The sequence below is a fragment of the Lepidochelys olivacea genome, assembly GCF_965140295.1.
Source record: "Lepidochelys olivacea isolate rLepOli2 genome assembly, chromosome: 1".
NCBI classification, from domain to species: domain Eukaryota; kingdom Metazoa; phylum Chordata; order Testudines; family Cheloniidae; genus Lepidochelys; species Lepidochelys olivacea.
In genome coordinates this window covers 219,056,435-219,200,613 of record NC_140411.1, presented here as the reverse complement: position 1 = coordinate 219,200,613, position 144,179 = coordinate 219,056,435, and the positions used below count along the sequence as shown (strand labels likewise).

At 47.2% G+C, this 144,179-nt stretch overlaps 2 protein-coding genes, 1 long non-coding RNA gene and 1 pseudogene across 7 annotated transcripts; 3 read left to right on the top strand and 1 right to left on the bottom strand.

Annotated features, from left to right (window-relative positions):
• Nucleotides 1-2,286: 2,286 nt before the first annotated feature.
• LOC311519458 (C3a anaphylatoxin chemotactic receptor pseudogene) lies at nucleotides 2,287-3,694 on the top strand (annotated as a pseudogene). The gene has a single exon. The product of its transcript is annotated as a C3a anaphylatoxin chemotactic receptor pseudogene (transcript).
• Nucleotides 3,695-8,208: 4,514 nt separating this feature from the next.
• On the top strand, nucleotides 8,209-20,696 carry LOC311515520. The gene is made up of 3 exons (XR_014710168.1): nucleotides 8,209-8,287; nucleotides 18,678-19,015; nucleotides 19,518-20,696. It is a non-coding gene; the product is annotated as an uncharacterized lncRNA (long non-coding RNA).
• A 14,511-nt stretch (nucleotides 20,697-35,207) lies between these two features.
• LOC311514708 (C3a anaphylatoxin chemotactic receptor-like) lies at nucleotides 35,208-40,117 on the top strand. The gene is made up of 2 exons (XM_084617376.1): nucleotides 35,208-35,298; nucleotides 38,348-40,117. Exon 2 carries the CDS (start codon nucleotides 38,360-38,362, stop codon nucleotides 39,551-39,553), a length of 1,194 nt encoding a protein of 397 aa, XP_084473502.1. The 5' UTR covers nucleotides 35,208-35,298; nucleotides 38,348-38,359; the 3' UTR covers nucleotides 39,554-40,117.
• A 4,184-nt stretch (nucleotides 40,118-44,301) lies between these two features.
• On the bottom strand, nucleotides 44,302-78,675 carry FOXJ2 (forkhead box J2). Of its 4 annotated transcripts, none has more exons than XM_084616754.1 (11): nucleotides 77,258-78,675; nucleotides 58,216-58,571; nucleotides 57,651-57,725; nucleotides 55,846-55,914; nucleotides 55,338-55,478; nucleotides 54,676-54,874; nucleotides 51,014-51,325; nucleotides 49,280-49,381; nucleotides 48,529-48,729; nucleotides 47,511-47,609; nucleotides 44,302-46,908 (listed from the first exon to the last, which is right to left on the bottom strand). In XM_084616754.1, exons 2-11 carry the CDS (start codon nucleotides 58,546-58,548, stop codon nucleotides 46,820-46,822), a joined length of 1,620 nt encoding a protein of 539 aa, XP_084472880.1. In that variant the 5' UTR covers nucleotides 58,549-58,571; nucleotides 77,258-78,675; the 3' UTR covers nucleotides 44,302-46,819. The 4 variants fall into 4 exon arrangements, with proteins under 4 accessions (XP_084472880.1, XP_084472881.1, XP_084472879.1 ...); XM_084616755.1 differs by having other exon boundaries at nucleotides 58,216-58,568; XM_084616753.1 differs by lacking the exon at nucleotides 77,258-78,675 and adding an exon at nucleotides 74,088-74,230 and having other exon boundaries at nucleotides 54,676-54,871.
• Nucleotides 78,676-144,179: the final 65,504 nt, after the last annotated feature.

Sequence of the window (144,179 nt, the reverse complement as noted above, 5' to 3'; positions counted from 1 at the left end):
GTCGAGCAGGCTATGGGATACTGAACTAGATGGAGCAATGATCTGTGTTATCATGGCAAGAGGCAAGAGACAAAATCTACTGCTTTGATCTCACGCGGTGAGTCCAATTTCCTTATGAAAACTTCTTGTAAGCACCAGATTTGTCCACATGCCACTATTGCTTTATCTCAGCAGCATTAGGCCAGATGTTTTGCAGCTCAAGTCATCCGATTACAGAAGTGACTCATTCTTGTCCTTCCGCTTGGGTGCGAAAAATCTTCAAATAATGGGCTTAAAAAAAAGTCAGTTCCTAAACTGACCATATAAGTTTTTCTCTGATGATTCCAGAGCCAGTGCTTAAGACAAGACCTATGATCAGGGTGGTTCTTGCTCCCCAGTCCACTGAGGAATCTGCTGTACCGGGGTATGTACAGAAGGCAGACAGCATTCTGTCTTTCTGTTCTTCAATTTCTCCGTGTTGCTCTTTCCCTCCATCTGTTGCTCTTACAGTGTCTCTCTCTCACCCTATCTTTGTTGTCATTTGTTACTTCCTCCATGCCTTCTTAAAGCATCTCTCTCTCCCTGTGCGTCTCTCTTTTAGGGATGAACGAGCCTCTGATAGCCTAAGTTAGGGCCTAATCACATCAGTCACACTATCGGAGGCTCGTTCACCTGCACATCTACCAATGTGATATATGCCATCATGTGCCAGCAATGCCCCTCTGCCATGTACATTGGTCAAACTGGACAGTCTCTACGTAAAAGAATAAATAGACACAAATCAGACGTCAGGAATCATAACATTCAAAAACCAGTTGGAGAACACTTCAATCTCTTTGGTCACTCGATTACAGACCTAAAAGTTGCAATTCTTCAACAAAAAAACAGAAACAGACTCCAATGAGAGACTGTTGAATTGGAATTAATTTGCAAACTGGATACAATTAATTTAGGCTTGAATAGAGATTGGGAGTGGATGGGTCATTACACAAAGTAAAACTATTTCCCCTTGTTTATTCCACCTCCCATCCCTCACTGTTCCTCAGATGTTCTTGTCAACTGCTGGAAATGGCCGACCTTCATTATCACTACAAAAGGTTCCCGCCCCCGACCCCGCTCTCCTGCTGGTAATAGCTCACCATAAGTGGTCACTCTTGTTACAGTGTGTATGGTAACACCCATTGTTTCATGTTCTCTGTGTATATAAATCTCCCCACTGTATTTTCTACGGAATGCATCCAATGAAGTGAGCTGTAGCTCACGAAAGCTTATGCTCAAATAAATTTGTTAGTCTCTAAGGTGCCACAAGTACTCCTTTTCTTTTTGTTTTTACATTGTGCTTTTCAGAGTAAAACTGTACTTTAATCTCTCTGTGCCTCTTTCTTCATCTAGAGAGAATCATAGGACTGGAAGGGACCTCGAGAGGTCATCTAGTCCAGTCCCCTGCACTCATGGCAGGACTAAGTACTATCTAATGACGCTTTTTGACCTATGTAGAGGTCTTTGAGATCCCTCTTTATTTACCTCTCTTTTTCTATCCATCAATTTCTTACTCTTCATCCTGTGTCTCTCCTTCCTTGGAATAGTGGGGGTTGGGGGATGCTCAGGATTAAACTGCATTGGCTAGGAAAGCAGGGGAGAAGGAAGGTTTACACAAGACTTTTGCTGGAAATGTCCCCTTCTGTATGGGATCGCTGACTCCACTGTTCTAGTTGTAACATCATGGAAACAGTTGCAAACCAGAGGCTCATGGGAATACAAAAATTGCTTTCAAGGCATAAACCTCACCACCCGAGAGAGGGAACCACTTCTATTTTAAAGGAAAGAGGAACTAAGACTAAGTTTTTGCAGTAAAGGAGAGAATTATTTATATTTTATAGAGAGTTAAAAGGAGATGAGGAGGAACAGCTGGAATTAGGGTGACCAGGAGTGTAAATAAAGGATAATCTCTGCTAAGGATAGTGCTGGCATTAAAGGCTATTTTGGACATAGGAGAATCTGAGTACACCAACATTTACACTGTGGCACTATGACCCCTTCTCGTGGCTAGACCACATAGAGATGTATGATTTGGCTACAGCCTTTGCACTAGTACAGCCAGGTCTTCCTGCTCAGGCAGTAGGGGGGACTTGTGCTGTCATATTTATAGCTTCTAGGTTCAACCTCTACTCCTGACAAGCCACACAAAGATGTTTTGATACATACAGAAAGCATAATCTTGGGGTTGGGCACATACAGCTGGCAATGGGGTGTGTTAACGGTATAGCAAATGATCTTCTATTTTTTTGCCACCAGTATCTAAAGACTATGTCTCTGCTCCTGAGGAGTAACAGCACCTACAAGCCAGATGATGGTGCCACGCTACAGTACGCGCCAGAAATCATTTGTTCCTTAATTATCTTCATTGTCACCTTTATCCTGGGTCTCCTGGGCAATGGCTTGGTGATCTGGGTGGCTGGCCTGAAAATGAAGCGGACCGTGAACACTGTGTGGTTCCTGCACCTTACCATGGCTGACTTCCTGTGCAGCATGTCTCTGCCATTCTCCATCATTCACCTGATCCTCCATGAGTACTGGCCATATGGCCACTTCCTCTGCAAGGTTATCCCATCAGCCATCATCCTCAACATGTTTGCCAGTGTCTTTCTCCTCACTGTCATCAGCATTGACCGGTGCTTGATGGTAATGAAACCAGTTTGGTGTCAGAACCACCGTACTGTGAGGCTTGCATCAGTGGTGTGCGGTTGTATCTGGCTCCTGGCCTTTGTTATGTGCTGTCCTGCCTTCCTCTACCGTGAGACCTTCACAGATGCATTCGGCAAAACTGTGTGTCATTATCAATTTGGAGATGATAGGGATTATGGAGATTATATGGATTACGGGAACGGGAATGATTCAGCATTGAGCTCTGGCATATCCCTAGATGAAAATCCTGTTGGTTTCTCCAGTGCTGATATTTCTAGCAGCCTTTACAATGATACTGACTTACTGGGGAACTTGAATGATTACTTCTCCTACAGCAGTCGGCCAGCCACCCTACTGACCATCAGTATTACCAGGATTGTTTTTGGCTTCCTCCTTCCCTTTAGCATAATTGCAGCTTGCTACATACTTATTGCCGTCAAGATGCATGGAGCCCGATTTACCAAACCCCGTGGTAAGACCCTGCGAGTGATCCTGGTTGTGGTAGTAGCATTCTTTGTCTGCTGGGCTCCATTTCACGCAGTTGAGGCACTGTCTCTCCTAGCTATGCCAGGCACCAGATTTAGGGAGACAGTGGCACTGTGGGACCACCTCTCTACAGCACTAGCCTATGCCAACAGCTGCATCAACCCTTTGCTCTACGTATTTGTGGGGCGGGACTTCAGGCGGAAGGCACACCGATCAGTGCAGGGCATCTTGGAGGTCGCCTTCAACGAGGAAGTTACATGCTCCACTTCCTACTCACGGGACAGGACCAAGACTTCAGCAGACAGGGATATCAGCAGCAACACCCTCTAAAATGGGGATTCCAGACAGCACTGCCAGAGCAGGAGGAAGACATTTGCCCCTTCCATGGCTGTGACTTTTTGCTTGAGGACAGCAGAGCCAGAACAATGAGTTTGACAGTAATCTGTACGGGATGCCCATGGGGACTGGGGCAGTTCAGAACAGGCCAACCTCCCCTTTAATAGCCTCCTAAAGAGAGGGGGAGATTGGCCTATTCTGAACTGAATCTTCTGATGGGACACACAAGGGAGGCAGAGAGTCCCCTATCTGAAAGAGAGAAGTGCACTTGTGAGAAGATGTGTGGTGGCATTATGTAGTTACTCCTTGACATTACTAAATTAGAATGTGGTTGCAGAATATCTATGTACTACATTTATTAAGCATGTATCACATCATCTGTGCCTGCTAAATTACAGGGAGAAGATACTTTGACATTTCTCCTTGGAATTTGTCATCATACCTTTCCCTACCCTTAACTCTTCTTCAGCTGGGACCCTGAACTTTTTCACAGCAGTGCCCAGCAGGAGTGCACTCTGGGAGTGCTAGTTTTTCTCACAACAGTGCATTGTAGCAGACATCCCGTACCTGCCTTTCATGCCAATATTCTTAGAGTCTTTCAGTTTCAGTTATTCATGGCCTTTCTCCTGTCCTCCTGCTATTCCTCCTACTATTCCTGTCTCCAAAGGGCCACTTCTCTTATTTTCCATGCAGCTCAAGGAGAGTTTCTACATCTCAGCTAATACATCACTGTACAAAATCAGTAACTGGGGCATAAGGGGCAATTTTCAGAAAAATGAACCTCATGCTGTGGACATGGGTTCATTAGAAATAGGACCCTCCTTTATGGCTTTAGAAGGTCCCCTTAATATTACAGCCTGAGATACAGTGATGAGGCAATTGAGGTAGGTCCCACTAATCATGGAGATGTCCCTACTACATCTAAAGCTGCTGGATACCCAAACAATCAGAGCAGAGGTTTCCATCCAGCATGTAACCCTGAGCAGGCTGGAGCTGAGTCACCCCTTCTGTAAAATTTCAGAAGGGAGATGGCTGTGAAAGTGCTGTGCCTGAATTCAAACTGTATGCTTCCATTAGACACAAGAAAGGACTGAGAGATATGGAAGGAAGTGGCCACACAAATACACACAGTGCTAGAAATAGTCATGCACACAAAGAGCCAGTTGTTTCCTTCAGTGCAAAATCTTAGAGATAGACCAAAGCCACAGTTCTGATCAGATATAAACTTCTCCAATGCTCATACGTGCAAAGTAAAAGATGCATATGGAAAAGTTTTAAAGCAAGGGAGCACTGTCTATACACATGGACACTACCATAACTCCCAAGTCTCTGAGTGAAGATAAATGCTGCACCAAACAGTGGTGACATCATGATAGGGGTCTACTATACACCACAAAGCAGGAAGTGGGACGGATGAGGCATTTTTAGAACCATTAACAGAAATATCCAAAACATGAGACTTTGTAGCAATGGGTGATTTTAACTCCCCAGATATTTGTTGGGAAAGTGACCCAGCAAACCACAAAATTCCCATAAGTCTTGGAATGTATTGGGACATCTTTTTGTTTCAGAAGGTGGAACAAGTAACAAGTGGGGCAGCTATTTTAGCCTTGATTCTGATTAACAGAGGAAATTGTTGCAATCTGAAGGTAGAAGGCAAACTAGGTGAAAGTGATCATGATATTCGAGATTTCCTGATTCGAAGGAAAGGAAGGAGTGAAGCAATGGACTTCCAAAAAGCAGCCTTTAACTAACTCAGAGAACTGGTAGGTAGGGTCCCCTGGGAAGAAAATCTAAGGGAAAAAGGAATGCAGCAGAGTTGGCAATTTCTTAGAGAGACAATATTAAAGGTACAACTGCAAATTATCCTGATGGAAGGAAATATGATGTAAGCAGTGTCAGGATGAGCTCCACCCTGACATCTGGTGGTGAGGTGTGGAAAGTTGTGGAAAAGAACTTCAGGAGCCAATCTCATTTGCATAGGCACACCCACCCCGCCTAGAATGAGGCCATAGCTGCCCAAATGGTCACTTTGGCTGCTGTGGGATCCCCAGTGTCTCTGTTATTGGGGCAGGAAGAATAAATTGTTACTACCCTGATTATGGGAACTGTGCTTGGCCTTTTTTTATGATGGAGGGACTCACCATCAACTAAGTAGCACTCGCTAGGCAAGGGTCATGGGTTTTAAAACTCTGTGACTGGAGAGAGGCTGGGGACAAGTATTAATACTTGGACAAGTATTAATACTTGGTGGCATGGGCCCCTTGGTGAGTGTCTTAATTGCTAATTGCACTTCCTCCTCTCTCCACTGTGGAAGGTCAGAGCTAATTTTGATTCCATTAGGAGTCTAGTTACAGGCTGCTGAGCTCACTTTGGGCTAATAGTGCGCCAGCACTGAGGCTCCCCTACTGCAAGCTGAATTCACCAAAGAGCTGAACTGACTAAGAGCTGAAATCACTGAGTGTTGTGTTAAGTAGTGGTGGAGCCTGAAGATATATTGTGGAGCAGTTTGCGGGACGGCTGGAGTGCCTTGTGGACAGGCTGGTGGAGCAGTTCGTAGGATGGCGGGAGTTGCTGGTGGGACGCGGAGCAGTTTGTGGACTGGTTGGTGGAGCAGTTCGTGGGACGATGGGAGCTGCTTGTGGGCCGCGGAGTGGAGCTGAGCGAAGGAGTTCGTGGGGCGGCTGGCGGAGCGAATGCCTATGGAGCTGTGGGGCGGTCAGCTTCAGATCATGTAAGATCTTACCACCGTCCCATCTCCAACCAGGTTGGGAGGTAAAGCTCTGCAGATAAACTTTCGAACTCTGGGGCTGCCCTGACCAGGGACAGAGACTTTTGGGTCATTGGACTTTTGGGACTTTGGGTGATTTGGGGTTGCTGGACTCAAGAACCAAAGGGAAAGGGGCATGCCCCAATTTGCTTGGGGTGGGTTTTTTTGCTCTTGGGTTGTGTTATGAATCCTGTTGGTGGTGTTTCCCCAACATAATGCCACATTGTTTCTCTCTGTTATTAAAAGGCTTTTTGCTACACTCAGACTATGTACTTGCGAGAGGGGAAGTATTGCCTCTTGGAGGCGCCCAGCGGGGGTGGTATATATTTGTCCCAGGTCACTGGGTGGGGGCTCGAGCCGGTTTGCATTGTGTTATTGGAATGGATCCCCTAGATATTGAACCCGGCCCTTGTTGCTGCCAACTCTGATGGGCAGAAGGGTTACAATAGGAAGAATAGTAAGAGGCCAATATAGCTCCATCAGGAGCTTTTTAATGAACTGAGAACCAAAAGAGTGGAAACATGGATAAATTGCTACAGATGAATGCAAAAGAATAGCACAAGCATGTAGGAGCCAAATCAAAAAAGCTAAGGCACAAAATTAATTATACCCAGCAAGGAACATAAAAGGCAATAAGAACAGGTACTACAAATGTATTAGGAGCAAGGGAAAGGTGAAGGAAAGTGTAAGTCCACTTACTTAGTGGAGAAGGAGAGCTAATAACTGAGACATCAAAAAGGCAGAGGTGTTCACCACCTATTTTACTTCAGTCTTCACTAATGAGGTTAATTGTAAGCCAATATTTAGGAAGGGGCAAGGAACACAAGCTAGAATAGGGAAAGAACACATTAAAGATTATTTAGGTAAGTTGGCTGTCTTCAAGTCAGAAGGGCCTCACAAAATTCAAGTTAGGATATTTAAGGAACTAATTGAAGCAATCTTTGAACTGCTAGCAATTATCTTTGAGAACTCATGGAGGGCAGGTGAGGTCCCAGAGAGCTGGAGAAGGGCAAACATAGTACTTATATTTAAAAAGGGGAACAAAAAGGACTCAGGAGATTATACACCAGTTAACCTAACTTCAATATCTGGAAAGACACTGGAACAGATTATTAAACAATAAATTTGTGAGCACCTAATGGATAATAGGGTGGTAAGTAACAGCCAACATGGATTTGCCAAGAACAAATGATGCCAAACTAACCTAATTTCCTTCGTTGACATTGTTACTAGCCTAACGAGTGGGGGACAAGGGAGGGATAGCAGTAGACGTGATATATCTTGATTTTAGTAAGGTTTTGACACAGCCCCACATGACATTCTCATAAGCAAACTAGGGAAATATGGTCTAGATTAAGTTACAGTACAATGGATGCACAAGTGGTTGAAAGACTGTACTCACTCAAGGAGTTATCAATGGTTTGATGCCCAAATGGGGGGAGGGAATATGTAGTGGATACCCACTGGGGTCAGTCCTGGGACCAGGGCTGTTCAATATTTTCATTAATGACTTGGATAATAGAGTGGAGAGTGTGCTTATGAATTTTGAAGATGGCATTGTACGGGGAGATGTCAGCAAACCAGTAAAGTGCCTGAAACCACTATGGCTTATTGCTAAAAGCAGCCAAGTCAGAAGGCTTAGCTTAACCAAGGAAGGAGGGGAGGGGGTTTTGGGTGCCACAGAAAGGGGAGCTTGACCTGCATCCTTCCTGATAAGAATTGTGTTGAAGTTGCTGATCCATGCATTTTAGAAGAGCAGGATATGCCCCAGGAATGTCTATTGGGGCCTCAAGGCTGCAAGCTCTGGAAAACCCGATACCTGGTTAATCAATAATCAGAAGGAACCTCTTGCTTGACCATTGTAACTGCTTACTTAACAAATTTTCTTTAAGGGACATGTCATTCTATTACTAATGTATAAATAAGGGGAAAAAGTTTGAGGTAGATGGACTCTTCTGGACTCTCCCTCTGGATGCATCTTGCTGTTCCCAGCAGTGCCGCTGTGCCACTTGAGAGCCACACTCAGCTTCGGTAATTATTGAGGATTGGGAGTGTTTTACTAACCTGTTGCGGACGTGTGTAAGTGCTTGAGACTAAGTAAAGTGTAGGTTTAAGTAAAAGCACCCTTGTGTTGTCCTGTTTGTGCCAGCCATCTATCGGTTGGACGGCCGTGTCTCCCCTGATTTATTTCCTGACACCACTCGCATAGTGTAAAAGTTACCAAGAGCTTTGGGTTGAAAGAACCCCGGGTAACAGAATTTGGAGGCCCCAGCAAGGATTGGTAGAGAGGAAGAGACGGATAGTACGAACAGTTTGTAGTTTGTCCATTGCAATAGGAGGTAAAAGATGGCGGGGTGGGGTCGCTCCCTACAAAGTTCCCGTGTCGCAGTTCGTGAGTTAATTTATGGATACATTCCATTACTGGGACTCAGAACTCGGGCTGATTGCCTGCTCGAGTGGAGAAATTATGTCCAGAGACAGGGAACCAACTCCAGGACATAGCCCCACAGATCAGAGCTGCCAGACCATAACACTCTGCCAATGATACCGTGCAGAAACTGGAGTCCCCCAGATGGACCTGATTCTGACTGGACATCAGGAAAAGTCCATCTGTCTTATTGGGAGTGGTGAGCACTGTATGTGTAGCGTGTGCAGTCTGGTTTTGGTGATTGTAAAGAAAGGTTATGTAGTATATTACTGTGTAAGGCTCTTTCACTGGTAAAAGACACTGTAAACCCGCAAAAGATTAAGCCCTGAGTCCACAGGGAATGGGTATTAGTCTGGAGCCCATGGAGGAGTAGAGCCTGGAGCCCACGGAGTGGTAAAGTTAGGTGCTTTTTGCCTGGAGCCCTAGGAACTGGGGAAAAGGTGGGTGCCCTTGAATGTGTGAGTAACAGAGAATTTTGTGCAGGTAATGAATTTGGTGGCGAGAATGCGGGCAGCCTAAGGTCTTTTGGACTGAACTGATAGAGTCTAGGGGTATGTCTACACTACGAAATTAGGTCGAATTTATAGAAGTCGGTTTTTTAGAAATCGGTTTTATATATTCGAGTGTGTGTATCCCCACAGAAAATGCTCTAAGTGCATTAAGTGCATTAACTCGGCGGAGCGCTTCCACAGTACCGAGGCAAGCGTCGACTTCCGGAGCGTTGCACTGTGGGTAGCTATCCCACAGTTCCCGCAGTCTCCGCTGCCCATTGGAATTCTGGTTTGAGATCCCAATGCCTGATGGGGCTAAAACATTGTCGTGGGTGGTTCTGGGTACATATCGTCAGGCCCCCGTTCCCTCCCTCCCCCCGTGAAAGCAAGGGCAGACAATCATTTTGCGCCTTTTTTCCTGAGTTACCTGTGCAGACGCCATACCACGGCAAGCATGGAGCCCACTCAGGTAACCGTCACCCTATGTCTCCTGGGTGCTGGCAGATGCGGTACGGCATTGCTACACAGTAGCAGCTACCCCTTGCCTTGTGGCAGCAGACGGTACAGTACGACTGGTAGCCGTCATCGTCATGTCTGAGGTGCTCCTGGTCGCCTCTGTGAGGTCGATCAGGAGCGCCTGGGCAGACATGGGCGCAGGGACTAAATTTGGAGTGACTTGAGCAGGTCATTCTCTTTAGTCCTGCAGTCAGTCCTATTGAACCGTCTTATGGTGAGCGGGCAGGCGATACGGACTGCTAGCAGTCGTACTGTACCATCTTCTGCCGAGCAGCCATGAGATGTGGATGGCATGCAGTCCTTCTGCACCGTCTGCTGCCAGCCAAAGATGTAAAAGATAGATGGAGTGGATCAAAACAAGAAATAGACCAGATTTGTTTTGTACTCATTTGCTTCCCCCCCTCCCCTGTCTAGGGGACTCATTCTTCTAGATCACACTGCAGTCACTTACAGAGAAGGTGCAGCGAGGTAAATCTAGCCATGTATCAATCAGAGGCCAGGCTAACCTTCTTGTTCCAATAAGGACAATAACTTAGGTGCACCATTTCTTATTGGAACCCTCCGTGAAGTCCTGCCTGAAATACTCCTTGATGTAAAGCCACCCCCTTTGTTGATTTTAGCTCCCTGAAGCCAACCCTGTAAGCGCCCCTCCCAGCGTCAGAGCAATGGCAAACAATCGGGCATCTGAGAGTGCTGTCCAGAGCAGTCACAATGGAGCACTCTGATGGGGCTAAAACATTGTCGCGGGTGGTTCTGGGTACGTGTCGTCAGGCCCCCGTTCCCTCCCTCCCTCCGTGAAAGCAAGGGCAGACAATCATTTCGCGCCTTTTTTCCTGAGTTACCTGTGCAGACGCCATACCACGGCAAGCATGGAGCCAGCTCAGGTAACCGTCACCCTATGTCTCCTGGGTGCTGGCAGACGCGGTACGGCTTTGCTGCACAGTAGCAGCAACCCATTGCCTTCTGGCAGCAGACGGTGCAATACGACTGGTAGTCGTCCTCGTCGTGTCCGAGATGCTCCTGGCCACGTCGGCTGGGAGCGCCTGGGCAGACATGGGCGCAGGGACTAAATTTGGAGTGACTTGACCAGGTCATTCTCTTTAGTCCTGCAGTCCTATTGAACCGTCTTATGGTGAGCGGGCAGGCGATACGGACTGCTAGCAGTCGTACTGTACCATCTTCTGCCAGGCAGGCAAGAGATGAGGATTGCTAGCAGTCGTATTGTACCATCTTATGCCAGGCAGGCAAGAGATGAAGATGGCTAGCAGTCATACTGTACCATCTTCTGCCGAGCAGCCATGAGATGTGGATGGCATGCAGTCCTTCTGCACCGTCTGCTGCCAGCCAAAGATGTAAAAGATAGATGGAGTGGGTCAGAACAAGAAATAGACCAGATTTGTTTTGTACTCATTTGCCTCCTCCCCTGTCTAGATCACACTGCAGTCACTCACAGAGAAGGTGCAGCGAGGTAAATCTAGCCATGTATCAATCAGAGGCCAGGCTAACCTCCTTGTTCCAATAACAACGATAACTTAGGTGCACCATTTCTTATTGGAACCCTCCGTGCAGTCCTGCCTGAAATACTCCTTGATGTACAGGCACACCCTTTGTTGATTTTAGCTCCCTGAAGCCAACCCTGTAAGCCGTGTCGTCAGTCGCCCCTCCCTCCGTCAGAGCAACGGCAGACAATCGTTCCGCGCCTTTTTTCTGTGCGGACGCCATACCAAGGCAAGCATGGAGGCCGCTCAGCTCACTTTGGCAATTAGGAGCACATTAACCACCACACGCATTATCCAGCAGTATATGCAGCACCAGAACATGGCAACGCGATACCGGGCGAGGAGGCGACGTCAGCGCGGTCCCGTGAGTGATCAGGACATGGACACAGATTTCTCTGAAAGCATGGGCCCTGACAATGCATGCATCATGGTGCTAATGGGGCAGGTTCATGCTGTGGAACGCCGATTCTGGGCTCGGGAAACAAGCACAGACTGGTGGGACCGCATAGTGTTGCAGGTCTGGGACGATTCCCAGTGGCTGCGAAACTTTCGCATGCGTAGGGGCACTTTCATGGAACTTTGTGACTTGCTTTCCCCTGCCCTGAAGCGCATGAATACCAAGATGAGAGCAGCCCTCACAGTTGAGAAGCGAGTGGCAATAGCCCTGTGGAAGCTTGCAACGCCAGACAGCTACCGGTCAGTTGGGAATCAATTTGGAGTGGGCAAATCTACTGTGGGGGCTGCTGTGATGCAAGTAGCCCACGCAATCAAAGATCTGCTGATATCAAGGGTAGTGACCCTGGGAAATGTGCAGGTCATAGTGGATGGCTTTGCTGCAATGGCATTCCCTAACTGTGGTGGGGCTATAGACGGAACCCATATCCCTATCTTGGCACCGGAGCACCAAGCCGCCGAGTACATAAACCGCAAGGGGTACTTTTCGATAGTGCTGCAAGCTCTGGTGGATCACAAGGGATGTTTCACCAACATCAACGTGGGATGGCCGGGAAAGGTGCATGATGCTCGCATCTTCAGGAACTCTGGTCTGTTTCAAAAGCTGCAGGAAGGGACTTTATTCCCAGACCAGAAAATAACTGTTGGGGATGTTGAAATGCCTATATGTATCCTTGGGGACCCAGCCTACCCCTTAATGCCATGGCTCATGAAGCCGTACACAGGCAGCCTGGACAGTAGTCAGGAGCTGTTCAACTACAGGCTGAGCAAGTGCAGAATGGTGGTAAAATGTGCATTTGGACGTTTAAAGGCACGCTGGCGCAGTTTACTGACTCGCTTAGACCTCAGCGAAACCAATATTCCCACTGTTATTACTGCTTGCTGTGTGCTCCACAATATCTGTGAGAGTAAGGGGGAGACGTTTATGGCGGGGTGGGAGGTTGAGGCAAATCGCCTAGCTGCTGGTTACGCGCAGCCAGACACCAGGGCGGTTAGAAGAGCACAGGAGGGCGCAGTACGCATCAGAGAAGCTTTGAAAACCAGTTTCATGACTGGCCAGGCTACGGTGTGAAAGTTCTGTTTGTTTCTCCTTGATGGAACCCTCCGCCCCTTGGTTCACTCTATTTCCCTGTAAGCTAACCACTCTCCCCTCCTCCCTTTAATCATTGCTTGCAGAGGCAATAAAGTCATTGCTGCTTCACAGTCATGCATTCGTTATTCATTCATCACACAAATAGGGAGATGACTACCAAGGTATCCCAGGAGGGGTGGTGGAGGAGGGAAGGAAAATGCCACACAGCACTTTAAGCACAGCACTTTAAAAGTTTACAACTTTAAAATTTATTGAATGACAGCCTTCTTTTTTTGGGGCAATCCTCTGTGGTGGAGTGGCTGGTTGGCCGGAGCCCCCCCACCGCGTTCTTGGGCGTCTGGGTGTGGAGACTATGGAACTTGGGGAGGAGGGCGGTTGGTTACAGAGGGGCAGCAGTGGCAGTCTGTGCTCCAGCTGCCTTTGCTGCAGCTCAACCATACACTGGAGCATACTGGTTTGGTCCTGCAGCAGCCTCAGCATTGAATCCTGCCTCCTCTCATCACGCTGCCGCCACATTTGAGCTTCAGCCCTGTCTTCAGCCCGCCACTTACTCTCTTCAGCCCTCCACCTCTCCTCCCGGTCATTTTGTGCTTTCCTGCACTCTGACATTATTTGCCTCCACGCATTCGTCTGTGCTCTGTCAGTGTGGGAGGACAGCATGAGCTCGGAGAACATTTCATCACGAGTGCGTTTTTTTTTTCTTTCTAAGCTTCACTAGCCTCTGGGAAGGAGAAGATCCTGTGATCATTGAAACACATGCAGCTGGTGGCGAAAAAAAAAGGGAGAGCGGTATTTAAAAAGACACATTTTATAAAACAGTGGCTACACTCTTTCAGGGTAAACCTTGCTGTTAACATTACATACATAGCACATGTGCTTTCGTTACAAGGTCGCATTTTGCCTCCTCCCACCGCGTGACTACCCCCTCAACCTTCCCCCCTCCCTGTGGCTAACAGCGGGGAACATTTCTGTTTAGCCACAGGCAAACAGCCCAGGAGGAATGGGCTCCTCTGAGTGTCCCCTGAAGAAAAGCACTCTATTTCAACCAGGTGACCATGAATTATATCTCACTCTCCTGAGGATAACACAGAGAGATAAAGAACGGATTTTGGTTGAATGCCAGCAAACATACACTGCAATGCTTTGTTCTACAGTGATTCCCGAGTACGTGTTACTGGCCTGGAGTGGTAAAGTGTCCTACCATGAAGGACGCAATAAGGCTGCCCTCCCCAGAAACCTTTTGCAAAGGCTTTAGGACTACATCTAGGAGAACCGCAAATGCCAGGGCAAAGTAATCCTTTCACATGCTTGCTTTTAAACCATGTATAGCATTTTAAAAGGTACACTCACCAGAGGTCCCTTCTCCGCCTGCTGGGTCCAGGAGGCAGCCTTGGGTGGGTTAGGGGGGTACTGGCTCCAGGTCTAGGGTGAGAAACAGTTCCTGGCTGTCGGGAAAACCGGTTTCTCCGCTTGCTTGCTGTGAGCTATCTACAACCTCCTCCTCATCATCATCTTCTTCGTCCCCAAAACCTACTTCCGTACTGCCTCCATCTCCATTGAAGGAGTCAAACAACACGGCTGGGGTAGTGGTGGCTGAACCCCCTAAAATGGCATGCAGCTCATCATAGAAGCGGCATGTTTGGGGCTCTGACCCAGAGCAGCTGTTCGCCTCTCTGGTTTTCTGGTAGGCTTGCCTCAGCTCCTTCAGTTTCACGCGGCACTGCTTCGGGTCCCTGTTATGGCCTCTGTCCTTCATGCCCTGGGAGATTTTCACAAAGGTTTTGGCATTTCAAAAACTGGAATGGAGTTCTGATAGCACGGATTCCTCTCCCCAAACAGCGATCAGATCCTGTACCTCCCGTTCGGTCCATGCTGGAGCTCTTTTGCGATTCTGGGACTCCATCATGGTCACCTGTGCTGATGAGCTCTGCATGGTCACCTGCAGCTTGCCACGCTGGCCAAACAGGAAATGAGATTCAAAAGTTCGCGGTTCTTTTCCTGTCTACCTGGCCAGTGCATCTGAGTTGAGAGTGCTGTCCAGAGCGGTCAGAATGGAGCACTCTGGGATAGCTCCCGGAGGCCAATACCATCGAATTGTGTCCACAGTACCCCAAATTCGAGCCGGCAACGTCGATTTAAGCGCTAATCCACTTGTCGGGGTGGAGTAAGGAAATCGATTTTAAGAGCCCTTTAAGTCGAAATAAAGGGCTTCATTGTGTGGATGGGTGCAGGTTTAAATCGATTTAACGCTGCTAAATTCGACCTAAAGTCCTAGTGTAGACCAGGGCTAAGACAGTAAATAATAGCTAAGTACCTGTGCCTTCTGTCAGAAAGGGTCGCTACCTGTCTGGCAGAATGACCACCCCTCCTGAGTGGGAGGTAGTTGAGGAGCCCACCCTCCTTGCCAAATGGTTAGTGGGACAAAGCCTGTGCCCATGGGAAGGGGTGGTTCAGCGAGGAAAGCAGGATCAGGCCCAGACAAGCAGGCAGGCAACAGATAAAGAGATTGGAAAACAGGATGGGAGCCCTGAGGGGCATAGTGGCAGGAGTAAGAAAAGGAGTGAGTAAGTAAGTACAGGCACAGGGAATTCAGATCCCTGGGACAATACTTAGAATGGTGAAATCTGAGTTGATGAAGGTGTTATTTTGGGAGATAGGCAAGTGAGTAAGGAAAGAGAGTGAGAAGGTAACTCTGCAGAGGCCGGAGGGAATTAAGCAGCTGAACCTTGTAAAAAAGTTAACAAAATAAAAGTGTTATAGAAAAAGAATTCTTGGTTTCTTTGTAGCCATTCTGAAGGAAAAATGGGCCCTTTTCCAAAGGAATGTTTGTAAATAAGCCAGGCAAAAAGACAATCTGCTTTGAATCATTTGACTGAACAATTTAGTCAAATTCACTAAAAGAACATAAGGGGTTTCTATTGGAACTTACCTGACCCCAAATGCATACAAATGTAATCTACATGCAGCTGTGTAAAAATTAAAGTGGTGTAAAGGATGTTAAGCAGAAGAGTATGCTTGTGTCTGTGTGTGTGTATAAACATATTGTGTAAGTGTGTGGAATGTTTGGGACCGAGGCTGGGGCTCCTGGCTTGTAAAACTCTGTTTTGTAGGTTTCATATAAATTGGTTTTTGGTTTGGTTTTTAAATAATACCACAAAGAATGCATTTGAATCTTTCATTCAAAGTTGCAAAACGGAGAGACACTTTTTTGCCAGGCAAAGGTGACTAGTGTTCTTTGGCTTTGGTATTTAGCATTTAACCCTTAAGGTACCCCAATGCTTTATAAAGTTCAATATCTTTTTAAAGACCAAAGTCCTGATTGCAGCAGGGCAGCCAAACCCAGAAGAATGGGGAGAAATTCTGGATCCTTGTTTTGTTTTGTGGTAACAAAATGGCAGATAAGAGCTGTAGTAAAAGAAATTTAAAAAGACAGTGCACCGCTGAAGCAACAGCAGGGGTGAGGTGCACAAAAAAGAAGCAACATTAGAAACACAAAAAGAAAAGGAGTACTTGTGGCACCTTAGAGACTAACCAATTTATTAGAGCATAAGCTTTCGTGAGCTACAGCTCACTTCATCAGATGCATATCGTGGAAACTGCAGCAGACTTTATATATACACAGAGAATATGAACCAATACCTCCTCCCACCCCACTGTCCTGCTGGTAATAGCTTATCTAAAGTGATCATCAGGTGGGCCATTTCCAGCACAAATCCAGGTTTTCTCACCCTCCACCCCCCCCCCCCCACAAATTCACTCTCCTGCTGGTGATAGCCCATCCAAAGTGACAACTCTTTACACAATGTGCATGACAATCAAGTTGGGCTATTTCCTGCACAAATCCAGGTTTTCTCACATCCCCCCCACCCCCATACACACACAAACTCACTCTCCTGCTGGTAATAGCTCATCCAAACTGACCACTCTTCAAGTTAAAATCCAAGTTAAACCAGAACATCTGGGGGGGGGGGGGTAGGAAAAAACAAGAGGAAACAGGCTACCTTGCATAATGACTTAGCCACTCCAAGTCTCTATTTAAGCCTAAATTAATAGTATCCAATTTGCAAATGAATTCCAATTCAGCAGTTTCTCGCTGGAGTCTGGATTTGAAGTTTTTTTGTTTTAAGATAGCGACCTTCATGTCTGTGATTGCGTGACCAGAGAGATTGAAGTGTTCTCCGACTGGTTTATGAATGTTATAATTCTTGACATCTGATTTGTGTCCATTTATTCTTTTACGTAGAGACTGTCCAGTTTGACCAATGTACATGGCAGAGGGGCATTGCTGGCACATGATGGCATATATCACATTGGTGGATGTGCAGGTATACGAGCCTCTGATAGTGTGGCTGATGTTATTAGGCCCTGTGATGGTGTCCCCTGAATAGATATGTGGGCACAATTGGCAACGGGCTTTGTTGCAAGGATAAGTTCCTGGGTTAGTGGTTCTGTTGTGTGGTATGTGGTTGTTGGTGAGTATTTGCTTCAGGTTGCGGGGCTGTCTGTAGGCAAGGACTGGCCTGTCTCCCAAGATTTGTGAGAGTGTTGGGTCATCCTTTAGGATAGGTTGTAGATCCTTAATAATGCGTTGGAGGGGTTTTAGTTGGGGGCTGAAGGTGACGGCTAGTGGCGTTCTGTTATTTTCTTTGTTAGGCCTGTCCTGTAGTAGGTAACTTCTGGGAACTCTTCTGGCTCTATCAATCTGTTTCTTTACTTCTGCAGGTGGGTATTGTAGTTGTAAGAAAGCTTGACAGAGATCTTGTAGGTGTTTGTCTCTGTCTGAGGGGTTGGAGCAAATGCGGTTGTATCGCAGAGCTTGGCTGTAGACGATGGATCGTGTGGTGTGGTCAGGGTGAAAGCTGGAGGCATGCAGGTAGGAATAGCGGTCAGTAGGTTTCCGGTATAGGGTGGTGTTTATGTGACCATTGTTTTTAAGAATTATAACATTCATAAACCAGTCGGAGAACACTTCAATCTCTCTGGTCACGCAATCACAGACATGAAGGTTGCTATCTTAAAACAAAAAAACTTCAAATCCAGACTCCAGCGAGAAACTGCTGAATTGGAATTCATTTGCAAATTGGATACTATTAATTTAGGCTTAAATAGAGACTTGGAGTGGCTAAGTCATTATGCAAGGTAGCCTGTTTCCTCTTGTTTTTTCCTACCCCCCCCCCCAGATGTTCTGGTTTAACTTGGATTTTAACTTGAAGAGTGGTCAGTTTGGATGAGCTATTACCAGCAGGAGAGTGAGTTTGTGTGTGTATGGGGGTGGGGGGGATGTGAGAAAACCTGGATTTGTGCAGGAAATAGCCCAACTTGATTGTCATGCACATTGTGTAAAGAGTTGTCACTTTGGATGGGCTATCACCAGCAGGAGAGTGAATTTGTGGGGGGGGGGGTGGAGGGTGAGAAAACCTGGATTTGTGCTGGAAATGGCCCACCTGATGATCACTTTAGATAAGCTATTACCAGCAGGACAGTGGGGTGGGAGGAGGTATTGGTTCATATTCTCTGTGTATATATAAAGTCTGCTGCAGTTTCCACGATATGCATCTGATGAAGTGAGCTGTAGCTCACGAAAGCTTATGCTCTAATAAATTGGTTAGTCTCTAAGGTGCCACAAGTACTCCTTTTCTTTTTGCGAATACAGACTAACACGGCTGTTACTCTGAAACCTGTCATTAGAAACACAGAGCCTCAGACTGTCACTTTGATAACTCTGTGAGCACAAAAGAAACTGTTACACCTTATGTAAAAATAGATATGGCTAATATAATGTTATAGAAGTTAAACTATGAAAGGAATGTGCATTTTCCCCAGGACATGTGCAGTGTATATTGTAGAAGGGGTAAAAGAAATGCAAACAAACCATGCTACTTAACTAAAATCCTATTAGGGTTCTAAAGGGAGCCACAGTAGGTTGTGTTTCCTTTTTCAGATCACTTTGTGTTTTGGAAGCAGAAGTTGAAAGTGAAAATAATAGTAAAGTGGAAGTTGGGTGGAAAGTTGATTGTGTCCCTCTTAAGAGAGGGTCTCTGAGCTGCTGATGGCTTTGGATCCAAAAGCAAGCCAGAAAGCGTCTGTGAAAATGCAAATTACCTAACTGACAGAGGAAGGAGAGAACTGCCCATAAATGGCAGCACAAAGGAGCTGCAGATAATGAACATACCTGGTCAGCAATCAAACTACCTGAAACCAAGAGGCTCAAATTATGACCCTCCAGAGAAAGGTGGAAAAAGAAGTCAAACCTAAAAATAAGAGAGGGGCAGGTTAACCGTAAGTAGGAAAAATATTCTTTTTGTTTGTGTATGCAGTGCTGAAATCTAAAGCTTTTAATAGATTTGATGTTAATATTAAACATTGGGATACATTTAATGTTAATAAGTACCCCTGTAACAATGTATAGTGTAAAGGTTTTTTTTAAAAATCATACAAAGTCATATAGTAATGATGCTTCTCAGGTACTACCTGTGAATAAACTTAAAGCTTAGCACAGCAGAAAAAACATTTCAAACTTGGTCTGCTGTATAAGAAGAAAAACTGAGGTACACCACCTCATGAATTTAATAACTGAACAATGGGATAATTTCCCCTAAACCCTTAAAAGGTAGGAGCCATTGAAACCTGGCCTGCCTATAGAACAAAAACACAGGAAAGTATGGGGGTAATTCCTCTGTTTTGCCTACACTCAGCAAGGATATTTGTGAAAGGAAGTGATATTTTAAGCAATAAGCTGCCACCCCAAAAGGAGTAGAAACATGTTCTTTTTGTGTTTCAGAAAATCAGGGAAAGCTGGTACCAGCTGAAGAGCAACCCAGAATACCATGGATCTATTGTCTCAACAAAGATTATGTTTTATGTTTTATGTTTTGTCTTGTGTTGTTTGTCTTGTTGCTAGCATTGTTGTGTATTGTGTTACAAAAAAGAAAATACTGCATTAGGCAGAAAAGAATGAACAAGTACTTTAACTGTATTTACAGAAACGCCAGTCTGTTAACAGGGAAACATCCTTAGGTGGTAAAGGCACATTTAAAGGCAAAATATGCATGAGATACAAGATTTATCTGTTGGTGGGAATAAAAGGATGGACATAAAAAGTTTTTAAAGCACAAAGTAAAATTACCAAGGGAAAAAAGGGTATGTAAAAACATTGGTTATTAAAAGAATAAGACTTGCCAACTAGTACTTCTTGGTCAACTTCCAGCATGCAAGCCCAGCTGAATGCACCTAGGTGTTGTATGACATTGGATGTAAGGAAAGAAAGGCTCAGTGAAGGTATAGCTGCCCTAATACTATCTCAATGCGAACTACTGAAGGTTATTGGATTTTCCCTAGTAGCCAGGAGGGGTGGGTAGTCTAAAGAAAAGGCTCCCAACAAATGTATTGAACTGCTTTGGGTGGAACTGGATTAGAAGTTGGAGTGCTGGATGCTACTGACATAGAGGTATTGGAAAACAAATGAAGTTATGTTATAAATATTTCTGTCATATTATAGCAATTAGGATACGTGACTTTGAATTTCATATCCCCGATTTTAAATATAGTCAGTTAAAAGTGTCTTATACTTCGTATTCTATTGTAACACCTGTGCCTCTTGGAATGGATTTAACTGCTTTACAGACATTGCTTGTAGACCCTGATTTACAGAACCAGCTATATATTGCAAAACAGGAAGGGCGCAGAGTCATGGTTACCGTGCTTCATAATGCCAATGAAATTAAATGGGTATTTGCGAGACTTGGCCAAGACCTGTCACACCACTGGTGGGAAGTGTTATTGAGATGGTCCTCCACTGGCACAGGCATCCTGAATTTGGCCCTGCACCCCATCATAGTTGTGACGTTGCACTCTATATGATTTTATAAAAATATGCTAATGAGTGTGAATATAATGTAACTGGAATATGCTTCATGCAAAAGGTCTCTTGTAAGGTATCAATACAAAGCTTATGATCTACTGAGTGTGGTCATCCTATTTGTATAAATGTATCACTCTTGTAAATGAAACTAGAAATATGACATATAACTCTGAGGTCCTATTGTAGTTATGCAAAGTGTGGGCCATTAATGGTGGTTTGGAATCTTAATGGCTCTGATTACCCCTGACAGTTACCTGTAGATGGCTCTGTATTACTTGTAAGTCTTCCCGTAAACCTGTGGGCTGGCAAGTGGGTAATGAAGTCTTACAGTGACATGTGATCATGTCACCTGAACTGGAATCCATCTTTAACTTGGTTCTTTTCCATTGAGAGGAGGGGTGGGAACCCAGAGGGACAAAGATTCCCACCTTACGCAAAAGATATGTAAGTGGGTGGAACAGAACAAACTGGGCAGCCATCATGAGAAATCCCCTCGCTACCACCTGAGCTGGAACAAGGGCTGTACCGGGGAAAGGATTGTGCCCAGACTAGGAAGGCATCCAGTCTGTGAAAGAAAAAGACGGTTACTCATCTTTGTAACCGTTGTTCTTTGAGATGTGTTGCTCATATCCCATTCCAATTAGGGTGTGCGTGTGCAGCGTGCACGATCGTTGGAAGATTTTTACCCCAGCAACACTCGGTGGGTTGGCTGAGGCACCCCCTGGAGTGGCGCCTTCATGGCGCCAGATATATGCCCCAGCTTACCCAGCGCCCCCTCAGTTCCTTCTTGCCGGCTACTCCAACACGGGGGAAGGAGGGTGGGTTTGGAATGGATATGAGCAACACATCTCGAAGAACAACATTTACAAAGGTGAGTAACCATCTTTTCTTTTTTGAGTGCTTGCTCATATCGATTCCAATTAGGTGACTCCCAAGCCTTACCTAGGTGGTGGGGTTGGAGTGAGATGTTGCGAAGGATGGCTGAACCAAATGCAGCATCACCCCAGGACTGCTGAATTATCGCATAGTGGGCGGCGAAGGTATGCACTGATGACCAAGTTGCTGCCCTACATATCTCCTGTATGGGTAAGTGTGCCAGAAAAGCAGAAGATGAAGCCTGAGCCCGCGTGGAGTGGGCGGTAAGGTGCGTAGTTGGGACACCAGCCAAGTCATAGCACGCACGGATGCATGATGTGATCCAGGACAAGATGCGCTGGGAGGAGACCGGAAGGCCCTTCATCCGGTCTGCAACAGCAACAAACAGCTGCAACGTTTTCCTGAAAGGTTTAGTTTCACTCGATGTAGAAGGTGAGGGCCCTGAGAACGTCCAGGGAGTGTAGCTGTTGTTCCCGTTGAGAGGCGTGCAGCTTCGGGTAGAAGACGGGGAGGAAGATGGCCTGGTTGAGATGGAAGGCAGACACCACCTTAGGGAGGAAGGCCGGGTGGGGTCACACCTGTACCTTGTCCTTATGGAACACCGTATATGGTGGTTCCGATGTGAGTGCCCTTAGGTCAGACACACGCCTCGCCAAAGTGATAGCTACAAGGAAGGCTGTCTTCCAGGAAAGGTACAGGAGCGAGCAGGTGGCCATCGGCTCGAACGGGGCAGCCATGAGTTAGGAGAGGACCAGGTTAAGATCCCACATAGGGACCAGTTGTCAAATTTGTGGGAACAGGCGCTCCAACCCCTTGAGAAATCTGCTGACCATGGGATTGGAGAAGACCGAATGCCCGCTTTCGCCTGGGTGAAAAGCCGAAATAGCTGCCAGGTGCACTCTGATGGACGATATTGCCAAGCCCTGCTGTTTTAAGGACAGGAGGTAGTCCAAAATGATAAATACTGACGCCTGTAGCGGGGCCATATGACTCTGAGCGCACCAGCAGAAAAAACGCTTCCACTTGGCTAAGTACGTGGACCTGATAGAGGGCTTCCTGCTACCCAAAAGGACCTGCTGAACCAAGTGAGAGCAGCACAGCTCAGATTGAGTTAGCCATGCAGCATCCACGCTGTGAGGTGGAGAGATTGCAGGTCAGGATGACAGAGTTGACCGTGGTCCTGAGTGATCAGGTCTGGCCACAGCGGGAGTGGAATTGGAGTGTCCATCAACAGCTCTAGGAGAGTGCTGTCTGGGCCATGCTGGGGCGACCAAAATCAGATGGGCTCTGTCTCTGCACAGCTTGAGCAGGACCCTGTGGACTAGCGGGAATGGAGGAAAGGCATAGCACAGATGATCCTTCCACTGTATTAGGAAGGCATCTGACAGGGAACCCAGAGAGCATCCTTGGAGGGAGCAGAACACCTGGCATTTCCGATTCTCACGAGAGGCAAATAGGTCTATCAGGGGAAAGCCCCACTTCAGGAAGACAGAGTGGATGATGTCCGGGCGAACCAACCACTCGTGAGTCTGGAATGATCTGCTGAGGTGGTCCGCTAAAGTGTTCTGGACTCCTGGGAGAAACAACGCCACCAAATAGATCAAGTGGGCTATACAGAATTCCCACAGTTGAGTGGCCTCCTGACAGAGGGTGGACGACTGGGCTCCCCCTTGCTTGTTGATGTACAGCATGGCTGTTGTGTTGTCTGTGAGGACTGCAACACAACGACCTTGAATGCACTCTCGGAATGCTTGACAAGCCAGGTGCACAACTCTGAGTTCCCTATGTTGATGTGCAGGGATAACTCTCCTGCCGACCATAGCCCCTGTGTACGGAGGACTCCAAGGTGGGCTCCCCATCCCAGGGATGACGCATCCGTGACTAGGGACATGGAGGGCTGCGGGGCGTGAAATGGCACCCCTTCGCACACTGATTTGGGGTCCAGCCACCAGCCTAGAGAGGCTAATATCCCTGGCAGGATGGTAACCACCGTGCTCAAGCTGTCCCAACCTGGGCGGTATACTGTTGATAGCCAGGCTTGGAGTGGATGTAGTCGCAACCTGGTGTGCATGGTCACATACGTGCAAAAGGCCATGTGTCCCAGGAGGCATAGGCATGTTTTCACGGTCGAGGTCGGGAAGCTTTGCAGGCTGTGGATGATGTTTGCCAGGGACTGGAAGTGTGCTTCCAGCAGAAGTGCTCGGGCTAGGCCTGAGTCTAAGACTTCTCCTATGAATTCTATCCTCTGGATTGGTACCAGAGTAGATTTCGCGACACTGAGCAGGAGGCCCAGTCGATTGAACATGTTCATGGTGAGCTGGACATGAGAATGCACCTGATCCCTGGAGCTACCCCGAATAAGCCAGTCGTCGAGGAATGGGAACACTGGGATCCGTTGTCGACGAAGGGAGGCAGCCACAACAGCCATTCACTTGATAAACACTGTGGGGGCCATAGGTAGGCCAAAACGAAGGACGGTGAATTGAAAGTGCTGTTGATTGACCACAAAGCGAAGGAAGCGTCTGTGCACTGGGTAGATTGCAATGTGGAAGTACGCGTCCTTCATGTCGAGGGCAGCGTACCAGTCTCCAGGATCTAAGGAAGGAATAATGGTCCCTAGAGAAACCATGCCGAACTTCAACTTTACCATGAATTTTTTGAGTCTGCGTAGGTCCAGGATGGGCCAAAGCCCGCCCTTGGCCTTGCGGATTAGGAAGTAGCGGGAGTAAAACCCCCTGCCCCTTGACTCTCTTGGAACCTCCTCTATCGCTCCCACAGCTAGGAGTGATTGGACCTCCTGTAGAAGAAGGTGCTTGTGAGAAGGGTCCCTGAAGAGGGGGGGCGGGGAAGCAAATTGAAGGGAGTAACCCCTTTCCAGCATGCGTAGGACCCAACGGTCTGATGTTATGTGAGACCATGCATGGAGGAAATGGGAGAGACGATCTTGGAAAGGCGGGGAAGGATCCTGAATGGAGACTGGTGCTCCATCCTCGGGCACATCTTCAAAAGTTCTGCTTAGGCCCAACTGATGGCTTCGGAGGGCCCTGGCCTTGGCTGGCTTCGTGGCCAGTTTGTTTTCTTCTACCACCTCGGCCGCATCCTCTAAAGGAGTCCTGTCTTGGCCGAGGGGGAGGGTAGGACCTCTGAAGCTGCACTCTGAAGGGCCTTCTCTGCGTTACTGAGGTAGGCATTCCCAGAGAGCGCATGATAGTTCTCGAGTCCTTCAGACTCTGCAGCCTTGAGTCTGTTTTCTCTGAGAATAGGCCCTGTCCATCAAAGGGCAGGTCCTGGAGGGTCTGCTGCAACTCTGGTGGTAAGCCAGAGACCTGCAGCCACGCGATGCAGTGCATGGCTATGCCTGAGGCCAGGGTCCTAGCCGCCAAGTCCGCGGCGTCCAGAGAGGCTTGCAGGGAGGTTCTGGCCACCTTCTTGCCCTCTTCCACTAGAGCCCCAAATTCCTCTCTGGACTTCTGTGGAACCAACTCTTTGAATTTCTCCATAGAGTGCCATGAATTATAATCGTATTGGCTCAGGAGTGTCTGCCTGTTGGGAGGGCTGCAAGCCTCCAGCCGAGTACAGCTTGTGCCCAAACAAGTCTAGGCATCTAGCATCCTTTGATTTAGGCGCCGGGGCCTGCTGACCGTGCAGTTCCTTCTCGTTGACCGAAGCCACGACAAGGGAGCACGGTTTGGGGTGCGTGTAGAGGTACTCGTACTCCTCTGAGGGGACAGAGTACTTCCTTTCCACCTCCTTGGCTGTAGGTGGAATAGAGGCTGGCAATTGCCAGATTGTCTTGGCATTGGCCTATATAGTCCGTATGACTGGGAAGACCACCCTGGAATGTGCCTCTGCTGACAGAATGTTGACCACCGGGTCCTCTACCTCCACCACCTCCTCTACCTGGGGTTCATATTGTGCACCACCCTGTGGAGCAGTTCCTGGTGGGTGTGAAGGTCCATAGGAGGAGGGCCCAAAACCGTAGTCCCTGCCACTGCCTCATCAGCTGAGGACAACGAAGATACCCCTGGGACTAAGGGATCCTGCATGGGGTTCTCATGTGGAGGAACTTGTTGCCCAAGGTCCACCACACTAGGGGCATGGGCCTGTATTAGCACTGGAGCAGTCCCCTCAAAACCCCCTGAGGGTGGAGGGGGGCGAGACACAGTGGCCTCCAGTACCTGGGGCTCTGAAGGGGCGGAACGGGAAGCCCCTGAAGGAACCCCTTGGGCCTGATGATATGCCCAGGGGGTCCAAAAAGATCACTGTGGAGGTCCTTGGCCCGGGTCCTGGCCTTTGTCCAGCCACAGGCCTGCACCGTCCGCGCCCTGGTCCTGGGCGTGATGGCTGCCTTGTGAGCGTGACGACGTGGAGGCGGACCGAGACAGCCAAGGAGGTGCTGAATGTGTCAGTGCAGAGTCCCCCAGTGCTGTATGGTGCCACGGTGCTGGGGACCGGTGGTGTGATGTAGAATGGTACTGAGACATTAATCGGTGCCTGCAGTCATATCAGTGCCGGGAGCCTGATCTGCATCTTGATGGTGACCTCCAACGAGATCGGCGCCGGGATCGGCTCCGGGTCGAGTGCTACTCTGACCGGTACCAGGAGTGGTGCCAGGAGTCTGATCAGTACCGGCTGTACCGCGATTCGGATCTCCACGAGCTGGAGCAGCGTCGCGAGTACGACCGGTGCCAAGAACGGGATCAGTGCCAGGACTGTGAGTGATGCCATGAAAGGTGCCAGGACCGAGATCGGGACCGGTGCTGCCCTGCTTCACTCGGTGACGGCGATCATATCAGGGACGGTTTTCCCTTCGACAGCTCCTCCTGCACCGGAGGTGCTGCTGGCTGCAGGGGAGTCAGCTCTGTGAGCGCAATCAAGTCCTGCGCTGTTGAAAAGGTCTCCAGCATGGAGGGCAGCCTCCGCTCGACCATGGTGTGCACCAGGAAGCTTACATGCACTGGACTTAAAGGCCCTTGCGGCACCAGAGTTGACTGTGCAGGAGCCGATACTTGTCCTGTGCGCTCCGGCAATGGATGCGGCTCCAACTGCGGTGTGGGAAGTGTTGGTGGCTGTCGAACCGACAAACAAGAAGCAGTCGGCACCCTCTTGGGCTCCTTCTTCTTCTGGCCCGGAGATAGGGACCGGCGCCGTGGTGGTGGAGGTGCCAGGGAGGCCTGACGCCGTGAGTCTTTAGCAGAGTCCAAATGCGGTGCCGGACCAGTTGGTGCTGCAGGGGCACTCTGCACCAAAGACGCCGCCGAGTCCCGGTACGTGGAGGAAGGGACTGGGCTAAGTGCCACCTCCATAAGGAGCTGCTTCAGTCTAAAGTACCCCTCCTTTTTGGTCCTCGGCTTGAAAGCTTTGCAAATGCGGCACTTGTCCGCTTGGTGGGATTCCCCCAGACACCTTACGCAAGAGTTGTGTGGGTCTCCCATTGGCATCGGCTTCAGGCAAGCCGAGCAGGGTTTGAAGCCCGGAGACCCAGGCATGGGCCCAGATACCTGGATGGGGGAGAGGGGAGAAGACCCCATTCCACCCTAATAAGTACACTAATCTAACTACACAAATTAACTATTAACAACTATTAACAACTATTAACAGGTACTAAAGAGAATGCTAGGGAAACTGGAGATCAGCTACGCTGTGCTCCACAGTTCCAACGACTGTCACAGGTGGTAAGAAGGAACTGAGTGGGTTCTGGGTCGGCTGGGGCATATATCCAGTGCCATGAAGGCACCACTCCAGGAGGTGCCTCAGTTGACCCACCGAGTGTTGCTGGGGTAAAAATCTTCTGACGATCGTGCACGCGACACGCACACATCCTAACTGAAATCGATATGAGCAAGCACTTGAAGAAGAACTTATTGAAACATCTCTGAGGGAGAGATTTTATCTGTATTCAGTTTTATTACCGTACTAGACTTAGACTTGTGTGTTTTATTTTATTTTGCTTGGTAATTCACTTTGTTCTATCTGCTATTACTTGGAACCACTTAAATCCTACTTTTTGTATTTAATAAAATCACTTTTTACTTATTAATTAACTCAGAGTATATATTAATACCTGGGGAGGGGGGCAAACAGCTGTGCATACCTCTCTATCAGTGTTATAGAGGGCGAAGAACTTATGAGTTTACCCTGTATATGCTTTATACAGGATAAAACAGATTTATTTGGGGTTTAGACCCCATTGGGAGTTGGGCATCTGAGTGTCAAAGACAGGAACACTTCTTAAGATGCTTTCAGTTAAGTCTGCAGCTTTGGGGCACGTGGTTCAGACCCTGGGTCTGGGTTTGCATTAGGCTAGCGGGTCTGGCTCAAACCAGGCAGGGCACTGAAGTCCTAAGCTGCCAGGACACGAAAGCAGGAGTAGAAGTAGCCTTGGCACACCAGGTGGCAGCCCCCAGAGGGTTTCTGTGACCCAACCCATCACAATAATAATCTTGGGGTGCCAAATAGTAGTGTTTTTTGTTACCAGCCTGATGACATGCTGGACCTGGTGCAAAATCCGGCAATTGCAAGTCCTCTGACAGATGAGTCAGTGGTTACTGCCACCAGCACTTGTACCCCTGGGAAAGGAACATATTGAACTTGTTGCCCCTCCCTCAAATGGGAAAGGAGGCTAAAATGATTGCTTGTCAAATTGCTATGCTGGTGTACTAAGTATGGGATGACAACAAGAAGATAATTTGCTCAGTCTCGGCTGAGAGCCTTGAGCTTTCGCAGGTGCATCCAGAAAAGGTGAGACAGAGATCATGTAAAGGCCCCCTTGTGTGAAAGGTGACCTTTAAAGAGGGGAACTGTACGGGGAGATGTCAGCAATCCAATAAAGTGCCTGAAACCACTATGGCTTATTGCTAAAAGCACCAAGTCAGCAGGCGTAGCTTAACCAAGGAAGGAGGGGAGGGGGTTTTGGGTGCCACAGAAAGGGCAGCTTGACCCCGTGTCCTTCCTGATAAGAATTGTGTTGAAGTTGCTGATCCATGCATTTTAGAAGAGGAGCATGTGTCTCAGGAATGTCTATTGGGGCCTCAAGGCTGCAACCTCTGGAAAACCTCACACCTGGTTAATCAATAATCAGAAGGAACCTCTTGCTTGACCATTGTAACTGCTTACTTAACAAATTTTCTTTAAGGGACATGTCATTCTATTACTAATGTATAAATAAGGGGGGAAAGTGTGAGGTATTTTGAGGAAGTTGGACTCTTCTGGACTCTCTCTCTGGATACATCTTGCAATCGAGAGCCACTCGAGAGCCACACTCAGCTTCGATAATTATCGAGGGTTGGGGGTGTTTTACAAACCTGTTGCAGACGTGTGTGCTTGAGACTAAGTAAAGTGTAGGTTTAAGTGAAAGCACTCTTGTGTTGTCCTGTTTGTGCCAGCCATCTATCAGTTGGACGGCCGTGTCTCCCATGATTTATTTCCTGACACCACCTCACATAGTGTAAAAGTTACCAAGAGCTTTCGGTTGAAAGAACCCTGGGTAACAACATCAAGCGGGGAGTGGATGCAAAGATGTTATGGGACAGGATTAGAATCCAAAATGACCTTAACAAATTGTAGAATTGGTCTGAATTTAACAAAATGAAATTCAATCAGCCAAATGCAAAGTAATTCATTTAAGATAGAAAAATCAAATGCACGCCTATAAAAATGGGAATAACTGGCCACACGGTAGTACTGTTGAAAAGGATCTGGGGTTACAGTGGATCACAAATTGAATATGAGCTAACAATGTGAAGGCTAATATTCTAGCATATATGAACATGAGTGTCGTATTTAAGACACAGGAGGTAACTGTCCCATTCTACTCAGCCCCAGTAAGGTCTCAGGTGGAGCATTGTGTTCAGTTTTGGGCACCACAGTTTAACTACTGACTGTGGTATGTAACCTATTGCTTAAATCAGCATCTGTACCAGTTGACTGGAGGAAACCTAATGTGATGCCAATTTTTAAAAAGGATTTAAGAGGTGATCCTGGACATTACAGGCCAGTAAGCCTAACTTCAGTACCAGGCAAACTGGTTGAAACTATAGTAAAGAACAGAATTATCAAAAACACAGATGTTGGGGAAGACCCAACATGGTGTTTGGAAAGAGAAATCATGCCTCACCAATCTACTAGAATTCTTGGAGGTGTCAACAAGCACATGGACATGAGTGATCCAGTAGCTACAGTTTACTTGGACTTTCAGAAAGCCTTTGATAAAGTCCCACACCAAAGTCTCTTAAGCAAAGTAAGTAGTCATGGGATATAAGGGAAGGTCCTCTCATGGATCAGTAACTGGTTAAAAGACAGGAAACAGTGTAGGGAATAAATGATTAGTTTTCACAGTGGAGACAGGTAAATAGTGAGGTCCCCCCCAGCATCTCTGGTGGGACCAGTGCTGTTCAACATATACATAAATGATCTGGAAAAAGGAGTAAACAGTGAGATGGCAAGGTTTGCAGGAGATACAGAAATAACTCAAGATAGTTCATTCCAAAGCTGAATGCAAAGGGTTACAAACTGGGTGACTAGGCAACAAAATGGCAGATGAAATTCAATGTTAATAAATGCAAAGTTATGCAGTGCAGTGACAGGCAGATAATTAAAAATACAAACATTTCCCATTACATTTTGGGTAGTTCCATGCTGCCTTTCTGCTGTGCATCATGCAATGGACAGAATGAACAGGCTGAGACTGACTGATCTACTTGAAGTGTAAAGGTTCAACAGTGCAACTCTTTCACTAACTGTTAGGGCTGCCTTCCCTACGGAGGGTCTTGATTTCATATCTGACTTTGGTGCAGGCAACTACAATAGCTCCTCCTCTCTCTCCAGGCTATGCAGGTAGGAGCCAAACCCTAACAATAAAGTTGATAAATCTTGTGTTTCACCCGACCAGCCACCACAGGAAAATAATGGTTAAACCATAAACAGCACCAAAAGGGTTAAACCATAAACATTCACATTTTGTTTTTATTAAGAAAGCATGGACAAAAATGAACTCACGAGGCCACACCCCCTCTACTCTCTCCTTGACACAAAGCATCATGGGCCACATCAAAGTGTAAGGGTGTACAAGGGACTCCTCTCACTTGCAGGCTGATCTCCATTGACTGCATCCCTTCACTCCTGACAGGCTATGTCACCAGCTTGCAGCTCCAAACCAGAGATCACAGCTGTGGGGAGGGCAGCTAAACACTCATTCCTGCTTCAACATGGCTTCCCCATCCTGCTTTGCAAGTGCTCACACAGAGACTGGATTTTGGGATTTGCTACTCTTCACCCGCTCTCTCTCCAGCTGACCTATGAGGGGTCTGACCCATCCTCCCCATTCCTCCCTTTGGCTGTGCAGTTTAAATATCTGCCCCAAACCTCCTGTCCTGTCTTCTGTGCTTCTGAAACATAACAACTGTGAAGCCTCACATCTCTTCAGCTGGGAGGGGGGGGCCTCCAATCAATAACCCAGAAGTCCCCAAATTGCCCTCAACTCTGAGCAGTGGCTTCTTCTTTTTATCCTTGGTTCACTCCCGAAATGGTAACCAACCACTGGGTATTTATACCTATGCAGACAAGACTCCCTTTGCTTGCATCCTTACACCACAGGCAAGGACAGCCTCCAAAGAAATTAAGGGGGGGAATAACTAACAGAACAAGAACTGAGGGGTAGGGGGAGTGATTCCTAATTTGTATGTGTCTTCTTTGGATATGCAAATAAAAGCCTCACTGTATTTTTATGGAAGGTGATGGAGGTGGGGGAGGGGAAAGGTGACGTTAAAAGCCTTTGGGGAATTCTATTTGATGTGCTGTTCCCGATCCCCCCAGTGTTGGTGCAAAATACACGTGCTAAGCTTCCCCTACTTGACAGGTGGGCTTCACATTCCCAGGGACTGCAAAAGTCAGCATAGAAAACAGGTCAGGGTTCCCTCTGATCTCCTTATAAATGGCAGTGGTCTCTGAATCCCAAATGCATCTGTCATAAATATAAAGGGAAGGGTAAACCCCTTTAAAATCCCTCCTGGCCAGAGGAAAAATCCTCTCACCTGTAAAGGGTTAAGAAGCTAAAGGTAACCTCGCTGGCACCTGACCAAAATGACCAATGAGGAGACAAGATACTTTCAAAAGCTGGGAGGAGGGAGAGAAACAAAGGGTCTGTGTCTGTCTATATGCTGCTTTTGCTGGGGATAGACCAGGAATGGAGTCTTAGAACTTTTAGTAAGTTATCTAGCTAGGTATGCGTTAGATTATGATTTCTTTAAATGGCTGAGAAAAGAATTGTGCTGAATAGAATGACTATTTCTGTCTGTGTGTCTTTTTTGTAACTTAAGGTTTTGCCTAGAGGGATTCTCTATGTTTTGAATCTAATTACCCTGTAAGGTATTCACCATCCTGATTTTACAGAGGTGATTCTTTTTTTACTTCTATTAAAAGTCTTCTTGTAAGGAAACTGAATGCTTTTTCATTGTTCTGAGATCCAAGGGTTTGGGTCTGTGGTCACCTATGCAAATTGGTGAGGATTTTTACCAAACCTTTCCCAGGAAGTGGGGTGCAAGGGTTGGGAAGATTTTCGGGGGAAAGACATGTCCAAACTACGTTTCCCAGTAAACCCAGTTAGAGTTTAGTGGTGGCAGTGGATATTCCAAGGACAAAGGATAAAATTAATTTGTACCTTGGGGAAGTTTTAACCTAAGCTGGTAAAAGTAAGTTTAGGAGGTTTTCATGCAGGTCCCCACATCTTTACCCTAGAGTTCAGAGTGGGGGAGGAACCTTGACAGCATCTGTGCAAGAAATTCTCCTTTTTCTGCACTCAGGGCCTTCCTCTCCCAGCTCGGCCCAAATCCCAGCTGTATCTCACCCCCATAGAGATTTTGCTTTCTTTATATTCAGGGTCTTCCTTCCTTCTCTTGCCATCCCTTGCTGGTGTGAGAATGATCACGGAGCTAAAATCACCCCTCCAGTGTCCCTTTGAGCCCCTGACCTTTACAACATTTACCAAACAACATAATTACAGGCTCCCAGGGTCCACTAGGCTCTCTCACTCCGGTAGCCAGTACAACAGATTCACCGGCAAAAAGGGATTGTTAAACACAAAATGAGGGAGGCAGAGAAAGATGCTCTTGAGGTTTCGGCCTTCTGAGGTCTTGTCATGGCATCAGGGAGCCATCTCTCTACCCTCCGCCCCACGCAGGGCACCACGCAATGTGGGGGAGCCGATCTGATGTGTCCGAGGCCAGTGGGGGAGAGCCGTGCTTGATTACTGATGATAATAATAATAATAATTAATAATAATGAAGAAAAGAAAAAAAGAAGGTAAAACAGGACGCAAGGAAGGATTATCTTCGGCAGCATCTTGCGGTGGCTTCTCTAGCGCAGAGAGAGAATATATATCTATATACAGGCAAGGCAGGGAGGCCAGGGCAGCTGGACCTGCGACCTTTCACCCCATGCCCCCCTTCCCTCCCAGGTCCCTCACAAGGGACAGGCTCTCGAGTCTCTAACGTGCTAGGTGATCAAGTCCCAGTCAAAATCGTCAGGGATTTCCTCATTGGCGCCTGGAGGAGGGACTGGAGGTCGGGGGACCAGATGGTGAGCTGAGTGGAGGGGGAAGAGGGAGAAAAAGGGAAAGAGATGGTTAGCGGAGAAGTCAAGCTCTGTCCTAGTGGGATCTTGGGAACAATAAAAGGAGAAGGACTCAGCTGGCGTGAACTTCCCCAGAGCAGTGACCTGCCAGGACACATTCCCCCCCCCCCCCCCCCCGGCAGCACATGTTTCCACCCCAAGACAGTGTCCTATCAGTGTCCAGATTGGGAGCAGGGGCTCAGGTGATCTAAGGGTAACTGCAGCAATGGGAGATTCCCCATGAGCTGCCCTCAACAGTGTTCAGTCAGCATCTAACTAAGGCCTAAGGAGTCTGGCAGCATGAGCTCCCTCACAGCAGTGCCCAGTGAGCACCCAGCTGTGGGAAAGTGGTGTGACGGGGCAACGAGATGGGGCGGGGGCAGTGAGAGGAGTCGGGCAACTGAGCTTGCTCTCACCAGTGCCGTGGCAGTGTCCTGCTGCGGGACCTCCTGCAGTCTAGGCTCCCTCATCCCTACTCCAGCTCTCTAACAGCAGTCCTGGACTCCCTCCACCCAGCTCTGCCAATGCCCCTCAATCCTGCCCTGCAGACCCTCTGGTTCTTTACCACTGGCCCCCTCAGATATAAGGAAATAAAATGTTCATATCAGAAAATACCAAGGTTGGAAGGGACCTCAGGAGGTCATCTAGTCCAACCCCTGCTCAAAGTAGGTCCAATCCCCAATTTTTGCCCCAGATTCCTAAATGGCCCCTCAAGGATTGAACTCACAACCCTGGGTTTAGGAGGCTAATGCTCAAACCACTGAGCTATCCCTCCTCCTGAAATTATGCTTAAGGCATCAAGATCAAGTGCCCAATGTGGGGCTCGAACCCACAGCCCTGAAATTAAGAGTCTCATGCTCTACCAGCTGAACTAGTCAGGCTGTCTGCCTCATTCGATTTTCTCTGCTTGTTTCAGAACAGGAAACAACATCACTAAAAAGAGATGCAAATTCATTTCCTTCCACTTCTGCTGGGGAAAGGGTACAGAGCTTTGCAAAGCTCATCATATTTTTCTTTACTCTTTTATGTAATTTATTTATGGTGATGGGGAGGGAGCTGTTAGGAAACAACATGTTTATATCCACAAAGGGGAAAATGAGGGTGCAGTGTGTTGATATGGGGAGACCTCCTCATTTTTCCCAAGATATGCGCTAAGACATGCACTTCACTTCCCCTTGGCTGCAAATCAAGGATGTGGTCTGGCTTGAGTGAAAGTCACTGGAAGGTAGTAAAGGTATTTTTCATGTGCTGGTCATTCTCATTAGAACCTCATATGCCATCAAGTTACAGACAGGCAGACAAACAAACAGAAATGGCACTGAAGTGAGTGTAAGGTTTTGCACAGACAAACAGAAATACTGTCGAATTGAATGTAAGGCCCCACTGTGCTTGGCCAAGTAGTCTGTAACTTCTCACTGCATGATATTACTGAGGTAAAAAGCAGATTAACAGTAACAAGATTTGACACCTACATGAATCAGAAAGCTGTACTATCTTCAGTGATGCTACTTACAGTAAAAATGGCTAAGGCTATCAGTCCTATGATTCTATGATTCCTCATGCTTCAGAGTGAAATCTTATCATCAGTTGGTGGTTGGGAAGAAATTTCCTTGCGTTGAGGTGCATTATGGGGTTTTGTGTCTTCTTTTTGAGTTTTGTGTCTTCTGTGACACATGGTATTCCAAATTAGATGGTCCAGGTTAATGGGAGTTGGGATATAAGATTAGATGGATCCAATACGCAGGAGACAGTATACACAACCAGGTGGATCAATGTTCTGATCTGCTACACCAGACAAAATAGACCAGTAATGTGATGTGGTCGAGCAGGCTATGGGATACTGAACTAGATGGAGCAATGATCTGTATTATCATGGCAAGAGGCAAGAGACAAAATCTACTGCTTTGATCTCACGCGGTGAGTCCAATTTCCTTATGAAAACTTCTTGTAAGCACCATATTTGTCCACATGCCACTATTGCTTTATCTCAGCAGCATTAGGCCAGATGTTTTGCAGCTCAAGTCATCTGATTACAGAAGTGACTCATTCTTGTCCTTCCGCTTGGGTGCGAAAAATCTTCAAATAATGGATTTAAAGTCAGTTCCTAAACTGACCATATAAGTTTTTCTCTGATGACTCCAGAGCCAGTGCTTAAGACAAGACCTATGATCAAGGTGGTTCTTGCTCCCCAGTCCACTGAGGAATCTGCTGTACCAGGGTATGTACAGAAGGCAGACAGCATTCTATCTCTGTGTTCTGCAATTTCTCTCGGTTGCTCTTTCCCTCCATCTGTTGCTCTTAAAGTGTCTCTCTCTCTCTCCCTATCTTTGTAGTCATTTGTTACTGCCTCCATGCCTTCTTAAAGCATCTCTCTCTCCCTGTGCCTCTCTCTTTTAGGGATCTAGAAAACCTTGGGTGGGAGAGTGTGACAGGACCCTCTAGACGGATTCATCCAGCTCCCTGTCTTGGAGCAGGATTGATTTCAGTGTATATAAAGCATCTTCTTTTGACTATCCACTGTGTAGATTCTAAGAGGCAGCTTGGTCCAGTGGCCAGGGCAGCGTTCTGTCTTGGCTCTGTGTGTGTATCAGCGAAGGAGGTTGCTCCATAGCAGCATTCCCCTCCCCCGCAGGAAGGATAAGGGACCTGCTAGTACAATAAGCAGGACAAGGGTGATCTTTAGCTGGAATAATAATGGCCTGTGATTTGGAGTTGAAGGAGCAGGCTTTTAGCCTCAGCCCTCCAAGGGGTGTGTGGTTTATACAGTAACTTTGCCTTCTGCCTGCACAACTGGGATTTATTACAACTTGACAAGGAATAGTGAGACCTGGGTTCTATTCCCTCTGTGTCACTGACTCCATGAGGGACCCTGGGGATGTCATTTAAAGTGCATTTCTGCTCTGAAAAGCGGCATTGTGAGTCCCACATTGACCGTCTCTCTCAAGGATTTATGTATGTATCAAATGCACTGTGGTGACAAGGAAAACAATGTCCTTTTTTTCTAACTCCCAGCCCAACAAACCTGGGGCTTGTCTTCACGTACAGTGCTACAGGGACACAGCAGCACCGGTGCAGCTGCCCCACTGGAGTGCTCCTTGAGGAGGCTCCTATGCCAATGGGAGAGCTTCTCCCACCTGCATAGTTAATCCATCTCCCCATGAGACAGCAGGTGTGTTGGTGGGAGAAGCTCTCCTATCAATGTAGCGCAGTCTCCACTCGGGGGACTAGGTCGATGTAACTCTGTCGCTCAGGCCTGTGGATTTTTCACAGCCCATTGCGATGCAGTTATACAGATACAGATATAGGTCTGTAGTGTAGACCTTGCCTTCTTCTGGGATCTTGCAATGCACACCTCAAATCTATTCAAAATGCTACTCTTCCTGAGTAGTCTCTCTGACCACGTCACCCCCACACCCACCAGCCCTTTGTTTCCCTCCACTGGCTCTCTCTTCTTCACTGTATCAAATACAAACTACTAGTCTTACTTTGAAGGCAGCTTAGCCCTCCCTTACCAAGCCTTTATTGGCCATTTTCCGCAAGCACCTTCATGCTTTCAGCTATGCTGCCCCTTATCTTGGGAGCAGCTCCCCCATCACAATTCATAGTGTCCCTTCTTAAAACTCACCACTGCTGTGATGCCTACAGATCTCTTGACAATGGGTAGGCAGTTGATGTGGTAAGACTTCTGCTTATTATGTTAACCATTATTGTTTCTCTTGTCCTCCCCTCCTTTGTGTTTCATCCATCTTTTGTTTCAGCGTATGTTACAGACTGTAAACCTTTGGGGCAGGGCCTGTTTGATTTTTATTGTGTGTGTTCAGTACCTGATTGGAGCCTAGTTGCTAGTGTAACAGAAATGCATATGATGATGATAATAATAACAACAGAATCACACTGGGTTCTCTCCTTCTCTTGCTTCACCAGCAATAATAAAGATGTTGCATGCTGAATTAGACCCTTGGTAACCCCTGTGCAACTTCACTCTCTTCCGATCATGCCCTCAGTGATACTTCTGCAACCTGATGCTTTGGGTTTGGCATCGGTCTAACTGCCTGGAACTTGTAAACAATTCTGTTAATGCACAGGAAGAAATAGAATTAAGCTCCCTTTCACTGAGCTATCTTGACTCTGCTTGGGGAACATGAGTAAAAAGCTGTCAAAACTGTTTTAGTCATTCAAGTGAGTAAATCTCGCTCTGAACACATCCAAGGGTTGAGGGAGAGGTGTTGTTTTTACATTGCCGCTTTTCAGAGTAAAACTGTACTTTAATCTCTCTGTGCCTCTTTCTTCATCTAGAGAGAATCATAGAATCACAGGACTGGAAGGGACCTCGAGAGGTCATCTAGTCCAATCCCCTGCACTCATGGCAGGACTAAGTACTATCGAATGACACTTTTTCACTCATGTAGAGGTCTTTGAGATCTATGGACAAGAAGTACCAAGTACTGTTATTACTCCATATTCCAATTTCTCTCCTTCTCTCAATATCCCTCTTTATTTACCTGTCTTTTTCTATCCATCAATTTCTTACTCTTCATCCTGTGTCTCTCCTTCCTTGGAATAGTGGGGGTTGGGAGATGCTCAGGATTAAGCTGCTAGGAAAGCAGGGGAGAAGGAAGGTTTACACAAGACTTTTGCTGGAAATGTCCCCTTCTGTATGGAATCGCTGACTCCACTGTTCTAGTTGTAACATCATGGAAACAGTTGCAAACCAGAGGCTCATGGGAATACAAAAATTGCTTTCAAGGCATAAACCTCACCACCCGAGAGAGGGAACCACTTCTATTTTAAAGGAAAGAGGAACTAAGACTAAGTTTTTGCAGTAAAGGAGAGAATTATTTATATTTTATAGAGAGTTAAAAGGAGATGAGGAGGGACAGCTGGAATTAGGGTGACCAGGAATGTAAATAAAGGATAATCTCTGCTAAGGATAGTGCTGGCATTAAAGGCTATTTTGGACATAGGAGAATCTGAGTACACCAACATTTACACTGTGGCACTATGACCCCTTCTCGTGGCTAGACCACATAGAGATGTATGATTTGGCTACAGCCTTTGCACTAATACAGCCAGGTCTTCCTGCTCAGGCAGTAGGGGGGACTTGTGCTGTCATATTTATAGCTTCTAGGTTCAACCTCTACTCCTGACAAGCCACACAAAGATGTTTTGATACATACAGAAAGCATAATCTTGGGGTTGGGCACATACAGCTGGCAATGGGGTGTGTTAATGGTATAGCAAATGATCTTCTATTTTTTTGCCACCAGTATCTAAAGACTATGTCTCTGCTCCTGAGGAGTAACAGCACCTACAAGCCAGATGATGGTGCCACGCTACAGTACGCACCAGAAATAATTTGTTCCTTAATTATCTTCATTGTCACCTTTATCCTGGGTCTCCTGGGCAATGGCTTGGTGATCTGGGTGGCTGGCCTGAAAATGAAGCGGACCGTGAACACTGTGTGGTTCCTGCACCTTGCCATGGCTGACTTCCTGTGCTGCATGTCTCTGCCATTCTCCATCATTCACCTGATCCTCCATGAGTACTGGCCATATGGCCACTTCCTCTGCAAGGTTATCCCATCAGCCATCATCCTCAACATGTTTGCCAGTGTCTTTCTCCTCACTGTCATCAGCATTGACCGGTGCTTGATGGTAATGAAACCAGTTTGGTGTCAGAACCACCGTACTGTGAGGCTTGCATCAGTGATGTGTGGTTGTATCTGGCTCCTGGCCTTTCTTATGTGCTGTCCTGCCTTCCTCTACCGTGAGACCTTCACAGATGAATTCGGCAAAACTGTGTGTCATTATCAATTTGGAGATGGTAGGGATTATGGAGATTATATGGATTACGGGAACGGGAATGATTCAGCGTTGAGCTCTGGCATATCCCTAGATGAAAATCCTGTTGGTTTCTCCAGTGCTGATATTTCTAGCAGCCTTTACAATGATACTGACTTACTGGGGAACTTGAATGATTACTTCTCCTACAGCAGTCGGCCAGCCACCCTACTGACCATCAGTATTACCAGGATTGTTTTTGGCTTCCTCCTTCCCTTTAGCATAATTGCAGCTTGCTACATCCTTATTGCCGTCAAGATGCATGGAGCCCGATTTACCAAACCCCGTGGTAAGACCCTGCGAGTGATCCTGGTTGTGGTAGTAGCATTCTTTGTCTGCTGGGCTCCATTTCACACAGTTGAGGCACTGTCTCTCCTAGCTATGCCAGGCACCAGATTTAGGGAGACAGTGGCACTGTGGGACCACCTCTCTACAGCACTAGCCTATGCCAACAGCTGCATCAACCCTTTACTCTACGTATTTGTGGGGCGGGACTTCAGGCGGAAGGCACGCCAATCAGTGCAGGGCATCTTGGAGGTCGCCTTCAACGAGGAAGTTACACGCTCCACTTCCTACTCACGGGACAGGACCAAGACTTCAGCAGACAGGGATATCAGCAGCAACACCCTCTAAAATGGGGATTCCAGACAGCACTGCCAGGGCAGGAGGAAGACATTTGCCCCTTCCATGGCTGTGACTTTTTGCTTGAGGACAGCAGAGCCAGAACAATGAGTTTGACAATAATCTGTATGGGATGCCCCTGGGGACTGGGGCAGTTCAGAACAGGCCAACCTCCCCTTTAATAGCCTCCTAAAGAGAGGGGAGATTGGCCTATTCTGAACTGAATCTTCTGATGGGACACACAAGGGAAGCAGAGAGCCCCCTATCTGAGAGAGAGAAGTGCACTTGTGAGAAGATGTGTGGTGGAATTATGCAGTTACTCCTTGACATTACTAAATAAGAATGTGGTTGCAGAATATCTATGTACCACATTTATTAAGCATGTATCACATCATCTGTGCCTGCTAAATTACAGGGAGAAGATACTTTGACATTTCTCCTTGGAATTTGTCATCATACCTTTCCCTACCCTTAACTCTTCTTCAGCTGGGACACTGAACTTTTTCACAGCAGTGCCCAGCAGGAGTGCACTCTGGGAGTGCTAGTTTTCCTCACAACAGTGCATTGTAGCAGACATCCCCTACCTGCTCATCAGCAATGGAAGCTGCCTTTCATGGCAATATTCTTAGGGTCTTTCAGTTTCAGTTAGTCATGGCCTTTCTCCTGTCCTCCTACTATTCCTCCTACTATTCCTGTCTCCAAAGGGCCACTTCTCTTATTTTCCATGCCAGCTCAAGGAGAGTTTCTACATCTCAGCTAATACATCACTGCACAAAATCAGTAACTGGGGCATAAGGGGCAATTTTCAGAAAAACGAACCTCATGCTGTGGACATGGGTTCATTAGAAATAGGACCCTCCTTTATGGCTTTAGAAGGTCCCCTTGATATTACAGCCTGAGATACAGTGATAAGGTAGGTCCCACTAGTCATGGAGATGTCCCTACTACATCTAAAGCTGCTGGATACCCAAGCAATCAGAGCAGAGGTTGCCATCCAGCATGTAACCCTGAGCAGGCTGGAGCTGGGTCACCCCTTCTGTAAAATTTCAGAAGGGAGATGGCTCTGAAAGTGCTGTGTCTGAATTCAAACTGTATGCTTCCATTAGACACAAGAAAGGACTGAGAGATATGGAAGGAAGTGGCCACACAAATACACACAGTGCTAGAAATAGTCATGCACACAAAGAGCCATAGATTCACAGATTCATAGATATTTAGGTCAGAAGGGACCATTATGATCATCTAGTCTGACCTCCTGCACAACGCAGGCCACAGAATTTCACCCACCACTCCTACAAAAAAAACTTCACACCTATATCTGTGCTATTGAAGTCCTCAAATCATAGTTTAAAGACTTCAAGGAGCAGAGAATCCTCCAGCAAGTGACCTGTGCCCCATGCTACAGAGGAAGGCAAAAAACCTCCAGGGCCTTCCAATCTGCCCTGGAGGAAAATTCCTTCCCGACCCCAAATATGGCGATCAGCTAAACCCAAGAGCCAGTTGTTTTCTTCAGTGCAAAATCTTAGAGAGAGACCAAAGCCACAGTTCTGATCAGATATAAACTTCTCCAGTGCTCAGACGTGCAAAGTAAAAGATGCATATGGAAAAGATTTAAAGCAAGGGAGCACTGTCTATACACGTGGACACTATCATGACTCCCAAGTCTCTGAGTGAAGATAAATGCTGCACCAAACAGTGGTGACATCATGATAGGGGTCTACTATACACCACAAAGCAGGAAGTGGGATGGATGAGGCATTTTTAGAACCATTAACAGAAATATCCAAAACATGAGACTTGGTAACAATGGGTGATTTTAACTACCCAGATATTTGTTGGGAAAGTGACCCAGCAAACCACAAAATTCCCTAAGTCTTGGAATGTATTGGGACATCTTTTTGTTTCAGAAGGTGGAACAAGTAACAAGTGGGGCAGCTATTTTAGCCTTGATTCTGACTAACAGGGAGGAAATTGTTGCAATCTGAAGGTAGAAGGCAAACTGGGTGAAAGTGATCATGATATTCGAGATTTCCTGATTCGAAGGAAAGGAAGGAGTGAAGCAATGGACTTCCAAAAAGCAGCCTTTAACTAACTCAGAGAACTGGTAGGCAGGGTCCCCTGGGAAGAAAATCTAAGGGAAAAGGAATGCAGCAGAGTTGGCAATTTCTTAGAGAGACAATATTAAAGGTACAACTGCAAATGATCCTGATGGAAGGAAATATAGGAAGAATAGTAAGAGGCCAATATAGCTCCATCAGGAGCTCTTTAATGACCTGAGAACCAAAAAAGTGGAAACATGGATAAATTGCTACGGATGAATGCAAAAGAATAGCACAAGCATGTAGGAGCCAAATCAAAAAAGCTAAGGCACAAAATTAATTACACCCAGCAAGAGACATAAAAGGCAATAAGAACAGGTACTACAAATGTATTAGGAGCAAGGGAAAGGTGAAGGAAAGTGTAAATCCACTACTTAGTGGAGAAGGAGAGCTAATAACTGAGACATCAAAAAGGCAGAGGTGTTCACTGCCTATTTTACTTCAGTCTTCACTAATGAGGTTAATTGTAAGCCAATATTTAGGAAGGGGCAAGGAACTCAAGCTAGAATAGGGAAAGAACACATTAAAGATTATTTAGGTAAGTTGGCTGTCTTCAAGTCAGAAGGGCGTCACAAAATTCAAGTTAGGATATTTAAGAAACTAGTTGAAGCAATCTTTGAACTGCTAGCAATTATCTTTGAGAACTCATGGAGGGCAGGTGAGGTCCCAGAGAGCTGGAGAAGGGCAAACATAGTACTTATATTTAAAAAGGGGAACAACAAGGACTCAGGGGATTATACACCAGTTAACCTAACTTCAATATCTGGAAAGACACTGGAACAGATTATTAAACAATAAATTTGTGAGCACCTAATGGATAGTAGGGTGGTAAGTAACAGCCAACATGGATTTGCCAAGAACAAATGATGCCAAACTAACCTAATTTCCTTCGTTGACATTGTTACTAGCCTAACGAATGGGGGGCAAGGGAGGGATAGCAGTAGACGTGATATATCTTGATTTTAGTAAGGTTTTGACACAGCCCCACATGACATTCTCATAAGCAAACTAGGGAAATATGGTCTAGATTAAGTTACAATACAATGGATGCACAAGTGGTTGAAAGACTGTACTCACTCAAGGAGTTATCAATGGTTTGCTGTCAAAATGGTGTAGGGAATGGAAAATATCTCATGGGTAAACACTGGGGGTCAGTCCTGGGTCCGGTGCTATTCAATATTTTCATTAATGGCTGGGATAAGTGTGCTTATGAATTTTGCAGATGATATCAAGCTGGGAGGGTTGCAAAGACTTTGGAGAACAGGATTAGAATCCAAAATGACCTTAACAAATTGTAGAATTGGTCTGAATTCAACAAAATGAAATTCAATCAGGCAAATGCTTCATTTAAGTAAGAAAAAAAAAAGTACTTCATTTAAGAAAGAAAACCCAAATGCACGCCTATAAAAATGGGAATAACTGCCTACATGGTAGTACTGTTGAAAAGGATCTGGGGTTATAGTGGATCACAAATTGAATACGAGCCAACAATGTGAAGGCTAATATTCTAGCATGTATGAACATGAGTGTCGTATTTAAGACACAGGAGGTAACTGTCCCATTCTACTCCGCCCTAGTAAGGTCTCAAGTGGAGTACTGTGTTCAGTTTTGGCCACCACAGTTTAACTACTTACTGTGGTACGTAACCTATTGCTTAAATCAGCCTCTGTACCAGTTGACTGGAGGAAACCTAATGTGATGCCAATTTTTAAAAAGGGTTTAAGAGGTGATCCTGGACATTACAGGCCAGTAAGCCTAACTTTAGTACCAGGCAATTAAAGAACAGAATTAGCAAACACACAGATGAACATATGTTGGGGAAGAACCAACATGGCATTTGGAAAGAGAAATCATGCCTCACCAATCTACTGGAATTCTTGAAGGCATCAACAAGCACATGGACCTGGGTGATCCAGTGGCTACAGTTTACTTGGACTTTCAGAAAGCCTTTGATAAAGTCCCACACCAAAGTCTCTTAAGCAAAGTAAGTTGTCATGGGATAAGAGGGAAGGCCCTCTCATGGATCAGTAACTGGTTAAAAGACAGGAAACAGCGTAGGGAATAAATGATCAGCTTTCACAGTGGAGACAGGTAAATACTGGGGTCCCCCCAGCATCTCTGGTGGGACCAGTGCTGTTCAACATATTCTTAAATGATCTGGAAAAAAGGAATAAACAGTGAGATGGCAAGGTTTTCAGGCAATACAAAAATCACTCAAGATAGTTCATTCCAAAGCTGAATGCAAAGGGTTACAAACTGGGTGACTGGGCAACAAAATGGCAGATGAAATTCAATGTTAATAAATGCAAAGTTATGCAGTGCAGTGACAGGCAGATAATTAAAAATACAAACATTTCCCATTACATTTTGGGTAGTTCCATGCTGCCTTTCTGCTGTGCATCATGCAATGGACAGAATGAACAGGCTGAGACTGACTGATCTACATGAAGTGTAAAGATTCAACAGTGCAGCTCTTTCACTGTCTTCCCTACAGAGGGTCTTGATTTCATATCTGACTTTGGTGCAGGCATCTACAATAGCTCCTCCTCTCTCTCCAGGCTATGCAGGTAGGAGCCAAACCCTAACAATAAAGTTGATAAATCTTGTGTTTCGCCCGACCAGCCGCCACTGAAAAATAATTCAACACCAGCACCAAAAGGGTTAAACCATAAACATTCACTTTTTCTTTTTATTAAGAAAGCATGCACAAAAATAAACTCGTGAGGCCACACCCCTTCTCCTCTCTCCTTGACACAAAGCATCATGGGCCACACCAAAGTGCAAGGGGGTGCAAGGGACTCCTCTCACTTGCAGGCTGATCTCCTTTGACTGCATCCCTTCACTCCTGACAGGCTATGTCACCAGCTTGCAGTGCAGTTCCAGTGCGAAGCCCTTTGACTCCACGAGTCCAATCCGATGCCATCTTGCCCACAAATGATGCACGATATTTCAGGGGTGGGGGCAAGGCTAATTTGCACACTGACCGGCATATATTTACATATGCAAATGATGCACAACTGAATATGCAAACAAGGCAAATGAATATGCAAGTGAGGAGCACTTGACTATGCAAAGGAGCCATCTTGGTTTGTTTTCAGGGTTCTCTGAAAGGCCAAACGGCCTTCTGAATGACTTCCATGGGCCCGGCTCTTGGGAACATCCCCTGCAAAGCACTGAGTGGCACCCGGAGGGAGGTCATCTCTGCTGCTCTGTGCCACAGAAACCCAACCGAACACGGCTTCCTGGTCATATCATTCCCATCCTGGGCAGCAGAGGGAACCGCTGGCTAACTCCATGCTGAAGCCGACTCTGGGATTCCCCACTCCTCTTGGGAATGCTCAATGATGACCACGCCCACTTAAAAAAAAACAACAACAAAAAACAGTACCCCCCCACCCGCCCCTCAAATCCAACGAGACTGTCCATCTTCCCGACAAAGATCCAATTGGTTTATCTCAACAGCAAATTATAAAGCGATGCAAAATTATTTCCCCCACCCTTGGCATGTTGAGTCCCCATGATGGTTTGCTTCCAACTTGGTTCCCCTCACCGATAAACAGGGGCTAGGGAGTTACAAAATAGAAAGAGGAAACAAGAGGTTTGACAGAACAGAGCCACGCTAGAAACAGGGGGACAGCCAGGGGACACAACTGGGGGGACGGCAGCTAAACACTCATTCCTGCTTCAACACGGCTTCCCCATCCTGCTTTGCAAGTGCTCACACAGAGACTGGATTTTGGGATGTGCTAACTCTTCACCCGCTCTCTCTCCAGCTGACCTATGAGTGGCCTGACCCATCCTCCCCATTCCTCCCTTTGGCTGTGCAGTTTAAATATCTGCCCCACACCTCCTGTCCTGTCATTTGTGCTTCTGAAACATAACAACTGTGAAGCCTCACACCTCTTCAACCGCGGGGGGGGAACACGGACGGACGACACACTCCAATCTCTAACCCACAAGTCCCCAAATCTTCCTCAACACAGAGCAGTGGCTTCTTCTTTTTATCCTTGGTTCACTCCTGAAATGGAAATCACCCACTGTGTATTTATAACTATGCAGACAAGACTCCCTTTGCCTGCATCCTTACACCACAGGCAAGGACAGCCTCCAAAGAAATTAAGGGGGGGAATAACTAACAGAACAAGAACTGAGGGGTAGGGGGAGTGATTCCTAATTTGTATGTGTCTTCTTTGGATATGCAAATAAAAGCTTCACTATATTTTTATGGAAGGTGATGGGGCTGCGGGAGGGGAAAGGTGACGTTAAAAGCCTTTGGGGAATTCTATTTGATGTGCTGTTCCCGATCCCCCCAGTGCTGGTGCAAAATACACCTGCTAAGCTTCCCCTACTTGACAGGTGGGCTTCACATTCCCAGGGACTGCAAAAGTCAGCATAGAAAACAGGTCAGGGTTCCCGCTGATCTCCTTACAAATGGCAATGGTCTCTGAATCCCAAATGCATCTGTGCTAGAAATTCTCCTTTTTCTGCACTCAGGGCCTTCCTCTCCCAGCTCGGCCCAAATCCCAGCTGTATCTCATCCCCATAGAGATTTTGCTTTCTTTATATTCAGGGTCTTCCTTCCTTCTCTTGCCGTCCCTTGCTGGTGTGAGAATGATCACGGAGCTAAAATCACCCCTCCAGTGTCCCTTTGAGCCCCTGACCTTTACAACATTTACCAAACAACATAATTACAGGCTCCCAGGGTCCACTAGGCTCTCTCACTCCGGTAGCCAGTACAACAGATTCACCGGCAAAAAGGGATTGTTAAACACAAAATGAGGGAGGCAGAGAAAGATGCTCTTGAGGTTTCGGCCTTCTGAGGTCTTGTCATGGCATCAGGGAGCCATCTCTCCACCCTCCGCCCCACGCAGGGCACCACGCAATGTGGGGGAGCCGATCTGATGTGTCCGAGGCCAGTGGGGGAGAGCCGTGCTCGATTACTGATAATAATAATAATAATAATGAAGAAGAAAAGAAAAAAAAGAAGGTAAAACAGGACGCAAGGAAGGATTATCTTCGGCAGCATCTTGCGGTGGCTTCTCTGGCGCAGAGAGAGAATATATATCTATATACAGGCAAGGCAGGGAGGCCAGGGCAGCTGGACCTGCGACCTTTCACCCCATGCCCCCCTTCCCTCCCAGGTCCCTCACAAGGGACAGGCTCTCGAGTCTGTAACGCGCTAGGTGATCAAGTCCCAGTCAAAATCGTCGGGGATTTCCTCATTGGCGCCTGGAGGAGGGACTGGAGGTCGGGGGACCAGATGGTGAGCTGAGTGGAGGGGGAAGAGGGAGAAAAAGGGAAAGAGATGGTTAGCGGAGAAGTCAAGCTCTGTCCTAGTGGGTTCTTGGGAACAATAAAAGGGGAAGGACTCAGCTGGCGTGAACTTCCCCAGAGCAGTGACCTGCCAGGACACATTCCCTCCCCCCGGCAGCACACGTTTCCACCCCAAGACAGTGTCCTATCAGTGTCCAGATTGGGAGCAGGGGCTCAGGTGATCTAAGGGTAACTGCAGCAATGGGAGATTCCCCATGAGCTGCCCTCAACAGTGTTCAGTCAGCATCTAACTAAGGCCTAAGGAGTCTGGCAGCATGAGCTCCCTCACAGCAGTGCCCAGTGAGCACCCAGCTGTGGGAAAGTGGTGTGACGGGGCAACGAGATGGGGCGGGGGCGGTGAGAGGAGTCGGGCAACTGAGCTTGCTCTCACCAGTGCCGTGGCAGTGTCCTGCTGCGGGACCTCCTGCAGTCTAGGCTCCCTCAGCCCTACTCCAGCTCTCTGACAGAGAGGGGAAAGGCCCTGCTAGAATGTGCTGCTGGACGGCTGAGACAGCTGGGGTGAGAGTTGTATTACATGTCATCATTTCACCACTTACCTGGGCGATTATACCCTGGATTGTCCTGGGTGGAAATCTGGTACATAGGAGATGGCCCAGAGAAGAGATGGGGAGGCTGTGGCTGACCATAAGAGTTCACTGCCAAAGGAAAGGGAAAAGAACCATCAGTGATCCCCTCAGCCAGCTCGCCTGGCACTGACTGGGCGTCGCAGCTCAGCCACAGAACAGACTGACTGACACGCTCCAGGGAGAATCAGGAAGTGTTCAGTGGACAGGCCCTGACAACGTGTTACAGCTCAGCCATGGTACCAAAACCATATTGTTATTCTACTGGGTTAAAGTGGGGAATTTTGGCCCATCACCCCCTTCCTAGACATGTCCCAAGTCGGGTCAAAATCAAGCTGCTGCAAGGCCATGATCTCTCCTCACTGCCCTTGTCCGCTCCTCATAGAGCATCATCCGACTCTCTCTCCTACCACAGGATCTTCAGTGCAGGGGAGACCATCTTCTTCTCTCTAGCTCCTACCATCTGGAACAGCCACTCTGGCACCTCTCCACAGACCATCGACAAAACACCTCTCACCTCCTCTTTTTGCCTGTGTGCTTTCTAATTGCTTTCTGTCTGGGTTATTGGCTGCTCAACCACACATACCAGATAATGCCTTCACACCACTATGCACTGTGTTATGAGCACATACATCCCCATCTCTCCTGTACTAAACTCTCTAGAGCCAGGTAGGACCAGTGCTTCATTTGTGCCAAGGCTGGTCAGGCCTGAGCCCCGGCATGTCTGGGCTTGCCACGTTAGTTATAAAAGTAAAAAAATTGCTTGAGTTCCGGCACCTCTTTCATTACAAATTAAGCACTGGGTGGGACACAGTCCGTATGAAAGACACTGACGAAGTCTAAGTGGTTTAGAGCAACATAGCATGGGGCTGTTCAGTGCCATGGTGCTTGGCATGGTGACAAGGTGTCCAGCACCTCTACACAACTGGGAATCCGTCTCACCCATTTGCATGGCATCTTGGGTCCCCCTCCTACCCACCCTGCTGTGTACCTTGGTTCATGGACTGTTCCTGCTTGCCACTATTCAGGGCGCAAGAATCAGAGATTCGGGGAGGCTGCTGAGGGCCCCCCAGGTGAGGGAGCTGACCAGTCTGGGTGAGAAAGTGATTGAGGGAGTCGCAGAGGTTGGCAATGTGGTGCTGATCCAGGGTCCAGTTCTTCCGCTCAGCCTGGCGCAGGCTCTCCATCAGCTCTGCAAGGGCAATGGGGGGGATGAAATCCAGTTACTGCATGCATCGTGCGCCCTCCCCTTGCCTAATCCCTAACCCTCTGGGTACTCCCCTGGGAATCCTCCTTTCCTCATACTCAAGGGCTCACCATTTCCTTTCTCACCGCTGTATCCCCTCAGAGAGTCCCTTTCTTCACACTCAGGGCTTCCCCACCCCATGCGCACCTCTAATCTCTGCTGTGCACTCTCTGGAGAGCTGCTTTTTTCTATTCGCAGCATGATGTCTCTGACACATGAGTGGGACAAGCAGCAGCAGGGACTGGGAAGCCATTCATCTATCTTCTAGCTGCCCCCATCACTGCTGTATCTGAGGGCCACAAAAATCTTGAGTGGATTTCTCCTCCCCACAATCCATGAGGCAGGGCAATGCTATTATCTCCATTGTACAGATGGGAACTGAGGCCCAGAGAGGCTGAGTGACTTCCCCCAGGTCACACAGGAAGTGTGTGGCAGAGCAGGGAATGGAACCTGGGTCTCCCACTGGGCCAAGCAAGAGGTGGGATCTCCTACTGACCTGAGAATTGGGAGTGTTCAATGCTAGACCAGTTCAGCCGGTTCACCATCTTGAAGCTTTCCTTCAGGGAGTCAATGTTGGAGCACCACTCAGGGGGGAATGCTGGAAAGCCAGGCAGACAAGTCAGTTACAAGGAAGTAACACCCCTCTTCTCCCACCGGTCCCGGGTTAACAATGGTGCCAGGGGCGCCAGGCCCACCCACAAAAAGTGGCCTTGGCCCAGCCCACTCCACTTGTGCTGCACCCTCAGCTGCTGGCTCCTCTCCACCTCTGGCCCCTCTTCCCCCCACCCTTCACCGCTAGCTCCTCTCTGCCAGCCAGCCCAGGGCTTCTCTCCACCCCTTGCCCTGCCCACCGGCTCCTCTTCATCCCAGCTCCTCCCCCCACCCACTGCTCACTCCTCTCGGCTGACCAACCGGCTGAGTGCCCCTCTCGGGCCCCGGTGGCTGCCTGCCAGTGACAGGGGCAGAGAGGAGCCCTCAGCCTCCACCACTGCAGGCACCAGTGCCAGGAAGGCAGGGCCGGGTGGGGCCCCGGGGGACAGGACCACTCTGTGCTCCTGAGCTTCAGCTGTCCTGCTCCCTAGCACTCTGTTGGGAGGGGGGAATCCCTGCTCTGCGCTGGCTCAGCAGGGCCAGTGAGTGCACCCAGGGGGCAGGGCGTGGGGGAGCGGGTCTGTGGGAGGGTGCTGGGCTATGAGGAGGTGGGGGCACTGGGCAGTGCGGGAGGCTTGTGTGTTTTGGAGTGCTAGGCAGTGGGGGGTCTGTTGGGGGGGCATTGGGCAGTGGGGGAGGTCTGTGTGTGTTGGGGTGCTGGGCAGTGTGCGGAGGCCTGTGGGGGGCACTGTGTAGTTGTGATGGTGGGGCAGAACACTGGGCAGTGGTGGGTGGCGGAGATCTGTGTGTGTTGGGGTGCTAGCAAGTGGGGGTTCTGTGTGGGGTGCTGGGCAGTTGTGGTGGGGCTGTGGGCTAGGGGGCGCTGGCAGGGGTGGTGGTGTGCAGGGCGCTGTGCATTTGTGGTGGGGGGTGGCGTTGGGCATAAGGACTCTGGGGGGTGCTGGGCATAGGGAGTCAAATGGGTGTTGGGTGGGTGGGCCTTGTGGCACGGCATGGGCCCGCCCCTGAGGGGAAGGGGCAGGCTGGCAACACAGAACCGGGCAGGCCAGTGTGCATCTGGCGACTGCTGGTTTGTAAACAGTGCCTTGCACCGGGATGGGCAGAGCAAGACCGCCCCTGCCATGCCATGACCCATTTCCCCTTGCCAGCCCTTTGCTCCGGGACCAACCTCCCCTTGCCATGATCCACTGCCTCCAAAGGGGTCCACACATATGTTTGGCACCGCGTCCACAAAAGGTTAATCCGGCCCTGTCTTCCACCCATGTAACACAAAATAAACAGAACCTGGCCCTGTCCATTACTTGCCAAAGACCCTAAATTTGCACTGGACAGAAATTCAGCTTCCCTGGTCATTCAGTGCTCAACCCCCCCCTTATTTCTGCACCCCATGCCTTGTGGGGCTGGGTCCCCCTCTGCTGGAGGTGAAAGGGGAATGCAGTTTCCAAGTTCACTCAGACCTGAGTTTCAGCCTCTCCCCACCCTTTGTATCTCATCTTCTGAAGTGCCTGGGTGCTGCTGTGAGGGAGCTCACCACAGGAGCCCTGGGCACCCTACCGGACCCCAACACTGTCCCAGCCCCCTGTGCCCCCAGCAGCTCCCTTCCTCCCCTGCAGCTCACCAAAGCCAGCGTTGTTGATTGAAGCCTGTGACGGCTGCTGCTGGTGCTGCTGTTGCTGTGGGTGGGTGTGCGCGTGATGTTGCTGGTGCTGGTGGTAACCTCCATGCTGCATCGGGGGTGGGTGCATGGACATCACAGGTGGGGGGCCATAGCCATCGCCACCCTGCTGCTTGCCCCCCTGGGGTGGACAGCCCTCTGGGCTCGGGGTGTGGAGGGGGGGAGCAGCCCCCACTGACGAGGGGCCCTGCGGCTGCTGGTACATGTAGTAGTTGTGATTGGAGGGCTGCATGTCGCCAAGGAGAGAAGAGAAACCTGCAAGGGGGGAGTAACAAAAGTTAAGAGACGTGGGTAAGGCGGCTGTCAAGCTCCAACACCTGCCTGTGTGCGACTTCGTCCCACTGACCCTAATAACGCACTCAGTCCTTCGCGTGCCCTCTAGAGGCTCAAACAGATAGCACATGACCCGAGCCTTTCCAAGTCTAAGTAATGGCCACGTTTCTATTTAGAATCCTAGAACATCAGGGTTGGAAGGGACCTCAGGAGGTCATCTAGTCCCACCCCCTGCTCAAAGCAGGACCAATCCCCAATTTTTGCCCCAAATGGCCCCCTCAAGGATTGAACTCACAACCCTAGGTTTAGCAGGCCAGTGCTCAAACCACTGAGCTCTCCCTCCCCAAGTTTTTCCAAAACTGAACTCATTCTCCTGAAATGTCACATACGCGGGGTTCTGCTGGAGGAGACTGTGTTGCACAAAGCTGAAGTTAGACAAGACATTTAGATGTTTTGTTAGATGTTAGTTTCCTTTTGCGGGTGTGGTATGGTTTTTGTTGTTGTTGTTGTTGCATTTGTAGCTCAAAAGCACTTGGTCTAGAAACTTTGCCGCTTCTCTAATGTAAATAACTAGAGGGTTGCACATTCTGTTGTTTTGGTTGGCTCAGTGCATTGCACACGTCAGAGGCTCCTTGCCTTCCTCCATGCCCTCCATAAACTCCCTGTGTGCCACTATCCCATCCCCTCTTTTTTTAGGACTCTGCAACCCTTCCACACCATTCCCCAAGCCAGGGGCCTCTGTGTACCCCCATGTCTCCTCTCCAAAATATCACTTTCCGCATCCCCTCCCGCCATGCTAGCAGCTCTGTATTTCTCCCGTGGCCCTCGGTTCTCCCACACACTAGAGTACCCCATTCCCCCCCCCACACACACACACCATGCCAAGAATTCTGTGTGAACCCTCATTCCTCCCCCACCCCCTTCTCATTTCTTTTATTTCTGTCTGGGATATGTCATTCAAGGTGTCAACATTTTAAAACTGTATTGGGAAGAAGGGCAAAGCTGAGATGGGGATATTGTTTTGCAGGAAGGTATTAATAACTGCCATCAACTTGTCCTTTGATCTCTAGACAATTACAGAGGTGGCTGAAACTGCTGGATTTGCTAATCAGATACCAGGGGCTCTATGTGCCAGCCATTTTCTCCTTTTCGTTTTCCAGTCATCACCAAAATCTACAGGGTTCTGCCCATTAATGCCTAGAACATTCCCTGAAATCTTGCAATTGATCAGATGCAGCATTCAAATATATTGTGCTACTGACAAACATCCTAACACAGAAATGCCTGCCATCAAGCTGAATGTGAGATCTTGATTTAGCTGGCCAACAAGCCAAACAACCCCAACCCCATCTCAATTTCTCAGGCTTCTTCAGGACACTGTAAAAGTAGCAATTAAAGGGCACATGCACACTTGGTTTTGCCTTCAGAGGTCACCTTTAAGTCACTGTTACGAATGAATAACCTCAATTTTTTTGGTCTGGGTTTTCTAATACTACTCTGGCAGCTTTCATCCTCAAGTGCTCTACAGAGTCTATATAAGGGTCACTCTCACACTGCTGAAATGCAGCTGCCTCTGGGGGGAAGGCAACAACTGTTTAACAGCCACACAACACAGAAGAAGAGACAAAAACTGCCTTCAGCTGAAGCTGTGAAAGGAGTTTAGGACAGCACAAATATTTACCAAGCAGTACTTTGGCATGGAGAATGGAGAGAACACTCCTAGTCAAGATTTTCAGAACTGGCTGCCAAAAGTTAGGCTATGCCCATAGCTTGCCACCTAAATAAGGGGCCTAATTTTCAGAAGAGCTGAGCACTCCGAAACTTCCACTGATTTCAAAAACCCTAACTTGACTGAAAGGGGAGCTTAGTCTCCCTGGCTGGTTCAATCCTTTGGCTCTCAGCTAAGATTGCCAAGGAGGGATTAGCTAGTTTTGGCGATGATGGGAACAGAACGGAGACCAGCCAGACAAGCCACCTGTACCACAATTGTTTTCAGGCAGTAGCAACATGAGCTGAACTTGAGCAATCTAAATGAAAGGCCAAGTATACCCCTGCCAAACCCCCAGAGCTATCCATTCCCTGCAATGGGGCTCCTGACTCAATCATCAGAAGTAGGCTTTGGTTGTACATCTTAACCAAGAGCTGCACCTCTATGGGCACAGCACCCCTGTCGCTGAGGTCAGTACAGACTCAGAGGGGAAAGCACGCCAGCTGAGTCACCAGCACAACTTCTTGCAGCACCATGAGTTTCCCTTTGGTGTCCAACTCTGGACAAAACCTGATGCTGCTTAGCTTATGAGAGCTGCTGGTCTCCCAACAGTTATGGGGTTGGACTTTTTGTACAGCACCGAGCACAATGGGGCCCTCCTCTATGACTAGGGCTTGTCGGCATTATGGTAATACAAACAATAAATCATTATTACTGTTGTCACAGAAGAGCTGTGACTGCACGGAGTCCTTCTGCTTGTAGGTTTGTTTGATTCTGCTAGAGTAGCAGGGTTTGTCTGCAGTGTGGAAAGACTGACTGAAAGTTGAGTGATTATTGATATATGGTAGGTCCTGGTTTCATAATATTGCCCTACCCATACCAGACTGATCTTTTCAAGGATGTCTCTCTTTAAATATAGGGACAGCAAGCTGAAATTGTTCAAGGTTTTCTGAATCCCCTATTCTTGTTGCAAGTGTGACACTGCCCTCTGGTGGCTGTTCCCTGAATCACAGAATCCAGAGGAATTCAAGATGAAAATGGATTAGTAGGTTATATCTTGTCCACTCCACCCTATCCCTTCCTCTACAGTTATTCTCTAGTGCTTTGTCCAGTCCTACTTTTAAGCGACACAAGTGATGGGAACTTGCACCCCTTCCTTTGAAGAGACCCTTCCACAGCCTAATATCATCCCACTACCTTTAGTTTATGCCAAATAATTGTCGGTCTCCTGCGATTTACAACTTGACAATACCTGCACCTTTAGATGGCAATTCATGACCTCAGACCGCCACATATTTATCTTTTCAAGCCTTTCTTCACAAGCTGATCCTTCCAGCCCTTTAGGAATTTTTCTTGCTCCTTCTGACTCAAGATCAGCTATTTTTAAAAATCATTGTTAGTTCTACAGAAAGAGAGAGAAGGGCTGACTCACTGAGAGAGCAGAATTTCTGGACTGCACATTGTGTGTGTGCTGGAAGGAGCTAGAGCATTTGAAAGCAGGGGAACCCTCTTTTCACATGCTGCTAGAAAGAGGATGTGACTGAGAGATGCCGGTAGGGGCATTACTAGGGGCTATCACAGGGGCACAGATACAATGCGCCATACATCTAAGCCAGGTACTCACCGTGCTGGGAAGAGGACGATTTCTCCAGCATGGATTTATAGAGGTTTCGGAAAGACCAGCTCAGGTCCTGGAAGTTGATCTCAGAGTAGGAGAACTTGAAGTCGTGGTTAGTACTGTAGAGCGGGGGTGGCACATCTGCCCCTTCACGTCCCTGCCCTCCTGCCACAGTAGCTGCCACATCCACGGGCCCTGTGCCCTGCTAAAGACCAGACAATGATATGGAAAAAAATATCTAAATAGATCGTTGGCTTTGTAACTTCAGGAATTTGAGGGGGAAGGTAGGGGCTTGCTCCCAGAAAAAGAACACCCAGCAAATCCCATATCACCTGTCTGTCTCCCCCTCAAAATCCTTGCAACTCTCCTACCAGAATGGGGGACTCCATCCTCCTCTCCCTCCCAGGGACATACTAGCTCCAGCTCATCCTCCAGCCACTTCACACCCTAATGGCTTTATCCCTGCCCAGTCTGCTCCTTTCCCCTGTTCCACTTCCTCCCTACTTCCCTCCTGGTCACTGATCTCCCCTCTTCAGCCCACTGTTTCCATTCTTCCCTATGGCCCTCCCCATCACTGATTTACTCTTCCATCTATGTCACCCTATCCCCCTTTCTCCCTTACCCTGTCTCTCACTTTGCCCATCTCCACCCCCTCCTCTGCCGCTCACCTGACTGTAGCTGGCAATGGGTGTGGTGCTCTGCAGCGATAGCTGAGGGGTAGCCTCAGGGGGCAGAGAGGCTTCTGTGCTGACTGGGAGAGCCCCCCGTGGGCTCTTATTCGCCTCTTGTTCTGGGGAGTCCTGTGATAACTGTGAGCAGGGGGACAAAAGAAGAGGCAAGGAAATCAGAAACAGACAGAGAAGGGAAGCAGCAGATGAGAAGCCAGCTCCCCATTGTACAAGCTTCTGCCCTAGGAAAGCAAGGTACTGGCTGTAGTGGAAGAACATTCAAGAGGACAAAGCCACTCTTCAGACAGGACTAGATGGCGCTCTTGGGTGACAGCAACAGAAGCCACATGGTGGGGACAAGAGGAGAATTCAGACTCCATGTTCACCTCCCCACAGACACGTCCTGTTTCCTCAATGGGACCCCAAGCAGGAAAGACTCCCTGCTGGAGTTAAGAGGGGAGTTCAGCCCTCCCCAGTCCCATCTGCTCCCGGAAAGAATCACACTCACATCATCGTCTGGAGGGTGCCGCCTCTTGCGGGAGATATCTGGGCAGGAATCTATTGTCCAATAAGAACCCTGGAAAGAAAATCCAGTGGTGAGAGGAACTCCCTGCTGCAGGATGTTACTGAGACCCACAGAGCAGAACATCAACTAATATATCAATGTCCATGCTACAGTGCATGAGCTAATGCCAGCTGGGCATCAGGAAGATGTTTTCCTCCTGTAGTATAGGACTGCACAGTGAAGTACATTGCTATTGTGGGAATTTCACGCCTTCCTCTGAAGCTCCAGGTGCCAGCTACCCTGAGAGACAGGTCAAGAGAAAACATAAACGAAGGGTCTGATCCAGCATGGCAGGAGATGGCCTAGCCTAGTGCATCCTTTATGCCTGCACACCCCATCAATGTCCTCTGCCTTTCATGGGATTTCTTTGTTAGTAATAAGAGTATAGACCAATTAAGCTATAAGTATCAGAGTGGGCAAGATGACCTAAAAGCATGTTTGCTAGGAAATTTCTGAAGACCCAGTTCCAAACGGTGGTTTGGTGCTTGGCCGGCTGACTCTTGCTCGTGGTCTAACTAATAACATATGTGGGGTTGGGACTTCCCCCCGGTCAGATTGGGAGTCACCTTGGGGATTTTTCACCTTCCTCTGCAGCATGTGGGTACAGGTCACTTGCCAGGATTATCTGGGTATATCTCACTTACTCGTTTCAATGCCACTGCAGGGCCATGGGGCTCTTGTGCACCTCAGTCCCTTCTATTCTCTGCCTGTGGTGCAAACTGGTTTGGTCTCATTTTGATTGTTGGATTTAGCATGCAGGTGTTAGCGGCCTGTGACACACAAGTGGTCAGACTAGTTGGTCTGGAGGCCCCTTCTGGCCTTAAACTCTAGGACTGTTATTAACCTCCGATTGTGATTTAAATTGATCTTTACAACGGCAGGACACGATGGCCTTAGAAGTGAAGGCCAACCTCCATACTAGCATGCAGCCAGTTAGGGTTTACTGAAACAGGGCATTATCACTAACTGAGCCTTATGAGTTGTGATCCCCAAAATAATGATTACCTAGATACCCAGTCCCTTAACGGTGATCTGCAAAGAAAAAAAGAATCCGGGCTTGGGCCCTTTTCTGAAGCATTATGACATAGAAAAAAAGACTTATGAGGTTCCTGTCAATATATTTACATTAGTAATATCAGAATTTATTTTTTTCTTGGTAGTCTCCCTTGGGAACTCAGAGATGCAGCTTGGGCGTTTCGTCTTCAGCCCTTACTGAAGGTGCAGAGATGCTGAATTTTTAGCAAAGCGAGCTTTTCTTACAACTGTTTTGGGGTATTTGAGTTCAGTGGATGATAACAATATTTTTAAAACCCGAAGTTATAAAACAGCTTTAAACAAATATCAGTTCTGCTCTCAGGTGCTTGGATTTCATTTCCCTGGTATCCTTGATGTAATAATCCTTCCAGTTCTCTAGTCACCCATGATGTCTTTCAAGCAGAACAGGTAATACAAGATCTGCATTTCAAAGATTGGGGAAGAAAAAAAAAAAAAAAAGGGCAGAGAAAAAAATATTTCAATCTAAGTAAAGATCACAAGGCAGGGGGGAAAAGGTGGGCTGACAGCCATTTTCATTTCTTTGCAGGTCCTTTTAGTGTATGTTTCTGGAGTCTTCAAACACAGCAGTACATCTCATTGGTTTAACATATATACTACATATTTAAAAGTTTTAACCACCTGGGCAGAAAGGGCAACACTGACTTATTCCCTGTGGTGTAAGTGACTCACCCGGGAACATGTCAATTTCTTACCTTCCCAGGATCATCCCTCGGTCGAGGCACCTTTCGAAAACATTTATTCAGAGACAGGTTGTGGCGAATGGAGTTCTGCAGAGGGACGGAGAGAAGTAAATAAATGCTATGTAGGAAGGATAAGGACTGCAGAGGAAACTGAAGACTTCTGTGTATGCCCAGGATGGGGTGAGAGATCACTCAAGGCCAAAGCTGTCTATGTACACGCAGGATGTGCCAGGACAGAGACTAAGAAAAGGAGAGGGATGGATAGTTCTGGAGACCAAGGCCTTCTGTGTATGCCCACAGAAGGTACAGTGAGGATGGTATTTGGGCCAGGAAGGGATTGGCAGAGAGTACATTTGTGGGCCCTTCTTAATAGGGAGGGGGACCTCCACATGTATAAATCAATCAATTCTAGGGAAATTAAGGGTCATTTGGCTCTGCACTTCCTCCAGCTGGTAACTAGAGCTTTGCCTTTACACCTGGCTCTTTTCTTTGCTTAGTGGGAACGTTTTGTACTGAGAAAAGAAAGTGCGCTCTCTTAAGGTGGTGCAGACTTTGCACTAGCCACAGTGTTCCTCACCTTCCATCCGATGCCAGCATTCTTGTAGTAGGGGAAGTTGTCGCAGATCCAACGGTAGATCTCGCTAAGTGTCATCTTCTTGGCAGGTGATGAGTTGATGGCATAGGTAATCAGAGTGGCATAGCTGTAGCGCGGTTTCCCATCCTGGTGCACTGCAGCCTCATCCTTACTCAGGGTGGCATTGGGGTCAGTGGGAGAGCCTGGGGGGCACTTCCGGGCAGCCCCTGGGGGCCCCGCCTGCGAGGAACCCCCTAGTTTCTCAATAGTAGCTCGCAGGGTGAGCTGGGGGAGCCAGTCTATGGAAGTGAGGCTGCTTTCCAGGTCAGAGGCCATGATGCCAGAAGCCGGAGTGTCTGCTGGGGAGAGAGGAACAAACAGGACTGATGAAATACAAGCAAATTGTGCCTTGATAGTGGAGGAAAAGATGCACTCCCCCACATCAGCGTACCTTTCTGAAGAGCTTCTTGCTCACTGGTCACAGCCAGGGAAGGTTGTGTCACTACAGACCTGGGACTGTATCCCTGGGAGGACAACCCTGCTTGCTGATAAGCTTACACAGTTTGTCCTGGAGTAGTAACCTAGTCCTGCTCTGTGTATCCTAGTCAGACTCAGGTAAGGGAACGAGGAGAGGAGAGGGATCTATCCTGGGGAGTGGGGCCATTCCACCTGCTGTAGCACACCATGACACCATCCCCTTCATCATCTGCCAGCTGTAGCCTAATAAAGTCACCTCCTCATCTCAGGAGTGGGATCATAGCTAGGGAGGAATGTCCCTCATGTTGTATCCAAGTCACACCTAAATAAGATCACCTGTATGGGTCAGGACTGGCAATATATTCATTGGGGGTGGGGGGAGGAATTTCTTCTCCATGGCCTGAGGTAATCTCTCCCTACATCATATCACATTGTATCCAACCCAGTTTGTAAGCTTCTTGGGGCAGGGATCATAAAAAATCGCCGCCCCCCCACCTATAGTGGTATATACACATAATTATATCAACCACATCAAAGACGGACTGAGACTGGACTGAAAACAGAATCATTATAATTAAGACTTTGCTTTTCTTTAGCCCTTTTTTCCTAAGGATCTCAAAGAATTTTACTGAATTAAGTCTCATGAAATGCAGGTAAGTATTATATCCCCAAGTTGAGAAATCTGAGGCACATAGAGGAGAAGTGACATGACCAATGTTACACAGTGTCAGGGATGACCTAGATAAATTTAGTTCTGCCATGAGTTCAGGGGATTGGACTAGATGACCTCTTGAGGTCCCTTCCAGTCCTACGTACAGTGAGTCTGTAGTATGGTAGAGAACTGAACTAGGGTCTCTTGACTCTGATCTTTGCCTTAGTCACAAGACCATATTTCTCCTCATAAAAATAAAGCACCTCTGCCCAGTGTGAGCAGTAATTATACCCAAACGTTCAATTCAAGTGGACACATTTTAAAAATAAAACAATATATTTGGTAACCTGTGTGAAATGGGCAGGTACATCACCATCCAGGTTCTAGGGGTCAGGTCATCATTAAAAACCAACATCACAACGGGCACTAATTGGCTGCACCAAGGACTGAATTCCCCTCTCATCCCTGCCAGTGATGGTCCCTTTGAATTTGGGCTGAGATAGTTAGTTTGCATGACTGCAACCTGCACTGTACCTGTTCTGGAGATGAAGAGGGGAATTAAGTCTTTAGGGGCTGCAAGTTCTGCACCTTTCACCAGTATGAAACTCACTTTTAAAAAGATCGCTGTACATAGATGCATGTCAGCTCACATAAAGGTAACAGTCGAACACAAACACCACATTCTGGTAACAAATTAATCTCACACACACACACAGAGATAACAGACTAACATGAACACGCCCTACTCAGGAAAAAAACATCAGGTGGCGCCTCCTACTAAGTGCATCACCCACATTGACTGGATCAGCTGAGGCAGGGAGACACCCATCTGAGTGAGTGTCACCAGTAGATATCCTTTCTAAATATAGATCCAGACGTGCATGCATCCAGCACCTTTGTACACAGACACAATTCCCAGCTTCTTTCACACAACACCCTGCACTCACACACCACAGTGTTCTCCCAACACAAAAGCACACCCAGCCTTCACTCCCAACACACACACAACCCAGGGCTTTCAAATACATACACACACTCACACACAGGGTGAGAAAACCTGGATTTGTGCTGGAAATGGCCCAACCTGATGATCACTGTAGATAAGCTATTACCAGCAGGACAGTGGGGTGGGAGGGGGTATTGTTTCATATTCTCTGTGTGTATATAAAGTCTGCTGCAGTTTCCACGGTATGCATCCGATGAAGTGAGCTGTAGCTCACGAAAGCTCATGCTCAAATAAATTGGTTAGTCTCTAAGGTGCCACAAGTCCTCCTTTTCCATTTTCACACACACACACTCACTCACTACATAGAATATTCAGGGCTCAAACACCCATGCACCCAAACAATCAGACACTATCCAGTGCTCAAACACAACAACCAACACTGTCTCAAACATCCAGCACTCAGACAACATCTCTCTAATCACACAGCCAACATACACACACAAAAGTGAAACTATGCCATCACCACATCTGTAGCTAGTGGAAACATTATTCTGCTTCTGGAGCGGAGAGAATGAGGAAAGAAAAGGCCCAACTGCAACTTACTTATCTCCCCACCACCAGCCATTCCACCAGATACAATAGTGATGAGCTAGAGCAGGGGTGGGCAAACTTTTTGGCCTGATGGCCACATCTGGGTGGGGAAATTGCATGCAGGGCCATGAATGTAGGGCTGGGGCAGGGGTGCGGGAGGGAGTGTGGTGTGCAGGAAGGGGCTCAGGGCAAGGGGTTGGGGTGCAGGAGGGGACTCAGGGCAGGGAGCTGGGGTGCGGGGTGCAGGAGGAGTTCGGGGTACAAGCTCCGGCCCAGCACCACTTACCTTGAGCGGCTGCAGGGTGGCAGCAGTGCGCAGCAGGACTAAGGCAGGCTCCCTGCCTGCCCTGGCCCTGCGCCACTCCCGGAAGTGGCCAGCATGTCTGGTAGTGGCTCTTGGAGGTGGCGTGGGGCAGGCAGCTCTGCCATGCACTGCCCTCGCCTGCAGGTACCACCCCTGAAACTCCCACTGGCCGCGGTTCCCCGTTCCTGGCCAATGGGAGCTGCAGGGGGCGGTGCCTGCAGGCAAGGGCAGCGCTTGGAGCCCTCTGCCCCCCCAGGGGCCGCAGGGACGTGGCGCTGGCTGATTCCGGGAGCGGTGCGGGGCTAAGGCAGGCAGGGAGCCTGCCTTAGCCCCGCTATGCCACGGGGCTGGCAATCCCCTGGGCCGGACTGAAAGCCCTGAAGGGCCGGATCCGGCCCGCGGGCTGTAGTTTGCCCTCCCCTGAGCTAGAGTAATACAGCAATCTTGACAGGTACGGTTGCATCAGGCCTTCCATTGCAAGCCCATTTTCAGTTGCACATAACTTATTGAAAATATCTCCTTTCAGGCTGAAGGCTGAAACTGGTCTCATCCCAAAGAATTTTTTTTTTTTTTTAAAGCTTAAGCAGAATCCATCCACCCTTTTTTGGAATTATACAAGGGTGAAATAACTATAAATTTTCCCAGTGTAAAAAACCATGCAAACAAACAAAAAATGTTCTTAGTGTCTATATAACTTAAAAACAGCAGAATTTCAATACCATGCAACTTTCCACATAGTGTGGCCTCATTAAGGACTCATCTCAAGGCCAACTTGGGAGAAAAGAAATACAAAATAAATAGCAACTAAATATTCCATTTTGTAAGTGTGCATTACAAAACTTCTATCATTTAATATGTACAGGACTATAGAATAACAAAACTAATATGGAGCTGTGATTTCATGCTGCTATTTCATTATGGAAATGAATATTTGTGTAAGATTTTAACTATGCAACCCTGGAATTATGAAGTAAAATAAAACAGAGCTAAAAAATTCTCTCTCTTTTTCAATGTTATGCTACTTTAAGATTCAAATTTGAAACATCCGAAATTCAGCAAATGCAAAAGTTACAGTTTTCACAGGACTTTTATCAAGCTTAATTTAGGAGTCACTAATGCATCTCCATAATTAATGCAAGTTTTGAATTTATACATACACATGGATCACCCACTGCTTAAACACAGCTGTTTCTGGGGTGAAACACAGCAACTGTTTTAAGAGTACCCAGCCACACTAAATAACAGGTTAGGATGGGAAGTGAAGAAGAATCCTGTAGCCAATAGAAATTGGACGGAAAGTTTTGGGGAAAGAGTATAATTTCCAAAGGCGAAGTTTGGCCACAATTTTGGATTTATTGTTCTGTCTCTTATTAGAGGTGCTATGGGATATTTAATGACCATGAGCAGAAAGGCTGGTCAGGCTCTCAGTTATACGATTTCTCTTAATAGATTCATAGATATTTAGGTCAGAAGGGACCATTCTGATCATCTAGTCTGACCTCCTGCACAACGCAGGCCACAGAATTTCACCCACCACTCCTACAAAAAAACCTCACACCTATATCTGTGCTACTGAAGTCGTCAAATCGTAGTTTAAAGACTTCAAGGAGCAGAGAATCCTCCAACAAGTGACCGGTGCCCCATGCTACAGAGGAAGGTGAAAAACCTCCAGGGCCTCTTCCAATCTGCCCTGGAGGAAAATTCCTTCCCGATCCCAAATATGGCATAACTCCAGCAGCATGGTAACTCTAGAACAGGGGTGGGCAAACTTTTTGGCCTGAGGGCCACAACGGGGTATGGAAATTGTATGGCAGGTCATGAATGCTCACGAAATTGGGGGTAGGGGTGCGGAAGGGGGTGAGGACTCCGGCTGGGGTATGGGGGAGGGGTGTGAGGGCTCGGGCTGGGGGTGCAGGCTCTGAGGTGGGGCCGGGGATGAGCGGTTTGGGGTACAAGAGGGGGCTCTGCACTAGGATCTAGGGGTTGGGAGGGCGAGAGGGAGATCAGGGCTGTGGCAGGGATTGGGTCGCGGGGGGAGGCTCAGGGGTGCAGGCTCCAGGCGGTGCTTACCGCAAGCAGTTCCCAGAAGCATGTCCTCCCTCCAGCTTTGAGGCATAGCCAGGTGGCTCTGCGCACCGCCCCGTCCACAGGCGCCGCCCCCGCAGCTCCCATTGGCGGCTGTTCCCAGCCAATGGGAGCTGCAGGGGCAACGCCTGTGGACGGGGCAGAGTGCAGAGCCACCTGGCCGCGCCTCTGTGTACTATGTAGGAGCCGGAGGGGAGTCATGCCGGCTGCTTCCTGGGAGCCGTGTGGAGTGGGGCAAGCCCCCAACCCTGCTCCCTGGCTGGAGCGCTGGAGCAGGGCAAACCCCGACCCCACTCCCCAGCAGGAGATGAGGGACAGATTAAATGGTCTGATGGGCCGGATGTGGCCCGTGGGCCAGAGTTTTCCTGCCCCTGCTCTAGAATCAATCTGTACTATTAAGTCACCGCTGACTTGTAGGGAAGAGTGCACTCACTCTACTTTGGCAGCACACTGGGTTTTCCTTAGATGTCTCCTATCCAAAGAGTGAACCAGCTGGACACTGCAGACCATGTAACATCTGACATCACAGGGTAAACCAGAACACCACCACCACTCATGGTTCTTTCAACTTTCACTACCCAGTCAGGCCTTTGTACTGTCTGGCAAATGTTCCCTCTACTACCTCTCTTATTCTCTCTCTCTCTCTCTCTCTCGACTACAGACAAACCTGCTACCACAGAATGAACAGGATGAACCCAAATCAATGTGTTTTTGTAGGCCTTACTAAATTATCTAGCCAGCTAGAATTCACTGTACACATCCATTTTACGGTCAGCCAAATACCTATACTCACACTATTTACATTTATGCCTATAGGTGACGTGAAGATGTACAATCATAATATCAGACAGGACTGAAAACAGGATAGAGTCTTTCACTGCTCGGGCACTAGTTCCAACATAACCCCAGCTCAGGAAGAGTCAGAGAGATGGGGACTAGAGCCTTTCACTTCGAGAGCACTCATCCAAATCTGTACTTAAGCAAACAGTGGTTTGCGTGGTTCAGACAGAGAGAAAATGACTAAGAAAAATCCGATAATCAGTTGGCATTGAAGAACCACAAATTCACCCAAGACAAATCAGCAGCTTGTTCAGTGAGCAGTAATAAACATCCTGGGTGCGGTGACTGACCAGCATGTTCGACCTGAGGCTGAAAATGGAAGCTGGCCTCCCCCATCTCAGGTTCCCTGTACTGTACATGCCACTGACTAGCTGGCAGAAGACATTATTATTTTGCCTGTCCTGCTAATTTGCAAAGTTCTTCCACTCAGTCAGTCATGCCCCTCCCTGCACCACTGCTAACTTCACACGGCAGGGCTGAAAAACTTATTAGAGGTGGTGTATGTAGCTTTAAGAACTGTGCAAATGTGCGGTTACTGCCCCTTTACAGTCCGGAATACTCTTTGAGGCAGGGCTCAAAAGACTTGTCAGTTTAGAATCAGGTGCAGCTGGAGTGAAGTCCTCCTTTTCTTTTTGCGAATACAGACTAACACGGCTGCTACTAACACTCTGAAACCTATGAATGAAATGAGGCTGGCTGTAGCTTTTAAAGGACCCCAAAACTGTACTAATTACATACTTTAGTTTTCATTTTGATCCCCCGAAAATCAGTGGCCAAAATACTCAATCCTAGGAGCCTAAAGTTAGGCTGCTAAATCTATATTTTAGGCACCTAAATGGAAGTGACCTGATTTTTACAGGTACTGAGCACTGCAGCTCATACTGAAATCAATGGGAGCTAAGGTTGCACAGCACCTCTGAAAATCAGGCCACTTCTACTTAGGTGCCTAAAATATAGATATAGAAGCATAACTTTAGGCTCCTTGGTTTGAAAAGTTTTGGCTCAGGCAGTAAAAAGGTATAGTCGGCTTTTGGGAGAAAATCACTGTTGACAATGCCAGGGTCACCTTATCTTTGAAAAAGCAAGATGATCAGAGTGACAGCGGTGAAGGAGGAAGTCTAGACAAAGAAAGGAAGAAAAAGAAAAGATAAAACTGGCCATGTATGGAAATACGGATAGTTTCTACTCCGATGAAAGAAACGAGGATTTTGAAGTTTATGTGCAAAGGTTGTGCAATACTTTTTATACCAACAACACTGAAGGGAATAACGTGGGGGGGGGGAGTCAATTTTTTAAAGTTTGTCTGTGAGAGAGAAACATTTGCCGTTTCGAGAGATTTTTGTTTTCCCTCAAGAACCAGGAGGAGATACGAATGAGGGAGACTAGAATGAAGTGCTTAAAGACGTTATCTATCCCAAACAAACTTCCTCACTAAGAGAGACACATTTCACTTAAGAAACCAGATAGGAAAAAGCATATCTGATTTCCTGGCTAGTCTCAAATCACCATCTATAACCTGCCATATTGGTAACTATCTGTGAAACTTGGGAAATTGCTTTGTTTCTGGAACTAGAAATCCAAAATGAAGAGAGAGGCTGCTGGGTATTGTTCACAAATGAAACTTAACTTGGAAGGAGTGGTGGTCACGCTACTGGTATCTGAGTCAGCCAAAAGAAAGCACTGCAGTTTGAGAGTGCACTTCTGTCTACATGCCACATGGAAAAAGGAAAGCCCAGCCCACAGGGCAAGGAGTTGTCAGGAATCACTGTACCCAGGAGTCGGTGGTTCCATTGTTTAGGACTAACCCAGCAAGCAGAGTAATATTTTTTCCAACAAGCTGAAATGCTGGAGATGTGGTTACAGAGGACATGTAGCTTGTGCTGGCCATAAACTATAGCGGAGAAAGGAATTCAACAAAAGGAAGTTATTGTCACCTACAAGCATGAAGTACACCAACTAGCAAATACAGAGGAGCCTGTTACAAACTCTGAGCCTGTCCATAACAAGATGGCTACTTGGAGCTGTTTGTAGTGCAAGATTGAAGGGATTCAAATGTTTTATTCTGTGTTCATGTAGATGGATAAAAGTAATGCAGTAGTTTTGATTTTTTGAATGGGAAATTTGCTAATGTTACACTAAGAGAAACTAACACAGCACTTTAAAGCTATAATCAAGGGACAATCAAAGTTTTAGGATGTCTGCAAATAAATGTAAACTACTGGGGTACTTGTTTGCTGTTACTATTGTTGTTATATTAGGGTACAGACCTTCTCTAATTGGCACAAACTGGCTCAAGAACATAAAGTATACCACAAGTTAGGTCTCGTGGCGAAAGAAAAAGAAAAATCTATTTTTGGTACAGTCACGGGTTTAGTGAAAGGCATAACAGAATGTATTTTTAAAAGGCCAAACCAACATTTCTTAAGGCTCATCTGGTGCCTTATATTTTGTGAGAACCCGCAGAAAGGCAATTAGAAGAATTGCAGGAGCAGGGAATAATTTCATCTGCTGAATTTAGTGAATGGGCTGCACTGCCTGTGTGTGTTCCTGAAACTGATGAAGTGTGAGGATTTGTGGGGACTATAAAGTCATCATAAGCCCCAGGTTGCAAGCAGATCAGAATCCAATTCCAAAACCACAGGATTTATGTGCTAAACTGTCAAGAAGGGTAAAGTTTACAAAGCTTGACTTGCCTCAAACATATCAAGAGGTCATGTTAGAGCCAGATTCTAAAATATCCTTACTATGGAGACATATAAAAGACTGTATAGGCACAAAAGGCTACCATTCAGTGTACACAGTGACCTGCCAGATTTAAAAAAAAAAGAAGAAGAATAGATCAAGTTCACCAAGGTTTTTAATTTTCTTGTCAGCTATTTAGACATATGGTAGAAATGTAGAGGAACACTTGAGAAACGCTGAAGGGATTCTGAAAACTTTGCAAAAAATGTGCTCTTAAAGTTAAGAAAAATAACCAAGTTGCTTATTTACGGCCCAGCACAGGTGCAGGGGAAGACAACACAACCCTTACAAGAAACAACAAATGCTACTGAGAACATGGCTCTACCTAAAAATGCTTAACAGCTGAGGTCATTTTTAACTTTGTTAAAACTACTATAAAAGATTTATCCCAAATATATATACAATAAGCCTAATGTTTTCACTGTTACAGAAAAAAATGTAAAATGGTTTGGAGCAAAAGACAAAATAAGGCTTTTGGAGATGCACATTGAGGAATTCTACCGTGCTGGTACATTTTAATCCAGAGCTTTCCTCACTATTACTAAGTGATTCTTCACCAGTAGAGGTAGAAGCTGTAATTTCACACAATTGCAAAGATGAGCAAGAGAAATCTACCACATTTGCTTCAAGAACATTAACAGAACAATTACTTTTATACTGAGGAAGAGGCATTTGGTATTATTTTTGGAGTAACTCAATTTTATGAGTACTTATTTGGAATGAAATTTACTTTGGAAACCAATTACAAACCTCTGATAGGAAAAGTAATTCCAAAAGAAGGTATTCCGGGCTTAGAAGCATCCAGGATGCAGAGATGTGTTTTAATCTTAGTTGCATATCAGTATAATATCAAGTGCAAATCTTCAGTACAGCACATGCTAACACTGATACACTATCCATATTGCCTCTGAAATTAGAGACAGAATCAGAAGTGGATCACTGTTCAGAATCATCCACACAGAAGATCTCCCCATTAGTGCAAAAAAAAGATAGCCACAGAAATGAAAAGACCTATTGGGTTAAAATAACGTAATATACTCTTTCTGCAGGACAGGTCATATAGGAGAAATTTAGTTCTAATTCTTGTAACAAACATAGATTTGTCAGTGAAAAATGACTGATCACTAAGGGGTACAACAACAGTAATACAAGGCTTACACAGTAGGAGCCTGGCTGCGTTACGTGAACTTCTCCCCGGCATAGTGAAAATGAAAATCTGACTAGAAGTTGATTTTGGTGGCCAGGCTTTGAACAAAACACTGAAAGCGATTAGTCAGTGTGAACTCTGAAGTAGTCACCAACACAAGTCACAAACCGTTCCACACCGTCCACAGAAGTTGGTTACTCCGGCTACATGAGAGCGTTTATAGTGGTGCCGCTGTGTCGCTGCAGCTGCTCCACTGTAAGTGCTCTAGGGCAGCCGCTCCAAGCTGACAGGAGAGAGCTCTCCCGGCAACTTAATTCCTCCCACATGAATGGCAGCACCTATGTCAGGGGCAAAAGCTCTCCCCCTGACAGCACTATCCACACTGGTGCTTAGGTTGGTGTAACTTATGTCACTCAGGGGGATGGCCTGAGCGACAAATTAGACCGACCTAAGTGGTAGCGTAGACATAGCCTAAGACTTGGCAAAGCTTCCATGTTCATTTTGCACATAATAAGCAAATGGACTTCTAGGTGGACAGAAGGACATATGACAAACACTTCTACTGCTAAGATTACTTAGACATTGTGGCACGTGTTCACTGCATGTGGTTGCCCAAGGAGTTTGGAAGCAGCTGCGCTGGAGCTGAAGTTGGAGACTGAATGTAGGAATGAAGGGATGCTAGATGTAGCTTGTAAATAAGGACTCTCTGTCTTTTTATTTTTGTTTTTATTATGATCCAGGTAAAATCACTCTAATTAATTAAAAGAAGCATATTTGACAAATTGGATTTTGGGAGGCATAACACCCAACACCCATTAGCCAGACTTCCTAGCCAAAAGTGTATATAAAACCTACGAGGAGGATGGCCAACAGCAAGGCCAAGAAGCAATGTTCTAGTGGAAAGCCTACACCTCTTAACAACACTCTATGGCTGGGAAGCTAGAATCTCTAATGGGAATTCTGCATCCTGCAGTTTTGGACTCCTAAGGGGATACATTTTTCATACCATCTTCTGAATAGTAGCTGTCTGATAAGATCTTAAATCCCCCTTCCAGTCCCCTCTAGATGCTGGAAGGAGCCTTTTCTCTCTTCCCCACCCCACAGAGCCTCCTGAACACTGTGACAGGGTCCCTCATCTTCCTGGTTGCTTTGGGGGGTGGGGTGGCAGGGTGTCTCTACTTCTCCAGTCTCTTCTTTTTTATCCTCCTCCTCTATAAGGGAAACAGGGAGGGAGGATGAGGGTAATAAACTGATAATCTGAACTTTATGAATAATTTTTAAATATATAAATACATAAATATATGATCCTCACTGGGCCCTGCGTGGCCATTACAGGTTGGCAGTTTCCTGTAGGTATCATTGTAGAAATGAGCTGAGGAGGGATTTGAAGGAGGATAAGGTAACGGCTTTGTGGACTGGCTAGACTAGGGAAGGCATTCCACAAGTATGGTGTGGAAGTAAGTATATGGAATGTTTCTGGAAGAAGAGAACAAACAGGTGGTGATATCGGTCACGTAGTATGTAACCTATCATTTAAATCAGCTTCTATACCAGATGACTGGAGGATAGCTAATGTGACGCCAATTTTTTTAAAAAAAGCTCCATAGGCGATCCTGGCAATGACAGGCTGGTAAGCCTAATTTCAGTACCTGGCAAATTGGTTGAAACTATAGTAAAGAACAGAATTATCAGACATGTAGATGAACAGGTTTTGTTGGGGAAACATCAACATGTTTTTTGTAAAGGGAAATCATGCCTCTACTAGAATTCTTTGAGGGGGGTCAACAAGCATGTGGACAAGGGGGATCCAGTGGATATAGTGTACTTAGATTTTCAGAAAGCCTTTCACAAGGTCACTCACCAAAGGCTCTTAAGCAAAGTAAGCCATCCTGGGATAAGAGGGAAGGTCCTCTCATGGATCAAGAACTGGTTAAAAGATATGAAACAAAGAGCAGGAATAAATGGTCAGTTTTCAGAATGGAGAGAGGTAAATAGTGGTGTTCCTCCAGGGGTCTGTACTGGGACCAATACTGTTCAACATATTCATAAATGATCTAGAAAAAGTGGTAAACAGTGAAGTGGCAAAATTTGCAGATGATATAAAGCTATTCAATATAGTTAAGTCCAAAGCAGACTGCGAAGAGTTACAAAGGGATCGCACAAAACTGCGTGACTGGGCAACAAAATGGCAGATGAAATTCAATGTTGATAAATGCAAAGTAATGCACATTGGAAAACAATCCCAATTATACATATAAAATGATACGGTCTAAATTAGCTGTTACCACTCAAGAAAGAGATCTCGGTGTCATTATGGATAGTTCTCTGAAAACATCCACTCAATGTGCAGCGGCAGTCAAAAAAGGTAACAGAATGTAGGGAATCTTTAGGAAAGGGACAGATAATAAGACAGAAAATATCATATTGCTTCTATATAAATCCATGGTACACCCACAGCTTGAATACTGCATGTAGTTCTGGTTGCCCTATCTCAAAAAAGATATACTGGATTTGGAAAAGGTACAGAAAAGGGCAGCAAAAATGATTAGGGATATGGAACATCGTCCATATGAGGAGAGATTAATAAAACTGTGACATTTCAGCTTGGAAAAGAGATGATTAAGGGGGGGGATATGATAGAGGTCTATAAAATCATAACTGGTGTGGAGAAAGTAAATAAGGAAGTGTCATTTACTCCTTCTCATAACACAAGAACTAGGAGCCACCAAATGAAATTAATAGGTAGCAGGTTTAAAACAAACAAAAGGAAGTATTTCTTCACATAATGCACAGTCAATCTGTGGAAGTCCTTGCTAAAGAATGTTGTGAAGGCCAAGCCTATAACAGGGTTCAAAACAGAACTAGATAAGTTCGTGGAGGATAGGTCTGTCAATGGCTATTAGCTAAGATGGGCAGGGATGCAAAACCATGCTCTGAAGTGTCTCTAGCCTCTGTTTGCCAGAAGCTGGGAATGGGCAACAGGAGACGGATCACTCGATGATTGCCTGTTCTCTTCTTTCCCTCTGAAGTACCTGGCATTGGCCACTGTCAGAAGACAGGGCTAGATGAACCACTGATCTGACCCAATACGGCTGTTCTTATGTTGGCATCGACGCAATAGAAGACAAGAGCAGATAAGAAGGGAGACACAGAATTGCAAAGGGCACTAAGTGAGGACAAGCTTGAACGTGATGCGGTGGACAATGGGGAGCCAACAGATGGATATGAAGAGGAGGATGATATGGCAAGAGCAACAAGTCAGGAAGATGATTTTAACAGCTGTGTTCTGCAGGGCCTGATGTTGTTTCAAGGAGGCCAGTGAGGAAGTGGCTGCAACAGTCAAGATGGGAGATGAAGAGGGCCTGGACAGGAATTTTAGTTGTATGGATAGAGAGAAATGGATGATCTTAGGTTAAGGAGGAAGAAACAGCAGGATATGGACACAACCTACATTTGTGGGGCAAGAATGGGAGTGGTCAGAAAGGATACATAGATTGTGAGTCTGGGTGACAGAAGTGTGGCGGTGTTGTAAAAAAGGGACGGGGGAGGGGGGGAAGAGACAATGGGGATGGTTTCAGAAGGAAGTTCAAAGTTCCGTTTTGGCCATGTTGAGTTGGTACTGAGTCATCCAAGGGAAGATGTCCAAGAGACAAGTTAAGATGTACGACTGGATGGAAGAAGACTGGTGAGGAGTGGAGAGGTAGATTTGCAAGTCACCGACATAAAGATGGTAGTGAAGCCAACTGAATAGATGAGATCACTAAAAGAGTGTGTACAGAAGAGAGGAGGAGTGAGCCAAGGATGGAGCCCAGTGGTATCCTTATAGAAAAGGGAAGAGGTCAGCCTAGTGAAAAAGACACTGAACGAATGACCAGAGCAATTAGGAGGGGAACCAGGAGAGGACAGACACACAAAAGTCAAGAGAGGACAAGAGGAGGATGGAATACAGACCCTTAAGACTTGGCCAAGAAAAGGTGACTGGAAATGTTAAGGAGATAGGTTTCAGGAGACCCAGAATATCTTTGCTTAAATCAATTTAAAACATATTTAAACTACTTAAAACTAGTTTAGTTTTAGTTTACTTTAGTTTAAAACAACTTAAACAACTTAAAACTACACTGACAAGCTATGGGGCCTTTCAGCTTACAGATGACCTGCAAAGGAAAAAAACTGAGTCCATGCCCTCTATTTGCTCCTTCATGATGCATAAGGAAGGTCTGAAAGGCTTTTTGTTTAATTTCACAAGGTTTTTTCCTCATATTCATTACCTTAGATAGATCTGGAATAATAATATCCCCCAGCTCTTAGAAAGCACGTTTCATCCTTACATTTCAAAGTGTTTCAAAGTGTTTTATAAAGGATCAATTCATTTCATTCCTCACATTTTACTGGTGGGGAAACTGAGACACAGAAAGGGGAAGTGATTTGCCCAAGGTCCCCACAGTGGCACAGCTTAGGAGAGAATCCAGATCTCCTGAGTCCCAGTCCAGTGCTCTGTACACTAGGCTTATCTTTTCTAAGGAGTGTTTTGGAGGTCAAGAGACCTAGAAGAGATTTTTAGGCAGATTATTTCATCTCTGTTTGGTTTTTAATGCTAGATCACCAGCTACAGCCAAGCCACAGGTGGAGGGGCAGTTAAACAGGAAGGGTGGGAGACTGGATGAGTCAGAGAGATTATGGAGCCTTTCCCCTCTAAAGCACTACTATCCCACGCTGGTAGGACTGGATAATTCAGCAGAATCAGAATGATTATTCATTATACATCTGCATTAATGGACGTATTTGATATAACCCAAAATAAAACAAAGTCCCTGCCCCCATAAGCATATGATCTAACAAAGGCAAAGCCAAGACAGGGTCACAACACCAGTGTGGAAGACCACTGATGAGGGGCCCAGTGCAGTGCAGCTAGGAAAGATTCCTGGAAGAAATGGGTTTTAAGGAGGAGATGGAGGATGCTTGGCATATGAGGACAGGGAGAGTGTCCTAGGCATACAGAGCAGCAGGATAGAAGGCCCAAAGAAGAGTGGAAAAAAGAGATGCAGAGCTCAGTAAAGAGAGAACGGGGAGGAGTGCAGGAGAGTAGGAGGAAATCAGAGCAGAGATGTAGGTGGGGTGAAAATGTGCAGGGCCTTAAAGGTGCAGAAGCAGTACTTAAATTTGATGCAATAACAGATAGGAAGCCACTGAAGGGATTTGAGGAGAGTGCTGACATGGAGTGAGAATCAGCAGAGGAAAACAGATAACTAGCAGCAGCAATAGGATACTGAGTCTTTCACCTTTAGGGCACCAATCCCAATCAGGCTCCATGTTGTGATGGGGCAATGGAAAATAAGCCTTTCACATTTCAATAAAGCCCCAAGAATTCCTTAAGAAGATGGTCCTGAACTCTGCTACAAGGTCTCTGGATTGAGCCCTTCTGGATATTCTGCACCAGCTTCATTTACATTTTAAAACCTCCATTTTAAAATGAGTTAAGTATGAAAATGAATAGTGTTTTCAGTACAGTCTCCCCTGTGTTATTCATTTGTACATTAAATGCAATTTATTTTAAACTGTCTCCACATTTTCACTTTTTTAATATGCCACAGATTTTTGTACTTACAGTGCATAACTGTATCATAGACATTTTCATAGTGCAAGCTGAAGATTTTGAGAGCCGGACAGGGAACAGTTGGGGCTATTGGTACGTAGGGAGGTGTGGGAGGCAGTTTGGGAATGGGACGAGCACATTAGCTGGATGTTTCTCTTAAATAATCAGCAGTGAAATAGTTAGTGATTATTGACATTTAAATGGTTATCTTTAGATTTCTGGGTTAACATCCAATAGAGACGAATGGGCAGTTCACACTTCTTAGAGCCTGAATCAGTAGCTTTTGCAGATTCAAACACTTGATTCATGTTTTCAAGGTTATCTTCAAAACCATCAGGCCTAGAAATATAATTTATTTTAAAATGAAAGCTGAGATTCTGAAGCACTATTCTGCAGCTGTAGAACTCACAGGGCTCTGCCAGTAAGGTAATGAATACAATCTGGCCCTAGGTTAGGGGGATTTGATGATTGCTGGGGAGAATTGGGGAAATGAATTACTTGTCTTAGTCCAGTTCTTCATGGACAGATGCCCACATCACAAACGGCATTAATAGATCTCCCCGCTGACATTCTCAGCGGAGGCCAAAGGCCTGAACAGGTCACGGAGACTGAACTCCCCAATACAGGTACACAAGGCCAGGGCTGAGGTCCGTTGGTGGGGGTGGTGTACCGAAGATGCCTGCATTGCTGTGGCCCCTGGGGTTAAAAAGAGAACCAAGCTGTTGCCTCTAGCATTCAAGGTCAGTAACATTTCTTAAAGCAAAAAAATGGAGTTTACAAGTGTCCAACCTCCCTCAATTCAATAATTTCCACAAGAATTAGGGGTCGCAACCAGATTCCAAATGGGGTATTAACATTCAGCTTCCTTAAACTGCCCCTGCTATTTCAGTTCAATATGGTATTGCCTGACCCCTTATCCTGATCCCAGGTACTGTCCATAAAACCATGGATTTTAACACAAAATCCAAGGAACTAACAAGACATGTGATGAGACGAATGTTATATGCTATCATTCATTTAGGTAACCTTTGTCCTGCCATACCCCTTTAATCTCCCCCATTTAATGTGAAATCTTATTTAGGGCCTGACCTCGAAAAGTACTGTGTACCCTCAACTCTCATTGACTTCCTTGGAAATTGAGGACACTCAGCACCTCAAAGGATTATACTGCTTATACTGTAAAGACGAGACTTTCAAGCCCGAGTGCCTGAAGTTAGGCTTCTAAGTCTATATTCAGGCAATTAAATAAGTAGGCCTCATTTTCAAACTGCTGAGCACCTAGCAGCTCTCACTGATGTCAACTATGGGCTGATGGACACTTACGACAATCAGGTCACTTATTTAGATGGATTTAGAAGCCTAACTGGCACCCAGGTTTGAAAGTCTTGGTTAAATTCCGAAGGACATAGACCTGTTACTTGTCTGTAGAACACCTTGCATATTTATGGAGATATATAATATTCTTCCCTTTCCCTCCCACCTTACACCTTTATGTAACATCCTTGGGGCTGCATCATTCCACCCCAGAGGCAGCAGCATTTCAGCTTTGGGTTAACAATCATAGAACTGTAGAATCATAGGACTGGGAGGGACCTCGAGAGGTTATGTAGTCCAGTGTCCTTCACTCATAGGCCGGACTAAGTATTAAGACCATCCCTGGCCCAATTCACGTAAATAAGTAGCAACAACAACAAAACCCAGCAAGCCATACACCCCTCAAATTACTCCCTCCCCCTGGATTTACCAGCATGTCCTGGCTTCTGCATATCTGTCTTTCAGACTGCAAGCTTTTCAGGGCAGAGATTGTCTTAATTTGTGTGTCTAGAACAGCACTGAGTACTCTGTCAGCAATTAATGAATAAATCACAAACAATTACGCACAGGCCCCACACAGAATTCCGCCTTGCAAAATTATCATATTTACCAGTTCAGCCACAAAATCTAAAAACTCATCCTTTATCACGATGACAGACAAGAATTAAAATACAAATCTTTTATACGCCCTTCAAAATATTACTTGCTGTGAACAAGAAGAATTTTCCAAGGCTGGCATACACATTCAGTAAAGTACTGTGGCATCCGACTGAACCAAAGGCACTAGAAAAATGTCAAGTCATTATTGTAAGCGCTGGGGCAGAAGAAGGTAAATTAACCCCAAGAGCAGGAAGAGTCAGTAAATCCCTTTGAGTGTACGAAGGCCAAAATGCCTCACTTATTGCCTTCCTTGCACGAGACAACGTATTCTACTCAAAGCAGATGGACTGCAAAACTAGAGAGCAAAAAGTGGGAGGGCATCTTATAGTGCCCCCAGAATACAAACATTATGGTTTCAGTCCCCCTTTGTAAAATCCACTGCGCCACGCTAAGAATCACAGAGAGGTCAAAATGCAATGGCAAAGGTGGGGAGTCATCTGGGGGTGACCTCACACTCCTTTCTGTGAGCTTACTGTCCAGTTACACCAAGGAATCCCTCTCGATCCTCATTCTTGGATTTCCCTGTTAATATGTATTTTCCTCCTGGAGTCTGAGTTGGTATCTGTCAGAGCAAGGGATCCTTTGGCCTTGGATTTCCTTGCAACTGTCTCAGGAGAATAAACTTGTGCCAGTATCTTGAACAGGGAAAGGGATACCTCAGGCTGGAATTTATATGGGATTGTCTTTGGGGTGCTGGATCTGCTAAAGGAATCTGCATTAGTCTCTTTTGAGGTGATGTCTCTTTTGGACTTGATTTCCCAGTGAATGACCCAGGGCAACTGTGTTTTCTTGGGAAGGAGAGGGAGCACTGTGCTAGTGTCAGAGGGCTCCCTTGGGGTGAGATTTAACGATCCCATTTTCACAAGACAGCAGGGCCTGTACCCCACGACACAAGCATCAGGATTCACATTCCCAGATCCTAAATAGAGCAGGAGTCACATGTGAAGGATAGTAGCAATGGAATGGATCCTCTTAGTTTTGAAAGTGGGTTCCACCAATACTACCCCTGAAATTTTCATCCCCAGGCCCCGGGGTACAATGGGATTCACACCAAAGGGCACCAATGCCAGGACTCATCCCACAGCGCCCCTGCGTACAGTGGGATCTACATCCGAGAGTGCCAATACTGATATTCAAACAACTCCCAGTCCCAAGCACAGTGGGTTTCTGCAACCCCTAGGATACTAGCAGCAAGATTCACACACATAGCCTCATGAGCATTGCATGATACACACCCCTAGGGAACCAATGCTAGGATTCACCCTCCCTCTCCCCAGTCTTTTAAATCAACACGATCCTCCGTATTGCCCACTGGATGACAGAAATGTATTCCATATCAGTGATGATGAAGGCTGAGTCCACAATAAAGTCAATACACTAATGACTGATGGGGAATGCCAGAGGGACTTGGATACAATTCCCTGAGGCAAGGGTCTCCAAAAAGCAATGCACTGGAAAGAAAATCAGGCCGGTTCTTTATAATGAATAAAAGGAGACAATTAATTCCAGAAATAAAGATGGAGAAAGGCACACTGAGAAAGAAGGGTGGGGAGAATTCAGAAATGGGAAGACAGAGAGAAGATGGAGAGAGCTATAGACAGAAGAGAAAAGACATGGGAAGCGAGAAGGATAGAGAGGAATAGACAGAAGGAGAACTGAGGGGAAAAGAGAGGTGATGTAATGTGGTCACTCACTCTGTCTGGAAGATTTTCTGTAGGGAGGGGGGAGTTATCTCCGGCACTGGTTTTTGGGGTGCTGCCCTTCACACTCCTCCCCTGGACTCCATCCTCAGAGCATTGCTGCCAGCTATTCCAAGATCTTCTTCAGATTTTGAGAGGGAGGGGGTTGTGGATGAAATCAGGACCCTGAGAGGTAGAATGATCTGCTTGGGGTTGTCTGCCCCCTAAATTGCTGGTGGTATCCTAGGATACGGATCTTCTCCTTTCTCTCTTCCTTAATAGCTACCTATTTAAGGGGTGTCACTCCTGGAAGATACTGTTTTCTTCTCCCCACTGGCTCTCTGGTTATATGGGAGATCAATTCCCCCTTCCCTCCCTAACTGGGGGTCCCTTTTCTCCTCCCTGTAGGTTCACGTCCCCTTTTGGGGCAGGCAAATCTCCCCCTTCTCTGAGGGAGTTCCTCTTGCTAACTCTGTGGATATTTCAGGGAAGTCTCTTTTCTCTTTCCTGGTGGCTGGCTGGTAGGTGTTTCTCCCCCCCTTTACGTGGGATATTTAGGACAGTCTCTTTATGGAAGTCCGGGGATATTTCCTCTTCCAGGGGGGAGTGCCCCTTGCCAGCTTGGTATCTAGAACTCTGTTACCTACAGTGGGCACTGCCAGTCGGTGAGGGGTGTCTCTCCCTGGGGCCTTGCTTTCTTGTTGGGTACTGAGTGGGTGTTAATTAATTACTGGGTAACTATTTGGGGTTTTGCTTCTTTCTGGCTAAGTATTTGAGGGCTGGCTCTGTCCCCGATGGACCTAAGGGGTCTCTCTCCTGGAGGTTCCCCACTGACCGTCTGGCTGGGCTTGGGAGAAATGGGGGAGGGGGCGTCTCCTTGTCTATTTTAGATCTGGAGGGATGGGGGAGGGTGTCTCTGCGCCCTCTGACGAGGTCCTGGGGAGCCGAGGGTGGCTCCACCCCGGATGGGTAGGGGGCTGCAGGGGGTCTCGGCCCGGTCAGTGGGCTGTGTCCGCCGCTTGGCAGATATTTGGGGCTGGGGATCGGGGTCTCTGCCCCGTGGCTGGGGATCAGGGAGCTGCCTATGAGGCCCTCTCCCCAGGCTGGGTTGTGGGGTCTCTCCCGCGGCGGCGGACGGGGCTGTCACCGCGGGCTGGCTAGGGGCGGTCCCTGGCTTCCTCCTCCCCAGGCCCCGGCTCCTCTCGCCCGGGCCCGGCTGCCACTGGAGGCCGCGGCGGCTCCTGGGCCTGAGCGGGGCCGGGCGGCCGCCTCCGCCACCTCCCGCCGGGCCTCGGGCCCGTCCCTGGGGGTCTCCCCGGGCTCCTTGCGGGGGGCCCCGTCCGGGCGGCGCTGAGTCTTCCCGGGCCCCGCCGCTCCCACGGCTGCTGCGGCTGCTGCTCCGGCTGCTCCGGGCTGCGGCTCCACTGCAGGCCCCGGCTCCTCCCCGGCCTCCGCTCCGCCTCCCCCGGCTCCCCCCCCGGCCGCGGCCGCCCCCGCCTCCGCCTCCCTGGGTTAAGGAGGCTCCTAGAGAGAGGGTTACCCAGCCTAGCCCGGGAATAACCACCCCCCAACACGCCGAGAGAATAACCCCCTTAACCCCCCCCCGGAATAGCCCCCTCACCCGCATGGGGAATAACCCCCTTAACCCTCCCCCCAAGGAGTAATTTCCTAAACCCACCTGGAAAATAACTCCCGCAATCTGTTTGGGGTATAACGCCCCGATCCGTAATCCCAACCCACGTAATATTCTCCCTACACGATCATCTTCTCAATCACACTAACACACACAATCAGGAAATAACCAGCCTTGGAAAGATTAGATTTTTATCAGTAAATGTTAGTAAATGTCAATTTCACGGTACACACACATATACAAACCAATGAAAAAATATTTCCATCCATAATAATAAAAATGTTCAGCTAGGCAAAGTAAAATAAATGCTACTTGTCAATTTATTAAGAGTTTGATTTAATGAAATGTGTATATGTTGACATGTGATGTTGACAATTAGTTGTAAATGGTTATAAAGCTTTAACTCCTTGAATCTCAGCATCTACTTTCATTAAATACTATTATCCCCCCCTCCATTTCCCACAGCTGTACATTTTTGAATAAAAATCTAAAAAATGCTTTAAAGTAAATACTGATATTATCCATCAAAATTATTTTAAAAAATTCAGCTAAGCCTAGTAATAACTTCCCCAAGATCGTTTACACACCCCAATCCATTACACACCCCAATTCCATATATAACAACTTTCCTCCAATCCCACATGTAATAATGTCCCTCCAACCCAGATGATAATTTTATCTCAGTGAGATAATTCAGATATGCGTGATAACCTCACCCAACCCATGTAATGTCCCAGTTCATAATGATCTCTTACCATTCCTGAGCCTTTGTGCCTGTTGATCCTCTGGTAATATCCCCTCAATGTGAGATAATCTTTTAACACTACCATGTGATTATCTCCCCAAAACCATTCATCAAACCTGGTAAGAATCCCCACAAACTATTTGATAACCTGCTCCCAACCTTCCACCTAGTGGCCCAGTTTGACAATCTCCCATGGCCTTATGGGGGCCTCAACTCATATGATAATCAACCCTCAATCCAGGTGATAAATTTCCTAACCCTCTAAATCTTGTGGTAATCCCCTCCATCAAATCCCAGCCAGTGTAATAATCTTCCTTCCTTCCCAGACCTTATTGTGCAAGGTACTGAACAAACACAGAACAAAGAGATGATCTCTGCCCCCAAAGAGTTTACAATCTAAGTGTAAAACAAGAGACAACAGATGGAGACAGAAAAAGAATAGAGTAGTCCTTGTGTGATATATTTTTATATTAAATTCAATTTATGATGCCTCTACATTTTCAAGTCGTCACAGATTTTTATGTAGAAAACACTTGACTCAATGCTGAATATATCCGGGAAAGCTGGAGATTTTGACAGATGGATGGTCAGCACTTGTGGTTTCTGGTATCCAGAGAGGTATGGGAGGTGGCTTTGTTTTTGGCAATCAGGACCCCACAGCTTTTGATAGTGGGATGGTGGTTAATTTCTACATCCTGGCCAATGAAGGCCTGTTTTCTTATTCACCATTAACAGTAGTGGTAAACAGGAACCTTTGTAATCTAATGTGACCTGAAGATACTCTAATATTTTTATCTCCCCCTAACTATAGTTTTTCAAAACCACGTTTCTCTGGGCTTTACTTTACTATTCCTGAAAAAATGTACAAATGAAAATTCCCTAAATACCATGTTCCCCAGTCTCATTCTTCCTTGTTAAAATCTCATACTACCATGTGGAAATACATACTGTATATCCCTATGTAATATATTGGCTAGTGCCATCTATTCTTCGGGTGATAATCTTGACCAAGATTTTCAGAAATAGGAGCCTAAAATTGGGCAATTTAAATCCGTGTTTAGGTACTTGCCTGATTTGCAAAAATGCTGAGCTCCCAATAGGTCTCACTGAGGTCAATACCTAAACATGCATTTACAAATCTAATTTTAGGCCCCTATGTCTCCAAGTGCCATCTCTTACCTGTATAGTTTCTTGTGTCTCAACACATAAAGTTTCATGTGACAAAATCCTATTTCCCCATATGCTAAATTATTTTTCTTTGATGCAATACATCCTCCCATGTGGTAATCTTATACCCTGCACTGTGATAGCCACATATCCTGAGTAATAATTTCACAAACACAATATATGCCTTTCTGGCATAATATATCCTACATGTTAATTTCATAATTTTGTATTTTATAATCTAATATACCCCTTTAAGATAACAAAAATAATGTCATACCCCCTTAGAATAATTCATGACCCCCGTGATTACCTCTTATTTTCCTGTGGGACAATTTCATTTTCCAGTGATAATCCCCACCTGAAATAATCTATGTCCTCCACTGAATATAATAAAAGATCACCATTTAATAACATAAATGATAATGAAAGAATATCTCCTCCAAATGATAATCTTTTCTGCAGCTCCCCAGGCTCCACTCCAAATGCCTTGTTCCATATAATAATTGACCACCTCACCACAGTGTGATAAATTTACATTTTCCTGCTGTATATAACACACAGCTCTCATATGTGGTCCCATGCCATATACCTGTGTGACTCTCATATCTCCAGGATATAAAATATCTAGCCTCTTTAACCATCCACAGTTGCATAGACATAGTTTCACCCAAGGGGAGAAAAGGGGGCTGCAGAGCAGGGCCAAGGGACATTGGCCAGGTGCTATGGGGTGCCCAGGGCTGGAATAGCAGGGGAGCTGCAGGGCAGGACTGAGGGGCATTGGCAGAGCTGTGTGGGGAGCCCAGGACTGGAATAGCAGGGGGCTGCAGGGCAGGATGAAGGGTCCTGGGGCTGGTTTTGTTTAACATCTACATTAATGATCTGGATCATGGGATGGATTGCACCCTCAGCAAATTCACAGATGACACTAAGTTGAGGAGAGAGGTAGATATGCTGGAGGGCAGGGATAGGATCCAGAGTGACCTAAACAAATTGGAGGTTTGGGCCAAAAGAAATTGCATGAGGTTCAACAAGGACAAGTGCAAAGTCCTGCACTTAGGACGGAAGAATCCCATGCACTGCTACAGGCTGGGGACTGACTGGCTAAGCAGCAGTTCTGCAGAAAAGGACCTGGAGATTACAGTGGATGAGAAGCTGCATATGAGTAAGAAGTATGCCCTTGTTGCCAAGAAGGCTAACGGCATATTGGGCTGCATTCAGAGGAGTATTGCCAGCAGATCAAGGGAAGTGATTATTCCCCTCTATTCGGCACTGGTGAGGACACATCTGAAGTACTGCATCGTTTTGGGCCCCCCATTACATAAAGCATGTGGACAAATTGGAGAGAGTCCAGAATAGGGCAACGAAAATTATCAGGGGGCTGGGGCACATGACTTACGAGGAGAGGCTGAGGAAACTGGGCTTGTTTAGTCTCCAGACGAGAAGAGTGAGGGGGGATTTGATAGCAGCCTTCAACTACCTGAAGGGGGGTTCCAAAGAGGATGGAGCTCGGCTGTTCTCAGTGGTGGCAGATGACAGAACAAGTAGCTGTGGTCTCAAGTTGCAGTGGGGGAGGTCTAGATTGGATATTAGGGAACACTATTTTACTAGGAGGGTGGTGAAGCACTGGAATGGGTTACCTAGGGAGGTGGCAGAATCTCCTTCCTTAGAGCTTTTTAAGGCAAAGGCTTGACAAAGCCCTGGCTGGGATGATTTAGTTGGGGTTGGTCCGGCTTTGAGCAGGGGGGTGGCTAGGTGACCTCCTGAGGTCCCTTCCAACCCTGAGATTCTATGATTCGGTGACATTGGCAGAGCTGCCTGGGGAGCCCGGCACTGGAATAGCCGGCGGGGGTTGCAGGGCAAGGCTGAGGGGCATTGACCAGGCTGTCTGGGGAGCTCGGAGCAGAGTAGGGGGGAGCGAGCAGCACGGCGGGGCTGTGTGGGGAGCCGCGGCAGCAGGGGGGGGGGGGCGGGAGGGAGCAGCTGCGGGGACTGCAGGGATGTGCCAGGACTTTCCGGCCAATTGCGCGGATCCACCTTAAGGCGCTGACTAAGCCCCACACGCAGCGCCCGGGCGGCTCCTCCCAGGCCCGTGTCGAACCCAGCCTGGGAACGTGTGGTTGAGGCGCCGCGCCGCAGGGGGAGCCACCCGGGAAGCGCCGCGGGGCCGCGCGTTATCCGGGCTCCAGGCGGCTGCTCCCCCTCCCCCGGTGGGGGCCCGAGCCCTCCATTCCTAGGGGGGAGGGGGGGAAGCGCTGGACAAACGCTGCAGCCCGGCCCCGGCCCCGCCCCCTGCGCGGGCGCCCAGCCGGACTACGGGAGCACCGCGCTCCGGGCTAGGGGCCCGCCCGCTCGCCCGCGCGCGCACGCACTCTCCGCCCCCCATCAGCGGTTCCAAGGGGGATTCACACACCCCCTCTCCCAGGCCCGTTCCCGCTACCTCCCTCATTCCTCAATGCTAATTGGAGGGGGTGATAATGTAACTTCCGTCGCTGATTGGCTGCTGATCCCATCCATCAGATTGCGATGGCGAGCAATTCGCCCCTTCGATTGGTCAACGATGGGGAGGAGGCGGTTCAGAGCGCGAGCAAGAAGGAGCTCTCCCATTGGTTGCCAACGATCTGTCAATCCAGTGGCGTGTGGAGCGTGTCCGTGCGGTTTGGTGGCGGCTCAGGGGGCAGGGCCCGGGAATGAAGAAGGGGGTGGGGAGCGGCCGTTGCTTGTAAAGCGGGGGGCACGTCCTGTCCAGCGTGACGACTTCCGGCGGAAGGCGAACGGGCGGGGGCGACACAGACAGGGTGCTTGTCGCGTGGTCTCCCTGGCAGCCGCTTCTGCGCCCCGCTGGCCTGCGGGGGGGGCGGGTCCTCGGGCCGGACCTCCGGTGTTCGCGTCATCCCCGCTCTCGGCAGCGGCCCGTCCCCTGGCCCCGCCCAGGGCCGGCTCCGCTGGGGCCAGGGGCCACGTGGGCGCGCAGAAGCCCCTTGCCCCCCCTCCCCCCTCCTTAGGCGAGGTCGGCGCGGCGGCCAGGGCTGGCTTGTTCCGCCGCGGCTGTGTGCGGCGCGGGGGCTGAGCCCGAGCCCGAGCCCGGCCCCCCGGGCTGCCCTGCACCGCACCTCCCGTGTTGGTGCGTCCCTGGGCGGCCGTGTCCGTGCAGCCCTTGCTGCGCCGCCCCGGTGTTTCCTGCTGGGGCGTTGTCGCCATGTTGGTCGCAGGAGATGAGAGGGAAAGGGTGTGATTGCTTTGTGAAAAGGCCTCCCCCACAAAGCGACCTCTGTAGCTGACCCGTCAGGCCTCCTCTTCAAGGGAAAACCGCGCAGCGCTTTCAAAAGGCCTCCCTGGAAGCTTACATTCATAACTTGGCTAGACACGAAAAACACTGGACTGAAGGGAGACACTGGATTTATGGCTAATTACCACAGTCCATAACCTATAAACAATCCCAGCTGGCTTCCTCTCCCTCCCTCCTTATCACTGGAGGGGTGTTGACAGGCCACTTCACCTTGAACGATCCCTTGAAATACGTTTTAACTACTTATGCTACGCTATCTATTCCTTCTTGTATTTAGCTGCGACAGTCTGAGGGCAAGTCTGCACTAAATGTTGGCTTACAGCTGCCGCAGTAATTACGTCGCTTGTACGTGTCTACTCTCTGTTCCTCGTGTCTGTGGTGCGTGTCCTGATGAGGCACGCTTGTACCAATTGGAGTGTCGGTGTGGGATGGTTTCTGAAAGCCAATAACTGTTTATGTAAGCCAGGGGTTCTCAACCTTTGTAAGCCCCCCCCCCCCCCAAATGTGCTATAGAAACCTCCACGGCCCATAACTGGTTTTCTGCATGTAAAAGCCAGGGCCAGCATTAGGGGGTAGCAAGCAGGGCAACTGCCTGGGGCCCCATGCCACAGGGGCCCTCGTGAAGCTACATTGCTTCAGCCCTGGGGGATGGGGCTCAAGGCCCTGGGTTTTAGCCCCATGCGGTGGGGTTCTTGGCTTTCAGTGTAAGTCTAACACTGACCATGCTTGGAGGACCCCCTGAAACCTGGCCGTGCCCTCCCAGGGGGCCCTGGAACCCTGGCTGAGAACCACTGATGTGAGCAACACAGTGTCTACACTGGCACTCTATTGACCTAACTACATTGACATTGATTCTACACCACTCATGGAGGTGGAGTTATTAAACTGGTAGGTTGGGGCAGTTTACATCAACAGGAGTGAAATTTTAGTGTAGACACTTATGTAGGTAGTTTGACATAAGCTGCCTTGTGTCAACCTAGCTGTAGGGTAGACCAGGCCTGAGTAAGTTTCCCGGATCTGAAGCAGAGCTCTGTGTAAGCTCAAAAGCTTGTCTCTCTCACCAACAGAAGTTAGTGCACTAAAAGATATTATCTCACCCACCTTGTCCCAGTGTTTGACATTCATGTTATCGATCTATCTATTGTGCTTTCTCTCATTGTATGTCTCTCTGATTCTTGATCTGTTTGGGTCTCTCTTTGTCTTTTTTTTGGCATAACCTCTGAATTCAGTAAAGCATTTGACATGGTACCACATGGGAAATTATTAGTCAAATTAGACAAGGTGGAGGTTAGGACAAGGTTTGTAAGGTGAGTAGGGATCTGGGTAAAGGGGCGAAGGCAATGGGTTGTGCACAGAGATGAATTATTGGAATGGAGGGAGGTTACTACTGGAGTTCCTCAAGGAGTGGTCTTGGGACCGATCTTATGTAATATTTGTGCTAATAAAATTTGCTGATGCTACAAAGCTGGGAGGCAGCATCATTAATGAAGAGGAGCATCAGAATGTTGTACCATAAGATCTGGATCTCCTTGAAGGCTGGAGTGACAGAAATGGGATGAAATTCAATAGAGTAGTACAGAGTGCAGGGTCATGCACTTGGGTTTAATAGTTTCTGCCACAAGCTGGGGGCTCATCAGTTGGAAGCAACAGAGGAGGAGAGAGACCTGGGAGTGTGGGTCAATCACAGGATGACTATGAGCCATCAGTGTGGTGTGGCTGAGAAAAAGGCAAATGCACTCCTCCATTGCATCAAGTCAGTCATTTCCTTTAGCAATAGAGATGTATTAATGTGATTGGTCAAAGCACTGGTAAGACCTCATTTGGAATTCTGTGTACCATTCTGGTCACCCCTGTTCAAGAAAGATGAATTTAAACTGGAACAGGTGCAAAGATGAGCTGCTAGGATGATCAAAGGAATGAAGGACTTATGAGAGGAGATTGGTAGAGCTTGGCTGTTTTAGCAAAAAGAAGGCTGGCAGGGAGGAGGGAGTAAACACCAGGGAGGGCAAAGAATTGTTTAAATTATAGGACAATGCTAGCACAAGAACAAATGGGTGTACTCTGGCCATGAAAAAATTCAGGCTGGAAACAAGAAGGTTTCTAACTATCAGAAGAGTGAAGTTCTGGAACAGCCTGCCAATAGGAGTTCTGGGGGCAAACAATTAGTTTTAAGAGACAGCTGGAAAAATTTATGAGTGGGATTGTATGATGGAGGATAGGTCTCGGCAGCCTTGGAGGTCCATTTCGGTTTATGTGTTATGCTACTAAAATCTCATGCTTCATGGCTTCAGCTACTTGCTTGCAGGGGTCAGGGAGGGATTTCTTCCCTGCACCACCCTCCTAATGTATTCTTAGGGTTTTTGTGGTGTGTGGGGTTTTTTCTCCCTCCTTCCTCTGAAGCATCAGAGATAGCCACAGCTGGAGATGGGACACTGGACAGGGTGGGCAGGTGCTCTGAGGTGGCACATCTCTCCCTCTCTCAAGTATGTGGCTAGCTGGGTCTTGTTCACATGCTCAGGGTTTAACTGATCGCCATATGGGGTTGGGAAGGAATTTCCCCTCAGGTCAGATTGGCAGTGACCGGGGCAGGGGAGGGAGGTGTTCACCTTGGTCTACTGCTTGGGGTGAGAGTCACTTGTTGGGAACATCTGGGTATATCTCACCACCAAAGTCACTTTGTGGATCCAGGCCTTAATCTGGATCAGTCTTGGAGACTGTTTTCCAGGAGGAACAATGTTAGGGTATGTCTACACTACGAAATTGGGTTGAATTTATAGAAGTCGGTTTTGTAGAAAGTGGTTTTATACAGTTGATTGTGTCCTCACACAAGTGCTCTAAGTGCATGTAGTCGGCGGAGTGTGTCCACAGTACTGAGGCAACTGTCGACTTCCAGAGCATTGCATTGTGGGTGGCTATCCCACAGTTCCCGCAGTCTCCGCCGCCCATCTGAATTCTGGGTAGAAATCCCAGTGCCTGATGGGGCTAAAACATTGTCGCGGGTGGTTCTGGGTATATATCGTCAGGCCCCCGTTCCCACCCTCCCTTCATGAAAGCAAGGGCAGACAATCGTTTTGCACCTTTTTTCTTGAGTTACCTGTGCAGACACCATACCATGGCAAGCATGGAGCCTGCTCAGCTAACTGTCACCGTATGTCTCCTGGGTGCTGGCAGACGTGGTACTGCATTGCTACATAGCAGCAGTTAATTGCCTTTTGGCAGCAGACAGTGCAGTATGACTGGTAGCCATCATCGACGTAGTCCTGGGTGCTCTTTTAATCGAGCGCCTGGGCAAACATGGGAGTGACTCAGCCAGGTCATTTCCCTTTTAAGTTTTGTCTCGTGCGATTCAGTCCTACCGGCAGTGCATTGTCTTTTAACCTCCAGCCAGCAGAAAATGATGGCTAGTCATCATACTGCACCGTTTTTTGCCGAGCACCCAGGAGATGACAACGGCTAGCAGTCGTACTGCACAGTCTGCTGCCAGCAAGATGTATAAAGATGAAGTGGCTCAAAACAAGAAATAGACCAGATTTGTTTTGTATTCATTTTCTCCTCCCTCCCTCCTTCCCTCTGGGAAATCAACAGGCTGCCAAACCCAGTTTTGAGTTCTATCCTTGAGGTTTTGAGTTCTATCCTTGAGGGGGCCATTCAGTTTCTCGCAAAGCCACCCCCTTTGTTGATTTTAATTCCCTGTAAGCCAACCCTGTAAGCCATGTCATCAGTCACCCCTCCCTCCATCAGGGCAACGGCAGACAGTCGTTCCGCGCCTTTTTTCTGTGCAGACGCCATACCACAGCAGCATGGAACCCGCTCAGATCACTTTGGCAATTAGGAGCACATTAAACACCACGCGCATTATCCAGCAGTATATGTAGCACCGGAACCTGGCAAAGCGATACCGGGTGAGTAGGTGACGTCAGCGCGGTAACATGAGTGATGAGAACATGGACACAGACTTCTCTCAAAGCAGGGGCCCTGGCAATGTGGGCATCATGGTGCTAATGGGGCAGGTCCATGCGGTGGATCGCCGATTCTGGGCTCAGGAAACAAGCACACCCTGGTGGGTCCATATAGTGTTGTGGGTCTGGGACGATTCCCAGTGGTTGCGAAACTTTCACATGCATAAGGGCACTTTCATGGAACTTTGTGACTTGCTTTCCCCTGCCCTGAGGCGCAAGAATACCAAGATGAGAGCAGCCCTTACAGTTGAGAAGCGAGTGGCAATAGCCCTGTGGAAGCTTGCAACGCCAGACAGCTACCGGTCAGTTGGGAATCAATTTGGAGTGAGCAAATCTACTGTGGGGGTTGCTGTGATGCAAGTAGCCCACGCAATCAAAGATCTGCTGATATCAAGGGTAGTGACCCTGGGAAATGTGCAGGTCATAGTGGATGGCTTTGCTGCAATGGGATTCCCTAACTGTGGTGGGGCCATAGACAGAACCCATATCCCTATCTTGGCACCAGAGCACCAAGCTGGCGAGTACATAAACCGCAAGGGGTACTTTTCAATAGTGCTGCAAGCTCTGGTGGATCACAAGGGACGTTTCACCAACATCAATGTGGGATGGCTAGGAAAAGTACATGACGCTCTCATCTTCAGGAACTCTGGTCTGTTTCAAAAGCTGCAAGAAGGGACTTTATTCCCAGACCAGAAAATAACCATTGGGGATGTTGAAATGCCTATATGTATCCTTGGGGACCCAGCCTACCCCTTAATGCCATGGCTCATGAAGCCATACACAGACAGCATGGACAGACGCGCTGATGCAGTTTACTGACTTGGTTATACCTCAGCGAAACTAATATTCCCACTGTTATTACTGCTTGCTGTGCGCTCCATAATATCTGTGAGAGTAAGGGGGAGATGTTTATGGCAGGGTGGGAGGTTGAGGCAAATCACCTGGCTGCTGGTTTCGCACAGCCAGACGCCAGGGCAGTTAGAAGAGCACAGGAGTGCACGGTGCGCATCTGAGAAGCTTTGAAAACCAGTTTCATGATTGGACAGGCTACGGTGTGAAAGTTCTGTTTGTTTCTCCATGATGAAACCCCCCGCCCCTTGGTTCACTCTACTTCCCTGTAAGCTAACCACCTTCCCCTCCTCCCTTCGATCACCGCTTGCAGAGGCAATAAAGTCATTGTTGTTTCACATTCATGCATTCTTTATTAATTCATCACACAAATGGGGGGATAACTACCAAGGTAGCCCGGGAGGGGTGGTGGAGGAGAGAAGCACCAGGAGGGGTGGTGGAGGATGGAAGGACAAGGCCACACAGCACTTTAAAAATTTAAAACTTATTGAATGCCAGCCTTCTGTTGCTTGGGCAATCCTCTGGGGTGGAGTGGCCGGGTGGCCGGAGGCCTCCCCACCGCATTCTTGGGCATCTGGGTGAGGAGGCTATGGAACTTGGGGAGGAGGGTGGTTGGTTACACAGGGGCTGTAGTAGCGGTCTGTGCTCCTGCTGCCTTTTCTGCAGCTGAACCATACGCTGGAGCATACTGGTTTGATCCTCCAGCAGCCTCAGCATTGAATCCTGCCTCCTCTCATCACGCTGCCGCCACACTTGAGCTTCAGCCCTGTCTTCAGTCCGCCACTTACTCTCTTCAGCCCACCACCTCTCCTCCCGGTCATTTTGTGCTTTCCTGCACTCTGCCATTATTTGCCTCCACGCATTCGTCTTTGCTCTGTCAGTGTGGGAGGACAGCATGAGCTCAGAGAACATTTCATCACGAGTGCATTTTTTTTTCTTTCTAATCTTCACTAGCCTCTGGGAAGGAGAAGATCCTGTGATCATTGAAACACATGCAGCTGGTGGAGGAAAAAAAAGGGACAGCGGTATTTAAAAAGACACATTTTATAAAACAGTGGCTACACGCTTTCAGGGTAAACCTTCCTGTTAACATTACATACATAGCACATGTGTTTTCGTTACAAGATCGCATTTTGCCTTCCCCCACCGCGTGGCTACCCCCTCAACCCTCCCCGTGGCTAACAGCGGGGAACATTTCTGTTCAGCCACAGGCAAACAGCCCAGCAGGAACGGGCACCTCTGAATGTCCCCTTAAGAAAAGCACCCTCTTTCAACCAGGTGACCATGAATGGTATCACTCTCCTGAAGATAACACAGAGAGATAAAGAATGGATGTTGTTTGAATGCCAGAAAACATACACTGCAATACTTTGTTCTACAATGATTCCCAAGTACGTGCTACTGGCCTGGTGTGGTAAAGTGCCCTACGATGGTGGGTGGAATAAGGCTGCCCTCCCCAGAAACCTTTTGCAAAGGCTTTGGGAGTACATCCAGGAGAGCCACGAATGCCAGGGCAAATTAATAATTAAACATGCTTGCTTTTAAACCATGTATAGTATTTTAAAAAGTACACTCACCAGAGGTCCCTTCTCCGCCTGGCAGGTCCAGGAGGCAGCCTTGGGTGGGTCCGGGGGGGACTGCCTCCAGGTCCAGGGTGAGAAACAGTTCCTGGCTGTCGGGAAAACCGGTTTCTCCACTTGCTTGCTGTGAGCTATCTACAACTTCATCATCATCATCTTCCTCATCCCCAAAACCTGCTTCTGTGTTGCCTCCATCTCCATTGAAGGAGTCAAACAATACAGCTGGAGTAGTGGTGGCTGAACCCCCTAATATGGCATGCAGCTCATCATAGAAGCGGCATGTTTGGGCCTCTGACCTAGAGTGGCCATTTTCCCCTCTGGTTTTCTGGTAGGCTTGCTTCAGCCCCTTAAGTTTCACGCGGCATTGCTTCGGGTCCCTGTTATGGCCTCTGTCCTTCATGCCCTGGGAGATTTTGACAAATGTTTTGGCATTTCGAAAACTTGAACGGAGTTCTGATAGCACGGATTCCTCTCCCCATACAGCGATCAGATCCCGTACCTCCCGTTCAGTCCATGCTGGAGCGCTTTTGCGATTCTGGGACTCCATCATGGTCACCCCTGCTGATGCTGATGAGTTCGGCATGGTCACCTGCAGCTTGCCACACTGGCCAAACAGGAAATGAGATTCAAAAGTTTGCGGTTCTTTTCCTGTCTACCTGGCCAGTGCATCTGAGTTGAGAGTGCTGTCCAGAGCGGTCACAATGGAGCACTCTGGGATAGCTCCCGGAGGCCAATACCATCTAATTGCGTCCAGAGTACCCCAAATTCGACCCGGCAAGGCCGATTTAAGCGCTAATCCACTTGTCAGGGGTGGATTAAGGAAATTGATTTTAAGAGCCCTTTAAGTCAAAAAAAAGGGCTTCATCGTGTGGATGGGTGCAGGTTTACATCGATTTAATGCTGCTAAATTCGACCTAAACTCCTAGTGTAGACCAGGGCTTAGACTACCCTCTAGCTTTATTAGGTATGGCCTGTGTGAAGGTTTGGTTTTGTATTGCTCCCTATAGGTGCTTACTAAGTTTGGGCTTCTGGAGTCTGGTGGTAGCACTGTTGAAGACTCCCCACTGAGAGTGCTCTGCTCCTGGCTGATCACAGTTACTGCAGTGGGGTGCAAAGAGAGGGTCTTTGAGAGAATACGGATCTTGCTCATTAATAGTTTTAACAAGAAGAGACCTGGATCTTACATGGATTTAGAAGAGAAATTCTACAAACTAATAATTAATTATTTGAGACTTTCTATCAAGCACAAATCCCCATCTCCAACCCGTTCAGGACTGCACATCAAAATAAAAACCAAGTGCAATATCAGTAACAGATCATGAAATGCCACTGTCCAATAATAAAAACACCTCAAGATAAAGAAAGGGATCCAAAACAAGGGGAGGTTAAGGATCATAGGGGAAAGGAATTAATATAATGCCATCAGTGGTTCTCCTAAAAAAACACCTTTGTATGGAAAAAAATCCTTTCAAGTGAGTATTGCCACTAAAAATGGCATCATGAGGCTCCATGCTGGTGTCTCAGCAATCACCACATTAGATCTGTTCAGTTTACTAGTAAAACAGTGTTTTCTCTAACTGCTGGTCCTGCAAACACAAGATAGGATCTGACAGTTGGGCTGGGTTCTTCTAGTTCATGCATCACAAACAATAAACATTTTGCATTCAGAACTCAGTTAAAAGTTTTTCTGTTGATGCATGAGTGAGAATAGTATCCCAGTCATTATCCCTTAGCTGTTTGGACTCTGCAGGGTAGACAGGAGTAAAATAGCAGTTAAAATCTTGTTTTATTCACTAAAGTTAGCAGATATGACTGAAATCACACAGGGTGAAATCTGTCTCTTCATAGAGGGGTATCACAAGGCCTATGCCTACTTAAGTTCCACTCATACCCACTGCACAGGGATACATTTCACCCATAATGAGCAGACTTTCTGAGTAAGAAGTCATTTTAATACAGTCACTCTTCAAGGTAGAGCTGCCCTTTAAGGTGTTTGTAAACCTTAAGAAGATGAGGAGAAATGAAAGGGCAGAGTGAGGAATGATGGTAGAGTGTGGGTAGGGCACTAAAGCTTGATACTTGTGTGACGCAAGTTTAAGTCCCTGCTGTGCCACAGGCTTCCTGTGAGACAGTCCATACACTTTACAGGGTTCTAAACTAACTGTCACCTGGGCCTCATTGTAGATAGTTCAGTAAAACTTCTGCTCAATGTGCACATACAGTCAGAAAAATGTATGATGTTCGGATACATAAGGAATGGCATGGAGGTTGGTACAGAGAATTTTATAATGCCTTTATATATCAGTGGTGTGCCCTGATCTGGATACTCTGTGCAGTATTAGTCACACCATCTCCAAAAGGATATTGCAGAACTAAAGGGTGTTCAGAGAAGCGCAGTGAGAATGATCTAGGACCTGGAAAATCTCTCATATGAAGAGAGAGGATTAGTATTGTTACTTTAGAAAGGAAACAGATATGAGGGGATGTGATAAAAATATATAAAATAATGAATGGCTTAGAGAAGGTAGATCAGGAACTTCTGTTCTCCTTGTCTCATAGTCCAAGAACAAGGAGACATTCGGTTAAATTAAAAGGTGGGAAATTTCAAACTGATAAAAGGAAATACTTTTTCACACAATGTGTGATTAAACTGTGGAACTCATTGCCAGAGTAAATAATTGAAGCCAAAAACTTAACAGGACTCCAAAAGGGACTGGACATTTATATGGATATCAAGAATATCCAGAGTTATAATTAATGGTGACAAATCTTGAAGGGATATTAAACCTCGTGCTTCAGCGTTTCAGTCAGTCTCTAACTATTAGGGACCAGGATGAGATATATGCGGGGAGGGCAGATTAGCTCCCACCTGCTTACTACAGCATACTGACACCTTCCTCTGAAGCATCTGGTACTAGTCACTGTCAGAGGCAGAATGCTGGACTAGATGGAATTTACATCTGATCCACTACGGCAATTCCTGTGTTCCTATATGTCCTTGGGCAAGTCACTTAAGGCCAGATATTTTAAAAGGTTTAGGTGTCGCTCGGCTGAGTGGAGCAATGCCTACCCCTTGGTGGCCCACAATCCAATTGGAATTTTCAGCCCTGTGTGAGGTGGCTTTGCCTAGGCTCCCTGTAGAATGCATGGGGATAGTGAAATGCCTATAGAAAGACATTCTCAGAAGCCGGATAGCTATGTTTGGAGCCGCCTAACCCAGCCAAGAATGAAATGCTAAAGAGAGGGAAGATGGGGAGGCTTAGGTGCTAAGCAGCTGACCTGGTGTGCCTGGCTGATCTACAGCTGTGAGTGCTTTCCTGGAGTCAGGCACCTAAACTAGGTCAGCTGCTTAGGTAGCCCATGCCCTCGTAGCCAGTCATCTCTGTCTCTCTGTCTCCAGCTCATGACTGATACCTCTCTCACACTTGCCTTACATTTCCCTGTGCACCCAGCTGTCTTCCATCCACCCTCCCTCTGTGGGGTCTGATGGATTTTAGGCAATCTCAGAGTACACCTACAGGACTGGGCCCTTCTGGCAAGCTAGGCATTCCCTCACCCTGTTTCAAAATCCTGCTTTGGGCCTTTGGCTTGAGCTAGGGCTCTGAGCAGCTCATTAGCTTTGGGGCAGCAGCGGCACTTAGGTCAGTGGTTCTCAACCTATTTACCATTGTGGGCCGCATATGCAGCTCTCTATGCATGGGCGGTGGGTCACATAGGCTGCGGGAGGCTGTGCCTCCCCAAACGGCCAGGTATGGCCCTACCCCCCTTCTTGCAGCAGCTCCAGGCCTGCTCCAGTCCCCCAGTGCTCCGGCAGGGGCGGGGGGTGGGGGGCTGGGGCCGCCCGCCTTCCCAGCGCTCCGGGGCTGAGGGGACTGCAGCCGCACACTACCCAACCTCCCGCCCACGTGCCGGGGCTGGGGCGGCTGGGGCTACCCGCTCTCCCACGTGCCACAGGTGGGGAAGCCGGGGCCACACGCCGGCCCCTCTCCTGGCGCTCTGCGGGTGGGGGGGCTAGCCTGGGGCAGGACTGGGCTGGTGGCTGCGGTGAGGGGGAAGGAAGGGGGGTTCTGGGCTCTGGCAGGAGGGTGGAAGGGGCGGGACCTCATGCAGAAGAGGCGGGGCTGGTGGCTAGCCTTCCCCAGCTGGTGGTTCATGCGCTGCCCATGTCTCTATGTGTTATGCGGGCCGCATCCACGCAATATATGAACTACTTGTATGGCCCTAGAGGATGTTGCATGAGCCGCAGTTGTGTGCCGATTGGGCCGCAAGCAGGCTCTGGGTTGAGAGCCACTGACTTAGGCTATTTTAAAACTGTTGACTGGTAGAACCTTAAGAACCTATGGAAATGAGACAGTGCCTGAGTGACAGTTTTGAAAATGTCATGGCACCTACATGGTGGATTTAGTCGACTATCTACCTCTTTAGAAGCCTAATTCCCTTTAAAAATCTGACCCTTAAGGGCTGATCCGAAGACTGATGGAAAGACTCCATTGACTTCAGTAGGCTTTGGATCAGGTCTATAGTTTATCTATTCCACAGGTCCCCATCTGTGAAATGCGGATAATAGCACTTTCCTACCTCACAGGGGTGTTATGAAGATAAACACCTTAATGATTGTGAGGCACTCCGATACCACTGGGATGGGAGCCATGTAAGTATTTCAGATAGATAGGGAGCCTCAGATTGTAGGACCCAGAAGTTTGCTGAGATACAGTTATGTATGATGTGTCAGTACAGGCTCAAAGAGGCAGATCTCAGCTATAGCCCAGTCCAACGAAGTTAAAGTTTATTCCTCCTTTCAAAAGTTACTATATAAAAGAGGTACCTTCTTACACAGCAGATATTTTCCCAGGATGTGCTCTGACTAATCTGCTGACTTGACTGATTAAAATACATTTTTACTGTTTTTATGCACATTCGCCCTGCTGAGTCAAAATAGCTCAGCGAGCGGAAGCTGAATTCTATTCCTTCCTTTGCAACATCAACAGAATTGTGTGCTACGTTTCAATCATTTATACCTGTGCAAACCCACTGAAGATTGTGCAGTAGTACAGGTATCACTCAGAGCAGATTTTGGCCTGCAGAACCTTTGTTATTGGCAATGATGCACAAGAAGGAAAGGTTTCAGAGTAACAGCCGTGTTAGTCTGTATTCACAAAAACTGTGTTCCACAGTATGCATCCGATGAAGTGAGCTGTAGCTCATGAACGCTTATGCTCAAATAAATTGGTTAGTCTCTAAGGTGCCACAAGTACTCCTTTTCTTTTCAAGAAGGAAAGGTTGATTCTCAGATCTGAGGCTGAGGTGGTTGGTCTGGCAGTAGAAAAATCTTTTTTCTTTTTTTTGCTTGAGCAGATCTGATTTGTATGCCCCTTCTATGCTTCGGCCACCTTTCCAGAGGACACGCTTCCATGCTGATGAGGCTCGTTAAAAAAAAAATGCGTCAATTAAATTTGTGACTGTACTCCTTGGGGAGAGAATTGTATGTCTCCTGCTCTGTTTTACCCACATTCTGCCATATCTTTCATGTTATAGCAGTCTCGGCGGATGACGCAGCACCTGTTCGTTTTAAGAACACTTTCACAGCAGATTTGACAAAACGCAAAGAAGGTACCAATGTGAGGTTTCTAAAAATATCTACAGCACTCGACCCAAGCTTTAAGAATCTGAAGTGCCGTCCAAAATATGAGAGGGACGAGGTGTGGAGCATGCTTTTAGATGTCTTAAAAGAGCAACACTCCAATGCAGAAACTACAGAACCCAAACCACAAAAAAGAAAATGAACCTTCTGCTGGTGGCATCTGACTCAGATGATGAAAATGAACATGCTTCAGTCTGCACTGCTTTGGATCGTTATCAAGCAGAACCCATCATCATCATGGAAGCATGTCCTCTGGAATGGTGGTTGAAGCATGAAGAGACATCTGAATTTTTAGCGCATCTGGCTCGTAAATATCTTGCAACACCAGCTACAACAGTGCCATGCGAATGTCTGTTCTCACTTTCAGGTGACATTGTAAACAAGAAATAGACAGCATTATCTCCTGCAAATTGTAACCAACCTTGTTTGTCTGAGTGGTTGGCTGACCAAGAAGTAGGACTGAGTAGACTTGCAGGCTCTAAAGTTTTACATTGTTTTATTTTTGAATGCAGGTTTTTTTGTACATAATTCTACATTTGTAAGTTCAACTTTCATGATAAAGAGATTGCATTACAGTACTTGTGTGAGGTGACTTGAAAAATATTGTTTTTTGTTTTTACAGTGCAAATATTTGTAATAAAAGTAAATATAAAATGAGCACTATACACTTTGTATTCTGTGTTGTAACTGAAAATAATATATTTGAAAATGTAGTAAACATCCAAAAATATTTAAAATAAATGGTATTCTATTGTTGTTTAACAGCGCGATTAATCACACGATTAATTGCGATTAATTTTTTTAATCGCTTGACAGTCCTAATAATTTGAAAATTAATAAGTCACAAAGCCAAGATGGGATACATCCAAGAGTTCTGAAGGAGCCCAAATATGAAGTTGCTGAGCAGCTGCCAGCAAAAATATGCCATCTCTCATAAAAAAAAACCTAGCCATTGTTCCAGAGGATTGGAGGATAGCAAATGTTGTTACGGTATTTGAAAAAGGGTCTAGCAGTGATCTGGCAAATGATCTATCAGTAAGGCTTATACATGTACCTGGAAAATTGGTTGAAAAGATCACTTAAAACAATAACAAAACACCGTGAAGATGATGATGTGGTAGGGTTTAACCTGTACAGATGCTGCAAAATAAAATTTGCAAAAAGAAAAGGAGTACTTGTGGCACCTTAGAGACTAACAAATTTATTTGAGCATAAGCTTTCATGAGCTACAGCTCTCTTCATCGGAAGCTTATGTTCAAATAAATTTGTTAGTCTCTAAGGTGCCACAAATCCTCCTTTTCTTTTTGCGAATACAGACTAACACGGCTTCTACTCTGAAACCAAAATAAAATTGTGTTTCATAGATCTCTTACAGTTCTTTGAATGTGTCTGTAAAGAAGTGGATAAAGGAGAACCAGTTCACGATTTATTTAGACTTTCAAAAAACATTTAACAAGGTCTTGCACAAGAGGCTAACAAAGAAACTAAGTTGTCATGGGGTAAGAGGGAAAGTATTGACATGAATCAAAAACTGGCTATGAGACAGAAAGCAAAGAAGGAATAAAAAGTCAGTTTTCATTATGGCAAAGATTAAGGTGGGGGTATCAAGGTTCTGTACTATGTCTCCTGTTATTTAATGTATTTATTAATTACATGGAAAGGTGTGGGGGTTGAGTAGTGAAGTAGCAAAATTTGCAGATGACCTAAATTTACGTAGGTCAGTCAGGAGCAGAGAAGACTGTGAGGAACTTCAGAGAGACCTAACATGCTAGGTGAAAGGGAAACATGATGACTGAGGGCAGGATGGAAGCCATGGTATGAGCTGGCGTGGCTAATCTGTTCTCTGAACATGGGCTCTAGTGCGACACTGCGGCCAAAACAGCGAATGAGATCCTGAGATGCATAAACAGGGGACTCTCGAGTAGGAGTAGAGAGGTTATTTTACCTCTGCATTTGGCACTGGTATGATTGCTGCTGAAATACTGTGTCCAGTTCCAGTGTCAAGAAGGATGTTGATAAATTGGAGAGGGTTCAGAGAAAATCCATTAAAATGATTAAAGGATTAGAAAACATGATAGCCTCAAGGAACTCAATCTATTTAGCTTAATAAAGAGAAGTTTAAGGGGTGACTTGATTATAGTCTATAAATATCTATATGGGGAACAAATATTTAACAATGGGTTCTCGAAACTAACAGACAAAGGCGTAACATGACCCAATGTCTGGAAGTTGAAGCTAGATAGGGCTGCCAACTTTCTAATCGCACAAAACTGAACACCCTTGCCCTGCCCCGAGGCCTTGCCGCTCCTCCAAGCCCTTGCCCCCACTCACTCCATTCCCCCCTCCCTCTGGCGCTCGCTCTACACCACCCTTACTCACTCACTCATTTCATCGGACTGGGGCAAGGTGTTGGGGTGCAGGAGAGGGTGTGGACTCTGGGAGAGAGTTTGGGTGCAGGAAGGGGCTCAGGGCTGGGGCAAGGGTTGGGGTGCAGGAGGAGTGAGGAATGCAGGCCCCAGCCGGCTCTTATCTCGGGGACCTCCCTGGAAGTGGCGACATCCCTGGGCTTCTAGGTGGAGGCATGGCCAGGTGGCTCCGCACACTGCCTCCTCCCATGGGCGCTGCCCCTGCAGCTCCCATTGGTCACGGTTCCTGGCCAATGGGAGCTGCTGAGCTGGCGCTTGGGGTGGGGGCAGCACGCGGAGCCCCCTGGCCATGCCTTCACTAGGAGGTGGAGCGGAGGGACATGTCGTTACTTCCGGGGAGCCATGCGGGGCCAGGTAGGGAGCCTGCCAGCTCCGCCAACTGGACTTTTAACGGCCTGGTCAGCAGTTCTGACCAGAGCTGCCAGGATCCCTTTTCAACGGGGCGTTCCGGTTGAAATCAGACACCTGGCAACCCTAACGGTAGACAAATTCAGACTGGAAATAAGGCATGAAGTTTTAATAGTGAGGGTAATTAACGACTGGAACAATTTACCGAGGATTGTGGTGGATTCTCCATTACTGACAATTTTAAAATCAAAATTGGAATTTTTTCTAAAAGATCTGCTCTAGAAAATTATTCTGGGGAAGTCCTATGGCCTGTGTTATACAGGAGGTCAGATGAGACGATCACAGTAGTCCCTTCTGGCCTTGGAATCGATGAATATACGACTCTAACATTCCTAACAAATTTGACACAAAATAAGAATAATGTGGCAACTTTATTCTTGGTGCAAATAAAGATGAGGGTCTGAGCAAGAACCTTATACACAGAATAAGTTTCCTGGAACGAACAGAAGAGAATGGAGCTTTTCTAAAGGAATGGATGGGAAAGTATAGGGAGAAAAATCTTTGTATTTATCCCAGCTATACCTCAACTAACCACCAGATGGCAGTAAATATCTATGTGACCATATTCACTGGTAAGGCATATACTGTATTACTTTGTTCTATATTTCAACCACTTTGCGGGCTGAAAGAGTCTGAAAGAGTCTTAGTGACGCTAACCAGATGGGCATGCAGACACAGGAAATCAGAAATAGCAAGGGATTGTTTCAGGGCAGTATTGAAGTGTATCATCACAGCTTTGTGAGGCCACCCCGGACTGAAGTAGCAGGGGGGCAGCAGGCCAGGACTGAGGTGCATCTGCAAAGCTGTGTAGCAGGCCCCAAGACTGGATATCAGAGGAAGCTGCAGGGCAGGTGGTGATCCCAATGGCTTCCCTAGATTTGATCATCAGATTTAAACTAATTTGCTCCTGTGTTGTCAATTGTTATTTTGACCTCCAGCCAGTCAGATGACTTCAGCTGTTGCCATAGCGACCAGCTTGCCCTTCCCTCTCACCAGTCACATCTCGCCCCTGGGAAGCAATCAGCTGTCAGTCAAGCTTTCTGTGGGCTTGGTGTCAATCCAGCCTCTCCTGCTGCTGCAACAGTCCCTGTTTTAGGTGCTTAATTCAGGCACTTTTGAAAATCCTACTAGGCACCAATCTGCCTCTTTAGATACCTCATCCCTTTGTAAATCTGGCCCATAGGGATTATCTAGACAGGAAAGTCAGACTTTCATTGAACACCTTTATAGCTACACCAAAACACTCCCTGTGGACACTCTTTTTCCAGAATAAAAGTGGCTTTTTTCCAATTTAGCTGATGTTGCTTTGGAAGGCACTCAAAAACTTGGGGAGAGGGATAGCTCACTGGTTTGAGCATTGGCCTGCTAAATCCAGGGTTGTGAGTTCAATCCTTGAGGGGGCCATTTAGGGATCTGGGGCTAAAATTGGGGATTGGTCCTGCTTTGAGCAGGGGGTTGAACTAGATGACCTCCTGAGGTCCCTTCACCCTGATATTCTATGATTCCATACTGGAACAAGAGTGCCACATGGGGGTTATACTATTGTGGTTTAACTATAAGTGGAAATACCTCCCATGTAGACAAACCCTTAGTCTCTGTGTTCCTCAGTTCCCCCATCTGTAAAATGGGATAATAGTACTTCATTACAACACAGGGGAGTTATAGGGAGAAATACATTAAAGATTGTGAGGTGCTCAAATGCTACAGTAAGGGCAGGGGGGCATATACGTACCTTCAGCATTAGACAGAGGTTTACTTCAGTAGAAGGAAGAGAAGCAACAGCATAAGGGAAAGGAAAGAAAATGGAGGGAGTAAATGAATAAAAAAGCCAAACTGAAACTGGTGAAAGAGAGAATGGAGAGATATTAAATCTGTAGTAACATGACAAGGAGGCTAGAGTGAATCAGAAAGAGAGACAACAGCTTACAATGGGGTGACAGATTGTAGGGGAAAATGCAGAAGAAAAACTAACGTAGAAAAAGGAAAATAGATCAGAAAAATCCAGAGCCAGACCTTTTTCCGTGATTTTCTGGAACATAGTTCGTTGATTATGTTAATAGAGGCTCCCATGTGAAAAGAATGTTTTACTCACAATGGTTTGGACCTCACAATATGAGTTCATTTTTCATGTCCCAGCAGAGGTTTGTTGATTGGAGAGGATCCTCCTTCTCACCAGCAGAGATTTGACTTTGATTGACTTAACATTAAAGAAAGACATAGAAAAGCCTCAAAAGGTGAAGAGAAGGGCTGTTTCTTTGGTGGTGTTTTTTTGTTTTTGTTTTTAATTTAGTTGGTCTAGAAAGCCTCTGAAAACTCAAAGAGTCCCAAACAGCGGCACATCTAGCAAGAAGCATCACTGCTCCTCTGGTTTAAAGTATCCTTACAGGTCCTGAGCACAAGCAGCAACAAGCCACAAAACTATCTTTTCAATCCAGGGACAGTGGATTCAGTAGTCTGCATGGCAGGAAAAGGGTTTTTGCTAAGGGGAGATCAGCCAGAAGGCTGAATTCCAGTGGGCAAGTTAACAGCTTCTCCTGAAGAACCTTCAATCTATACAGGTTTCAGAGGAGCAGCCGTGTGAGTCTGTATCCGCAAAAAGAACAGGAGGACTTGTGGCACCTTAGAGACTAACCAATTTATTTGAGCATAAGCTTTCCTGAGCTACAGCTCACTTCATCGGATACATGCAGTGCATTCAATCTATACAGTCCATCTTGTGCACCGAATGAGGCTGGAATGAAATGGAAAAAATAGTATGTCCATGTAACTACAGATTGTACCATAAAGCATAAGCACAAGGGAGAAGAGTTAAAGTTGTCCTGATCCCTGTCCCCAAGAGCTGCCTCCTTGCCCACTCCCTCACCCAGATATCTCCCTCACTGGGTGCAGGCTGATCCCTGCTCCTCAGAGCTGCCTCCTCTGTCTCCCCCCTCCACTGTGCATTACCCCACTGTGTAGAGAAGGCCTTAGTGCATAGCAGGCTCGTGTGAGGTAGATTTACACCCTGGCTTTAGATGCAAGAAGTTTTGATATAGACAAAGCCTTAGTCTAGTGCCTTATGTACCGGACCATGCAGTCATTAAAAGGCAGCCAGCCAGTCAGGCAGCGGCACAGACGGCTGCAGCGGCACAGGAGCCAGCAAACAGAGCTGTAAACAGGGGAGTGTGAAAGGGGCGTTTGTCTTGTGGTGCTCGTTGGGGTTTGTTTTTGCTGTGGGGGGTGGTGTTTTGGTGTGGTTTGTGTTTCCCAGATTAACAGGATTTAGGTGGGAAGGCTATGACCGATACAGAGGCAGCAGTGGGAGTGACCCATGTCGTGGAAGACACAATGAAGATGACTGGATGTGGAAGCTGCGGTATTTACGTGATCCTGGAGGGGGCACCTGGTAAGAGTTTTGTCTGCATGAAATGCCGCCTGATAGAGCTGATGGAGGAAAAGATCCGAGGTTTGGCGATGCAGGTGGAAAGTCTGGTTGAGTTTAGGAAGGGGTTTGAGCAGATTATGGGGCCAAGACATGAGGTATCTGAAGGGAAAAACTCAGACTTGCAGATGGAAGCAGGGCTGGGGAATTTTGAGGGGAGACTGCTGGGTGAGGAAAGTGGCCAGTGGAAGCATGTGACTAAGAGAACCAGGCAGAGGAAAAGACGGGCTAGTGAAGGAGAAATGGAGCTCAAGAATAGGTTTGCAGAGTTGGAAAATGAAGAAGGGGCTCAGCAGGTAATCACTGAAGATGGAAGGACAAGGAAGAAGAGAAGAGCGGCTAGTCCTATAGGAAAAGGGGAAGAGTTAATGGAGACTACACCAAATATGAGCCCCAGGAGGATATAGGATGGGTTTAAGATGATTACAAGGGAGAATAGGAATGGAAAGAACTTGCAGCCAAAGGAAACAGGGATAGACTGGAGAATAGCACCGTCACCAGGAAAAGGCAGGTCTATGTGATTGGGGACTCTTTACTGAGAAGAATAGACAGGCCTGTAACCAGAGCTGATCCAGAGAATAAAAGGGTGTGCTGTCTTCCAGGTGCTAAGATACGGGATGTAGACCTGAGGTTGAAAAGGATCCTAAAGGGAGCGGGAAAGAATCCCCTAATTATCCTTCATGTGGGAACAAATGATACAGCTAGATTCTCGCTGGAAAGTATTAAGGGAGACTATGCTAGGCTGAGGAAGACACTTAAGGAAATCGAGGCTCAGGTGATCTTCAGTGGGATTCTGCCTGTTCCTAGAGAAGAGCAACAAAGGTGTGACAAGATTATGATGGTCAATAGATGGCGCAGGCAATGGTGCTATAAGGAGGGCTTTGGGATGTATGGCCACTGGGAGGCATTCATGGACAGAGGACAGTTCTCTCGGGATGGACTTCATCTGAGTAGGGAAGGAAATAGACTTCTAGGATGGAGGCTGGCACAACTGATTAAGAGAACTTTAAACTAGGAATTTGGGGGAGATGGTTGGGAGATGTCCAGGTCATCTCCACGCCAGATTTTAGCATTGAGAGGGAAGAAAACGAAGTAAGAAAGGATACAGCCATGGGTAGAGAATGTATATAAGGAGGAAGGGCAGTGTAGATACCAGTCTAATAGGTTATACTGGCTGTAGAATGACCGTGCCTAATAGGGTACAGAATTTGAGCTAGGCCAAACAGCAAAAATTAAGAATTTTGTACACCAATGCGAGGAGCCTAGGTAACAAAATGGAGGAACTAGAGCTACTGGAGCAGAAAGTGAAAGCAGATATTATAGGGATAACAGAAACATGGTGGAATAGTAGTCATGACTGGAGTATGGGTATTGAAGGGTATGTGCTGTTTAGGAAAGACCGAAATAAAGGCAAAGGTGGTGGAGTAGCATTGTATATCAATGATGAGGTAGACTGTAAAGAAATAAGAAGCGATGGAATGGATAAGACAGAGTCCGTCTGGGCAAAAATTACATTGGGGAAGAAAACTATTAGAGCCTCCCCTGGATAGTGCTTGGGGTGTGCTATAGACCGCCAGGATCTAATCTGGATATGGATAGATGTTGTTTTTAATGTTGTTAATAAAGTAAATACTAATGGAAACTGCGTGATCATGGGAGACTTTAACTTCCCAGATATAGACTGGAGGACAAGTGCTAGTAATAATAATAGGGCTCAGATTTTCCTAGATGCGATAGCTGATGGATTCCTTCATCAAGTAGTTGCTGCACCGACTAGAGGGGATGCCATTTTAGATTTGGTTTTGGTGAGTAGTGAGGACCTCATAGAAGAAATGGTTGTAGGGGATAATCTTGGTTCAAGTGAGCATGAGCTAATTCAGTTCAAACTGAATGGAAGGATTAACAAAAATAAATCTTCGACTAGGGTTTTTGATTTCAAAAGGGCTTACTTTCAAAAATTAAGGAAATTAGTTAGGGAAGTGGATTGGACTGAAGAATTTATGGATCTAAAGATAGAAGAGGCCTGGGATTATTTTAAATCAAAGCTGCAGAAGCTATCGGAAGCCTGCATCCCAAGAAAGGGGAAAAAATTCATAGGCAGGAGTTGTAGACCAAGCTGGATGAGCAAGCATCTCAAAGAGGTGATTAAGAAAAAGCAGAAAGCATACAGGGAGTGGAAGAAGGGGGGGATCAGCAAGGAAAGCTACCTTATTGAGGTCAGAACATGTAGGGATAAAGTGAGACAGGCTAAAAGTCAAGGAGAGTTGGACCTTGCCAAGGGAATTAAAACCAATAGTAAAAGGTTCTATAGCCATATAAATACGAAGAAAACAAAGAAAGAAGTGGGACCGTATGATTGGAGCACTGCTAACATAGTTCCTATTTTTAAGAAAGGGAAAAAAAGTGATCCGGGTAAGTATAGGCCTGTTAGTTTGACATCTGTAGTATGCAAGATCTTGGAAAAAATTTTGAAGGAGAAGGTAGTTAAGGACATTGAAGTCAATGGTAAATAGGACAAAATACAACATGGTTTTACAAAAGGTAGATCGTGCCAAACCAACCTGATCTTCTTTGAGAAAGTAACAGATTTTTTAGACAAAGGAAACGCAGTGGATCTAATTTACCTAGATTTCAGTAAGGTGTTTTATACTGTGCCACATGGGGAATTATTAGTTAAATTGGGTAAGATGGGGATCAGTAGGAAAATTGATAGGGTGGATAAGGAATTGGTTAAAGGGGAGACTACAATGGGTCCTACTGAAAGGTGAACTGTCAGGCTGGAGGGAGGTTACCAGTGGAGTTCCTCAAGGATTGGTTTTGGGACCAATCTTATTTAATCTTTTTATTACTGACCTTGGCACAAAAAGTGGGAGTGTGCTAATAAAGTTTGCGGATGATACAAAGCTGGGAGGTATTGCCAATTTAGAAAAGGACAGGGATATCTTACAGGAGGATCTGCATGACCTTGTAAACTGGAGTAATAAATAGGATGTGTCCACATTGGTACTGAGGATGAAATAGGATGAAATTTAATAGTGAGAAGTGTAAGGTCATGCATTTGGGGATTAATAACAAGAATTTTAGTTATAAGCTGGGGATGCATCAATTAGAAGTAACGGAGGAGGAGAAGGACCTTGGAGTATTGGTTGATCATAGGATGACTATGAGCCGCCATTGTGATATGGCCGTGAAAAAAGCTAATGTGGTCTTGGGATGCATCAGGAGAGGTATTTCCAGTAGGGATAAGGAGGTTTTAGTACCGTTATACAAGGCACTGGTGAGACCTCACCTGGAATACTGTGTTCAGTTCTGGTCTCCCGTGTTTAAGAAGGATGAATTCAAACTGGAACAGGTACAGAGAAGGGCTACTAGGATGATCCGAGGAATGGAAAACTTGTCTTATGAAAGGAGACTCAAGGAGCTTGGCTTGTTTAGCCTAACTAAAAGAAGGCTGAAGGGAGATATGATTGCTCTCTATAAGTATATCAGAGGGATAAATACTGGAGAGGGAGAGGAATTATTTAAGCTCAGTACCAATGTGGACACAACAACAAATGGATATAAACTGGCCACCAGGAAGTTTAGACTTGAAATTAGATGAAGGTTTCTAGCCATCAGAGGAGTGAAGTTTTGGAATAGCCTTCCATGGGAAGCAGTGGGGGCAAAAGATCTATCTGGCTTTAAGATTAAACTTGATAAGTTTATGGAGGAGATGGTATGATGGGATAACATGGTTTTGGTAATTAAATATTCATGGTAAATAGGCCCAATGGCCTGTGATGGGATATTAGATGGGGTGTGATCTGAGTTACCCAGGAAAGAATTTTCTGTAGTATCTGGCTAGTGAATCTTGCCCATATGCTCAGGGTTCAGCTGATTACCATATTTGGGGTCGGGAAGGAATTTTCCTTCAGGGCAGATTGGAAGAGGCCCCGGAGGTTATTCGCCTTCCTCTGTAGCATGGGGCACAGGTCACTTGCTGGAGGATTCTCTGCTCCTTGAAGTCTTTAAACCACGATTTGAGGACTTCAATAGCTCAGACATAGGTGAGAGGTTTTTCGCAGGAGTGGTGGGTGAAATTCTGTGGCCTGCGTTGTGCAGGAAGTCAGACTAGATGAACATAATGGTCCCTTCTGACCTAAATATCTATGAATCTATGAATCTATAAATATGAGTCATGCCCATCTGGTGCTTATTGGCAAGGTCTGTGCGAAATGAGTTGGTGAGTCTCAGTCTGGTCTCCAGAGGGACAGACACACCCACATCATAAAATAACAGTTGGGTTTCATCATCACTCTCCTTCCAGTTAGCACTACTGAATCACTTGTCTGAGCTACAAAGACTAAGAGGCAAAGGACTGAATGAGCTATGGAGACTGAGCTCCCCGTTAACTGCTCCAGGGGAGGATTGAAGCTAGGATTTCCAGGTGTCCGATGTTACGACCAGAACGCCAGGTTGAAAAGGGACCCTGGAGTCTCTGGTTGGCACTGCCGATTGGTCCGTTAAATGTCCAGTCAGCGGCACAGCGGGGACCCAGGGCTAAGGCCTGCCCTAGCTCCATGCGGCTCCCGGAAGCAGCCGCCAGGTCCTTGCAGCCCATAGGCGCCAGAGTGGCCAGGGAGGCTCTGCGCGCTGACCTGGCCCCGAGTGCTGACTCCGCAACTCTCATTGGCTGGGAACACGCAATCAATTGGAGCTGCGGGGGTGACGCCTGCAGGCACGAGGCTGTACATGGAGCTCCCTGGCTGCCCATGTGGCTAGGAGCTGCAGGGACCTGGCAGCTGCTTCCTGGGAGCCATGGTAAGCGCTGCCGGGACCCCAAACCTTCTGCCCCAGCCTGGAGTCCTCTCCTGCACCCCAAACCCCTCATCCGCGGCCTCACCCCAGAGCCCGCACCCGCAGCCGGAGCCCTCACTCCCCTCCTGCACCCCAACCCCCCTGCCCCAGCCTGGTGAAAGTGAGTGAGGGTGGGGAGAGTGAGCGATGGAGGGAGACGGGATGGAGCAAGCAGGGGCCAGGGCCTTGGAGAAGGGGTGGGGGAGGGGTGTTCGGTTTTGTGCAATTAGAGAAAGTTGGCAACCCTAATTGAAGCATGCTGGTGGGGGCAAGGGAGAGATTGCTTTGCTGCTGCCCATTCTGTACCAATCTAGTAGCTAAGAGGGGATTCAGTGTCTGGGGGCTGCTGATCTGTCACCTTTTGGCAGGAACAAATTCACTTTAAAGAAGAAAAAGGGAGAGAAAGAGATGAAGGAGGGAGACAGGAGGAAGGATAGAGAAAGAGACAGAAGAGAATAGGGGAACTCAAGAAAGAGAACAGTGGAGGAGACAGAGAGAGATGAAGGAGGGAGACTAGGAGACAGAGAAGGAGGAAGATAAGAGAGAGGGGGAGATGGAGCAGGCTGAAAAGTACAGAGACAAAGCTGGGAGAGAATGTCTTTTACTAGACCAGTGATTTTCAAACTGTGGGTCACGACCCAGTACTGGGTCACGGAATGGAAGGGACTGGGTTGCGGCAGCTTTGGCCAGTGCCACCGACCAGGCCATTAAAAGTCCCGTCAGCGGTGCTGCCCAGCTAAGGCAGGCTAGTTCCTACCTGTTCTGATACTGTGCTGCACCCCGAAAGTAGCCAGCAGCAGGTCCAGCTCCTAGGTGGGTGGCCCACAGGGCTCCGCATGCTGCCCCCACCCCGAGCACCGGCTCTGCACTCCCATTGGCCGGAAACCAGCCAATGGGAGCTGGGGGGGGGAGGGACTGGTTCTTGCGGGCGAGAGGAGCTGGATCCGCTTCCAGGGCACAGCCGTGTCCGCGGTGCCAGGACAGGCAGGAAGCCTGCCTTAGCACTCCTGCTGCGCCACTGACTGGGAGCCACCCGAGGTAAGCCTGTGGTCCAATCCCCTGCTCCAGCCCTGAGCCCCCCCCCCCCCAAATCCAGAGCTCCTTCCTGCACCCCAAGCCCCTCATCCCCAGCCCAACCCCAGAGCCTGCACCACCAGCCCAGAGCCTTGACCACCTCCTAGACCTCAACCCCGTGCCCTAGCCCAGAGCTGCCTCCCACACCCTAAACCCCTCATCCCCAGCTCCATTGTGTCATGGGTATTAACAATTTTCTTCAACTGGGTCGCCAGAAAAAAAGTTTGAAAACCACTGTACTAGACCAACTTCTGTGGTGGAAGATACAAACTTTCGGCCACAGAGAGCTCTTCTTCAACAACTGGGAAAAGTACAGAGGTAGTCACATGAATGACATGATGCGGCTGAGAGAGTGAGCAAGAGCGATACAGCGGTTGGAATTTACTCTCATCCAGGCATGCCTGGAATGTTCCCCTCCCACCCCCCACTACACTTTCAGGCCTGGCTCACCAACTTCCTTTCCCGGTAGGTTTTTACTCTATGTTTTCTAATGCTGTGAAGAAGTTCATCTGAACACACCACAGCTGCTTCCACATACCGCCCTGATTTCTAGCCAGAGAAGAAGAGGATTAAAATTGTGACTGTACAGGATCTCCAGATGAAGGTGTATCTGTGTGGGGAACCCAGGGCTGGAATAGCAGGGGGGCTGCAGTGCAGGACTGAGGCCATTGGTAGAGCTGTGTGGGGAGCCCAGCACTGAAATAGCAGGGGGGTTGCAGGCAGGATTGAGGGGCACTGGCAGAGCTGTTTGGGGAGCCCAGGACTGGAATAAGGGGTGCTGCTGCAGTGCAGGATTGAGGGGCATTTGGCAGAGCTGGGTGGGTCAAGAAGAGATCATCAGATTTTCTTTAGCTTATCAAAAAAAAAAGTGTACATTTGATTGTTCCTTCCTTATATGTAGTACATTGCACTTATCTTTACTGAATTTTATCTTGTTGATTTAAAACCAGTTCTCCAATTTATCAAGTTAATTTTGAATTCTAATCCTGTTCTTCAAAGTACTTGCATCGCTTCCCAGTTTAACGTCACTTGCAAAATTTATGAGCATATTCTTCACACCATCGCCCGAGTACTAGACCCCCGACAGACACCTACTGAACCCCAGTTGATATGTCCTCCAAGTTTGACAGTGAACCGTTGATAACTACTCTTGGAGAATGTTTTTTCAACCACTTGTGCACCCACCCTATAGTAAAAAGAAAAGGAGTACTTGTGGCACCTTAGAGACTAACCAATTTATTTGAGCATAAGCTTTCGTGAGCTACAGCTCACTTCATCGGATGCATTCAGTGGAAAATACAGTGAGGAGATTTATATACACACAGAACATGAAAAAATGGGTGTTTATCATGCACACTGTAAGGAGAGTGATCACTTAAGATGAGCTATTACCAGCAGGAGAGTGGAGGGGGGAAGAAGACCTTTTGTAGTGATAATCAAGGTGGGCCATTTCTAGCAGTTAACAAGAACGTCTGAGGAACAGTGGGGGGGGGAGGGGAAATAAACAAGGAGAAATAGTTTTACTTTGTGTAGTGACTCAACCACTCCCAGTCTCTATTCAAGCCTAAGTTAATTGTATCCAATTTGTAAATTAATTCCAATTCAGCAGTCTCTTGTTGGAGTCTGTTATTGAAGTTTTTTTGTTGAAGAATAGCCACTTTTAGGTCAGAAATCGAGTGACCAGAGAGATTGAAGTGTTCTCCGACTAGTTTACGAATGTTAAAATTCTTGACATCTGATTTATGTCCATTTATTCTTTTACGTAGAGACTGTCCAGTTTGCTCAATGTACATGGCAGAGGGGCATTGCTGGCACATGATGGCATATATCACATTGGTAGATGTGCAGGTGAACGAGCCTCTGATAGTGTGGCTGATGTGATTAGGCCCTATGATGGTGTCCCCTGAATAGATATGTGGACACAGTTGGCAACAGGCTTTGTTGCAAGGATAGGTTCCTGGGTTAGTGGTTCTGTTGTGTGGTTGCTGGTGAGTATTTGCTTCAGGTTGGGGGGCTGTCTGTAGGCAAGGACTGGCCTGTCTCCCAAGATTTGTGAGAGCGATGGGTTTTCCTTCAGGATAGGTTGTAGATCCTTGATGATGCGTTGGAGAAGTTTTAATTGGGGGCTGAAGGTGATGACTAGTGGCGTTCTGTTATTTTCTTTGTTGGGCCTGTAGTCCCACCTTGATTATCACTACAAAAGGTCTTCTTCCCTCCCCCACCCCCCACTCTCCTGTTGGTAATAGTTCATCTTAGGTGATCATTCTCCTTACAGTGTGTATGATAAATACCTATTTTTTCATGTTCTGTGTGTATATAAATCTCCTCACTGTATTTTCCACTGAATGCATCCGATGAAGTGAGCTGTAGCTCACGAAAGCTTATGCTCAAATAAATTGGTTAGTCTCTAAGGTGCCACAAGTACTCCTTTTCTTTTTGCGAATACAGACTAAGACGGCTGCTACTCTGAAACCTGTCACCTTATAGTAATTTCATCTAGAACACATTTCCCTAGTTTGCTTATGAAAAAGGCATGTGGGATTGTGTTAAAACCTTACTAAATTCCAGATATATCATGTCTACAGCTTCCACTAGGCCAGTTATCGTGTCAAAGAAGGAAATTATGTTGGTTTGGCATGCTTTGTTCCTGACAAATGACAGCTTATTATCCTCTAGGTTTGAACTAATTTACTGTTTAATCATTTGTTTCAATATCTTTCCAGGTATCAAAGTTAGGCTGACTGGTCTGTAATTCCCTGGGTCTTCCTCCACACCTCCACACCCCCACACCTCCATTTAGAAGATAGGTACTATATTTACCCTCTGGGACCTCACCTGTCCTCCATGGGTTCTCAAAGACAATTGCTAATGGTTCAGAGATTCCTTTTGCTAGTTCCTTAAATACTTTATGATGAATTTCATCGGACCTTGCCAATTTAAATACATATATCTTATTTAAGTATTCTTTAACATGTTCTTCCCTGTTTTGGCCTGAGATCCTTCCCCTCTGTTAATATTCATTGTGTTAAACATCTGGTCACAATTAACCTTTTTAGTGAAGACTAAAAGCAAAAAAGGCATTAAGCACTTCAGCCTTCTCTGTTACACGTTAATTGCTCTCCTTCCCCATTAAGTAATGGATCTACACTTTCCTGCAGCTTTCTCTGTAGACATGCTCTGTCTTCATTGTTATTTACCATTCTACTAACTTTTGTGTCATCTACAAATTTTATCAGCAGCTATTTTATGTTTACTTCCAGGTCATTGATGAAAATGTTGAATAGTGATGGGCCTCGTCCTGATCCCTGTGGAACTCCACTAGAAACACCCCGCTTTGAGGATGATCCTCCATTGGCAACTACTTTTTGAGACAATTTTCGGGGTTCTGTCTGTACCAGTTCTGACCTGTGGATGATTTTATGAAATTGTTTTATGAAGTTACCTTGTCATGGAATGTTTAGATGGATGTGGATCCCCCGTGAATTAGCAGGACTGTGTCATGTCTCTGCCAGACCAGAGACAATGGTGAGTGATCAGCACTCAACAATGGTCTATTCAAAATAAAACACCTTAGGGCAATGAGTTTGGTTTAGCTGGGAGAAGACACTTCCTCCTTTTGTCTGAAGGTTTGAGAGTAATGGGAAGTGACCAGAAGCAGAACAAAAGAAGCAAGGGATCCCAGCAGGAGTCTATAAGGGATTCACAGGGAGAGACATGTTTTGTGCCAGATTAAGATGAGGGAGGCTCCTGCAGGGGTAGGGTAGACAAGGGGATGGAGGACCCTCCCTGCCTACCTGCCTGATGGAACACTGATGAACCCCCAAGAACTCCGAAGGGACAGGTAAGGTAATGAGGGACATTGTATTTAAGATGTTTTTATTGTTTTGTATGATCTGTACTCTCTTGTGCCTTACATGATTAAATATAAAAGAGCATAGAGATGTTAGACAGGGCAATGGGTGTGTGAGTGTTGATTGCTTCACAACATCTGTGTGTCCCTGAGAGAGTTAAATTGTAAACCAGAAGCTTCACACCTTTGGGTGGAGGTCTGGGAGAGGGTGTGATTAAGTACAGAGCAGTCTAAAGGGTCAGCACTGTGCCCAGAGGGCTAGGCGGTTGGACAGTGGGTTCCAACACTTGGAGGAAGGTGCCAGATAGAAGACAGAGCAATAGGCATGTCTAGGGACTGTGAGATTAGGGCAGTGGCTGGGCTCTGTTCAGATTCCAGGGACTTGAAAGATCCTGGGGAACCAGAGCTCAGAGGCTTGAATTCCCTCACAGCAATCCTAGTGGGTGGCCAACAAAGGGTGCTCACACTGCTTTCCATGATCCAGTCTCCCATTCTGTAGGTATGGCCTATATTCCTCGTTCCTGGATGTATAACTTTGCATTTTGATATATTAAACCACATTTGTCTGAGTGGGCCCAGTTTACCAAGCCAACCAGATCCATCTATATGACTGCTTTGTCCTCACCATTATTTACGGATTTGCCACTCTTTGTGTCATCACAAATTTTATCAGCAGCTATTTTATATTTACTTCCAGATCATTGATGAAAATGTTGAATAATGTTGGGTCTAATACTGATCCCAGTGGAAATATCCTCACCTGATGATGATTCTCCATTGACAGCTATTTTTGAGACCTGCCACCTAGGCAGTTATTTAATCCATTCAATGTGTCCTCTAATCATGTTGTATAATGCTAATTTTTCATCAGAATGTTTTGCAGTACTAAGTCAAATGTCTGACAACAGTCTATTACATCTGCAACATTATCTTTGTCAACCAAACTTGTAATCTCCCCAAAGAATGAAAGCAGATTTGTTTGACAAGACCTATTTTCCATAAAACCATGTTGATTGGCATTAATTATATTCCCATCCTTTAATTCTTTATTAGTTGAATCCTATACCAGTTTTTCTATTATTTTGCCCAGGACTGAGGTCAGGTTAACCAGCCTATAATTACCTGGGTATTCCCACGTGCCCTTTATTAATATTGGCACATTAGCACTCTTCCAGTCTTCTGGATGTCCCATGAATTCTAGGATTATTAAAAAGTAACTTTGGTGGGCCAAAGATCTTCTTATCTAGCTCTTTGCAAATAATCCAGGCCTGCTGGTTTAAAAATGTTTATCCCTAGACATTGCTTAACATCCTCTTTAGTTACTAATGGACTGAAGGTTCTTCATCATCCTCATATGATATGAGGATGTCATTCTCTTCTTTATAAATACAGAACAGAAATATTTATTGAAATATTTGTTGAAGCCTCTTCTGCACCACTATTAACAATTTTGCCATCTGTCTAGTAATGAGCCTATCCCAGAGGTTTTCAAACTGTGGTCCATGGACCACCAGTGGTCCACGAGCTCCATTCAGGTGGTTCGCGGATAGTTCCCTCTAAGGTGTGTGCCTGAGCGGCCGCACAGAAGACAATGAAGGGCCACCCACTAATTAGGTCCCTGGACCCTGGAGAAGACGCACATGTAAGGTGAGGTGGTGGCCTTGGAAGGAATAGGGAGTAGGTTGGAGGGGGCAGTGGGGTGAGAAGAGGGGGTGGGGGGAATTTGGGACATGCAGGGCTGTGGTGGCCAGAGAAAGAGGTGACTTTCCCCAGCTCCAGGGCTGTGTCTGCCGGGCAGAGATGGCCCTCCTTCTCGGCCTCAGTTCTGTGGCTGCTGTGGCAGGGAAGAGACCGCCCCTCCTTCCCAGTCCCAGCTCGGGGGCTGCTGTGGTGGGGGAGAGAGGGAAAGACCCCACTCCTTCCCAGCCCCAGCTCGGGGGCTGCCACGGTGGGGGAGAAAGGGGACATCCATCGCATTCGAAAGGTAAGACTACTGATATTAAAACATGAGCTGTGTGCTTTTATTTGTAGAACAAAAAAAGTAAATTATTATCAGTTTTTTTTATATAGCGCTTTTATCCAAAGTGCTTTACAATAGTTAGCTAATGGTACAAACATTTGGAAAGATCATTAAGTGGTCCACCGTGACCCTCAGCAATTTTCAAGTGGTCAACGGAAAAGAAAGTTTGAGAACCACTGGCCTATACCATTGTTAGGATTTCTTTTCTTCATTAATATACTTTAAAAACTCCTTATTGTCCTTTGGTCTGCAAGCCATGGATTTTTCCCTCATGGTTTTAGGTTCCCTTATCAATTTTTGACACTTCCTAACTTCTCATTCATATTAATTTATATCCATTTCATCTTTTTCCATATGTTATTTATTACATTTTATTTCTAATTACTGCCTTCATTTCACCACTGAACCAGGATGGTCTTTTATTCAAAGTTGTTCTGTTGGTTGACTGTGGAATCAAGGCTTTTTGGCCATATAATAAACTCTCCTTAAAGAAGTCCCAGTTTTCATTCAAATTTTTATGTCTAAATTTTTAATTGCAAGTGGTGTTGTTCTTAATTTCCTCAGTTTTAGGAAATTAGCCCTTGTGGAGCACCAAGCATAGGCGTGAACTTTTAATTTTCCCCGGGGGTGCTCCACCCCTGCTCCACCCCAAGACCACTCCCCCTCCCTTGAGGCCCCGCCCTTACTCTGCCTCTTCCCGCCCCTGCTCTACCCCCTCCCTGAGGCCCCCACCTGCCCACTGCTTGCCTCTCTCCACCCTCTCCCAAGCCCCTCCCTGAGCCACCAAACTGTGCCACTGATGCCGAACAGCTGTGGTTGGTGGGTGCTGAGCACCCTTTTTTCTTCTGTGGGTGCTCCAGCCCTGGAGCACCCATAGAGTCAGTGCCTATGGCACCAGGTACATATATAATTGATTGGCACTGTCCTCTGTTTGCCCATATTGAGGGTGATCAGGTCATCATCAGTGGTCCCTAGACAACTTCCAAAATCCAGTCCAGTGATTGATTCATCTTTATTTGTCATAATGAAGTCCAAAATAGTTACCATGCATTGAGTGCAAGGCCTTTTGTATTAGAAAATTATCATCTATAATTTTTTAAAACTCTAATGACATTTTTACTTCTAACGGTATGAGCTATCCAGCATATGTCTCTCAAACTGATGTCCCCTACAACAACACATTTTTTCTTTCCACACGTTACATGCAGGTGCTAACTCATCCTTTGCTCTGGTTTGATTGGGTGGCCTCTGATATACCCACTAGTACCCACACCGTGGCTTTCTTAGGTAGCACACTGATTCCTGTGCATTCAAGGTCCTCTGCTTCTGAGTTATCAATAATTGTAAAGCAGGCAAAGGTGTCTTTAATGTAGAGTGCCACCTCCCACATCTTTTACCCACTCTCTCTTTCCAATCATACAAGTCATCCCATCAGATTTCAGTAATGCCAATTATATCAAACTTCTTCTCATCAATGAGAATTTCCAATTCCTTTTACTAATTATCCACACTCCTAGCACTGAAAAATCTCTTCTCTTCACATTCTGTGGCACTTTGGTTCAGATAGTTTGTGACATACTGAGATTGTGTTTGTACTGCATTTGTCTTCTTAGCAACCCCCGCCCCCTTTGCATTTTTTGTTTAATGCCCTCCTGGCTGCTCCAGCTAGTCTCCAACCAAGAAGATTAGCCCCCATCTATGTGATGCAGGCTTCCCCATTTATACGGTGCCTCCTCTCTCTGGAACCATGGACCAATGTTTCACAGATCCAAAGCTGACAGTCTCACCATAGTCACACAGCCAGTAGTTCACCCCACTATATTCTGCCTTCTACCTAATCATGATCATTGGTCCAGCAGGATCTCTAAGCATACCATAGAATCATAGAATCATAGAATATCAGGGTTGGAAGGGACCCCAGAAGGTCATCTAGTCCAACCCCCTGTTCAAAGCAGGACCAATTCCCAGTTAAATCATCCCAGCCAGGGCTTTGTCAAGCCTGACCTTAAAAACCTTTAAGGAAGGAGATTCTACCACCTCCCTAGGTAACGCATTCCAGTGTTTCACCACCCTCATAGTGAAAAAGTTTTTCCTAATATCCAATCTAAACCTCCCCCACTGCAACTTGAGACCATTACTCCTCGTTCTGTCATCTGCTACCATTGAGAACAGTCTAGAGCCATCCTCTTTGGAACCCCCTTTCAGGTAGTTGAAAGCAGCTATCAAATCCCCCCTCATTCTTCTCTTCTGCAGGCTAAACAATCCCAGCTCCCTCAGCCTCTCCTCATAACTCATGTGTTCCAGTCCCCTAATCATTTTTGTTGCCCTTCGCTGGACTCTCTCCAATTTATCCACATCCTTCTTGAAGTGTGGGGCCCAAAACTGGACACAGTACTCCAGATGAGGCCTCACCAATGTCGAATAGAGGGGAATGATCACGTCCCTCGATCTGCTCGCTATGCCCCTACTTATACATCCCAAAATGCCATTGGCCTTCTTGGCAACAAGGGCACACTGCTGACTCATATCCAGCTTCTCGTCCACTGTCACCCCTAGGTCCTTTTCCGCAGAACTGCTGCCTAGCCATTCGGTCCCTAGTCTGTAGCTGTGCATTGGGTTCTTCCGTCCTAAGTGCAAGACCCTGCACTTATCCTTATTGAACCTCATCAGATTTCTTTTGGCCCAATCCTCCAATTTGTCTAGGTCTTTCTGTATCCTATCCCTCCCCTCCAGCGTATCTACCACTCCTCCCAGTTTAGTATCATCCGCAAATTTGCTGAGAGTGCAATCCACACCATCCTCCAGATCATTTATGAAGATATTGAACAAAACTGGCCCCAGGACCGACCCTTGGGGTACTCCACTTGATACCGGCTGCCAACTAGATATGGAGCCATTGATCACTACCTGTTGAGCCCGACAATCTAGCCAGCTTTCTACCCACCTTGTAGTGCATTCATCCAGCCCATACTTCCTTAACTTGCTGACAAGAATACTGTGGGAGACCGTGTCAAAAGCTTTGCTAAAGTCAAGAAACAATACATCCACTGCTTTCCCTTCATCCACAGAACCAGTAATCTCATCATAAAAGGCGATTAGATTAGTCAGGCATGACCTTCCCTTGGTGAATCCATGCTGGCTGTTCCTGATCACTTTCCTCTCATGCAAGTGCTTCAGGATTGATTCTTTGAGGACCTGCTCCATGATTTTTCCAGGGACTGAAGTGAGGCTGACTGGCCTGTAGTTCCCAGGATCCTCCTTCTTCCCTTTTTTAAAGATTGGCACTACATTAGCCTTTTTCCAGTCATCCGGGACTTCCCCGGTTCGCCACGAGTTTTCAAAGATAATGGCCAATGGCTCTGCAATCACAGCCGCCAATTCCTTCAGCACTCTCGGATGCAACTCGTCCGGCCCCATGGACTTGTGCATGTCCAGCTTTTCTAAATAGTCCCTAACCACCTCTATCTCCACCACTAGAACTTTCCTCTTCATCAGCTCCCTTCCAAGATCCTTGAAGTCTTCTATAATTGGTGTAGTTTCATGTGATGTCAAGTCATCAGTTCCAGTATGAATCATCACAGGTGAAGAGTTGCCAGACAACTTCGTAATCCTATCCAATCTTATGGTGACTGACTGTGACACCCTGGCACCCCAATATTCACCACTGTCATGTAATTAGGATATGTTTTTTACAAAGTAAGCCTTGTGAGGTATCATTCTAAAAGTCTTGATCCACTAGACCAGGGGTTTTCAAACTGGGGTCACAAGGTTATTATGTGGGAGGTTGCGAGCTGCCACCTCTACCCTCAAATCCCACTTCGCCTCCAGCATTTATAATAGTGTTAAATATAAAGAAATGTGTTTTTACTTTATAAGGGGGGTTGCGCTCATAGGCTTGCTGTGTGATAGGGGTCACCAGTACAAAAGTTTGAGATCCACTGTGCTCGACGGTAATATTTCGTTGGATTCTATGTGCTATCATGGTATGTGGAGTTATGAAGTTTGGCTGTGTATGTGTTACTGAAACATGCTGTGAGGTTGAAAACACCCACAAGCAGCCTTTCAGGTACAACAGTAAAAAGGCCAAACAATGTTAATGGCTTACTGAGGAAAGGCACACAGGCACAAGGATTACCCCAGGAACTGTGTGCAATAGAAACCTCTCAGAGAAGCACTACACAATGGGAACTGTTTGACCCAGGTCACAGCAAAAGAGCTTTCCAGCAAGTGGGAAGAAGATATAAAAGGGGGACAACCACACCATGATGGGACCTCACTCTCCCTACAACAACATACCTGGAAACACCTGAGGGGCAAGGACTGAATTGTGGGAAGTGATGGTCCCAGGCTAGAAGGATTTTTAGCCTGTGTATTAAAACTTGGGAAAGCCAAGGCAACTTGTGCCTTAAGAATCTGCCTATTTATTAGCCTGATTATCACTCAGGATGAGAATTTGCTAATTCATGTCCTACTTATCTAGTGTGTTAAGATCAGTTTGCAGTTTTGTTTATTTACTAAGGTAATCTGCTTTGATCTGTTTGCTATCACTTATAGTCACTTTAAACGTATCTTTTTGTAGTTAATAAACTTGATTTTGTTTTGTCTATAACCAGTGTGTGGAAATTAGAACTTGGGGCAGAAAGCTGTTGCATATCTTTCTCCACATTGAGGGAGGGGGCAAATTTTATGAGCTTATACTGTACAGTTCTCTGTGCAGCGCAAGATGGTATAATTTTGGGTTTACCCTCTAGAGTGGGGTGTGCACTTGAGTACTGGGCAATTCCTTAGCTGAGCCTTCCCAAACAGAGCTGATCTCAGCATCTGCATGTAAAGCTGCAGTGGGGTGTGTCCCTACCTGTATGTGTGCTGGTAAAGTGCAGTCTGAAGCCTGAGGGAGGGCTGGGCTGGCTTGCCTCAGCAGTACAGTGTATAGGGAGCCCAGGCTGGTGGGTGAGGCAGGCTCAGTGGTAACCCAGTTCCAAGTGGCACCCCGGGGGAATCCGTCACAGTGACATCTTGTATTTTTGCTAGAGGGAGACAGCATGCTGTCCTATTGTCCTTGTGTCCTTTGCTAAATTCTCTGTCTTCTCTTCTTAATATGCAGTTGCTGATGAGGATTGCTTGGTCTCTTAAGTTTGAATGAAATTAGGGCGATATTATAGAAGTCGATTTTTAGAAATCAGTTTTATACAGTCGATTGCGTATGTCCACACTAAGTACATTAAGTCAGTGTAGTGCGTCCTCACTACCATGGCTAGCATTGACTTACAGAGCGGTGCACTGTGGATAGCTATCCCACTGTTCCTGCAGTCTCCGTCGCCCATTGGAATTCTGGGTCAAGCTCCCAATGTCTGATGGGGCAAGAACATTGTTGCGGGTGGTTTTGGGTACACGTTGTCAGTTGCCCCTCTCTCCATGAAAGCAATGGCAGACAATCATTTCGCACCTTTTTTCCATGCGGATGCCATACTGCTTTCAGTAGACGGTGCAGTAGGATTGCTAACCGTTGTCATCCACTGCTTCTGCTGCAACTCTGCTCTGCTGCTATTGTCTCAATAGTGAATTTCACCATGTTGTGTCTTGGGCTCCCAGGTATGTGTGTTCTTCCTCGGGAAATGTGCGCGGTGCTAACCGTCATCCTCCACCACTTCCATTGCAACTCTGCTCTCCTGCTCTTCTGAATCCACCTTGTGGGTCCTCTCGTCATTCTCTATAAATATCTATTCTCGTGGCATCCATTGTCACCCACTGCTTCTGCTGCAACTCTGCTCTCCTGCAGATGCCATATCATGGCAAGCATGGAACCCACTCAGATCACCGCGGCAGTTATGAGCATTGTAAATGCTCATAATTGTAACTGCGGGGTGGGGGGTTGAGGCAAATCGCCTGGCCACTGATTATGCGCAGCCAGACACCAGGGTGATTAGAAGAGCACAGCAGGGTGCGCTGCGCATCAGAAAAGTTTTGAAAACCAGTTTCATGACTGTCCAGGCTATTGTGTGACAGTTCTGTTTGTTTCTCCTTGATGAAAACCCGCCCCCTTGGTTCACTCTACTTCCCTGTAAGCCAACTGCCCTCCCCGCTTTGATCACCGCTTGCAGAGGCAATAAAGTCATTGTTGTTTCAAAATCATGCATTCTTTATTAATTCATCACACAAATAGGAGAATAACTGCCAAGGTAGCCCGGGAGAGGTGGGAGGGGAGGGAAGCACCAGGTGGGGTGGTGGATGAGGAGAGGAGGGAAAGACAAGGCCACACTGCACTTCAAAACTTATTGAATGCCAGCCTTCTGTTGCTTGGGCAGTCCTCTGGGGTGGAGTGGTTGGGTGCCCAGAGAGGGCCCCCCCCTGGGTTCTTGGGTATCTGGCTGAGGAGGCTATGGAACTTGGTGAGGAGGGTGGGCGGTTACACAGGGGCTGCAGTGGCGGTCTGTGCTCCTGCTGCCTTTCCTGCAGCTCAACCAGATGCCGGAGCATATCAGTTTGATCCCCCAGTATCCTCAGCATTGCATCCTGCCTCCTTTCATCACACTGCCACCACCTCTCCTCTTGCTCCTGCAACCTCTCATCTTGCTCGTCCCTCCTGTCCTCGCATTCATTTTCAGCTTTCCTGGACTCTGCCATTGTTTGCCTCCACGCATTCTGCTGAGCTCTTTCAGTGTGGGAGGACTGCATGACCTCAGAGAACATTTCATCGCGAGTGCTTTTTTTTCACCTTCTTATCTGCGCTAGCCTCTGGGATGGAGATGATAGGGGGAGCATTGAAACATTTGCAGCTGTGGGAGGAAAAAAAGGGAGAGTAGTATTTAAAAAGACACATTTTAGAGAACAATGGGTAGACTCTTTCACGGTGAACCAAGCTGTTAACATTACATAGCACATGTGCTTTCGGTACAAGGTTGTATTTTGCCTCTTATATTGAGGGCCTGCTGGTCTGGTGCGAGAGATCACACACGCAGGGCCAGGCAACAGAATTCAGCTTGCAGGCAGTCATGGTAAGCCACAGTCTTTCGGCTTCTTCAACCTTCATAACGTGGGAATGGTTTCAAACAGCAGCACCCTCCTTTCCCATACCAAGCACCCATTGGGTTGGCCATTTAAAAGGAGGGGCTGCGGTTTTCGGGTTAACGTGCAGCACAAACCCAACTAACCCCTCCCCTCCCCAATTCTCTGGGATGATAGTTTCACCCCTCCTTCCACCGCGTGACTAGTATCAGGGAAGATCCCTGCCAGCCAAACGCGAACAGCTCAGCGTGAACGGGCCCCTGCACGACGTGGCTAAAAGCAGGGATGATTTCTTTTCAGCCACAGGCAAACAGCCCAGCAGGAACAGCCACCTCTGAATGTCCCCTTAATAATGTCCCTGGAGGATTTCTGCTCCTTCCCCAGACACGTTAACAGACTTTTCCAGTAGCTGTTCTGGCCGCGAATGCATCCCAAGTCTTCAGGGCAAATTAATCATTAAACACACTTGCTTTTAAATCATGCGTTATATTTACAAAGGTACACTCACCAGAGGTGCCTTCTCTGGCTTCATGGTCCAGGAGCCTGCCTTGGGAGGGTTGGGAGGGTATTGGCTCCAGGGTGATGAACAGTTCCTGGCTGTCGGGGAGAACTGTTTCTCCACTTGCCTGTTGTGCGCTATCCCCCTCATCATCATCATCTTCCTCGTCCCCAAAATCCTCATCCCTGTTGCGTGAGACTCCCCCCTTACAGGTGTCCATGGTCAGGGGTGGGGTAGTGGTAGGGGCACCCCCTAGAATTGCATGCAGCTCATCATAGAAGCTGCATGCCTGGGGCTCTGACCCTGAGCGGCCGTTTGCCTCTTTGGTTTTTTGGAAGGATTGCCTGAGCTCCTTAATTTTCACGTGGCACTGCTGCGGGTCCCTGTTATAGCCTCTGTCCATCATGCCCTTGGAGATTTTTTCAAATATATTGGCATTTCGTCTTTTGGAATGGAGTTCTGATAGCACGGATTCATCTCCCCATACAGCGATCAGATCCCGTACCTCCCGTTCGGTCCATGCTGGAGCTCTTTTGCAATTCTGGGACTTCATGGTCACCTCTGCTGATGAGCTCGCCACGCTGGGCAAACAGGAAATGAAATTCAAAAGTTCCCAGTGCTTTTCCTGTGTACGTGGCTAGTGCATCTGAGTTGAAAGTGCTGTCCAGAGTGGTCACAATGGAGCACTCTGGGATAGCTTCCGGAGGCCAATACCATCGAATTGCATCCACACTACCCCAAATTCGACCCAGCAATGTCGATTTCAGCGCTAATCCCCTTGTCAGGGAGGAGTACAGAAATCAATTTTAGGAGCCCTTTAAGTCAACAAAAATGGCTTCATCGTTTGGATGGGTGCAGGGTTAAAGTTGATCTAATGCTGCTAAATTCAACCTAAACTTGTAGTGTAGACCAGGACTTAAGATGGCTGGAGAACCCTCTTCTTAGCTGCTTGCTTCATACAGCAAGGATGCCCATCAGATATGTCCCCTGTAGCTGTCTGTTCTAGTCCTCCAGAGATAGGGTCTTCCAGAGTTGACTTACTGAGCAGCTGATAACGTTTTGATGCCTCTACCTGGGTTGAATGCCTCCTGGCTCTCTTTCCCCTCTTGGTCACAAATCTCCAGCCCATTTCTCTGGTTGCTTCGCTCTCTGGTTCCTTTTTCACCGAACCTTCACCTTGTGGCATCTGTGACAGCAGTTTCCAAATCTGGTTGTCCATGAAGTCTTTGTTTGCTCATATACTGCGCAATGTTGAATCTTGTGCTTCCAGCCCACATATCTTCTCTTTCAATCTGTCCACCAGCTTGCACTTCATACACCTGAAATCACTTCTGTCTTCCAGCAGAAGAGAAAAAGTAGCACACTCAAGGCAGTCACAACAGTTGTTCTCTCATCATCCATATTCGTTATGTGCTATAGAGCCATACCTAAAACAGGAATCACACTCCCTCTCTAAACTCCCATTGAAACTTGAATGTTTATCACTTCTGTTCACCTGGCAACCAATCTATTTACTAAGACTTGCTTGTCTGCTCTATCCTCCCATTAAGAGGAAGGGATTAACCTGTCCAGGGGCTTACAGCCCAGTCACACAAGCCTCACAGAAAACGCCTCAACGCACAGGAGCTGCAGCTTCACTCTCTGAAACTCCCCTTTGCCGCTTCTTTTTACCCTAAATGGTTTGTGTGTTGCGGAAAGGATGGTGACATAGGCCACAACTTTTTGGGAAGAAAGAAGATTTGGGTGAGGAAGTGGTATATCCCAGCTCCTTCCAAACAGTCCTCAGCAGCATGGATATGTCACGTGGGGTTGTCATGGAGTCACTGGGCTGATGCTCTGGAACTGCTCCATATGAAACCAGCCAGGACTTTGAGGTAACATGCCTCCTGTCTCTGAGCATACCGTCGCCAGAGCAAGAAGTTTACACAGCTTCGGCCTTCCTGGGTCTGACCTCAGAGCATTCAGCATCCCTGTTCTCACTGTGTGCTTCCTTCAGTGTATCTGCCCATGCGGGGCTTCCTTCAGTGAATCCAAAGGGCCTTGCACCCCAATTCCGCAGTCAGCAGTGACTTTCAACCAGCATTGTAAAACGGAAGCTTTATTAGTCGACAGGTACACAGCGTAGAACAGAATTTGTTAACACAGAAATCAGTGACTTTGAGCCAAGTCCATCTTGGCGGAATCCCAGGCCAGATGCACTGGACTCCCCACTCCAGTTTCCCACAGCAGACTGCCCTGGACTCCGCTGCCTGGCCTCCAACACACCCGTTGCTTCTCCTCCGGTCTTTGTCCTGCTTCCCGGGCAAAGGGTTACCTGGTCGCATCCCCTCCTGGTTCTCGGGTTACGAAGGGCATCGGCCATCACCTACATGCAGGCAGCTGGGCAGCCTCACCTGCCCTGAAGGCCTCAGCAAAAGTCACACACTCAATTCCCACCAGCTAGGCATTGGTGTCATACACAGGGAAACTGAGGTATTCACAGTATTAGTTTAGGACAGTAAGAGTCAGATGCAACACAACAGGATGAAAAACCTCACTTCACCACAGGGTTGACCAGAGATGTATTTTGCCACATACAGCCAGTCAAAACTGGGTTCCTTATTCAAGCAAAATTTACACAACAGAGCGGGGAGGAGGGAGCATGACATGAGGAAGTATGTTGTGCAGTGGCGGATTTAGAGTTAGTGGGGCCCTGTACACAGCTTCATTTTCGCCCCCCCTTGGGACCCAGCCAAGAAAAAGAACATTCTCTCTTATCTCTCCCCCACCCCATTTTTCATTCTTTTTTCTTCCTTCTCCTCCTGTATTATAAGTAATGGAAAGTAAATGAAAATAAAGTGAGGTACTTTGATTGGGGCAGCGGGTTGGGGGGTGGGAAGAGGTGCGGGGGGCAGGCTCTGGGAGGAAGTTTGGGTGCGGGGTGTGGACTCTGGGCTGCAGCAGGGGGTTGGGGTGTGGGAGGAGGGGTGCAGGCTCTGGGAGGAAGTTTGGGTGTGGGCTCTGGGCTGGGGAAGGGGTCTGGGGTATGGAAGGGAGTGATGGATGCAGGCTCTGGGAGGAAGTTTGGGTGCGGGGTGCAGGCTCTAGGCTGGGGCAGATGGTTGGGGGATGGGAGGGAGCAGGGGGGTGTCACTTACCTCGGGAGGTGCGGCTCCCAAAGAGACCGGCACACAAACGCCTCCAGCAGCGGCTCCTAGGTGGGGTGGGGGCAGGAGGTCTCTGTGTGGTGCTGCCCCTGCAGCTCCCATTGGACGCAGTTCCCGGCCAATGGGAACTGTGGAGTCGGTGCTCATAGTGGGAGCAGTGCATGGAGACACCCCACCCAAGGGCCACAGGGACATGCCGTCCACTTCCTGGAGCTAAGTGGCATGGAGGGAGGGAGGCAGAACGGGCAGGAGCCGCCATAGCCCTGCTGCTGGCACATCTCTATGCGCCCCTTGCGGGGAGGGGGGCAGCGGGTCTCTATGTGCTGCCTGGGGCAGGGGCAGTGCGTGGAGCTGCTGTGACCCCCCCCCGCCAGGGGTGCGCAGAGACATGCCAGCAGCAGGCCGCTTCCGGGAGTGGTGTGGAGCCACCGTCCACAGCATACAGGCAACCTATCTGCCTGAGCCCTGCTGCGCTGCCAGCCAGGACTCAGGGGCAGGTTGTCAGATATTTGTCCTGCATTTTGGGGGCCTCCCTGTCATTGGGGGTCCCGTGCCACCGCACGGTTTGTTTCATGGTAAATCTGCTCCTGATGTTGTGCAGAAATAAAGCTTCAAGTTGAGGAGTAACATGTCTCAGCTACTTAAGAACAGTCTGGTGGTTTCAGGGATGTGTCACATGAAGACACGTGCAGCCACTCGAAACCAGGTCCTTCTTCAGGGAGATTTTGGAAAAGGTAGGGTGGGGGCATGACACGTGGCAGTGTATTTCTCAGAAATAAACCTTCGAGTCAGGGAGTGCCATTTGCCAGCTTCTTCAGATCAGAAGATTTGACACAGGCATGTGTCACTTGGGGTGACCCAAGACACGTATTGCCACTTACAGCCAGGAGCGTAAACAGGAATAAAAATTTGGGCCCTTGTGGGAGGGGCACTTTCTGTGTCCCCCACAGCTGGAGGAGCTGGCTCTCCTGCTCACTACGCGGTCGGAGGAGCTGGCTCTTCCTTCCCCACCCCACATGGCAGGAGGAGCTGGCCCCCCCACCCTGCCATGGCTGGAGGAGCAGCAGCCAGAGGAGCGGGTCCTCCCCTCTCCCCAGGGCCAGAGAAGCTGTAATTTCCTGCCCTGGCCAGGGGCCAGAGGAACTTGCTCTCCCCACCCCAGCCCTGGAGGAGTTCTGTGACCCCACGGATTGGGGGGAGGGGCTGCTTCCTTCCGCCCTTGCACACACCCCTGCTTACAGCCAATTTAATCCAGTTCCTTATTCATTGGTCATGCACTAAAGAGACGTGGGCTGGGCGCATGACATGTCACAGTATACTGCTCTGGAATAAAACTTTGTCTCATAGAGTTCCATGGCCATGCTACTTCAGGACAGTCACAGTCACAGAGATATGTTACTTGGGGAGACCTGAGACATATATTGCCACGTACTGCCAGTCAAACCCCAGTTCCTTTATTCAAGTGGCATTTACAAATCGGAAGCAGGGTGGGGATGTAACATGAGGCAGCATGTTGTTCAAGAATAAAGCTTTGCCTCACGCAATTCCATGTCCCAGCTACTTCAGTACAGTGTAATGGTTGCAGGGACTAGTCACTAGGGACAACCCAAGACATATTCTGTCACTTACAATCAGTTTAATCTGGTTTCTTTTTTGAATAATTAAATAATTGATTACTAATAAATAGTTATAAAATTATATCACATTTTATGGTGGAATATCTAAAAAAAATATTCTTACACTGATGAATGTTTATAAAATTTGATCTTTGAATCCAGAACTGGGAATAAAGGACCAACTTCAGCCTTGTCCAGGGAGCAGGAGAGATGGGCGTGGGCAGAGTTGGGTGGGGAGCCCAGCACTGGAATAGCAAGGGGGCTGCAAGGCAGGACTGAGGGGCATTGGCAGGGCTGGGTGGGGAGCCCAGCACTGAAATAGTAGGGGGGCTGCAGGGCAGGACTGAGGGGCATTGGCAGAGCTGGGGAGGAGAGCAGTCATGCAATAGCAGCTGGTACAGTGGCAGAATTGTGAACGTAAGGACTGGAATTCAAAGCACAGGTCAGGATTAATATATACAAGCAAAACTATGTAGGTAGGTGAAGTGGAAACACATAAAAGGTTTTACTGGAAGTGACAAGAAAGGTTTGAGCACTGGAACCTCAGAAAAAAATGAATTCTAATGATAATTATATAGTACAGAGGAAGGAATTTCAGATACTCCAATAACTTTACATTTTAGAAATATACAACTTATATATATGTCATACTTTAAAACTACTCCACCATAACACAATAAGAATTTCCTTATAGCCAGACAATAGCCTAGAATCATAGAATATCAGGGTTAGAAGGGACCTCAAGAGGTCATCTAGTCCAACCCCCTGCTCAAAGCAGGACCGATCCCCAATTAAATCATCCCAGCCAGGGCTTTGTCAAGCCTGACCTTAAAAACTTCTAAGGAAGGAGATACCACCACCTCCCACCTAAATACCACATGCATTATCCAGCAGTATATGCAGCACCAGAACCTGGCAGAGCGATATCGGGCGAGGAGGCGACGTCAGCATGGTCACGTGAGTGATCAGATGGACACAGATTTCTCTCAAAGCATGGGCCCTGCCAATGCATGCATCATGGTGCTAATGGGGCAGGCTCATGCTGTGGAACGCCGATTCTGGGCTCCACAAACAAGCACAGACTGGTGGGACCGCATAGTGTTGCAGGTCTGGGATGATTCCCAGTGGCTGCGAAACTTTCGCATGCGTAAGGGCACTTTCATGGAACTTTGTGACTTGCTTTCCCCTGCCCTGAAGCTCATGAATACCAAGATGAGAGCAGCCCTCACAGTTGAGAAGCGAGTGGCAATAACCCTGTGGAAGCTTGCAACGCCAGACAGCTACCGGTCAGTTGGGAATCAATTTGGAGTGGGCAAATCTACTGTGGGGGCTGCTGTGATGCAAGTAGCCCACGTAATCAAAGATCTGCTGATATCAAGGGTAGTGACCCTGGGAAATGTGCAGGTCATAGTGGATGGCTTTGCTGCAATGGGATTCCCTAACTGTGGTGGGGCCATAGACGGAACCCATATCCCTATCTTGGCACCGGAGCACCAAGCCGGCGAGTACATAAACCGCAAGGGGTACTTCTCAATAGTGCTGCAAGCTCTGGTGGATCACAAGGGATGTTTCACCAACATCAACGTGGGATGGCCGGGAAAGGTACATGACGCTCGCATCTTCAGGAACTCTGGTCTGTTTCAAAAGCTGCAGGAAGGGACTTTATTCCCAGACCAGAAAATAACTGTTGGGGATGTTGAAATGCCTATATGTATCCTTGGGGACCTAGCCTACCCCTTAAGGCCATGGCTCATGAAGCCGTGCACAGGCAGCCTGGACAGTAGTCAGGAGCTGTTCAACTACAGGCTGAGCAAGTGCAGAATGGTGGTAGAATGTGCATTTGGACGTTTAAAGGCACGCTGGCGCAGTTTACTGACTCGCTTAGACCTCAGCAAAACCAATATTCCCATTGTTATTACCGCTTGCTGTGCGTTCCACAATATCTGTGAAAGTAAGGGGGAGACGTTTATGGCGAGGTGGGAGGTTGAGGCAAATTGTCTGGCTGCTGGTTACACGCAGACAGACACCAGGGCGGTTAGAAGAGCACAGGAGGGCGCGGTACGCATCAGAGAAGCTTTGAAAACCAGTTTCATGACTGGCCAGGCTACGGTGTGAAAATTCTGTTTGTTTCTCCTTGATGAAACCCCCCGCCCCTTGGTTCACTCTACTTCCCTGTAAGCTAACCACCCTCCCCTCCTCCCTTCGATCACCGCTTGCAGAGGCAATAAAGTCATTGTTGCTTCACATTCATGCATTCTTTATTCATTCCTCACACAAATAGGGGGATGACTACCAAGGTATCCCAGGAGGGGTGGTGGAGGAGGGAAGGAAAATGCCACACAGCACTTTAAAAGTTTACAACTTTAAAATTTATTGAATGACAGCCTTCTGTTTTTTGGGCAATCCTCTGTGGAGGAGTGGCTGGTTGGCCGGAGGCCCCCCCACTGCGTTCTTGGGCGTCTGGGTGTGGAGGCTATGGAACTTGGGGAAGAGGGCGGTTCATTACACAGGGGCTGTAGTGGCAGCCTGTGCTCCAGCTGCCTTTGCTGCAGCTCAACCATACACTGGAGCATACTGGTTTGATCCTCCAGCAGCCTCAGCATTGAATCCTGCCTCCTCTCATCACGCTGCCGCCACATTTGAGCTTCAGCCCTGTCTTCAGCCGGCGACTTACTCTCTTCAGCCCACCACCTCTCCTCCCGGTCATTTTGTACTTTCCTGCACTCTGGCATTATTTGCCTCCACGCATTTGTCTGTGCTCTGTCAGTGTGGGAGGACAGCATGAGCTCAGAGAACATTTAATCACGAGTGCGTTTTTTTTTCTTTCTAATCTTCACTAGCCTCTGGGAAGGAGAAGATCCTGTGATCATTGAAACACATGCAGCTGGTGGCGAAAAAAAAAGGGACAGCAGCATTTAAAAAGACACATTTTATAAAACAGTGGCTACACTCTTTCAGGGTAAACCTTCCTGTTAACATTACATACATAGCACATGTGCTTTCGTTACAAGGTCACATTTTGCCTTCCCCCACCGCGTGGCTACCCCCTCAACCCTCCCCATGGCTAACAGCAGGGAACATTTCTGTTCAGCCACAGGCAAACAGCCCAGCAGGAACGGGCACCTCTGAATGTCCCCTTAAGAAAAGCACTCTCTTTCAACCAGGTGACCATGAATGATATCTCACTCTCCTAAGGATAACACAGAGAGATAAAGAACGGATGTTGTTTGAATGCCAGCAAACATACACTGCAATGCTTTGTTCTACAGTGATTCCCGACTACGTGCCACTGGCCTGGAGTGGTAAAGTGTCCTACCATGGAGGATGCAATAAGGCTGCCCTCCCCAGAAACCTTTTGCAAAGGCTTTGGGAGTACATCCAGGAGAACCGCGAATGCCAGGGCAAATTAATCCTTTCACATGCTTGCTTTTAAACCATGTATAGTATTTTAAAAGGTACACTCACCGGAGGTCCCTTCTCCACCTAACGGGTCCAGGAGACAGCCTTGGGTGGGTTCGGGGGGTACTGGCTCCAGGTCCAGGGTGAGAAACAGTTCCTGGCTGTTGGGAAAACCGGTTTCTCCGCTTGCTTGCTGTGAGCTATCTACAACTTCATCATCATCATCTTCCTCATCCCCAAAACCTGCTTCTGTGTTGCCTCCATCTCCATTGAAGGAGTCAAACAATACGGCTGGGGTAGTGGTGGCTGAACCCCCTAATATGGCATGCAGCTCATCATAGAAGCGACATGTTTGGGGCTCTGACCTAGAGCGGCCGTTTGCCCCTCTGGTTTTCTGTAGGCTTGCCTCAGCTCCTTAAGTTTCACGCGGCATTGCTTCGGGTCCCTGTTATGGCCTCTGTCCTTCATGCCCTGGGAGATTTTGACAAATGTTTTGGCATTTCGAAAACTGGAACGGAGTTCTGATAGCACGGATTCCTCTCCCCATACAGCGATCAGATCCCGTACCTCCCGTTCAGTCCATGCTGGAGCGCTTTTGCGATTCTGGGACTCCATCATGGTCACCCCTGCTGATGAGTTCTGCATGGTCACCTGCAGCTTGCCACGCTGGCCAAACAGGAAATGAGATTCAAAAGTTTGCAGTTCTTTTCCTGTCTACCTGGCCAGTGCATCTGAGTTGAGAGTGCTGTCCAGAGCGGTCACAATGGAGCACTCTGGGATAGCTCCCAGAGGCCAATACCATTGAATTGTGTCCAGAGTACCCCAAATTCGACCCGGCAAGGCCGATTTAAGCACTAATCCACTTGTCAGGGGTGGAGTAAGGAAATCGATTTTAAGAGCCCTTTAAGTTGAAAAAAAGGTCTTCATCGTGTGGACGGGTGCAGGTTTACATCGATTTAACGCTGCTAAATGCAACCTAAAGTCCTAGTGTAGACCAGGGCTGAGAACAGTCTAGAGCCATCCTCTTTGGAACCCCCTTTCAGGTAGCTGAAAGCAGCTATCAAATCCCCCCTCATTCTTTTCTTCCATAGACTAAACATCCCCAGTTCCCTCAGCCTCTCCTCATAACTCATGTGTTCCAGTCCTCTAATCATTTTTGTTGCCCTCTGCTGGACTCTTTCCAATTTTTCCACATCCTTCTTGTAGTGTGGGGCCCAAAACTGGACACAGTACTCCATATGAGGCCTCACCAGTGTCGAATAGAGGGGAACGATCACGTCCCTCGATCTGTTGGCAATGCCCTACTTATACATCCCAAACTGCCATTGGCCTTCTTGGCAATAAGGGCACACTGTTGACACGCTGTTGAGCATATAGCCTTGTTTATTACAATGCCAGCAATAAAGCTGTGGGAAATTTTACAATACTGTGTATGCTTGGGGAGCAAGCCAAAAACCTCCTTTGCCTGTTAAACAGAGGGTATGTCTACACTGCAACATAAACTCAGGGTTAGTGGGATTTAAGTCAGCTGACCCTGGGTTAGAGGACCCAGGCTTGAGTGTGGGCACTGATTGTTAACCCAGGCTTGAACTTGTGATTCTGGCATACACACTGCAGCATATAGAGCTGAGTCAAACCAACATATCCAACGCCCCAACACCCACATCAAATTAGGGTGCTCTAGCCCTTTGACTGTGGTGCACTGTAGGAAAACTTGACTGTCCACCCTGCACATTACGGGAAGTTTGAACAGCCTGCCAATACAGCCTGCCAAGGAGTCATTTGGGTCAGTGCACTCCCATGTACTGGAGCCAGCAACATGGATGAGGCACTTTTTGAAGACTTTCTCTTGCTCGCACTTTCAGTCCTGTGTCAGGCAATGGGCAGTATTTCTGTGACATGCTGGTGGACATTTCAGAGACATTTTCTGAGCTACCAAAGGCATCTGACAGAGCTTTCGATGGAGCAGCAGGAGGAGGAGGAGGACCCTTGCATGGCAAATGAACTGGCTGATGCTTCTCAGTATGCTCAGTACAGCTTCGGATGCCCCTAATGTAGACTGGAACTCCTGGAGCAGGGCCACAAGCACAGATGGATAGGATCACATTGTCATGCAGACCTGGGATGACCAGCAGTGGGTCCTGAACTTCCGCAAGAAGAAAGCTATATTTCTGGAGCTTTGAGAGCAGGTTGTCCTGACCCTCCAGTATAAAGACACATGCATGAGGCCAGTCCAGAAGCAGGTTGCTGTCGCTGAAGCTGTCCCAGACCTCTTGCAAACCAGTTTGATGTTGGAAAGTCAACTGTGGGTAAAGTGGTTGCAGTGATTTCTGAGGCAATCAGGTGTGTGGTTTACCCCAAAGTGGCCGGGGTCATTGATGGGACTCGTGTGCCCATGGTTTGCCCTCCTCAAGAAGTACATAAACTGCACAGGATACTACTCCGTTGTTATGCAGGCCCTCATGGGCCACAGAGGGCAATTTATGAACATCAGCATGGGTTACACTGGGAAAGTTCATGATAAGGAGTTTACATTCATGGACAGCCTGGGACACTATTCCCACCAACTGATATTATCATAAATGGATTTACTGTCCCCACCATTATTCTAGGGAACCTGCATACCTCCTTTTGCTTTGGCTTATGAAACCATTCCCTGATCTCAGAGGCCCTGGCAAAAGAAGGTTTATTACACTCTCAGCAGGTGCAGAATGGTGGCTGAATGTGCTTTCGGCACACTGAAATCTCACTTGAGATGTTTACAGCCCCCTTTGGGTGCCAGACAGTGTCATCAGTGCTGTCTCCATTACTGTGGCTTGCTGTACTCTTCACAATATTTGTGAAGCCTGAGGTGAGCCTCTTCCCACTGAATGGACCTACGACAGGCAGGGGCTACTGAATTGGTACACTCAGCTAGAAAGTGAACCTTCCGCAGCTGGATGCACCTGAGCAACAGAAATCTGGGATGCTTTGTGCCCCCATGTTTTGGACTTACATGGTCTAATGGAAGAAGGCGATGAGTACCTTTATGAATGTGCTTGTGTCGGAGGGGAATAGGGCTCATTGATTGTGGGGAGGATATAGTGCTTGGGGAGGGGTGTGGGATTTTAATGCCTTGCGATGTACTTATGAATGACATGACCACCTATGAAATGGGAAAGAGGGGATTATTCACAGTACAGATTGATGTAAGGAAGTGATTGAACTATGAATTGCTATATCTTGAGGGACAGTCTTTGCATACTAATTCCTAATTGTCCCTGATCATGTTTTTTACCTTTATTATCTTGAAGACACATCATATTCATATGATATGAAGCTGTGATAGAAATAAACTTTCTTGATGAAATTAAAAACTTTATAAACATGTATTAGAAAACTACTACATTCACCCATTCCCAGGCAGGCCAGCTGTCCTTACCATGCCAAAACACGAGTAACAACAGACCCTTACGGAAACAAAGCAAAACGAAAAAACAAAGTGCATGAACAAGTGCAAACAGTGAAACCATGTACAAGACAGAAATTCCCTATCCTGTCATGTCCCCAGGCCAATGGTTCTCCTTTCCCTTCTTTTCCCATGAACTGGGCACATGACACTGTAGGAGGGAGATGGAGACATCCACAGGGGAGGAGGTCAATATGGAGAGCTGCATGAGGTAAGGTTGCCCTGCCAGCCACTCATTGGGCCTGATTGCATGCGCCACCCAGCCATAGAGTCTTCCAATCTACTTCTGAATTGCAGCATAGGGTAGTACGCAGGGTACTCGGGCCTGTGGGTGTGGGTAATGCAGCAGGAGCCACAGTCACTATTGACATAAGCCACTCAAACTGCACTTTCTGCTGAGCTCTGTCCTCCTCCCTTAGCCACCTTTCCTATTCCAGAATCTGCAAAGCAAGTGCCAGCTCCCTCAAACTGTGCAGCCAACCTGAGCCTTTCCTCGTGCCATGCGGCATGCCTTTTCTTTACTATAAGGCCATCTGTCTTTGGTAGCAGACCTGCTTGTTGGCCCTCTCCAGAACTTCAACCATAAGTTCATCATGGAAACGCTTCTGTCAAGGTCCATTGAGTCATGCTTCTGCTGCAGTGTGGGTGAGCTGTGCGGGTACTGAAGCTTGCAGAGGCTGAGGGGCCTGGAACAGGACAAGACTGTGTGGGGGTGGAAGTGAAGGAAGGTGTTATTGTCTCAAATAGATCACTGCAGGAACACAGAGAAAATCCTCATGGAATTTCAAGGCCATAAAATAATACTTTTTCAAACTGAACTTCAGTATATTGTGAGAAGGATGCTTCAGACCACTGAAGTTCCCTAGCCACAGCCTGGTTAATCACAGTGAAAGAATTACAGGCACAGTGGAAAGTTAAAAATGGAAAGCTGATTTTTTTATTTTAGAAAACTGCAGAACACTTGGGTTTGGGGTGGGTGACAGTGGAGGGCTGCTAGCAGTAGCTGTGCTACAAAAGATTTTTCTACAATTTCAGGCCTTTCCAATTTTGGAGGACATAATAGTTCTTGTGGTGCCTGATTTGGCAAAGGAGATGTTATTCCAAGCTGCTGGGGGGAAACCTGCAGTTTGTGCAACAGACGTATTCAAATGTATAGTAACTGAACAGCACATCTATGAGTGGAATAGGCTGGTCAGCTACCAAGGTGGTCGTGGAAAATATGCCCTTCCCTGAAATATGATTAACTATGTGAAGTTCCTGCTTCAGGAAAAGCTTCAGCTATTAGCACCCAGGATTAAGTCAGAATTTCATGAGGGAATCAAGAGGATGCTGTGTTAGATTCCACATGGTGTAGCCTGTTATGACAGCATGCAAACACGCAGAAATTCACAGCCTTCCTCCTCCCAACCCCCAGCATATTTCCCCTTCCTCCTCACCACCCCCAGAAAATTTCAAACCACAGTCATATTTGGGACACATTATTTTGTCATCTATGGACCGCACTGACTAAAATGAACTAGATTTGTGAATGGAACACATTTCCTCAAACATTCACAGAGTTCACTGTTTCCAGGCAGCTCGATAGACTGTAGAATGGTTACAGAGTGGCGTACTTACAGGCATGGCAATGTAAGGTTATTGTTTTTAAGAAATAGGAATGGCCGAGCAAAAATCTCTGCCTTTCCCGTAAAAATACACTTTAAAGTTGTTCTTTATTGTTTGCATGTCCTGGTCGCTATTTTGAACTCCATGTGATGGCGGTGGTTGGGTGGAAGAGCCATACCGCTGGCATATAATCCGCCACTAGCGGATATAGGCTGCTAGCTGGGGTTCTCATAACTTTTGCATTGATCACATTACTGTATTAATAAACATGAAAATGGAGCCAGAAACTTACTGGGGCTTAGGAACAGCTTTGGTCCCATGTGTGCCTGCAGCAGGCTCCGCCGCGGGCTGTTCCTTGGGGAGTACATCAGCCCGTATGAGTACGTACCCAGAATGCACTGCTGCTGCTCCTGTGCCAAAGTCTGCTCTGGAACTGGTCTCAGCAACAGAGTGACTTCATTGTCCCCACTTGGAGACTGCTGCAGGTTCCTGTCATTCCCTATGGTGGATTCTGAAGACAGTGGGGCCCCATCCCAGCTGACCAGGTCATCATGCAGTACTGTTGGCTCCATGCTCAGTGCAGTGCCCGGTGACCAGACTCCTCACAACACACATGATTTTGACGAGTTGCCCAAGGTGTGGTTCTGGCCGTTGGGTTTCCGGTACTTGCTCTTGAGCCATTTAAGCCACGCCCTTGCACTGGGTACTGGTTGGGTAAATGTGCAAAGCTGCCAGCTTCTTCCCTATTTGCTAATATGCGCAGTCATTCCTAGTACTCTTACTTAAGTCCACAGTTTTGCTAGCCTTGCATCAGAGATTTACCAAAATCAGGCTGTGCCCCCATGTCCGCCAAAGCAGCGTGTTTTGCAAAAGGCTTGTTCTGTTCAGTCTCCATTGCAAACACTGATGGTGTGTTTTCAGCTCGATGGTCAGAAGATAATGGAAGGGTTAACGCTAACTCAGAGAGTTGCTGCAGTACACCAAGGGTGGTTGCTTCTGTTTTGAATAGAGTAGATTCAAGATTCTTGGGATAGAGAGGACAAAGGAAGTTGGCCCATGGGATTGTGGGATACTTTTTGGTGGCCTTCCAGGTCCAGGATCTGAGTCAAGCGAGGCTATTCTGCACTGCAAAGCAATAGGGCTTGAACCTTAGGTTAAGACTTGACTTGTGCTCAGACCCTGCAGCCCTGCAGGCTTCTGAGACCCTGGGTCCGAGCCCTGTGTTAGTGCCACTTGAATGGACAGAAGGGGTGTTAGGCTGGAGGCTGAGTCCAGGGTTCCATTGCAGTGCAGACATACCCAGAGAATGCTCTTCATTCTTTCTTTTAACACATAAGGATACAACAACAAGTCAGATGACTCTTGGCTCATGATGTTTTTACAGCTTGTCATTGTGCTGCAGTTCATGGCCACTCAGAACTTTGCAGGAACAGCAGCCGCCACAGATCTTCCTCCTATAAGTGATCACTAGAGCTAAAGGAGAATCATCATTAGATGTAAGCAGTATAGGGCCTCTGAGACATAGGTAAGCAGTTCTGATTCCATCTATTGTAAAGCAGCGTCACTCTCTCACACACACTAGAGAGTGTAATATATATATTTATTTTCCAATGTATAGGACATGTACCCGTTGTATAGATGTGATGCATTTACAATTCAAAAAGATCAATTAATTAACCACACCTTGGCTACAATAGCCGCCATTTGACTAAAACTCCCCTGATATTCAGCAGTCCTCAGTCTTACCTTCCTCCCATCTTCCTTAGTGGATGCCTGAGTTAATAGACAGGCTTATAACCAAGTCCAGAAGTCAACATAGACTATGGCTGTGTCACTCTGGTAAAGGGAGAGATGTCCAGAGAGTGGCCTCCCATCACTTATAATGATGCAATTTTTCCCTAACCTTTTGGAAGGGGCCATCAGGGGAGGTGTGAGCTGTTGGAATGGAAGCCCCAGCCTTGGTTTCTATAATTAGGCAACCTGCTAACTCTTCATCCCATACTGGCCTGTCTTCAGGGAGTCTCCAGGATGCTTTTTTGCAGTTATTCAGTCTGACCTAGCCCTTTCCTATCTAAATATTACATGGCACAGATTTCTACCCAGAATCCTTTGCATTCATGCTTGCACACTGAAACCTCATTATTCTCTGGTCTCCCTTCTGTCCTGTCCTCCCAGGTTCTGTGTAATTAGCAACCAATCTTCTCCTGGATCCCGGACACCCCTTATCTGTGTCTAGGCGGGGGAAAAATGCTTTGTTATTCTACAAAACCCCATATCTTTGACTTTGAAGCAGAAATGATAAAAGCCTGGGAATGAAAAATAAGCAAAGATTCACACACAAAGAGTGAAGTACTGAAGTGGAAAGAGTGAAAGGATTCCCTTAAGTCTGGATGAAACAACACCCTGCAGGTGGAAGGGAGAATCATAGAAGAATAGGGTTGGAAGAGACCTCAGGAAGTCATGTAGTCCAATCCCCTGCTCAAAGCTGGGCCAATCCCCAACTAAATCATCCCATGAAGATAGGCCATGTTTGTACCCTGCCTGGGGAGGTGGAGAAGTAGCAGCCCCATCACAAGGGAGGGGCCACTGATGTGATTTGGGAAGAGAAAGACACAGAGAGAAGAGAAACTCAGAGAGACAGTGAGTCCGAAGCTGACAGAGATAAAGAGGTGGGAAGAGACAGAAACTCAGGCCGGCTCTACACTACAGAGTTAGGTTGATACAAGGCAGCTTACATCAACCTAACTGTGTAAGAATCTACACTACAATGTTGCTCCCACCAATATAACTTGCCCGTTATGCCAACTTAATAACTTCACCCCCATGAGAGGTGTAGCACATAGGTCAACATAGTCGGGTGACACAGTGTCAGTGCAGACGTTGCGTTACTTACGGCAACGTTAGTGGCCTTCACTAGGTTACCCACAATACCTCACTGTGACCGCTCTGGTCAGCGTTTTGAACTCTGCTGCCCGGCGGCCAGGTAAACAGGTACATGCCCCAACCCTTTTAAAGGCCGACAAATTTTTGAAATTCCATTTCCTGTTTGCTTGGCGTGGAGAGCTCACATAGCAACTGCCCAACTGACCATGCCGGCTCCACCCAGCAAGCGCGCTCCTGCCTGGAGTACACAGCAGGTGGTCGATCTCCTGGGCCTGTGGGGAGAAGAGGCTATGCAGGCACAGCTCTGAAACTGTCTCATCTATGAGCAGATTGCTCAGAGCAGGGGGGAGAAGGGCTACAAGGGGGACACACATCAGGGCTGCGTGAACGTCAAGGAGCTGTGGCAAGCAAACCAGAAGGCAAAAGAGGCGAATGGTCACTCTGGTGCCGAGCTGCAGACATGCCACTTCTCCAAGGAGCTGCATGTCATTCTTGGGGGCAACCCCACCACACCACCCCTGAGGGTCCCATGGGTACTTTGCAGGATCTGGAGTCACAGGCCACCACAGTGAACCGGGTGTTGGACAAGGAACAAGAGAAGGAGAATTGGGGACAGGTGACCAGGGGATCCAGTGGTGCTGTGACCCATTTTGACTCTGAGCAGTTCAATGAGTCCCAGAAGTCCAGGGATGGCAAGCCTGATGCAGGGGAAGAAACCTCTAGTAAGTATGTAGTTTGCTTTGACATTGCAGGGACACATCTGTTCATTTACTCTTTTTCAGTCACCCTGCAAGAGGTAGTGAATAACCAACAGAGGTAGAGTTGCTATCTGCTTCTCAACAGTTAGGCAGAGGGAGCCCTGAAGAACAGTTTGTTTATGTGCACTGGGATGTCCTGTGAATCCTCCACAGAGATCTTGAGGAAGCTTTCCTGGAGGCAGTCTGCAATCCTCTGCCAAAGGTTTCTGGGGAGGGCTGCCCTATTTCTTCTGCCACAGTAGGATGCTTTCCCACACCACTCAGCAATTACTTCAGCAGGCACCACTGCAGTACACAGGGTAGCACCATACACACTCGGTCTGCCCCGGATGGGTGCAGGAGCTGTTCCCTTTCAGCCTCTGTTACCCTCTGGAGTGAGATATCAGCTAATGTCACCACTGCCTGTGGAAAACTGCCAGTATTCAGTTCAATTGCTCTATCTGCACATAGTCATGCCCATGAGTTCCCCCCAAGTATTCTGCCAGCTCGCCCCCTCATCCCCTGGGCCATCATTACTATGGCTGGGAATGCCACTGTGCTCTATGAATCCCAAGCAGAAGTGAGAATGTAGGGCTTGTAACTTGTGTGATCAAGCGGAGTGAATGCACTCACAATAGTATCTCCGCCCACTGTTTCTTTCGCAGCTGCAAAAGTGGTCTTGAGGGTCTCTCCATCCACACCAGTGGAGTGGCTCAGCCAGAAAAGAAGAAAGAAGAGGACAAGGGAAGACATGTTCCAGGAGATCTTGAGCCTCGGTGCTTTGGATACTGAGCAGAGGGCTTGGAGGATGATGCTTGAGGACACAATGGACAGGGATAGTGAAGACAGGAGAAACAGGCAGCAAGAGATTATAACACTTCTCAGGGAGCAAACAGACATGCTGCAGTCTGACTGATCTTCAGGCTCAACAGATCTGTGCTTGCCTCCCCCTGCAGGGCACAGAGAACTGCATTCCAGGACCTCCCTACACACTCCTTCCTTTACTACATGGCATCCGGGGCCAGTGCCATACCCCTACCACTCCACCCTGGGGGAAGAGTACAGACAATCACAGCTGCACATACACCAACTGTGTCTCACAGGTCAGTGTATGTGTGTTTGTGAAATGGAAATGACTGTTCTTTCCCCTTCAGAGGTTCTTTTCCCTGTATTTATAAAGTTTCATTCAGTTATAAATACGTCTGTTTTCACAGGTTTGGAATAAAAGTCTATTAGTTCATACTATATGCTGGCTGGGGCTGACATCATTCACAGATAATAGTAATGGGGCTGTTGCAATGTTCTATTTCTACATACACAGCACTCATTACAAGGCTCATACCATGGTGAAAAACAAAACAAAACGATGCCAGGCACAGCACAGCAACACACATTACTGTGTCTCATTGTTAAAATGGCCTTTCAAAGCCTCACTGAGCTGTATAATTCCCTGTTGAGCTCTTTGTATAGCCCTAGTATCCAGCTGCTCAAAATCAGCAGACAGCCATTCCACCTCCACCCTAGCAGAAATGTCTCCCTCTTTGCTTCATAGATATTATGAAGTGCACAGCAGGCAACTATGACCATAGGGATATTTTTTTCACTGAGGCCTTAACTTATGAGTAGGCAGTGCCAGCGACCTTTCAGATGTCCAAAGGCACATTCAGGTATCATTCTGCACCTGCTGAGCCTGTTGTTGAAGCACCCCTCGCTGCTGTCAAAGGGGCAGGTGTACAGCTTCATGGGCTATGGGAGCAAGGTGTAGGCTGATAGGATGGTGTGCGGTCTTCCCAGAGCTAAGATACAAGACATCACTATGAGATTGGATAGGCTTCTGAAATCAATGGGCAAGGATCTGCCACTGATGGTTCATAATCAGCTCTAATGATACTGTATTGCAGGATCTCTCTCAGACAATAAAGGACTTCAGGGAACTCAGAAGCATGCTGAAGTAGTACGTCCAGTGGATCTTCTCAGAGATCCTTCCTGTTCTGTGAGCGAAGGAAGACAGAAGCAGAAGATTCTGAAAGTGAACCATTAGTGTGCGTTTGAGGGTTTGGGTTTTGTGGAACACACCCCACAGAAGGTGGACCAGAGGGGCTGTATAGTTTGGATGGTCTCCATTTCAGTAGAAGGGGGACCAATCTTCTTGGGGACAGGCTGGCTAGCGTAGTCAGGAGAAGTAATAATGAAAAGGGAGGGTAAAAAGAGAGAAGAAATGAGCATTTAGCATAAAATCAAGATGTTGAGAACAAAATTAATCAAGGAACCAAAGGACATGGAGAAGAAATTCTTTAATTGCCTATACACTAATGCTAAGAGCCCGATTAACAGACAAGAGGAATTGGAATTGCTCATTTATAATCATAAATTTGATCTAGTTGGTATTACTGAAACATGGTGGGATGAGTTACATGACTGGAATGTTAAAATCAATGGTTATAACATATAGGAAGGATTAAGTGGGCAAAAGGAGTGGGGGGACTGTCACTCTGTCAACAATGGCATTACCTATTTGAGTCACTGACAACTTGGAAGAAAAATGATCTTCTGGATCAATGCTTATGGATCAATGTCCTAATAGATAAAGCACAAGCAGGGTATTAATTGGTGGTATAGATTACCAAATCACAATAGGAAACTGGATGACTGGCTTCTTAAGCAACTCTCTATAATGTGCTGGAGGGGGTGGGGGAAGCTGCATGATCACGGGGGACTTCACTTTGAGTGACATATGCTGCCAATACTAAAACATCTTTGAAATTGTAAATTATAGAAGACAATTTCCGAATTAAAAAAAAAAAAAAAAAAAAAAAAAAAAAAAAAAAAGAGTGTTGTAAACAACATTGGGGAATTCTTTACTAGAGCTTGTCTTAGCAGATAAAGACCTGATCACGGAACTAAAAATTTATGGTAGCTTAGGTATAAATGACTACAACTTGTTCACATTTGTAAAGTACAAACCGAGTGAAGTTCAAACCAGTAATATATACACACTTGCTGCTTTAAGTGGGAAAATTTCACAATGTTCAAGGCAATTATGAACAAAAACAACTGGAAGGAAGAATTTGAATGGGAAAATGTGAGTAATTGGAAAACTTTTAAGAACACTTTACTTGATGCTCAAAAAGCCAGAATCAAGAAAAGAAAAGGAGTACTTGTGGCACCATAGTGACTAACCAATTTATTTGAGCATAAGCTTTTGTGAGCTACAGCTCACTTCATCGGATGCATACTGTGGAAAGTATAGAAGATCTTTTTATACGCACAAAAGCATGAAAAAATGGGTGTTTACCACTACAAAAGGTTTTCTCTCCCCCCACCCCACTCTCCTGCTGGTAATAGCTTATTTAAAGTGATCACTCTCCTTACAATGTGTATGATGATCAAGGTGGGCCATTTCCAGCACAAATCCAGGGTTTAACAAGAACGTCCGGGGGGGGGGGGGTAGGAAAAAAACAAGGGGAAATAGCCACTCCCAGTCTCTATTCAAGCCTATTTCCCCTTGGTTTTTTTCCTCCCCTTCCTCCCCCCCCCACCTCCCCGGATGTTCAGACCGGAAATAAGGCATGTTTTTCTTTTTTTAAATAGTGAGGGTAATAAATCATTGGAACAATTTACCAAGGGTTGTGGTGGATTCTCCATCACTGGTCATTTTAAAATTTAGATTGGATTTTTTTATTCAAAAGAAGTTATTTTGAGAGAGAAATATTTATTATTCCTGGGCAGAAGGGCAAAGGACCAGATTTTCAAAGTTATTAGGCATCTGTCTCCAACTGAAATTATGCAGTGTTGCAGCCATGTTGGTCCCAGGATCTGAGAGAGATAGGGTAGGCGAGGTTATATCTTTTATTTGATCAAGTTCTGTTGGTGGACGGGATAAGCTTTCGAGCTACAAAGTGCTCTTCCTCAGGAAGAGGTGAAACTGAGGAAAAGCTTTGTGTAGCTCGAAAGCTTGTCCCTTTCACTGACAGAAGTTGGTCCAGTAAAAGATGTGACCTCACCCACCTTTTCTCTCTGTTGAAATTAATGGGAGTTAGATGCCCAAATATCTTTGGGAATCTAGGCCAGAAATCTTAGTGCTAACATCTAACAAGGTCCATGAGCTGAAGAGCCACTCTGAAGTAGTTACAAATGTGTTACATGCCTGACAGCAGAATCTTTGTTGAAAATGGAGAAAATAAAGCCACTTGACTGCCTCAGTCTGGAGGGGTGGGAACCTGACAGACAAGAGGAAGTGGTGTGTACAGGGCTTCCTAATTTTCCTGGAAGTATGTAGTATTGCAGAGAAACCAGAGAGGGTGAAATGCTTCACACTGCTCCAGGTGGTAGGCCAGGAGGCACTGGGCACATACAGTACACTCTGGTGGCTCTTCTCACAGCTGGGACCGGCATTACTTCTGCTTTCACTGTTTGAGAGAGTGGAGCAGGAAACCACAGTGGCAGCAGCATACAAAAACAATCTCAGCAGGTGTCAGATTGCTGATTGAACACTGTAGAGATGGTGTGCAATCTTTTGCCATCATTTGGTTGCTATGAGAGCACTGTCTCCATGGCAACCCCTCAGCTGAGGCATCCCTTGGGGATAAGAGTGGGGAAGGAGAGAGCATATATTAGAGAAAGGGTGGCAGACACAGAAAGGGTGGGATAGAGGAAGTTGAGAATTCATTCTTGATTACATTTGAGATCCAGCAGCCGAGATCCAGCAGCCAAAGGTAGCACATGGTCTAGGTCACTTCCCTCCTTTCTCTTACACCACAGCACCCCCAGACATTTCATACACAGGACAAGAGCTTTTGTTCAATCCCTCTTGTAGGCAGGGCTTCCAGGACAGTGACCTGGGTTCAATCTTGAGGGTTTCCCTTTGTTGGGCCTCCTTCTCTCCTGGAAGTGGGGATAATATCTCCAAGGCCTGGCCTTCCTTCATCTTTAGGAAACAGTTGTAGAAAGAGAAAGGCAAGGAGTTGGCATGGTGGGCTCCTTATGCCTACAGCCTTGGGGGATGGGAGAGGAGCTCTTGGAAGGAGAGTGCTGCAGGATCCTGTGGCTGGCTCTGCTGATGTGGAGGTATTGGGGTAGGTACTGCTTTCCCCCTCCATCCAGATTTCCTGGCAGAGAAATGGCCAAGGCATGAAATACATGGGCTATTTAGAGGTTGGAAACTGAGCTGGTGATGAGTGAGGATAAGTCCTGAGGGGACCTCAGCATCACAGCTGATGGGCATGGGGGAGCCAAGGATTCCAGAGTGGGAGGGAAGCACTGGAGGAGAATATGGGGGGGGGAATTTTATATCAAAGGTAATTAATATAACAGCTGAAGAGAATGTCAAGGGGGGGGGCTGAGGATGAGGATTTCTGTGTGCATCAGTGGTGGTGGGGGGCAGTGTTCCATTACAGAGGGATGAAGGAGAATATCTTGGGTGCACCATGGAATGGAGTACATCAGACAGAGAGAGGTATGAGAAAGCATGTAGAGAAGGAATGCACCAGAGAAGGGCTCAGGGGAACAGCCTTGCTGGAGAATCAATCCAGATTGGGAAGGGGTCAAAAGTGCCTGGAGTGAGCAGATCAGGAGAGCATGAGAGAAAGGGTATTAGGGGGAATGCATCAGAGGAGGCCAGGTGAACACTAGTGTGAGATGGGGGGGCAATCAGATACAGCTGGGGGATAGGATATTTATCAGGGAGAGTTGTAGGAGAACCAGA

Bases quoted from the DNA above. Each gene is read 5' to 3' on its own strand.
- FOXJ2 (XM_084616752.1), bottom strand. From the start codon at position 74,109: ATGAAGAACTGGACTAAGACAA. The intron at 55,479-55,845 runs GTGAGTGTGATT...CCCTGCTCACAG, and splicing joins GGCACCCTCCAGACGATGAT to TTATCACAGGACTCCCCAGA. The intron at 54,875-55,337 runs GTGAGCGGCAGA...TCTGGTCTTTAG, and splicing joins CCATTGCCAGCTACAGTCAG to CAGGGCACAGGGCCCGTGGA.
- LOC311514708 (XM_084617376.1), top strand. From the start codon at position 38,360: ATGTCTCTGCTCCTGAGGAGTAACAGCACCTACAAGCCAGATGATGGT.